A 144,179-nucleotide genomic window follows, 5' to 3' on the forward strand; every position below is an offset into this window, starting at 1 on the left:
CTCAACTGCAAGACTTTTCAATATTCGAGAACAAATCTTATTGTATGAGTGAAATATCTTCTTGGTTGTTGAGGCCCATTGCCAAGAAGCGATCCATCCAAGATGAATCTTTTTTCTTGCAGGAGGTTTGTTTCTGAAGCATCTATTTGAAGAATGACTAGTTTTATGACAATGCTTACATGGATGAAGATCAAAACAGTAATGTTTCACATGGACAACTCTGTCAAAATGTTGGTATTTAACAATCTGATGTTGTTGTTGTGGAAGAGGAATATAATATGAAAAAGTTGAAGGCGAACTGTCATGAAGGAATCCAACACTCTAAAACTGGATGGGCTTTGAGTAATCTGGAATATGAAAGGACACGTCCTTGTCATATCCAAGACCAGTTTTGTGATTGTTGTGGACAAGCTCTTCCCAAGGTCTGATGATTGGCTTGGGAACTGTAGGCTAGACTTCTAGATTTTCATTCACATCTGCTCTTGAATCAGCCTCAACTTTATTGTCTTGATTAGTTTTTGCATGTTGATAGGAGTCAATTTCTGACACAAGAAGAGAATTGTTTTGAATAGAAACAAGTTCAAAATGACTATTACACTATTGTAGTTGATCTTGTTGTAAGTGTGATTCAAGCTGCAAAAATTCAATGTTTTCTTGTGCATATTATAGATAGGTTCTAATGTCAGCAAGAGTGTCGTTGTTGATGTTTACCATCCCATCAACAGTGGAATGAATTAAGGTTTTTAACAGCTCCAATGCATCATCAATTCGATCCATTTCACAATAATTGAAGCAGAAAAAATGGTGTTGGCTTGCACACATAAAAATAGTTCCCACTGCTAAATAGATGTAACTATAGGATGAATAACAAGCTTCTGACTTCTATAGAGATTTGATCAAATGTTGTATCCAAAAACTACAGTTTACATGCAAGGCAGTTCTACTTGGTGACTGCTTCTTCCAATCTTATGATTGCAATTTTATTTTTTTTTTAGGAATGCAAATCTTCTGCCTTCAGTTTACTAGAGCCAAAATCCAGTGATAACTGCAATACCTCGTGATCATGAATCTCATCATTGTTAATCGAATTTGTGCCCTCCTCTCACTAAGCTTGAACACATATATACCAGTTTTGATTGCACCACTCAATTCATAGAAAATTTCAACACACTTATAAACTAGGAGTGTTAAAGCACACCACAAGTAATGACAACAAAAAAGGCAGTGTAGTTACTCCGCGGGCCTGGAGTGTGGCTATTGGAGTTTTATGCAACCACAGAAAATGGCATACCTTCTTGCCAATGCACAGTGATGAACCAACGACACCACTGATGTCAAAGATTCAACAAATCACCTTATATGGTCTTCAAAACTATGTTACCATACAATTCCAGGACTACTTTAATTGTGTTCCCAAGTAAGCTTTACAAGTCAACGACGAACCATAGTTCAGGACCAAAGTTGAACATTGCAACAATTTCACACAACAAAACCAACAATTTGCATTCAACCCTATGTTTTCCACACGAGAAACACAGAACACATGTTGATGGGTGAAAACGACCTTGGGGACCACGAAAATCACCATGACTGACCACGTGGGGTCTCATCATTCAAATATCTACAATTGGTCTCAAATCCATGGCTTGTGGGCAAGATATGCAGTGGCTTGAGGTGAATGGGCTGAAACGTAAGGTCACGAAGAAGTCAATTAGAAGACAGAGGTAGAGTGGCTTGAAGCGGGCTGCTTGGCCGTGAGTGGAGGCACAACAGAGAGGCGGTAAGTTGTGGTCCCACAGGCGAAATTAACTGATGGGGAGTATGATATGGAGGTAGTGTTATGTTGCCAACATTCAAGTTATATATAAAAACACATCCATTAACCAAGGTATGAGGACGTGCGGAGTAAGGCGGATAGTGAGGTATGAGAGAGCGGTATGGAGAGATGTATGAGGTCGTATGGTATCACAGTTTAAAATTCACTATGATATGGAGTGGTATATATGAACCCAAATTGGGAAGAGAAATTCAGAGGGTAGAATGGTTACAATAGGAGGGACCAATCTTGTGCATATTCGGCCAGCATTCTCCAAGAGAGACAAAAGATGATGACGAGAGATTTTACAGAGAGAATCCTTCCACTAATCGATTTCAATTTCCACAATTTAATGGTGGCTATTGGGTTGCGAATAGTCAAACCAACGTTATATACGAACCAACATGAAACAAATCCATCACATATATAAAGCATGAGTTGGAGATTAATCAATGCACACATAAATCGCCACTCTAACAATCGCATGCACCAGTTTGAATGCCCACTATTGCAAACACAAAATTTATGAACTTAATTGAAATGTTCTCCAAACACCTAAATGCAAAAGCTTACCACACTGACGATTATGTTATCATTGCCACTCTACTCCATTGAGGCGTTGTGTAATAAATTATATGAGCGATGTTCTATTGATGCCCGATAAGAAGGTTTTTTCATAAAATAATACACTTTCTCCAAGCCATCACCTAAACAAACCGAACTTTTGAAGGAAATTCTAACATAACTGCAAGAAATCACATACGATGTGGTGGTAAGCCGAGTCGAACCGGTGGTTGTAGTGGAATGATCACTGGGTCGGAGCCGCAAAGCATGACAGTCGACAGTGTTGTGAGAGGTATTATAGTAGGCAGTAGATTTAATTACAGTGGGTTGCGGATTTAAAACCGTGAGGATATTCTGACCAGCATATTCAATGTAGAGTCCTCCATGCATTTGATGTTGAATGCATAGTGGAATGATGCGGTTCATGTAGTTCTTTAATGTGATGTCCAGTGACCCCAAAGGCTCCTAAACATGATCAGCATCGGCCTCCGGCTAGGCATTCGTGCCACAATCACAATGCTCCTTGCAGATGCACCAGCACACCGCTCGGTCTTCACTGTACCAACCACACCATGCCAGAATCTTCTAAAGTGGCAGTGATTGTGGACTAGCCTAAACCCAGGTCTGCTACAGAAGTGAGAAGCTTCTTAGGAGCAGCACAGTATTGGAGGAAGTTCATTTCTAACTTCTCCTCGATTGCAGCTCCCTTACATGCTTTAACAAGATTGAATAAGGTGTTTCACTAGGGAGGCAAACATCAGAAAGCCTTCAACACCTTGAAAGAGAAAATTAGTACAACACCTGTACTAGCACTGCCAGATCTGCAAAGGCCATTTGAGATCCAGACTGATGCCAGTGACTATGCCATGGGAGCAGTGTTGACAGAGCACGACAAACCCATATGTTATCATTCTGAGACTTTTAATCCTGCAGTAGTTAACTATCCTTTTGGCATTATGACACAGGTTTGGCGCTATGACATAGGTGTTGTCCTTGATGGAAACTCACTCAAATGACAGATCACAGTTCAGGCTCTCAGAATGAAGGAAAAAGAGATATACACAGGTTCCTCTTAACCAAGGCGTGTATACACACGGGTTAAACAATCAAAAGGCGCGTATACGTATGCATGCACTTTCATGCAAAGAAAAGCGCGTACGTGTGGGAAAACTTATTTTTGGTCCTTGGTATTTGGACCTATGGTTTTGGACCATGGTATCTCGTCTGAAGTGTTGAACCCAAGTATTTGGTCCAAGGTATTGATTCTTTATGGTTTTGGACCTTGGTATTGTGTAAGGCCTAAGACTATAAAAGGGGAATGAGATCATTAGGCAAATGAATGACTCAAACATTGAATATCTTATGAAGAACTAGATCTGGAATACTGGTCATTGGGTTATGGTGCATAGATGGATCTGAATCAAGGAGAAACCTGAGCGTAAGAAGAAGGATAAGTACTATTGATGGATCAAGATCTTAAGGCTTGAATAGTAGTATCTTTGTGTGATTTTGATCTGTTATTTTGGCGCATGACTTGATCTATAAATCTGATAATCTAGGTATAACTGATGTCTGAATAAGTGAAAAAGATAAATTATATTTTATAGATCTGTACGCAGGTTCTGCGAAGCAAAGGCACATATACACGCTGGTTCTGTAGTTCAAAATAGTGTATACGCTGGTTGGCCTTAATTCGGAAGCGTATGCACGCAGGTTGTACAAATTGAAGTAGCGTACATCTCTTGAAATATGTTTTAGCTACTTTTTTTATTGTTGCAGTGTTCTGGGTTCAAAATTGGTGTCTGGTTACTATTACTGTTTTCTGGGTACAACATTCAGAGAAGTGACTATTTGATTCAGTTTTGTTTGGTGCAAAGGAGATTGGTTGATGTAGATATACTTGATGTTTGATTGATGCAATTCATGGATCCAGTCTGAAAATTTATGAAACGTGGTCCCTGAAAGAAAAGAGAAGGTTGTAGCCTTCTGTAGGTCAGCACCTACATACTAGTACCTCAGCTAGTACAAGAGCAAAGGGGGTTGTAGCTCCCTTCCAGGAGAAGATGGAGAATGAGAGAAGGTTGTAGTCTTCTGTAGGTAGCAGCCTGCGTACAGGTATAAGACTGCATCAGTACAGAATCATTTGAAAAATAATTTTCTAATTAAAAGAAGATAGAGACGAATTGCACTAGGTGGTTTTCACCCACATTGGGTTTCCACCTTATATCTTGTGTTCTTATGTGTGACTGCCTGTTCTGTTTTACTGTTCCTGGTTACTGTTTATATGGTTTGATGCACAAATTAATGATCAACATCTGAAGAATAATTTAAATTACAAGTTTGTTGGTTATACGTTGGTTTCCTTAACTGTAGTTGCGTACATACGCGGTTTTCACTAACTGAAGTAGCGTATACAAATCTGATTGTGAAATGAAAAATAATTGACCTGATAATACTGATTCACCCCCCCTCTCAGTATTATTGCCAAAAATTGGTAACAGAGCAAGTCCTTCATAGGAAGCTTGATCGCTTGAAGGAAGATCTATCATCATGAGCAACTACGAAAAAGAGGCATCTATCAGGCCACCAATTTTTGATGGGAGCAAATTCGTCTATTGTGTTATCACTGAAAATTCCAATGCCAAAATTTCAAAACCGCTCACATTAGTTTGATGCGCATAAAGCCTTTTTAGCAGTTTCGCGGCGCAAAATGTTTAGGTGGTTTCGTAGCGCATAATTCATAATTTGCACTGGCTGCGCTACGAAATTGGGAATTTGTTCGAAACCATTGCTCACCCATATCACTTTTGTCTCCTATGAGTTATGTGGGAATATGATATATGCATAGAAAAGCCTGTTTCGGCAAATTGATGGTGAAGTTTTGTAATTCATCTAAGTTATGGCTACAGGCTTGCTTGCCTTCTAGTGAGAGTTTAAAGCTTGTTAACCAGGATAAAAGTCCTCAATCAGTTCCACTGTTAATGACAACTGAGGTTAATAGAAAGGTGGCTTTTGAATAAGGTGTCAATCATAAGAAGGAAAGCATATCAAGATTTATAAGATGCTGGTCGTGGAATAGTGCCTTAGAAGATACATCATTGGAAAGAGAGGATTTTCAGACTTCTGCAAGTGATTACTTGAGAGCTCTTTCTATATTGGAACGCTTGGAAGAACCCAACAGTCGTCATATTTCACAACTATGTTTTAAGATATGTTTGGCTCTACAGATGCAGAACAAGATCCCAGATGCACTAAGCTATTTAAGATCCCAGCTTGTATATAAATGAAGCTGAGACATCCAAAGATGAAAGTTCTGGCAAATATGCACAGACAAATAATGTTCCCGAGGGAGATCTCCATACTGGTACACTGGCTACAACTGCTGTAGGTGATGTTTGTTACAGGCATATTTCTCTGTTTTAAGCAGTCAGCTTCCAGGAGGTATTTAGCGCGGCTGAAAGAATATTTTCGAAAACTGAAAGAGGTTTTTATTCCTAACATACTGAACTAGAAAAACCTCTTTCATTTTCTTGAAATTGATTATGAGCTGGGAGAAACGAGTGACTAAAGGTTGCGCTACGAAACTGCTGTAGATGCAGTTTTTAATTTCCTGTTTTACACATCTTCTTCAAGGATCGATTCTGGGCAGCTGGAGTAGTTTTTCAAAAAACCAAAAGAGGTTTTTGTTAAGCACGGATGGGTTCACAAAAACCTCCTTCAGTTTTTCCAAATACGTTTTCTGTGAGAAATTATGAACTCTGTCCCAAGACATATTTTTCAGCCAGAACAGCAGTTTTGTAGCAGCTGAATGCAAGTGGAAATGTTGAAAAGGGGTGTGATGTGGATATTGGTGTTGTAAGTAATCATCCATCTGACATTGGACGAAGTGGAAAAGATGAAATACACAAGGCGAGCATTCAATCAAGTTTTGAGAATGTGTAAACAGGCGGGGTTCTTATTGAGCAAAATATGAATAGTCCACTGTTCTGTACAAGTGGAAATAATTCATATCAAATTTGCAGCATGAGTTACTCTCCTTTAACTCCAAAAACACTTTTTGGTAGAAGATCAGAGACACCTGCAAAATGAACGAAAATCCACAGAGAATATTGAGACCTTCACTGAAGACTGTGTTTTTGAAAAAACAGCAGTTTCGTAGCGCGCTACGAAACTGCTGTAGGTGCTGTTTTATAAGGAAGATGAGCAGTTTAATGGTGAGGTCAGCAGATTTTTGAAGGAAACGCCAAAGTAATGAAAGAGATATCACTCAAGGCTATCCTAGCTATTCAGAGAATGACAGGTGGACCTTTTGGTAAAGGTAAAATTTTTGTCTCAAGTTAAACTTTTGTAAAGCTACTTTATGACAAGTTAGGGTTTAGCAGAATGGCATACGAGGAGTATCTTTTTGGTTCATACACCTGGCTATCCATGAAGCTTCCAACGCATTTGAAGTATGGTGAGGCTCGTAAGTTTTGGGATATTAAAGGAGCTGGGACATGTTGCTTGATTTTCGGAGGATGGTAGGAGACAGGGACCATAAAAATAGGGGTTTTGATCCTAATGATAAATGATCCATCAGCGCCTTCAGGTATCCAAAGTCAGCGTTCCTTGCACCTGTAGCTCAGTCATCTCAGCCTAACCAACAGAAGACAGCTGTCAAAGATCAAGAAAAGAATCATGCTACGAGGAGATGAAATTAGAGTTTTAGTTTGATTAGGACTCTTTGTAATTACAGCTCAACACTTTGTGTATTTAATGAGTCTGTTTAAAATAGATAAGGATAGTTAATGATAAGTGATCGAGCTCCCCTCATGCTAGAGGAGGAGACTCAAAGTAGTTAAGTTTGTTTTCCTATATATAGTGAAAACTCTGATGTAATGAGGGTTGGATGTTATTGAAAACAGAGTTTTACATTTGCTTATGAAAAAGACTTGTTGCAGTAATATAATAGATTACTTTTTCTTCTCAAGATTCATATTGTGTTCAAATGCTCAAGATGTATGTGGTTTTGTCTTATCTTTCATATTTTACAGCTCCATAGATGTGCAATCACTCTGAATTCACCTAGTTGCTCAGATTTCCTGTGCATATTTATGAGTTGAGGTTCATTTGAGAAATGTTTTGAGTGTTTAGACATTATATGCCTTGACTTCCATGAATGAGTAGTTGATAGTTTACTGGAATGGTGTTTGACTCCATGAGCCCAATGGAAGAAATCTTATGTTGTCTGTCCAACCAGCGTGTTATTAAGTTTTCATTTTAAGAGTTAGCCCTCTTAGTGTTAATCACAATCAGTAGTTTGTTTTGAGAGAGCCCTCTCAGGTTAGGGAGGCTAATCCTTAGCCAAGAGTCTGGTCTGAAATAGTTACATAAAGTCTAACTGATTAGCAGCCATCAGTACATGATTTTGTGATAACATATTGGAAGGTAAGAATCACAGCCTATCTTCAATCTCTTGGTAGAGAAGTTTGGGATATCGTGGAAATAGGATACACATTTCCATCAGCAACTCCTACAAATATGGCTGGTAAGAAGCAGTATGAAACAAATGCAAAGGCTGTCAATACTCTATTAGGGAGTTTATCTCAATCAGAATTCGTCAAGGTTATGCAGCTCAAAACCGCGAAAGAAATATGGGACAAGATCATTTTGAGCTATGAAGGAGATGATCAGGTAAAACGAGCAAAACTACGAACTCTCAGAATTCAATATGAAAATCTTAGAATGCACAATGATGAAAGTGTGGCTAACTATTTCTTACGTATAGATGAGATTGTTAATTGTATGAAAAACTTGGGTGAAGAAATAAAAGAAGTTACTTTGGTTGAAAAGGTTCTAAGATCTTTGTCTTCTAAGTTTGAATCAAAAGTTTCTGCCATAGAAGAAAAGCAAAATCTACAGAGAATTACCATGTCACAGCTGCACGGAATCCTAACTACTTTCGAAATGAGAAAAGGGGGACCATCAGACAAGAGAGAAGCCGCATTCAAAGCCTCAGGAAAAGGAGATTACAATAAGTCAGGACATATGTTAGAAGGAGAGGAAGAATCACACTTTGTCAATAACCTTCAACGGGGTTCTGGAAGATTCAGAGGTAAGCTACCTTTCAAATTTTTTTCTTGTGGAAGAGTTGGTCACTATGCTGCCAAGTGTCCTCATAAAGATAAGCTTGAAAAAGGTAAGGAACCAATTAGATGGAACAGAAAACAGAATGTGAGTAAGAAGATCTATTATACACATGAAGACAGTGATGGATTTTCAAATAGTGATGAAGATGAACAATGTAATGATTATAGAATTTTGATGGCTTTTGAATATGATGATTTCTTGGATGCTATAGATGAAGAAGGTCTTTATGAAGAAATTTCTAAACTCAAAATTTGTTTAGAAGAAAAGAATATGATTATAGATACTCTGACATTCCAACTTGCTGAAAGGGAAAAACACAATGAAAAGTTAGAATGTGAAATTGTGGGACTTAGAAAATATATTGAGAAATCAAAAGCTCTTAATCTTAGATTTTCTAAAGGATATGAAACTTTAGATGAGATTATCAAAGTGCAGCGTTCTCCTCTAATCAAGACAGGTCTTGGATATACTGAAGAAGCATCTCAAGCACAGAAGCCATCCACCTCCAAAAGTTATCTTGATGCAGCAAGGAGAAGTGAACAGGTTGACAATCGACAACAAAGGCATAATGCAGATCACCAGGTAAATCAGGGACAATTTACTTCAAGAATGAACAGAGATCACCAAGTAAATCAGGGGCAATCTACTTCAAGGATGAACATAAGCTACAACCAACTGCAGGTAAATCATTCTCAATTTGCCTCAAGAATGGATATCAATAGAAACTACAATCAATTGGTCAGTAGGTTTGATAAGCGTAGGAATTTCTTTAATGGCCAATGTTTTTCTTGTCATAACTTTGGACACAAAGTTGCTCAATGTGTTGCCTACAAGACCATCATTACCAGAGAAGCACGAAATCAAAGGAGTGTGACTGGAATCATGAAAAGAACCTACAATAACTTTTTTGCTCTTGAAAATGAAACAAAATGTTCTATTTGTAACAACTTCAGTCATGAAGATTCTGAATGCAGGAGTAGGTTTCGGCAAACAACTCAGAAGGAGCAAGCTTCATTGAGTCCCAAAACATGGAGGAAGAAAGAACCACAACCAGAAAGATGTGGTATAGCCTTATATGCGGAAGGACAGGAAAATCAGTGGTACATCGACAGTGGTTGCTCAAAACATATGACATGTGATAAAGAAAAACTTCAGTCATATAGTGCCTTTGAAAAGGAAAGGAAGGTCTCATTTGGAAATGACACCCCTACATTCATAAAAGGTAAAGGTTCTGTTATTTTGAAAGAAAAATTCAAAGCTGGAAATGTTATGTATGTTGATGGCTTAAAACATAATCTATTGAGTGTCAGTCAAATGTGTGATCAAGGAAATGAGGTAATATTTCGATCAAATGGATGTATTGTTCGTGAGCTTGATACAGGAGAAACAATGATCAAAGGCATAAGAACTCCAAATAATTTATACATACTCAAGGGAGGACAACAACAACGCTATCTAAGAAAGAATTATGAACACTGGCTATGGCACAGAAGATTGGGGCATCTAAGCTTCTCTCAGATAAGGAAAGCATGCAAATATCAGGCGGTTCATGATCTCCCTGACATCAGAATTCCAGATAATACAATATACAAATCATGTCAGTTTGGTAAGCAAACCAGAACGAATTTCCTTGAGAAGGAAGGATTAGCTAGTAGGCCACTTGAACTTGTCCATACTGATGTATGTGGTCCATCTAGGAAGAGGTCACCTCGAGGAGAAGAATACTTCATATTGTTCATTGACGACTTTTCAAGGATGTGTTGGATAGGACTTCTGAAGCATAAAGACGAAGCTTTCGAAAAGTTCAAAGCATTCAAAGCCTTGGTTGAAAACGAATCAGATCGCAGAATCAAATGCCTCAGGTCTGATCGAGGAGGGGAATTTACCTCGGATGAATTTTTCAATTTTTGTGAAGAACATGGAATAAGAAGGGAATTCTCTACTGCAAGGACTCCTCAGCAAAATGGAGTAGTAGAAAGGATGAACAGAACGGTTCAACAAATGGCTCGTGCTATGCTTGATGAGTCTAGAACTCCCGAAACCTTCTAGGGTGAAGCTGCATTTGCTGCGGTTACTATTCTCAACAAGACAAATTTCCGGGTAAATAGCACTCAGACTCCTCATGAACTTTGGTATGGTAAGACTCCTACAGTAAAATACTTCAAAATCTTTGGAAGCAAATGTTACATCAAAAGGACTGATGAAAACCTTGGCAAGTTTGAACCTAGAGCAGATGAAGGCATTCTCCTTGGTAACTCTCCCCACAACAAAGCATATAAGTGTTACAATAAAAGACTTGGAAAAATTGTTGAAAGTATTGATGTAGTGATTGATGAAGAAGGAAATATTCCTAGGCAGGTAAAATCCGAAGAATTCGAAGATGATGAGGACTATCCTTCAACATCAAATCAGACTAATGATGAAGAAGAAACCTATGAGGCATCAGAAGAACAGATAAGGGTAGAAGAAAAGACTCCATCCAGGTACGTCCAGAAGAATCATCCAAAAACTCAAATTTTGGGGCAGAAAGAGGTAGGTGTTCAAACAAGAAGAACTATTTCAGAAGCTTCAAGCTATCCAGCATTGCTCTCCTCCACTGAACCACGAAATGTAATTGAAGCATGCAAAGATGAATTCTAGGTCAAGGCTATGAATGAAGAACTTGATCAGATTGAAAAGAATAACACTTGGGAGTTAGTTCCTAGACCAAATGATAAGAATGTCATAGGGACAAAATGGATATTCAAAAACAAGCTGAATGAAAATGGAGATGTTATTAGAAACAAGGCCAGACTTGTTTGTAAAGGGTATGCTCAACAAGAAGGTATAGACTTTGAAGAAACCTTTGCACCAGTTTCCAGACTTGAAGCGATAAGAATGTTTCTTGCTCTTTCTAGCTTTCAAAAGTTCAAAGTATTTCAAATGGATGTGAAATCTGCTTTTTTAAATGGAGATTTGGAAGAAGAAGTGTATATTGAGCAACCAGATGGATTCATCCTTGGAAATGATCCAAAACTTGTATGCAGACTTAAGAAGGCACTCTATGGTCTTAAACAGGCTCCAAGGGCTTGGTATTATCGTTTGGACAAATACCTCCATCAACAAGGTTTTTCAAAAGGATCAGCCGATAGCAATCTATATGTAAAAATTGATAATGATAAATTGCTAATACTTGTCATGTATGTTGATGATATCATCTTTGGTAGCAATGAAGAAGCCATGAGTCAAAACTTTGCTTTGGTGATGCAGAAAGAATTTGAAATGTCCTTGCTTGGTGAGCTAACATATTTTCTTGGTTTACAAGTCCAACAAAATAAAGACGGTATCTTTTTGTCACAAACCAAGTACCTCAAGGAGATCTTGAAGAAATATGGCATGGAAGATTCGAAACCAGTATGTACCCCTATGGTAACAGGATGTAGCCTCAGCGCAAATGATGATTCAACAGCAGTACATCAACCAACCTATAGATCCATGATTGGTAGTCTGCTCTATCTGACAGGTACCCGACCAGACATCATGCATGCAGTGGGAATAGTTGGAAGATTCCAGGCAAATCCGAAAGAATCACACCTTCAGGCGATTAAAAGAATTTTCAAATATCTTCAAGGGACCAAAAAACTATGACTTATGGTATCCTAGAGACACAGATCTCACACTTCATGCATATACAGATGCAGATTGGGCAGGAAGTGTGGATGACAGAAAAAGCACTAGCGGTGGTGCATTCTTTATGGGTTACATATTAGTATCTTGGTTCAACAAGAAACAAAGTTCATTTGCTTTATCTACAGCCGAAGCGGAATATGTGGCTGCTGCATCTTACTGCACACAACTCCTTTGGATGATGCAAATTTTGCAAGATTTTCAAATCATTTGTACTCCACCTATCTCTATTTTATGTGATAATACAAGTGTAATCAACATTTCAAAAAATCTAGTCATGCATTCAAAGAGCAAGCACATACCTATCAAATATCATTTTCTTCAAGAACAAGTGCTTGAACAAAAGGTCAAATTGGAGTATGTTCCCTACAAGGAACAGGTTGCTGATATACTCACCAAACCACTGCCCAGGGAGACATTTGAATACCTCAGACAGAATCTGGGAGTAGTTGATGCATCATCTTGCTGTTGAAACTTGTCTGTTTCAGAGAAAAGTGGTTGTACGCGAGTTTAATGAGGAGAATCCGCATACATACGCCGGTTTATGTGGATACAGTCGCGTATATGTTGGTTTGAAGACAAACAGTGGGCCAGGCTTAGGATGAAAAGAGTCTGATATGGGTCTGACAGAGACCATCTGGCACAGGTTCAGGGGGAGCATATATATTCTTCTAATAATGCATTGTTGGCATTATCCTAGAAGATCTTGGTTCAAGTTCACAGTGTTTTTGGTTTCAGGTGGAACAGGTGTAGAAGGAGAACATGGTTGCTGGTCTGAATGATGATTGACAGATGTTGCTGATGATAGTTGTTGATAACTATCATAGTCTTGTTGTAGATATTTCGTCTCTATGTCATGTATTTCTTTTCTTATCAAGGTCATGTAACGGCCTACTTTGGGTTCCCAACTATGCTTGGGATGGATAATGTAATGTTCTTGTTTTATCTTGTGTAAACTTTTGGTGTATCCCCACTTGGTTGGGTGGATGAGTCAATCCCCACTTGGTTTGGATATGGATGTATTTATGATTCTTTGGTGGTAGGAAGGTCATTTATGATGTATAAAGTTATGTATCTTCTTGTAGAACATCTTCTTGCAGACCTTGCCTACAGTCAGGGGGAGCATGGACAACACAGCAGAGTAGAGATTTCAGCATGAACTCAGGGGGAGCATAACCCTTTGCACTTGATGACAAAGGGGGAGAATGACTTTGAGTGACTTGGGGTTGCCATCAAGTCCAAAGGGGGAGATTGTTGGCATTATGACACAAGTTTGGCACTATGACATAGGTGTTGTCCTTGATGGCAACTCACTCAAATGACAGATCACAGTTCAGGCTCTCAGAATGAAGGAAAAAGAGATATACGCAGGTTCCTCTTAACCAAGGCGTGTATACACGTGGGTTAAACGATCAAAAGGCGCGTATATGTATGCACGCACTTTCATGCAAAGAAAAGTGCGTACGTGTGGGAAAACTTATTTTTGGTCCATGGTATTTAGTCCTTGGTATTTGGACCTATGGTTTTGGACCATGGTATCTCGTCTGAAGTGTTGAACCCAGGTATTTGGTCCAAGGTATTGATTCTTTATGGTTTTGGACCTTGGTATTGTGTAAGGCCTAAGACTATAAAAGGGGAAGGAGATCATTAGGCAAAAGCATGGACTCAAGCATTGAATATCTTATGAAGAACTAGATCTGGAATACTGGTCATTGGGTTATGGTGCATAGTTGGATCTGAATCAAGGAGGAACCTGAGCGCAAGAAGAAGGATAAGTACTATTGATGGATCAAGATCTTAAGGCTTGAATAGTAGTATCTTTGTGTGATTTTGATCTGTTATTTTGGCGCATGACTTGATTTATAAATCTGACAATCTGAGTATAACTGATGTCTGAATAAGTGAAAAGGATAAATTATCTTTTATAGATCTACACGCAAGTTCTGCGAAGCAAAGGCGCATATACACGCTGGTTCTGTAATTCAAAATAGCGTATACATTGGTTGGCCTTAATTCAGAAGCATATGCACGCAAGTTGTACACATTGAAGTAGCGTACGTCTCTTGAAATATGTTTTAGCTACTTCTGTTTATTGCTGCAGTGTTCTGGGTTCAGAATTGGTGTCTGGTTACTATTACTATTTTCTGGGTACAGCATTCAGAGAAGTGACTATTTGATTCAGTTTTGTTTGGTGCAAAGGAGATTGGTTGATGCAGATATACTTGATGTTTGATTGATGTAATTCATGGATCCAGTCTGAAAATTCATGAAACGTGGTCCCTGAAAGAAAAGAGAAGGTTGTAGCCTTCTATAGGTCAGCACCTACGTACTAGTACCTCAGCTAGTACAAGAGCAAAGGGGGTTGTAGCTCCCTTCCAAGAGAAGCTGGAGAACGAGAGAAGGTTGTAGCCTTCTATAGGTAGTAGCCTGCGTACTGGTATAAGACTGCACCAATACAAAATCATTGTAAAAAGAAGTTTCTAATTAAAAGAAGATAGAGACGAATTGCAGCAGGTGGTTTTCACCCACATTGGATTTCCGCCTTATATCTTGTGTTCTTATGTGTGGCTGTCTGTTCTGTTTTACTGTTTCTGGTTACTGTTTATATGGTTTGATGCACATATTAATGATCAACATCTGAAGAATAATTTAAATTACAAGTATGTCGGTTATACGCTGGTTTTGTTAACTGTAGTTGCGTACATACGCGGTTTTCACTAACTGAAGTAGCGTATACAAATTTGATTGTGAAATGAAAAATAATTGACCTGATAATACTAATTCACCCCTCCTCTCAGTATTATTTCCAACATATCCTACATATGATAAAGAATTGTATGCATTAGTTCAGAGTGTGAAAAAGTGGAAACATTCTTTAATGGGCAAAGAGACAGTAATACATACTGATCACTAACCACTTCAATATCTACACTCCCAAAATAAGTTACAGCAATCAAGACATTACAGATGGATGGGTTTTCTACAACAGTTTCATTTAGTCATCAGATATAAAAAGAGCATACATAACAAGGTTGCAGACATGTTATCTAGACCCATTATAAATACATCTACCATATTTAAGCATAATTATGTACTACATGAAAGTTACATAGAACAATATGCTCAGGATATGGACTTTAAAAATGTATATGCAACTTTGAGTCAAGTAAAAAGAGTAGAAGAATTGGACTATCATATAAAAGACCGACTCTTATACCATTGTGGGAAACTCTGCATTCCACAAACTGAGAGGATAAAGATAATTAGGGAAGCACACACTTCTATGATATCAGGTCAGTTTGGGGTAAGTAAAATAGTTGCACAGCTGCAAAGATTCTGTTATTGGCCGAAAATGAATGAGACAGTTTCTAGATATGTAAGAGGGTGTGCCATGTGTGCTAAAAGCAAACCCAACAATAGAAAACTAGGCTTGTACACTTCATTACCAGTTCCTCCTCACCCTTGGGAAAGTGTTTCCATGGATTTTTTTGAAGGACTACCTAAATCTAGGAAAGGTCATCATTATCTATATGTTGTAACTTGTGGATAGGTTCAACAAAATGTGTATATTGATACCTTGTAGCAAACAGATCACAGTTGAACAGACTGAAAAATTGTTCTTTGAACATGTATGGGTTCATTTTGGATTACCACTTCCATTGTATCTGATCGAGACACCTGATTTGTGGGGAAGTTTTGGTCGAGTCTGTGGGAACTAATGGACACCAAGTTGAAGAAAATCACAGCTTTTCATCCACAAACAGATGGCTAGACGAAGTAGTAAACAAGACAGTGATCCAGTTACTAAGAGGATATTACAACAAACATCTTAAGCTTTGGGATGAACACTTGTGTTATGTGCAACATGCTTACAACAGAGCCAAACACTCTTCTACACAGAGATCTCCTTTTGAGACTTGTTTTGGTTTCACACCAAGGTCTCCTTTGGATTTTGTCTTTGGTAAAGATACCATGGTTGATGGACACAGTGATGTGGACAAGGCAACTAGGTTCATTGAACAAATCCAGAAGATCCACCAAGAAGTACAGGAATAGCTGGAAAGGAGCGAGACCAAGTACAAGGCTAGGCATGATAAGCATCGGATGGAGCATAGTTTTCAAGTTGGAGACCAAGTCTGGCTGTATATCAGCAAGGACATGATGCAAGGTGAAGGTAAAAAGCTAAAGCCCATCCGGTATGGACCTTTTAGGATACTTGAGAAGATTGGTGAAAACACTTTTCGCCTTGATTTACCAGTTTACATGCACATCTACTCAGTGGTAAATGCAGATTGCTTGAGATTCTTTGAACCTTGAATGATTGAGGACCCTAAAGAGAAAATTCAATTGCCTTCTATTGATGACTTGCTACCTGAATACCTCAATGAGTTGCAGGAAGACATAGTGCTGGACAGGAAGGTGAGGACAATATGCAAGGGAGATGTTGAGTACTTCAGGATTGGGCTCAAAGGTTCAAAGCCAAGCAGTGAAAAGTGGATTGAGATTGGACAAGTGAGAAAACATTACACTCACTTAGTCGATACTTGAAAACCAACTTTTGGTGGTCCAAAAGCTTTTTCAGTGGGAAGGCCGTGATCTAAATTGGATCCATAGAAGATTGTCAAAGAACCATGACTATATCAGGTCGGAGAAAATTTATAAGGAAATCCAAAACAACGATCAAAAACACCGCTGAACCAGTGGTAATGGCAACCAACGTGGAACGACGAGGATCTCGGTCAAAGCGCGCTGACCGAGGCCCATGGAGACCGCGCAAGAGGTTAAAATAGCCCCTAAGAGCCCTAGATCGAGAAAAGGAGGTGGAATTTGATACGCGATTAGCGCTCGCTGGGCGTATAGGGCCATGAAGGAAAAGCCCGAGCACTCTGTCGCGTGGGGGAACGAAGAACCGCGGGAAGAAAAGGAAAAAGCGTTGAAAATACAAGGCGGGACCCGCACTCTAGAAACTGGCAATTTTGATCGGGGCACCCTTAAACAGTAAGAGGTTTTGGATGAGAGCGGATCAATTCCATACACCAATCGACGCGTGGCAAGTGAAGGTGAGAGAAAACCGTTGTTGATTGCGTGCTATCGGTCAAGAAAGTCAACCACGTGAAACATGCGTATGGCGTCGGATCTGGAGGCCCCAGATCGAATGGCTGAGATCGCGCCCGATGGAGGAAGCGGAACCGACAGGGAATACGCCGCGTTTTAGAAGGGATTTGGAGTCCGTTTGACCACCACGATGGAGGAAGAATGCATCCACGACGTAACTGAAGAAACAAACCGACGAGCATGTTGGCGCCGTTTAGAGGAGGACAAGTGGCCACTCCCTGAGCGTTCATGATGACGCCGAACCGGGAACTCCAAGTGCAGCTGCAGAAGGTGAATCGACAGAGGCAGAAGAGGAACCAAACATGCATTGATTCGAATGGCTAAAGCCATGAACAGAGGAAGAAAACAGTTAGTGGAGAAGAGTCGAGAGACAAAGAAGTGGAACAATGAACCCAGAGAGGAGGATTGAACATAGAGAACAGTAAAGCAAAGCAAAAGAGACAGAGGGCCGAGCTGACCAGCAGTGGCATCGAGCACTAGGGAGCTTGAAGATTCAAGCCATCCCATAGAGGAATCTATCTGGACTAAGCATCACATTTGGTTCTTTCCACTATAGACCAGAGCGTCACAAAGCTGGTAGGAAGAAGAAGAGTCTGTGCACTCCAGTGGCTTAGGGAATCCAAGAAACCGCCTTGCCAAGCAAATCTGCTTAAGGAGAACTCATATTGAGTCCCTGTATTGTAATTACTCTGCTTAAAGGCACAATAAAACAAGGCCACCACTGAAAGTTGGATTGGAGATGTAGCCCTAGAGAATAGGGAGAACTCCTTATTAAAATTGCTTGTGTCTTTATGATTGCTTACTATATTTATTTGTTTTATTTCCATTTTATTGTCTGTGTATTGGCAATCTGATCGATCCATTGCTTCAATAACACAGAACACACACTAGCACGAGTCTGTAATACCTTTGTTTAATAAATTTTTAACTGATTTCACTCATACGGTGAATATCAGATCATTTCTAGATGCGAAAATCATAGTTCCTTTAAGATATTATATGTGGATGGCTAATTTGGTTCCTATCAAGAAAAAGAATGGAGAAATTAGATTTTGCGTTGAATTTGGGGATCTAAACAAATTGCCAATGAAGGATAATTATCCACTACCAAAGATGGACCAGGTAAAACAAGATTTCAATGTTAGATGATTTCTCTGGATACAATCAAATATTGGTCAGTAAAGAAGAGAGGGAAAAGACAAGTTTTATGACACCATGGGCTGCCTTCATGTATGCTAAGATGTATTTTGGCCTAATAAATGCAAGGGCAACCTTTCATAGGGCCATGGAGTTGGCATTTGTTGGAAAAGTAAATAAATTCATAGTAATTTACCTTGATGATTTAAATGTATTTTCAGAATTTGATGCAAAACATATAAAACATTTGAAGAAAGTTTTTGAGAGATGTGGAAAGTTTGGGATTTCTCTTAATCCCAAGAAATGAATGTTTGCCTTGAAGGAAAGGAAATTGTTAGGCCATAACACTTCACAGGAAGGAGTTGAAATAGATCCCAAAAGAGTATCAACTATTTAGTTAATTAGTTTGCCCAGAACAAAGAAAGAAATTCAAGTATTTTTAGGAAAAATCAATTTCTTGAGAAGGTTTATACCTAACTATGCAAAGATTGTAAAGGATATTACTAATATGCTTAAGAATAATCATGAAGTTAAGTGGAATGCACAGGCTATATTTTCTTTTTTCACAAATCAAAAAGGCACTTTCAGAAGCACCAGTGCTACCCAGTCTAGATTATTCAAAGTCTTTCAATGTTTTCTCTTTTGCATCAGACAATACAATAGCAACAGTTTTTATTACAGAAAAATGATGATCATTATGAGCAACCATTTTCTTTCTTTAGTGAAGTTATGAGGGATGCATAATTGAAGTATGATATAATTGAAAAACAAGCTTATGCTTTAGTTCAAGCTTTGAAGTGTTGCATTCTCCAATAATAACTTTGGTACCCAATAATGTAGTAAAAACAGTATTAACTCAACTTAATACAGATGGGAAAAGAGGGAGATGGATAGCCAAAATCTTGGAGTTTGATTTGGATATTAGGCCAAAAAGTCTAGTAAAAGGACAAGGATTGGCTAAGTTGTTAGCAAAATCAAATTGTAAAGTTCTGGGCATAAATTCAATTATGCAGATTTCAGGTACAATAGAGGAGAAGAACCCATAAGAACCTTCTTCTATTCCACATGAGAAGAATCCATAAGAACCTTCTTCTAGTTCAGTACCTCTCCAAATTCCTTTGCATATTGATGAAATTTTTTTATTATCAAACTGGTATAAAGATATTGTACATTTTTTGAGATATTTTGAATATCCTCTTGAGTTCAACAAAAATCAATGCATGTCTCTTAAGCTTAGAGCAATGAAATATTGTATACTTAATGCAAATTTGTATTGGAAGGATCCATTGAATATTCTTCTATTATGTTTGACTGAAAGTGAAATAGAGGGTGTAATTGAGCAGTTTCATGAAGGAGTATGTGGAGGCCACTATGCTTGGAAAACAACTACACACAAAATATTGAGAGCAAGATTCTATTGGCCTAAATTGTTTGCCCAAGTTGGTTTGAAAGTATGGAGTTGTATTCCTTGTCAAATATTTGCAAGTAAACAAAAATTATAACTCTCCCTCTCATTCCAGTATTGGTTTAAGCTCCTTTCGTACAATGAGGTCTAGATTTTAGTGGTTAAATAATTAATTTTCCCATCAATCAACATAGATGGATCCTGACAGCAACAAAGTATTTCACAAAATGGGTAGAAGCCATCCATGTGAGAAATGCAACTCATTATGTTCTCATGAAATTTATTGAAGAAAACATTTTATCTAGGTTTGGTTGTCCAAGGCAAATAGTTACAGATAATGCTCAAGCTTTCAGTTCCATTAAAATGATTGAGTTTTTTCAAAAATACCAAATTTCTTTACATCACTCTACACCATACTATCCACAAGGGAATGGACTAGTAGAGTCATCAAACAAAAGCTTGATTAAAGTTATTAAGAAGGTGTTAGCAGATCATAAAAGAAATTGGGACAACGATTTGAAGTATGCAGTTTGGGAAAACCAAGTTTCACCCAAAAGATCTACTGGTAAATCTCCATTTCAACTAGTCTATGGTATTGAAGCCATTTTTCCTACTCAATTGGCATTCCCGGTCAAGAAACTCTTATAAGAAAATTGATGATTTCTAAAAAAGAATTAATCATATTATTGAACTTAATCAAGATAGAGAAGAAGTTCAACACAGACTCCTACAATATCAGGATAAAATGAAAATTTTATTTGATAGGAGAGCTAGAGAAAAAGATTATAGACAAGGAGACCTAGTATTAAGATGGGATGCAAGAAGAGAAGAGAAAGATAAGCATGGGAAATTTGATAATCTTTGATTGGGACCTTTCAAAATAACATAAATCAAAGGAAATAATACTTTCATTCTTCAAAATTTACAATGAGAATATTACTCATTGCCAGTCAATGGACAATATTTGAAACACTATATTTAATACTGAGCAAATTTCTTTCATTATCATTGTAAATGATCAGTGTGATTTATATTTTCAGAGCAAGTGTGATTTCTACAACAATGACTCTATAGACCGAGGAGAAGGCACATGGATCTGCATGTTCTCTGCATCCCGTAGGGGGAAGCAGTCCCCAGATGGAGTCGATGTTGTAACTTGTTTTTACCTCATGTTTTTATAGACAAAGAAATTTTTTTAAAATGGTATGATAAGATACTTTGTAAATAAGTGGACATCATTTTATAAATGTCCACTTAGGAGTTTTAATTATCACAATTTAAATTTTTAGTTTCCACCCAATAAAAGTGTTGATTAAAAATTGAGTCAGTTTCAACAATGGCGATTAGCTCCGTCGCGATCAAAGGATGAGGATCAATTGCGGGACCCACCACATTCCCAAAGTTTAACGGGGGGTCTGCAATTGACGATTTTGGAAAACCACGTGTGGCTATGTGTCATGTGCGTATGCATTGCGGACCCCAACCCCACCCCCACTCCTCTCACCTATACCACTTACCATCATAACCCCCACCCAAGCAAACTGCCTACCGACTAGTTGTTTGTCCCTTATTTCCCTGCCATATTTCCACTATCTCTCTACTAAATTTATGCTGCTAATTCCCTGTTAATGCCACACTCCGCTAAATTGTCCAAAACCAACTCTGTTGCTAAAAAATGGAAAGTAATGGTTACGTGGCATATCATTCCCGCTAACGTTTGAATCACTGGTTAGACGCGCCAAACATTAAATTCACTAACGGTAATTCAAATGTTCTCTAAATCCATATCATTCCCCATTTCCCCTATCATTTCATTCATGCTAGTAGTGTTTACAGGAGCGCTTTGAAGCAAAAAAGTTCTAGAATTTCACAATCAATTTTGTCAGGCAGCAAGAATTCACCAACTATTCATAATCTCTTTTTCTCTTTTTAATTCAAAATGAGTAATCAAAAGGGAAAGAGTAAGGCATTAATTGAGAACCCAATGATTCACACAGTCCCAAAATTAGATGAATTTCCCCTTGTAGATGTAGATTTTAAAATCACTGAGCCCAAATGTGAATTTGATTTACTTGAATTACACAATTGGCAATTCTAGAAATAAAAAGATGCAAGTGATGAATTTGGTATTTGGGAGTCCATGTAACCTCAGTTTGTTTTTCCTTAGACATACCACTTTGACCTGAATTTGTTTCCTGGTGTGAAGATAAATACCCTCTAAGTCAAAAAGTTGTAGTAGCTAGAAATGGAGAAATATTGTTTTATGTCACACCAGAATCTATTCTCCAAGCCTCGCAAGTCAATGCTCCAGCTTCCCAACCTGTTTTTAGTCGAATCCCAAATGGAAATATATCATAAACTAACCTTCTAAGAAAGAACCAACATCTTTGAAGCATTTTTATCAGAGGGAGTCAAATTGCCTCATCACAATCCACCCTATTCTGCCACTATCTTTCCTAAAATGACCAAACAAATCAGTTCCATGCTTTGTTGTTTATTAGGTTATCCAAGTAACAAATGGGTTGATGAATTTGTTCTAGGTTTTCTATTTGCGTTTTCATCTGCCAAGAAGCCTTCAATTTTGTTCAACTTTAGTCAATATATTTCAGATCAAATTCATGAACAATTTATGAAGTTTAGTGCTGAGAGAGATTTTAAACACTAGACTTTATTAGTCTATTTGTTTTTATATCACCAAGCTGAAAGATTCAAACTGTCACTCCAAAATTTAGATTCACGAGGAAGGCAACAGTCTGTCATCCATTGGACTTCATTGGTTAGAAAGAACTCAGAGGATTATTCATTTAGTGACTTTGTAGACTAGTTTCTTTATTTATCAGTATGTCTTCTCAACAGTGATGCAGTGCCAAGGATATCTTCAAAGATTAAGATGATTCTACATTTGAGTGAGCAATCAAAAGTGGGAGATTGGTACTTATACCAAAAGTTTACAAAGATCAAAATCTATGGTTGTGAATTATCACCTTATAAATTACCTGCATTTCTTCCAATCAAAATATTTTCCTTGGAGTTTATAAGACAAATTCTAAATGTAGATGAAGTACATTTTGTATCCAAGAAACAAAAGGCTCAATTCAAACTGAAAGCTCAAATTGGTCCATTTATAGTCAATCAAAGATCAATTGATAAGGAAGAAGAGATTGTATTATCCCAAATGAAGTTCAAACTAAGTTTCAGTTGGACATATGATCCTTTGGGGGTGATCTCATCTATTAGACTCGACCAAAAGTCTACTCCTTACACTTATTTTTCCAAACAAGAGATTGAAAAATATGCTAATATGGATGTTTGGGAAGAAAATACTTTGCAGGAAATTGAAAAGCAGATCTCTGGTCAAAGAACTATTGAAACACCTAAACCTATGGAAAAGGTATTAAAAAGAATAAGTGAGAACATTTCCCCTGTTGGTTCGAGTTCAAAATCAGCAGAATTCATAGTTTTCAAAAGAAGAAAGACAAGTGAAGAAAAGGAGGAACCATCTGAGGCTAGAAACACAGAGGTATCCACTACAGTAATGGTATCAAGCGAGTTTGTTTTCACTCTTCAACAAATTGAAAAGACAGTCGTTGATAGTTTTTCTTCCCCTTCTTCTGATGGACATAGTATTTTTCCCAAATTTAGAGAAATGAAGAAGAAAAGTGAGATGCTCAAATCTACCAAATATTATCAATTCTAGAAACAAACCTCATCCACCCATAACGGGCTATTATCTACACTTAGATCCCGATAGAGGGCAATTTCGGTTGGCTTTCCTTGAGCCAAAGGCTCCAGCTCCAAAAACAACAAAAGATTATAAAACTTCACTATTTTCTTTTGATACCAAACAAATCCATCCAATAGATCAAATAGATATGCACAAACAAATAGGTGAAATGATCTATTCTACCCTTACAAGTTCTAATATGGTTGTTTCCAGGTTGCATACATCCTTGAACAATATACATTCCCAATTGAAATTAGAAAATATGTCTTCCCAATAATGTTAATGCAACTCAAAGAATCATAAAAACAGAAATGCAGATATTCTGTCACGAAGGAAAAGATTGAAGTTGCCAACTACAGAGCATCCTCAAGCTCAAGTGGTAGGAGAATTGGAAAAAGAAAAGGAGAACATGTTTAATATGATTGTGGAACAAAATCTTCAGATACAGAAAATGGAGAAACTTCGAAAAGAGAAAGAACTTTCCAGTGTAGGGATTTCAATAGTGGAAGTAGGGTCAACCAACGAGAATTCAACAGAACAATTATCAAAAGTAGTGGTTGATTTGTCATTAAGAAATGTGGAGATTGAAAAGTTAAAGGCAACACTACAGAGAGCAGAAGAAGACAAATAATGCATACATTACTGAAGTGCAGAAAAAAATTAAGTTTATGAAACAGATTGAAAAGTTTCAAGATGAATCAATTAGTGCCCAGAATTTGTCAGAAGCAAAGGAACAAATCTGGATAGATATTAATTCGGTCATTTCGTATTTTTGGACCTCTATTGAAATTATTTTTGAATAGGAACAATTGGTGAATAAAGAAAAAACAACCATTGAAGAAATCAAAGAGGAATTGGATCACAGGCTTGGTGAAGCAACCAAAATTATTAAAGTTTTAAACTAAAAAACCAAAGAAGAATTAGAAGGGATGGGAATTGAAGACAAAACAAATGTAGTTCTTGAGGTGAGAAATGTGTTAACCAAAATAAAATTGATGTTGCACTTAGAAAACAAATGTGAAAACTTGAATAGCCAAATCAAAAAGTTTCGCAAGAAGTTTTATATTCTTCAACAGAAAGGGCTCCCATCATTGAGGGATTCTCACGGTCAACTAATGGAGCAGGAGAATTATCAAAAAAATGTTACTTGATATAGTAGTAAATAATCAATGTTTGCTAAAGTAAAAGGAATTCTTGGAGGTCATAGTTTGTTACAATACTTAGCAAACGATTTATTTATTTTACATGAAGTTCATCATTTTTTTGTTACCAAGCCAACTTTTAAAAAGTATATGAGGTAGATGAGGCTTATAGGAAAGTAACAAAATTTTCATATCCAAATGATGATTGGTGGGATAAGTTCCTTGAATTTATCAAGTAAACATAACGCAAAATTGGAGGCAGGATTTGGGCAAACAACATGAGCAAAATCAACAAAGCCAAATTTAAAGCCAACAATTAGAAACAAGAGCCTCGAATAGTGTGAAAACTCCACTAAATCAGTGCTAGAATTTCAATTTTGAGTTATATTAATTAGAGTTATCCAAATCATTTTGGATAAAACTTTATTTTTCATGTAAATGATTGTAATACATTAGATATTTTGAGAATACTCTATATATACTTTGTAATTCAAAGTAAGAAGGGTCGAGACTTTGAGAGAACAAGAGACATTATTGTAATTTTGACATTTTGAAGATAATCAAAGGCTTATGGCTTCAGTTATTAGCAGCATTTGTGTTCATGTGAGTTTTCCTTGTGTAATCATTTATGTTATTCTTTATATGTTTGAGGTAGAATAGAAGTACTAGGTAAGGCTAGGTCAAGTTTTGATCTCCTTGGTAGGCCTTGCAAAGTTATTATCTTTACTGAGATCAACTAATTGGACAATTTGTTTAAATTAGTACCTTGCATCATAAAATTATTGTATTTTGTCATCTCTCAAATATATAAGTGTTAGCTATAGAAATATTTCTATATGCCTCTGCTTTATTTGATAATGCAAATATTCAGGAAGGATATTTAGTTATTAGATATCTTCTTTTTCATCTATCACAAACATTTAAAGATTGTATGTTGTTAGTACTAGAATCAACAATTTGAGAAATCTTTGGAATCTTTGGATAATATACATGTGAATGGACTAAGTCATTGATCACCCATTTAAATAAATCCTCATTTAGATGTTTTTGCACAGTTCCCGAGCCTAGAACCGTCTACAAAGAAACAACACTTGTCGAGTTTCTAGGAGGGAATTTGGAGGGAGGAATTCTTATCCTGGTTTTGTACAACATTGGTTTTTGATAGGTCAAATCAAGCAAGATGCTTGGAATTGAAAGTGTTCAACGGTAACAAATTTTGCTACTCAGTGACGGTTGACATGACTAGGTGTAACCCCTTCTCTATCATGCTTACTACCAAGACACATAACAAAAGGTGATTGATTTAGTCCATTGGACATACAATGTCTCATAGACAGAGAAATCAACAAAATTCGGCATTTACACCCTGCTATCCATTTTGATTCTCACCAAACAGATGTAGATTTTACCTCCCCCGACCCCCCCTACTATGCATGCTCCAATTTGAATCTTGCTTGCCCTCTAACCCAAAGGTGTCTCCTCTCAAGCTCCGATGATAACCTAATATGAAGAGTCGAGTCTAAGCATATAGTTTAGACAAAGTGTGGCTTAACATGATTGTGCTCCTACTACCCTAGTGGTAGGTATGATCTTTGTGAGATAAACCGCTACCAATAAGGTCATGGCATTAGAATGTGCTCTTTAAGGCAGGCTTTGAAGGGTCAGCCAGTTGGCCAATGTAAGACTTGTCACAGAACAAGGAATTTGGTAAACACCAGATCTTAGCAAGGGATCAAATTTGCCTTTCGTTGAACAAAAAACTTGTTTAAGAGTTTTATGGGGTTTAAAGATGGTTTTAATATTCCTTTTTGCTAAAATCTTAGCGATAAGATTAGTGATTCCTTTTATGTAAGGAAGAGAGACTTGGCCTAAGGGGGGAGAGGAACTAGAGTGTTTGGATTTAGGATTAGAAATGACTTGGAAAGCTTTAGTAATCTAAGAGGAGGTGTAGCCATTAGCTTTGAATGCTTAAATTAGGTGGGCTTTTTCAAAGAAAAGGAACTGGGGAGAAAAAAAATTGAGGGCTTGAGAGATAAGACTTTTAAGAACAATAGATTTCTGGGAAGGGTGGTGGTGAGACTGGGCATGAAGATAATGGTCAATGTGGGTATTTTTTATGTAGACTTGATGGATAAGAGATTTAGTAGGTAAGTGGTTGACAAGAACATCTAAGAAATGAAGGGAATTATGAAATGCAGTTTCCATATTGAATTGAATATGGGGGGAGATGTTGTTAAGATGGGAAAGGAAGGCATTGAAAACAGGTAAGTAGTGTTGCTAAATGATGAAAGTGTCATCCACAAATCGAAACCAACTAAATTCCTCTCTTCTCTTTCCTTGATAGTTTTCCTCCCCTTTTTTCCTTTACGGTTATCCTTTTCATTCTTGATTTCTCATTCATATCTTAATTTAATATATTGAATGCACCCCTTTCTTAATGTACTTTTGATCTCAGATACTATTGATAATTAAATAGTTTTCTTCTCTTTCAGACCTTCAATCTTGGAATCTAATAATTACTTCTTTTCATATTTAGAACATTTAATTCCAATTCATTTAATATTTTGACCCTTTATTCTAGTCATCATCTAATTATTTATTTATTTAATTAATTTCATCTCTCTAATGGTCATCTATCATTTAATTAATTTATAATATTTCTCTAATGGTTGCTTAGTAAAATTATCTATATAAAGGACTCTTTCGCACTCGCTCATACATCACATAGCTTACTAGTCCGTAATGATGGGTGGAGTTCGACCAGAAACATTGGACAAACTAACTATCATACACAATTCTCTTCTAAAATTATGTCCAAAAAAACAAATTGTCAATACAATAATATATATAAATAAATTTTTAGGAAATATTTTATTTATTTAATTAATTTTAAAAATATTTTTATTTAAAATATTATTAAAAAATACTACAATTTAATTTAAACATACATATAACATTGTTATATATATATATATATATGTGTGTGTGTGTGTGTGTGTGTGGGGGTTGTAAATACCATTTTGGGAAGTATGGATGCTCCATGTATGTTGCAAATATTATTTGAGACATATGGACGCTTGTGGATGGCGATAAATAGCTTATACATGATTGCTTTGGGAGTGCAACTCATGCACATTTAGAATGTAATTTTCACCCTTATGAATGAAAGTTACAATTTTTCTTCGTGTGTATATATGTGTGTGTGGGGGGAATGTTGTAATGACATTCCCCTAAATAAAATAAAAATATCCCTTTGTTAAAACAAAATTTCTACATTATTATTTTTTTTAATTAATTTTTGTTGGGTAATTAAGATAAATTTGAAACGAAAATAAAAATAACATTGTTAAAATAAAAATTCTACCTTTCTACATTATTATTTTTTTTAATTAATTTTTGTTGGGTAATTAAGATAAATTTGAAACGAAAATAAAAATAACATTGTTAAAATAAAAATTCTACCTTTTTTTTTGAGTAGTTAAGATAAACTTTACTTGGTCAAGTTATTGGTGGTTTTTGAGCTCTAGGTTTATGAGAACCCATGGTATTCATGTGGAATATACCCTATTTAAAGGGGAGAATTAAACCAACGCCTGGAGCGATCAGGGCTCTTGAGATGCAAATATCTTAAAATGCAAAAGGATTTGATCCCTCTCGATGCTTGGTAGATATGGGTTTAAGATGGATCTAGGCTAGTATATTTCATATGAGGAATATACATATATTGTTAATATTCATGTACATCATGTTACTTGCGAGAATTGAACCTGGGTGGAGAGGATTCCATTCCTTCCTCCCAACCACCAGAAATAACACCAATTGACTACCTTATTTACAAGTATATATATAAATTTTTAAGAAATTTCAATTTAATAAAATTTGGAAAATATTTTATTTATGTAATTAAGTTAGAAACCATATATATATATATATATATATATATATATATATAGCCTTCTAAACAAGAGGTTATATGATGAATTAAAGGTTTTAGATTAACTAGTCACTGGAGAAACCCGACCATATCCAAAAATGTACCCATATAAGAGAGGCAAAAGACAAAAAGCTAACCATAGATACAAAATTCAAAATACATATATTGATAGTCGAGCCTTCAAGACCATTAGAGAAAGACAAATAAACTAAAAACTAATAAACTAAAAACATGATTATATTTAATAGACTACGAGGAAGGCTCTGACTCTGATGTTGCAACCAAAATTGACTCCTTGTTGCTACCCAGTGAGCAACCAATAGTAGGGGGGTGCCAAAATACTTCTCGATACACTCCAATCGATGCTCTAGGTCTGTCTTATGTCAATGTAAGTGTTCCATGGAGAGGAGAAGGTCCTCTTTGTTCTCGTGTGGGTCCAGTAAGACTTTTCCGAGTAGAAACTTCATGTGCCAATACAAGTCCACTATGTACATATATTGATTATATTGTCCACGTGTGTGACCTATATCAGGCAGCCCAATAAGCCAATTATGCCAATACCTTTGTGTTCAAAAGGAAACACCACTAGTTGACTCCTTCCCTCTTGGCACGTAAGAGTTCTTCCTTAATAGGAGGCGGGGTGAGTTTCTAAAGACGTGACGTCGAGTCCTCGGGTCTAAGTTATGTCTATGTATTGCCTTGATTGTTGCACTCTTGATAGTTCACTGCCCCCTGACAAACACAAGCTCTCTAATGAGGCATGGTGGCAACAAGAGGAGGAGAGTTGGGCCAAAGAGCGAGAGGGGGGTATCAAAGAAGAGATGGTGGTGGGCAAGGGTTGAGATATATGTACGAAAGCATAGCCAAAAAAGTGTTTAGGGCAAAGGGAAGCAAATAAACAAGGGCTCGACTAACCAATGATTTTTCAAGAAATGATGGGTCCAAAGAGAAGGAGCACCGCAAAGATCAATGAGCCAAGAGAGAGTGAGTTACCAAAAAAAATGCAAGGGCACAATGATCGGCAAGTAGAAAATAGAAACAAAGACCTTAACAAAAGCGAGATTCAAGGCAAAATCACCAACAGATTACGGACCAAGAAATAACCAAAGGGTAAAAGAATCAGCTTGCCATAGAGTGAGGTCATCTTGCTATTGATATAGTGTCCCACTGCATCATAATGCCCAAGTTGAGTCTGAGAAACTAGATAAGTATTTGTCCACAACCCTGCCGAGAGTCAATTTTAATTGCCAATGGGAATTCAGAGGGGAAAGTGCCAGTACCATGGACCAAAGCTCCTTAATGAGTTGGCATTCCTTTTCTTAAATCTCGCCAGGGAACCCTAGAGTGCCTAAGGGTTGCGTACAAGGAGCAAAGGAGTGGGCAACGTCGAGCTGACAAACGATGATCTGGCTCCTTCTATAAGATAAATATGAGTTTCCTTCGGAAAAAAAAAGATAAATATGAGTTTCGAATATCTTAGATTAGCTATTTGAAATGCCCAAGCCTTGTCAGAGAGCCTTTTGGCCAAGGTTGCCTTCGGGATTGGTGCAATGAATTGCCAGGACCTCAACATTAAATCCCATTATTAATGGAAGCAATTTTCAACCAGTCGCACAAGGTGAGTAGGTCAGGTGATCAAGGGTAGAGATTATTTGCAAGAGCATATGGATTTGACAAAGGTACGAAGATCCGAGATGGTGGTCGATTTGAAGAGTGCCAAAACAACAAATGAAAGGTGTCATCAATGTCGTAATATCACTGCATGTTTAAACAATCAAGGGGGCATGCTACCATGTCCCCTGATCACATGGCCAAGGGGGACAATGACCAACCACATCCTACTTGCAGCCTCTGGTGTGCAAAACACCCCACCCACAGTAATTTAATATATATATATATATATATATATATATATATATAATTTAAACGTATGAAAATAATCATATAATATCGTCTAAATAACAAATAGAATACACACTCATCTAAATTACTAATTACTTTTATCTACCTCGTTTACAATTTAATTTTTATATAGAAAAAAAAACAAATAATACATTTTATAACACACCTTTAAATGATTTGATTTTATAATTAGGTATTGTAACTATTTTAAAAATTAAAATAAATAAATAAATGTAAAATACAAAATAAAAGAAACCGAGTTTCAAAATTTTAAAGGGAATAGTTTACTATGCAATCCATTTGGTAGATAAACTAGTTATTTTCCAATAAATTTGTTTTAACTTATTATAGATATATTGATTTTTATAAATTTTTCTATTCATATTAAAATATATAAATTTGATATCCCTAATAAGTGTGATTTTCGAGACTAATGAGATTGGGGGACAAGTCGGCCACCACACAGCAAAAAACTCATTAAATACCAAGGGTGGTGTGGTTGGCCCCATGCATGCTTAAGTATGCTATCAATAATGGTATTGGGTTAATATGGTTTCTGAGGAAGAGGTGCCTTTAGGCTGATGCACTTGCTTGCATAAATGGAGAGAATGGAAAAGGCCAAGTCCCCGGCTGTAGAAGCCCTAGTTGGGGAAAAATTGGAGTACCAAGACATTTATCAACACCCAATTACTACTATTTCTAGACATCCTTGCCGAGTTTCTAGGAAGGAATTTGGAGGGAGGAATTATTATCTTTGTTCCATATCACATTGGTTGGGCGGTAGAGACAGAGTTGGAAAGAGAGCTCTTGGATATTGGACAAAGATAGTAAGAGCTGGTCGTATCTATGGCGTAGGCCACAACTCCTTGGGCATCCCCTCATAGCCTCGGTGCTTCTAATTGTATAGTATCCCTTTAGGTTGTGCGCTTGATGTCTAGAATTGTCTTCTAGCTCTAGGTAACTTGCAACCTTTTACAACTCTATGTCATTTATCTTTGGGTTTTCTATCTAAGCCTTGGTTCAGGTTTGGGGTGATTATTGCTTGGTCTCTGGTTATATTACTTTAATTTCAATTGTAATTTGAGTCTAGCACTCCCCTCTTGTTGCGAGCCTTTTGTTTTGCATCCTTCTAGTCACTTCATTTGGTGTTGTTTTATTTTTTTTGGTCTCTCTCTTGGCCTCGTGGCTCACCTTGACTCACTCGTCTATTCGACCCCTTACCCTGCATCTGGCTAGGACTAGCCAGCTCAATCATTCTCATGTCTTTGTCAAGTTTTATCCGTGTGCAATTCATTGGTATTGCCTACTCTTGTTGGATATGAAACAACAAAGAATGCATTGTAGACAAGGTAAGGTTGATCGTGGTCCCCAAGGTTGTAACCGAGCCCAATATCAGGCTCAAGAGGGTACTACAAACTATCACTCAAAGAATGCATTGTAGACAAGGTAAGGTTGATCGTGGTCCCCAAGGTTGTAACCGAGCCCAATATCAGGCTCAAGAGGGTACTACAAACTATCACTCAATCACCCCGCTAGAAACTAGGAATGAAATTAGCCAATTGGAATCCATTGCAGCCATAGAGAGACAAGCTTTTTTGGACTCCGAAATCCTAGAGGGTATTTCCACTTGGATTCCTAACCCTGGTCAATTAGGGGAAGAAGGGAGCAATACTTTCTTGTGTTATCTCCATATTGGTAGATGATGACCTTGTTGGGCAGGGTTCTGAAGGATAAACAAGAAGAAAGATATAATATCTTTGCCAGTCTGAAAGATGTCAAACGAGTCCAAAGGAAACATAGGGTATGTTTAGAAAGAATGGATGCGCAGTTGGCCCATATCGAGTGCCATCTTCATTGTGATCCTGCTCCTCCAATGCCAAAGACCCAACACTAGTTACCTCCTCTGAATCCTTATTTTCAGCTTGTTAGCTCTCAATTTTTCCTTTTACAACACTATAGTGGATACTTTAATCATGTTAGAACTGTTAAAACTATTAAGAGTTTGGGACAAGCTACTCAATTGGTAGGTGATAAAAAATATCATATATATATATATATAATATGATAATTTTGATTTAAAAATAAAACAAATTTAATTATTAATTTTTTTTCATGTATTTCTAATTTAGATAAAATTTTATCATTATTCAAGTTTGACGAACACTTACAATTACATCAAATTATAACAAAGCAGGTATAAGCAGCTGCTAATTTCACTTGTTTATTTATTTACTTATGCAAACATGAGAAAAATGTCTATGAATGTCATCGGGTTCAATATGCACTCCCATATAACTGTGTATAACATAGACATCTACCATTGTTTCTCCACTTACTTTGAATTCCCTTTGTCCATCGTTGTTAGCTTTAAACATTTCTGAACAAGAGATGTGAGTGGAGCCATGAACTGTATGCAATCATTGTTGATCTCCAATCTAATCCCGAAGGATCTCAATTGCCAGAAAACTAGAAAATCAACGTTGAAATTATTTTACCTTATATTCATGTTGTCACTGTATAGAACAGTCCAGGTCTGTGCTAACAAATATGGTTGATTCAGAGGAATCAAAATTTGCGGATGATGCATACTGGATCACATGTTATATGCCGCAATTTCAAACACTGGAAACCTCATTCAATCGGGGACATGCCCTGCTGAATGACAAGTTCATGATGGAACAAGACCACATCGGCACAGTTGAGGGGTAATCATTTTTGCAATTTGCCAAGCATTTGTACTTATCCTGCATAAATAGAATGTTTAGATTTGATGACTTGATTATTATGTGCAATGAAGACCTGCTTGAAAGCATCTGATAAATCTATATCTCTTGGCTAATCTTGGCAATTCTGATGACCCTGTTGAAGTAAGATGAGAGCTCTTTACTGCAGATCAATTCCTCTGTTTGAAACTGGCTAGCCTTGGCCGAGATATATCTGAAATTGGCAGCTCAAGATAGTTTGTTGCTGAATTCCATATTAAGATCATTTGGACGTGATCTGGAACCATTTTCAAACCTAGAGGTTAATGTGAGGGTCAAAAAGTATATTCTAAATGGAGATGGAAATTCCTCCCAAGATAAATCATTTTCTGTTTCAAGATGCATGTTTTAGAGGGCTATAGTGGCACACAATTTCTCACAATCATCCATCATCCCCATTGCTTCTGTATACAACCGATCTTACATGTTAAAAACCGTCCATACTCTCATGCTATAATTGTAGGATCAATTAGTTTATCTATTTCCCTTTTCTCTGGAGGATGCAATACCTGCCCACATGGAGACTGCCTTGTTGAGTTCAATGATCCTCCCAAGAAGAAAAGAGATGGAACGTAATAGAAGATTCAGGAGTTTAAGTTGTTCCAGTATCCTGTGTACCATCTGTTAAAAACCCCATATAACCATCCAAAAATTGTTTATATTCTTTACTTACAGCAACTGAAAGATCAAGCTCCCCAAGACTTTGAAGACCATTAATTAAAACTTTAAATGTGTATTCATCTATCTTACATCCTAATTGCTTCATTAGATCATAGGTCTCCATGGCATTTTGAGGCAGGCCCACTCGTAGAAAGGTAGTAAGAAGGTGGGTGAAAGCCTTTGTATCAGGTTGAAAGCCTTCTTTCTCCAATTCAGCAAAAAGTGGCTTGATTTCTTCAATTAGGTTATTTCTTTTCAGCGTTGTTATCATAGAAGCGTAAAGGGATAAATCTGGTTTGTACCACACTTCCTTGCGCACAACATCAAATACCTGAAGCAAGGAGAAGAAAAGAAAAGATTAGCAGTTACCTTGAAATTTGAATTACACACACACAGGGATGTATATGGGTATGAATGTAATATTTATTTTGTGTTTTAACCTTGTACAGTTAATTGCTGCAAACAGATTCTTAATAAAAAAGAAAAGATGCAATGCACAAACGCACACATTAACATGGAGATTTTTTTGAAAACCAAAAGGATTTTTTAGTATATTGCTTCTTTACAGTATTACAATATAATGTAGTCTAACTAATAAACGTTTTGTCCCTTTTCTGGGCATTGTATCTGCTCAACTTTGCCTAAAATCCCATGGAGAATTTTTAGAATCGTAAGTTTGGGTTGTGCAATCTACAGAATCTGAGTGCCCTAAGGGTTATTCAGGCACTGAATCCATTTATGCATTCAAAACCACATTTAAAACAAGAAATCACCATCTCGCTCAAAATTGTATCAAAAGGCCAAAATGCCTATTAGTTATTGTGCCTTACAATACAATATGTATATCCCACTGCATCTATAAATTGCTAATCCATTTACCCTAGTTTATAATACAACCATAGTTAGTCGAAATTACAAAACCATGGGTTAAACCACCATGTACTACAAAACCACTTAAATCGAAAATCGTGTGCTAAAAAGTTAAAAACCACCAAAATGGACACAATAAACCACCCATTAATTTTTTTGGGGGCGCTACTTTCGACCGCCCACCCCCCGAACAAGGGGGGTTGCTGTCCCCCTTGTGATTCCCCCATTGTGCCCGATGCAACATACGCTCTGTGGAGGTAATTGTGCAAAGAATATAGCATATAACCAACATTCTCCCACGTGTTTTCTTTACATACAGGGGGTCACAAGAGTACATGATCAACAATCCAAGAGAATAATACCTAATATTTATCTACACCAATAGAAATTCTTAATGATCAGAAATTTTGTTAATGCATCTACAACATTCCTCAAAGTGTCCACTTTTACCAGTAGCACCTTCTTGTCTTCAATCATATCTCTCACAAAATGATATTGAACATAAATATGCTTTGTCTTAGAATGATAAGCTAGGTTCTTTGCTAGGAAAATTGTGTTTTGACTATCACAATCTACCTTTAAAACTTGTACTTGTTACGACAAAATTTAGCACCCTGGTGCTAGGTTGCATTAGAACCCTAGCAAGGACGGGATCCACCACCACCATCAGCTCAGTAATGAATTCCCCTGATGTTTTGTGGGCAGATGTTAGCCCCACAAGGGAGGCTTCCCCAACAAGCCTTAGAGGTTAGATGACTAAGGGGGTAGTAAGCCAAATGGCTCTCTAAAGAGCTTGTTAATTAACACCCAAGAATAATACTCAGTAATGTATGGCTCTAGGTCAAAGGACAATAGCTTGAGTGGCAACTAGCAGGTTTAATTCCCCCTCCACCTGGGTTCTATTCTTCGGAGACATGTTAGCCTGTGCAGCAAAAATTTGTACAAGTTGAACATTTGTGTTGAGAAAAATCCCTATAGACCCAAAAGGGCAAGAATCTTTGAATATCTTGAAATTGAGGTGAATAGTGGCAATCAATGTGATTTGATCCTAAGTCTTGCCCAAATTAATCCTTTGAAGTTACCAATTCACCAATCATTGTTAAAAAAATAATGTATGGCTCCAAGTGAAATGAAGTAGAGAGGTCAAAGAACTAATGACTCAAGATGGGCCTTGGAGATGCTCAAATAGATTTCCAAACATATGCTACTTTGAAATTTGAATTTAATTATTTACAAAAAGTATAAAATGATGGAGAATGGAGGATCAATGCCTTAACTCATTTATGAATTCTTGGGCATATACAATCAAGGAAAGAGTAAGTCAATTGTTGAAGACCCTTGGATGGAGTGGGAAAGAGAGAAAGGTAACTTCTCGTTCCAACCCTAGCAAACTTCCAAACCATGAGATTTAAGGTCAATGAATGTTGAAGATAGTTTCCTTTATGGATACTTGAAAACAAATTTTGCATATGGAGGAATCATAATTCATAAAAAAAATATAGCATTTATCAAGAAGGCCCAATCTAAAAATTTTACTCACAATAAAATAACATTACTCATCCAACCATCACTTCTCCAATCCAAAGCAAGTTCATCCATATAAAATATATCTTCACCAAGACAATTCACTTCACTTGAAATATCTACAAGCCAAAATTTAGGAGGAATAATTGTAGAAATTTCAGATTGTTATGGGATTTCTCCCCCAAAACTCCATGAAAAAATGAGAGGAAGTGCCCCTCAAGTGTTCAATTTTCGTCTGAATAAAATAATAAATTTCTAAGCTAAAATCCCCCAAATTCACCAAAGGAGGGGCAAACAGCCTTCTCTACAAATTAATTAATCTAAATTAATATTTAATGGGGCTTCTAATGCCACATGTACAAAAATTAGGGGCTCAAGCCCTTAAAAGCTTACCCTTCACAAATGAAGGGCAAAAAGAGGGTGTTGGTACAGTTTCCAGCCTCCAAAGCAATGTTGCATGAAGCGGGGACAAAACGGGCACGTTTTTTGGAAGTGGGGATGCGGAAGCATCATTTTCCAAAAATCTAGGAAGCGAAGCGTCTCAGAAGCATCTACATATATATATATATATATATATATATATATATATATATATATATATATATATATATATTTGCATTTATATTAAAAAAAACATCCAAAATACCAAATTAGTTGTAGAAGACATGAAAACATGCATAGTTTTACATAAATCAAGATAGATATGGCATCCATTGTACATCAATGATTAATTATTCCAGCATCAACCATCTACAATCTAGATTCCTCTTCTCTTGTCTAGTGTTTGCCTCTACTTCAATTCTATCGAGATTTTAGTCAACATTACCTAATTTTGATCAAACAGCTTAATCCAAGCCTTATAATATGGTAGAGAAAGCTTAACATGCCTGATCAATGATTTTGGCTTGAGTGAAGGGTACATTATTGCTAAGGCCATGACAAAGGAGTTCAACAATCAATAACACCAACATTGGGGTACATATAGGGTTTGTTGCTCTTGATTAAATGCCAATCACATGCCATCATACATGATATAATCCAATGAAATGCCACAATCCCATTGATCCTGAAAATTGTTAAGTCTGCTAAATTTTGAATGGGATATGAAATTCTATTTTCTCCATATGAAGTCTGATGAGGTTGGAACCACTCTCAAACATCCCGAGTCATTTCATGGTAATGTTAAAAATTTAAGTAAAAGGATGGAAATGAAAGATAAAGGAGAATGTCACTTTTACTTTAAGAATTTAACATTACCATTAGGGAGCATCTAGGAAGTGTCTAGGGAGCATCAAGGGGCACCTTGGGAGTATTTGGAAAGTGTAGTTCCTCACAGAACAATTCGGAATTTCCAAAAACAAAAAAACAAAAAAGGCCCCGCGGAACCGTCCACCTTCTCTCGGATCTGCTCGCGATCCGCGGTGGATACACACCCGAACCTCCACAGATCCGCACCCAATCCTTTCCGGATCCGCGGATCGGGAAATAGGAACCGCGGATCGGGCAATAGGAGCCGCAGATTGGGCCCCCACGAATCCAATTTTGCAAGAACTACCAAAAAAAGGAGGAACCGCGGATCTGATTTTCTGATCCGCGATTCCGCCAAAGGATCAATGGTGGATCCGTACGGGGCACGGAACTGCCTTTGGATCCTTGGGGAGGGGGACGGTTCCTTTAACACTGCTCCAAAGGCCCTTCAACAACAAAACTTCTTTCATATGTCATCCACCAACCCTAAGCAACCTCTAATGTGGGCATGCAAGCCCCCAGGTGGGCACAAGGGCCTTCCAATTCATACTTTAGCTCCAATAATCTTCAATTAGCTTTCTAGTCCTTGCTAACAAACCCTCAAAGCAAGAATGCAAACCCCAAACTTCCACCATTAGCCCTTTAAAAATCTCCAAAATCCTTCTCTAGGGGGACGAGTGGGCTCCAAAAATAATATTTCGCCTTCAAAGCTTCCAAATGAGGGATGGAAACTCTTATTAAATTCCTCCCATGATGGGCATAGGGTTGCTCCCATAACCATATCAAAAACAAAGGCCGACCCTAATTCCAACCTCATTTAAATTATAAAACATTTAAATTCAAAACAACAGACAAAGCAACCTTAATTGTGTAGTCCAACGCATATGCATATGTATACATTTACAAAGTTTGATTTACTCGTCTAAGGCCATTGTGTCTCTCTGTAACCCATTGGTCACTCTACTCAAGAACTAGGCCACACCCCTGATACTGGAGATGAGTAGTTCAAAAGTATGCCCTTGCTTTTTATGAAAGAAAACAAGCCTGCCTTGGAAATTTGTTGCCATGCTACAAGAGGAGGCCGACCTTAGTTTCATAAGTTATCAGTATCTATTCTAGAACCCTGTAATTTCAGTCTGCTGCTTAGGCTGAGTGTCCTCGGTCTAATAGTACCTCTGATTTGCTGATAGCACTGCAACTGCTAGTCGAAGCCTATATGTATATTTTGTATTTTTCATTGGAGATATCCAAGTTGTGGGACAACTACTTACAGGGAACCAACGTTTGTATAAAGCGTGCAATGGGCCAATTCTCAATTAACCTTCCTATACATGGCTCCACAAACCATTTTACTACACAACCTTCTACCTAAATCATTTTGTTTCTTTGGTATGTTCAATCTGCTTCAAATTTGCCCAAAGTACATTATAATACTGCATACTATGCATGTACAGACATCACCAAAGTCTTGTAATATTAGAGTACTACCTTTATAATTAAATTATGTGTCATCTACTCATCTTTCTTGTTCAATTGAGTTTGCGGGACTCTTATTTTGGTTGTGCGAGGTTGTATTTGCAAATATCTATGATTGGAATAATGATCACATGGTCGGTTGCCACTATAGGCATCTCAGTGAAGCTGTTGCAGATCAATCACTTCAGAGCTCTAAAATATCATTATTGGCATGCAAGTTTAAGCCTTTTCTCCTGGAAGACCATTGTTGGCATTCCATCCTGGGTGATGGTTAACGATGGGGGTAGATCTTAGGTGATGTTTTTGTCCTGTTGTCGTTCTGTATTTTTGAGGTTGAGGGAGTAAACACATAAGACAACATCAAAACCACTTTGGAAGCTAGGATCTAGCCTTGACAACTTCAGAGAGGGATCTCTCTATAAAATTTAGCTATGTTTTATGTGAATTTTAGGCTAGTTATGACTGTACTGATTGTTTTCTATTAGATTGTTTGGTTGATTAAATTGTTATAATTCCATTGGGCTATGGAGTCTAAAGATTAACTGGATATGCATCAAACTTTGAAGGAGTTTCACAGGGCAAGTTAGGTTGCACTAGTTGGATCTTTCAGAATTTTAAATGGATTATGAAACATAAGAAATGTAAGATTCAATAGAAACTAAGGAGCAATGAAGGATTCCTTAATTTGACTTCAGCAAAAAACATATAAATTACTAACAGCCAGAATAGGGTGTTCTGTTATGTGATTAAGCTTTTCAAAAATGACAGAGAAAAGAAACAATGATTAAACACATGAACGGGAGAAAAACATCACCAATTCGTACACCACATGAATCCTATGAAGAATGTCCTTGTATTATTGATGCTTCCAGCAACTTGAAAAATTACAGTTTGCATAGGAAATTATATTCAACAATCAACACGTAATACTTCAAACAGTGAAGTATTTATAAAAATAATTACAAAATGATTTACAAAATCGTTGTCACAACTAACAGTGTATTAATGGCATTATCCTAAACAATAAAATTGATCTTTTGGAGAATCATAGGCACGATGGATAGCTGCATGAAGAGGTGGCTCTGTTTTGAAGGATTCGGTTGCTGAATCAGCCTATAACTATGTTGTGTTGGCTGATATTCTTATTGCATTCGAGTTGCTTTTTAATCCAATAAATCACATAGTTTCTCCCACCTTTTTTCATCTGGAATGGTTAACTTGATTACCCTTTGGTAAATCTCATCAACCTCAGTATACTTTGCAAATGTTGGCTTTACTGTGAAGATATTTTTTACCTCATGCTGGATAAAAAAGTCATTTCCCATTGTCTCTAAGAATGCTCTAGCTGTCATGCTGCCTTTTATACCACTGAATTTAATACTGCTTTTGGTCACTTCCTTCATCTTCATAACATAATCTTCTTGAGTAATTAGTTTGTCATTAATCACATATATGTTGGGAAATCCCTTCTAAATTAATGTTTCAATCTTGTTGACAAATTTGTTCACTCCCAACTCCAATGTTTCACATTTCTCTTCTAATTGAGCAATGAGATTTCTCTTAGTTAAAACCTTCTTGACTTCCAAGATGGTAGCAATCTTGTCACTAATTCCTAACTCTTCAAGTTCATACTTATTCTTTGAATTCAGGAATTTGATGATGTTGGAAGCTTTTGTAGGCATGTCTCCCAACTTTTCCCTTACTTCAAAAATGGTTTCAGTGGCCTTTTGTATCAGTTCTTTCTGTTCAAAAATGATTTGGATGCATGGCCAAATCTCATTCATGGAGTCCAAAATACCCATCCAAATGGTTTCCTTGGCTTGGGCCAAGGTTTGACCAATTGATGTATCCTTCTCCACCCTCTATAACCTCTCTAGCAACCTTTGTGACTTTTGTACTTCAACCAAATGAGAAGCTTCAATTCTAGCTTTCTGTTCTTGCAGAGCTTTGAGCTGCCCATGCAACTTATTAATTTCTTCTAACTGGATTGACATATTTTCCAGTGTCTTTGTCACCTGTTCAACACTTGTAGTTTGAGTTGAAGAAGTTGTTGCAGTTGTTGTTCCTGTAGTTGGGATTTGAGTGATGGGTATAGCATCCAGGGGGACTATGGCTACCCTTTGACTCTGTTCTTTCTCTTTGATCATTTTCTCCATTTCTACCTCCATCTGTTTGATCTGAACATTCTGCTCTATGATTAACTTCATCATGTTAGCCTTCCGTGTCTCATTTTCTTCAATATCTTTAGTCAAGGGATCCTCTATGGCTGGCAATTTCAGCTGCTTTCTCAATGCTGCAATGTCAGGATTTTTCTTCTTGATGATCTCCTCTGCAGCATTTATATCTTTAGGATCATATCCTATCTTGACTACTAAATCTTCCAAGGATTTGATCCTATTGTCCTTTGCTAAAGAAGATACCTTTTCCATTTTTAACTGGGACTGAATGTTTGCATATGAAACCTGCAGCTTTGACAATGACATGGCATTATTAGTTAAGGTAGATGAAATCATCTCACCAGTCTGTTTATGCATCTCCATTTGATCAATGGGATAAATATCTTTGGTGCTAAATTCAAACGTTGTTCTCTTGTAATCTGCTGGTGTCTTAGGATGTGGAATTTGGGCCTCAAGGAAGACCATCTGCATCTTTCTTTGCTCTGCATCAAAAACTGATAATAATATGCTTTGTGAACTAGAAGTTTGCTTCCAAAACTGAGTGTAGGTGTTGTTCTTGAGAGTTTCATTCTTAAGTTTGATCTCCCGGTACCTGTCAATTTTTTTTCTCCTTCTCTCCTTGGACATCCTGCAAAGCTAGCTCTATTTCTTTTTGACCATGTGATATTGAAGGTCCAGTAGGAGATGTAACAAACTTGCTACTTGCAGATGGTGTTTCTCCAATTATGATGGCAACTTGACCTTCTACTTCCTTTTCTATATCTGTCTTAGGAGTCCTCTTCGCTCTTTTCCTGTAACTGATTTTGAAATCCTTGGCCTCACTACTTCTTGTTGACGGCGATCCCTCCTCTCTCTGTCTTTTACTTATTTTCTCTTGAGGAGTGGGAGTCTGTAAATTTGAAGTAGAAAACAATTGCTCTTCAGCTTCTTGTAATGTATTCTCTGCCCATTCTGACTAGTTCACATATTTCTCTATCTCAGGCCTTGGGGTATGGATATATGGAGTAGTTTTGTTTTCTACTCTCAGCTTAGAAATGATACCCCAAGGGTCATAAGACCATGTGAAACTCAGGTTAAATTTCATTTCTTTAAGGATTTTATCTGCTTCTTCTCCTGCTGACCTGGTGTTGCATATGAAAGGGCCCACTTGTGTCTTTATCCGAAACTGGGACTTCTTCTTTGCCACCACAAAGTGAATATCATCTGAATTTAGCATTTGTCTGATATATTCAAGGGCAAAAATCCTCATGGGGAGGTATTTTGGGAGTTTGTATAGTGCTAACTCGCATCCATAAACTCTGATTTCAATGTAATTCTAGTATAAATATCAGTCTCCAGTCCTGGCCTGATCTGTCAAATGTAGGATCCTCTTGATGTCTTCACTGATTCTAGGTTCTACCGAGCCGCTTAAGATACTCATAGCTGGGTGAACAAACTCTTTAATGCACTGTTTATAAGAGAATTCTTGTTGCTCTTTCATCACTAAAGAAGTCCAAAATATTACAGGTTGTCGTTTTCCCTCTTCATCTAGCCTTTGCATGGCAAAACTAAACTTGTTGTTAGAATATTCCGACACATAGGAAATAGTTAAGTATAACTTGGTCTAGTGTAGAGTTAGGTAAAGTGTGTTTCTTTACTATGTACTTTTGTAACTTACAATCTAACGGTCACGATATGTTTAGACATGAAGTGATCTGACGGTTCATTCTTTCCTCGGTATTACCAACGTTTGATCCATGACTTAACACCCGATTGGTCCATGATCTCGATTTAAAGAGCATGAAGGGTCATTTGTAGGGTGACCGTTCATGAGAGAAGCTTATGTAAATTTTCTTTCTTTTATTAATAAATTGCCTGAAGTGGTCGTGTTGGCTCAGGCCGTGCACTGTTTCCCTCTTTGAGGGTTTTAACCACGTCAAAAATACTGGTGTATTGATCTGTGATCTGTTTGTGAGCAGTGTCCTTTGGTGTTCTATCTGAAGAACTTACCCTGTAAATTCCTACATGGTATCAGAGCTATTTGAGAGCCGCATTCGTTGGTGATCCAAATCGGAAGTCGATACAACTGCATCCGACTGTCGTTTCCTAGATCTATTGTTTCTTACCGCTTTCGGGCCGAGAGGACTGCTCTATTATGTTAGGAGCATCTGTTCCAGTGAGGAACCCCTTTTGTTTCACGCGAAAAGGTTTCCAGTAGCCCTAACTACGCCATTTTTAAGATCTGGAGGTATACAGTATTTATTTGTAGTTTTAGTTATTTATCTCTCTGTTTATTTCGGTTTATTTATCTCTTTGTTTTATATTACCAGACCTATACCTTTCATTTCTGCGTATGCTCTTTGCCCTACGACTCTGCGATCTGGGCAAATCAGAAACAGGAAGGAAGGATTTTTCTCATGCGTATGCTCTTTTCTGTCTCGCCTTAGTGTGATCTCAGAAAATCAGAAGCATTGAGGAAAATATTTAATTTCTGGCGAAAGCTAACTTCAAGCCATAAGGTTTGGGTTTTTTTGTATGTCCATGTTAAGGTTGTGTGGTTTTTTGTTTTGTAGGCAAAAAGGGTTTTTTCAAGTAAGCATGCACCTCAAAGCTTCAATGACTAATAAAAAAAAAAAAAAAACCACTTCTTCTTTTCCAAAAATTACTAACCCTTTAAACTAGTTCACTTGGTCCAAAGTTACTTTATGAGAATAGAGGTCTTGAGTTCAAGTTTTTTTTTTTTTGTTGAGTTACTTTTTCAAAAAACACATATAACTTATGTTTTAAAATTACTTTATGTAAAAGTGTTCTCACCCATTATAAAAAGTGAGTCACTTATAATTCTAAAGTCCCTTTATCTTTTATTTAAGTTACAATTTAGTGGGTAGCTCATAAAGTACCATTGTAAAACTGACTTTCACTTATTTATAAAAGTGGATCACATAAAATATTTTTTAAAGTGAGCTAATTAGATTAAGTTTGGAAAGGGGGGAGGCGATTTTTTTTTAAAATCCAACATTATCATTCACTTCCGCACATTCATGCACTTCATCAATATCTTCAATAACTTTTCTTCAAAAAGCCATAACAACTTCATCTGGAAGCCGTTTTTAGAGCCATTTTTTTTTAATTGGCCTAATTTTTTGAGATCTTTCCATTGGAACACTTAGTTTCGGCATCTACAGCTTTAGTTTTTGTTAAAATGTAAAGTCCATGCCAAGTTATTCTTGACAACACCAACTACTTCCAATGGTGGTCCTACATTGTGTATTTACTTAGAAGTAAAGGTCTTTACAGAATAGCCTCAGGCCAAGAAACTAAACCTAAAGATGAAGATAAGGCAGCCAAATGGGAAAATAGACAAGATCAAGCACGTGGGTTGATAGGGATGTCTATTTCTCCAGACCTTAGATTCCATATCGCAGAACTTGATACCCCTAATGAAGCAATGAAACGGCTCACTAAAGTTTTTAGAATTAAAAATGAAATTAGAGCCCATCAACTCGAAAATGAGTTGTTTACGTTGGACCCCAATAATTTTTCTTCCATTGAAGATTTTTTGTCCAAGTTCAAGACCCTTAGACTTCTCTTGGAAGGTGTTAAGGTTAAGAAAGAAGATGGTAGCCTTATCTATTCCATTCTTACTAAGTTGGAACCAGCCTACTTTGTGTTTGTTTCTACCTTCCATTCTATTAGAGAAGCATTTATTTCTCAAGGACAAGACTACAAGTCCCCCTCTTTTGATGTATTTTGTGATTCTTTAATAAGAGAACAAGAAAACTCTTACATCTTGGTCTTCTTAATCTTGGAAACTCTTCTAAGAAATCCTTAGCCGCCCAACATCAACCAAATTCAAAGAATCCTAAGAAGCGGTATCCTAAAAAGAATGGTCCTAAACCAAACAAGGGTCCTAAGAAATTTCAGTCTCAAAATGAAAAATCAATTCAACAAAATGATAAAGCAAATAAAAGCAAAGGGAAGAAGACTGATAGACATTGCAACTTTTGTAATCGAGATGGCCACTTAGAATCCAAATGCTTTAAAAAGATGGAAGCCTTAGAAGCAACAATGAAGAAGCATAACATCCATTTGGAGCACTCTTCAACTTCAACTTCATCTTCAGGAATTGCACTTTATGCATGTGGTTGTCAAACATCTTGGTCTAGTTATGCACTAAATGTATCTTCTTCTTCTCATTCTCATGAGTGGCTCATTGATTCTGGAGCTTCTTATCACATGGCCAAAAACAAAGCCATGTTTTCTTCTTTAAATGATTGTAACACCAAAAATATATATGTTGGTGATGATAGATCTCTTAGTGTTGTAGGGACTGGAACTATTCATCTAGACAATGGTCAATTTAATGATGTATTATGTGTTCCAACCTTATCCTGCAACCTTCTATCTGTATATCAAATAACTCATTCAGGGGAAGGTAAAATCGTTGAATTCTCACCTCATGATGTTGTAATTAAGGACCTAAGAGATCCTAGACAGATTTTAGCTATTGGCATCGCTGATGATTCTACAAGGTTGTATAAGTTTAATAACTTTGGACCATCAACTCTTCCCTCGGTATTTATTGCTCATAATGATGAAGTGAGCAAACTTTGGCATGAGCGATTTGGTCACTTAAACTATCGCTCCCTTCAAAATCTATGTAAAGAAAATATGGTGACAGGTCTTCCTATGGTATCTTGCAGAGATGGTGTTTGTTCCAGATGTGTACTCGGAAAACATCATTGGGATAATTTTGAAAAATGTGCCTCTTGGCACACCTCAGCGCCTTTACAGCTTGTGCATAGTGATTTATGTGGTCCACTTCCAGTTGTTTCATTCTCTAGCTACAAGTATTTCTTAAATTTCATTGATGATTTCTCTAGATGCATTTGGGTATACTTCTTAAAACTCAAGAGTGAAGTATTTAACATGTTCTTGGCCTTTAAGGTCTTTGTTGAGAAACAATCTGAACATCAACTGTTATGTAAAAAAATTAGTTAGTATTTAATTTTAGGTTAATTAGACAAAAGGGCACGATCATAAGATCATGCCCTTTCCCCAAAGGGTGCCCATGGCGGTATATAAGCCAGGAAACCCCATTGTAAACATCATCATCTGTCAATTCATTATTAATAAATATTTATATATATTTCTGTTTATCAAGAAGTTTTCACTTCATTCTTCCTTTACACCTTGGAATCTTTTAAAGAATGCATCCTTAAATTTTCTCCAGAATTAGATGACAGAAGTATTCCACAAGTGTCATTAACAGCTATGACAGGTATATCACCACTTCAGACCTTAAAGTTAAAAAGACACATAAATAAGAACAATGTATTGGTTCTCATAGACTCTGGTAGCACACACAATTTTTTAGATGCAACTGTGGCGAAGAGACTCGATATTTTTTCATTTCCCTTACCAAACATGAAAGTGATGGTAACTAACGGTAAGAAGATTGACAAGGTGGGGAAATGCCATAAGGTCAGATTGCAGATTCAAGACTTTAATTTAGAGTCTCCATTCTTCACAGTACCGTTAGGAGTAGATGTAGTCTTAGGTATCCAATGGCTACGAACTTTAGGTACTTATGCCGCCAACCATCAAGTACAGTTTATAAAATTCAAATGGGGAGGTCAAAAGTACAAACTACACGGATTCCAAGCACCAGAAAATCAAGTTGTATCATCATACAGATGATGAAGCTGAGTCGAAAAGGAGCACCCGCTTATGTAGTACAATGTCACCAATTAGAAATGTTATCTACAAATATGACCAGAGAAGAGTCACCAGAGATACAAGATCTGATTCGGAAGCATGAAAAACTATTTCAAGACCTACCTCTGAAGATGCCGCCTAATAGGGAAATTAAGCATACAATAGAAGTCAAGGCAGAGTCAGACCCCGTCAACATCAAGCCATACCGATATCCGCATCACCAAAAAAAGGAAATTGAGAGATTAATGCAAGACCTTTTAAAGTGTGGGACCTTGATCATCTTGGAATATGTGATCAAGTGGAAGGACTTACCCGAAAAAGATGCTTCTTGGGAGAATGAAGCATTTTGTCAACAACATCCGTCGTCATGTATGCTTTGAGGACAAAGCATTCTTTCGAGAGGAAGGCAATGTTATGTAAAAAATTAGTTAGTATTTAATTTTAAGTTTATTATTTAATTTTAGGTTAATTAGGCGAAAGGGCACAATCATAAGATCATGCCCTTTCCCCAAAGGGTGCCCATGGCGATATATAAGCCAGGAAACCCCATTGTAAACATCATCATCTGTCAATTCATTATTAATAAACATTTATATATATTTATGTTTATCAAGAAGTTTTCACTTCATCAACTTCTTAAGCTAAGATCTGATAATGGCGGAGAATATGTTAACAACAAATTCATCAACTTTTGCACTGAGCATGGAATTCAAATGCAACATACTGTTCCATATACTCCACAACAAAATGGTGTAGCTGAAAAGAAGAATCGCACCTTAAAGGAAATGGCTAATTGTATGCTTCTTAGTCTTAGTTTTTGGGCAGAAGTAATTAACTGTGCAAATTACATAGTAAATCTCACTCCTACTAAGGTTTTAAAGAATATCACTCCAGAAGAAGCATGGAGCTCAATTAAACTAGATGTAAGTCACTTTCGTGTTTTTGAAAGTGAAACATGGGCCCATATTCCAAATGAGAAACATAGAGCTTTAGAACCTAAGAGTGAAAATGTACTTTTGTTGGATATTCTGAAGATGTCAAAGGATATAGACTTATTCCACTCAAGTCCAAAAATGTTATCATTAGAAGAGATGTAAAGTTTGTTGAAAATATATCGGCCTACGAGCCTAGTTCGGCGGATGTACCACCTCTCTCTATCCCTTCTACTTCTGAAAATATTTCTTCTTCAGATGATGACAGCGAGGATGACAATCCTCCCCCACCTTCTCAAGATCCTCCTTCAGCTCCTCAACTTCCAAAATGGGTTCGTGCTACTCGGGATGCAACAGGTGCTCTTGCAGGTGATCCTACAAATCAACGATGTACACGTTCTCAGTTCAATAGAGCCTCTTCTTTACTGGCTCAAGCTTCAGCGAATTATGATCTTGACACCTTTGTAGAAGCTTCAGGCCATCCAGATTGGGATGTAGCTATGAATGAAGAATATCGTTCATTATTGGCAAATGATACATGGGATCTTGTTCCTCTTCCAAAGGGATGAAAACTTGTTAGATGCAAATGGGTTTATAGAACCAAGTTTGGACCAGATGGAAAAGTTGATAAACATAAAGCTCGTCTTGTTGCTAAGGGATTTTCACAAGTTGAAGGCATTGACTATACTGAAACCTTCTCCCCTGTTGCCAAAATGAACTCTATCCGCCTTGTTCGTTCCCTTGTTGCCTCTTTGAAATGGGAAGTCCATTAGATGGATGTTAAATCTGCCTTCTTGCATGGAGACTTGCATGAAGAAATCTATATGGAACAACCTCCTGGCTTTATAAAAACAGAATCCAGCCTTGTATCTCTGCTTAATAAAACCCTTTATGGTCTCAAGCAAGCCCCTCGGGCTTGGTATGCCGAAATGTATAGCTTTCTTTTAGATACTGGCTTTTCTAGGTGTCATTCTGACAATACTATCTACACCAAGAAAGTGGGTAAGTCTCTTATCATTCTTGTTCTTTATGTTGATGATCCTATCCTTACTGGTAGTGATCCCAACCTTATAAACCAAGTGAAGTCTAGCCTTAAAAGCAGTTTGAAATGACAGACTTAGGACACTTGCATTATTTTCTTGGTCTTCAAGTATTGCAATCCAAGGAAGGTATTTCCATTTCCCAGTCCAAGAATGCTTGTGATCTTCTACGCCACTTTCACATGGAAGATTGTAAGCCAACCCCTTCTCCATTTCAGTCTGGAGCCAAACTTTCAGTCACTTGTACTTCCCTTGAAGTTGATGCTACCTTATATGGTCATCTTGTAGGAAAACTTTTGTATCTGACCCATACCCGTCCTGACCTTTCCTTTGATGTTGGCCTTATTGCCCGATTTATGCAAAACCCACATAAAAGTCATTGGAAAGCAGCTAAAAGAATACTTCGTTATGTTCCAGTTATAGTTCAGTTTGGGATTCATTATAGTGCAGAAGCATCTCCTCTATTGGTTGGTTTCACTGATTCCAATTGGGTTGGTGACTCTGATGATCGGAATTCTACTGCAGGTTATGTGTTCACTCTTGGTTCTGGACCTATTACATGGGCTTGCAAGAAACAAAGTGCCGTTTCTCTTTCTTCAGTAGAAGCAGAGTATTGTGGTGCCGTAGAAGCTAGTAAGGAAGCCAGATGGCTTCGTCAGAACCTATCAGAGTTTGGCTTTCAGCAGCAACATGTGACTACACTTTGGTGTGATAATCAAAGTGCCATTCAACTATGCAAAGACCTAGTCCAACATCAATGCAGCAAACACATTGAACTACACATGCACTTCATCAAAAAGCTCATTCATGACCATGTTCTTGAAGTGCAATATTGTTCAACCGATGATCAAGTTCCAGACATCTTTATAAAGGCTCTCGCAGAGGCGAAGTTTACTAAACTTCGATTTATGGTTGGAGTTCAGGTAGTTGTCACTAAGGGGCATCCGACTACACTTTGGTGTGATAATTAAAGTGCCATTCAACTATGCAAATATCTAGTCCAACATCAGCGCACCAAACACATTGAACTACACATGCACTTCATCAGAAAGCTTATTCATGACCATGTTCTCGAAGTGCAATATTGTTCAACCAATGATCAAGTTGCAAACATCTTTACAAAGGCTCTCACAGAGGCGAAGTTTACTAAACTTCGATTTATGGTTGGAGTTCAAGAAGTTGTCACTAAGTGGGGATAGGCTCTAATGCCTCCTTCCTTCTCCTATTGTGTCATATTTGTACATCTTTCAATCCTATCCCAAGTTGTTCTTAAGGGGGGATGTTAGGATATTCCGACACATAGGAAATAGTTAAGTATAACTTGGTCTAGTGTAGAGTTAGGTAAAGTGTCTTTCTTTACTATGTACTTTTGTAACTTACAATCCGACGATCACGATATGTTCTAGACATGAAGTGATCGGACGGTACATTCTCTCCTCGGTATTACTGACACTTGATCCATGGCTTAACACCAGATTGGACTATGATTCTATTTAAAGAGCATGGAGGGTCATTTGTAGGGTGATCGTTCATGAGACAAGCTTATGTAAATTTTCTTTCTTTTATTAATAAATTGCATGAAGTGGCTACGTTGGCTTAAGTCGTGGATTGTTTCCCTCTTTGAGGGTTTTAACCACGTCAAGAATACTGGTGTATTGATCTGTGATCTATTTGTGAGCGGTGTCCTTTGGTGTTCTATTTGAAGAACTTACCCTGTAAATTCCTACATCTGTCTGTTTGATCATATAGAAACATATAAACTAAAATTGAAGTGTATTTAAACACTTGTTCTATTGGAAATTTAAGAAACTGTTCATGGATGTTATCAACCAAGAATTGACTGAAATTAAACAAAATAGATGGTTTTTTCTCTGTGGAAAAGATGGAAAGGAAGCCTAGAATGGGTTCATCTACCCACTAATCAGAATAATAACCCAAAATGTATGAAATTATGGTTATGATCTGTTTAGCTTGATCAGGGAAGATTGAGGAAGGGTATGGAGGATTCTTCTTTGGCAATTGGGCATTTTTTGGTAAGAAGATATCAAAAATCTTGGCTCTTCTGGCAAAATCAAGCTTCTGATAGAGTTCGGTGAGAGCTTCTAAGGAAAATTGGGCATCGTTTTCCACATGGGGAGCTCGCATCATCTGGTTAATAGATTGGGCAATGATTGAAAAAAGGATCTCACCAGATGGGGTCATAATGATTCTTTGGCTGGGAACATAGCAGGCTTGGCATTTCCTATTGAATTCAGGGGCATGGAAGGTTAGAGGGAAAATATAGTGAGGAATATTGGACTCCCAGAGTCTTATTTCATCTGTTTTATCAGCATGTTTATCCTTGTAGAATTTTCTGTTTTCCCACCCCGGTTTTCAGTTTCTCCTTATTTCTCCCATGTAGTTAAATGCCCATTCCCATAACCATACATTTAACAGACTGAAAAAAATAAATATTCCTGAAAACACAAATTCTGGAAATTTTTCAGAATGCTGGAAATTGCAGAATTAAAAATCAGCAATAAAAAACAGCCATTAAAACACATTAAAACACTGATATTTTTGGTCAACTTGACCTTGGAAAAACCCCCTACAACTCTTGGGGAAAATCAGTTTGAGAGCTCTTCTTTATTTCTGAAAATTGCCTTTTTACAGTGAGAATTATTCAGCAAAAAATCAGAAAGCAAATTTACAACTTATCTCCTTTCCCGTGCCTCACAGCAATCTGGAAATTACAGCAAACAGGACAGCAATAAATGTTGTACGGCCTCCGTTTTGTGCGCAGAAAAATCAGCAAGCTGCTCCTCGATTTTTGTGCAAAAATCTGTCTTTCACTGTGCTGAATCAGCCGTACAAATCTGCTCAACTGCTGCCTTGGAATGTGTGCCAAGCTGCTGTCTCCTTCTCCTCCCTGCTCAGAAATCTCTCTTGCTCTCTTGCTCTCCTTCTCCCAATCTGCTCATGAAAGAATGAATGACCTTTTCCTCCTTTAATATAACTCCAAGTGACTTTTGGGTGATCCAAGCGACTTTTGGGTGATCTCTAAATCCAATGGCTGAAATAGATTTAGATCAATGGCTGAGATTAAATGCTCATTTAAATCTCACTTTCTATTTTTTAATTCACCCCACTTTAATAAAGACCCACTTAGTCATTTATTTCCAAAGTCACTTTTCCTTTCTAATTTTTCATTGACTTTATAAAAGTCACTTTAAAATTAGACTTAATAACTTTATCACTTAAAGTCACTTTTAAATTAGATTTAACTTTATAAAATTATAAAGTCACTTTAGGAGAAAAATTAAATTCTTTTGGACACTTTTCCCTAGGCCAAAGATCAAAGCCTAAGGGAACCACCTGTCCTCCGGTACCAAATTTCAACACTCCCTCTTACCGAGGAAGGTGTTCCTCACCACACCCATCTTGTCTCTGAAGTAGACATGCTTGCCCCGTGGTAAGGCTTTGGTAAGAATATCTGCAACCTGCTCATCAGTGGAAATATACTCAAGTTTCACAACTCCCTTCTGAACATAGTCTCTGATGAAATGATATCTGATCCCGATATGCTTTGACCTGTCATGAAATACTGGATTCTCCGTGAGTTTAATGCAACTCTGATTATCACAGTAAATCACTGAAGGTCTCAACGGCTGACCAAATAAGCCAAACAACATCTTGTGAAGCCAGATGGCCTCACAACTAGCTAGACTGGCTGCCATATACTCTGCTTCCGCTAAACTCAGTGCTACTGACTGCTGCTTCTGGCTGAACCATGACACTACTGCTGAACCCAACCCAAAACAACACCCTGAAGTGCTCTTCCTATCAGAAGCACAACCTGCCCAATCAGAATCAGTGTACCCTGCCAATCTCACTCCATCTCCCTGCCTGTAGTCCAGACCATAATCCACTGTCCCCTGCAAGTACCGCAAAATGTGTTTTGCATCCACCCACTGAACCTTCCTAGGCTCACACATAAACTGACTCATCGTGTTCACTGCAAAACAGATATCTAGTCTAGTGTTGACCAAATACATCAAGGAACCAATCAGCTGCCTGTACAATGTGGGATCCACCAACTCGGAATCTGAAGCATGAAGCTTCTTCCAGTTGGTGATCATCGGTGTCGACATGGGTCTACAATCCTCCATGTGGAATCTGCTAAGGATGTCCACAATATACTTCCCCTGCCCCAGGAAGAAATGCCCCTCCTCCTGCCACACCTCCAAACCCAAAAATTAATGCATCAAGCCGATGTCCTTCATCTCAAACTCCACCGCAAGATCTCTCTTGCAGTGCTCTATGAGTCTCTCTGTACCTGTAATGATCAAGTCATCCACATACAACACCAGAATGAGAGGCTCCTTACCAATCACAATAAAGTAAAGGTTCGGATCTGCCTCACTCTTTGTGAAACCCATCCCCTGCAAATATGTATCTATCCTGGAGTACCAAGCTCTGGGAGCTTGCTTCAGGCCATAAAGGGCCTTCTTCAGTCTGCATACATGGGACTCCTTCCCATGCACCTCAAAGCCCTGTGGCTGCTCAATGTACACCTCCTCCTGTATGAAGCCATTGAGAAATGCGGTCTTCACATCCATCTGGTGGATCTTCCAACCCATCTCTGCTGCTATCGATATAATGGAGCGGATCGAAGTATATCGAGCCACGGGAGCGAAGGTCTCCTCATAATCAACTCCCTCTACCTGGGAGAACCCTCTAGCCACAAACCTCGCTTTGAATTTCTCAATGCTGCCATCTGCAGCATGCTTTACCTTGTAAAGCCATCTGGAAGTAACCACGGATTTTCCCTCAGGCCTCGACACCACCTCCCAAACATCATTCTTCATGATAGAAGAATACTCCTCCTGCATGGCCTCTCTCCAGACCTGCTGGCTAGCTGCCTCCTCATAGCTAGAAGGCTCAGAGTCAAGGATGCTGGTAACCATCGCCATATAGCTACAAAACCTCTCAGGTGGTCTACTCTCTCTGACCGGCCTCTTCGGCTCAGCAACAGATGTGGCATCTCTCAAGGTGTCCTGAAGCCACTTGGGCTTCCTCTTCCCTGAGCGCACTTCTCCCACCGGAGAATGAAACTCCTCCTCCTCATCATCATCAGTAGCCTGAACTCCTGACTGTCTGTCTACTGTTCTCCTGCCTGCACCTGAACCTGTAGAAGCTGAGGTACCGTGTGAACTGTCCATCAGTGGACTCCCTAGTGAACTTCTCTGTGAACTGCTCTGCATGCTGCCCGGAGCACCACCCCTCTGGCTCGATGAGCCACTGCTCACTGACGGACCTGACATCCTCATAGATGTACCTCCTGATCCTCCTGATCCCTGCGACTGACTCAACTGCTGCTGAGGGTCTGGCTGATCCAGATACTCTAACTCCCGTGACCTCCTAAAGGCCCTGTCCTCCTCGAACTTCACATCCCGTCTGACAACAACTCTCCTCTGTGGAGGAATGTAAATCCGAAAGGCCTTTGAGGTCTCACTGTAGCCCACAAAGATACCCTTCTCTGCGGTGGGCTCTAGTTTGGTCCTCTTCTCCTTGGGTATATAGGAGTATGCAATGCATCCAAAGATATGAAGATGACCAAGATCAGGCTTCTTCCCAGAGAAAGCCTCCTCAGGAGTCATGTGCCCCAAGGCACGATGCGGACTCCTGTTCTGCAAGTAAACAGCTGTGTTGCAAGCCTTTGCCCACAAGAACAATGGCAACCCCTGATCATGTAACATGGCTTTGGCAGCCCCTATGATGGATCTGTTCTTCCTCTCCGCAACCCCGTTCTGCTGGGGGTTGTAAGGAACAGTGAACTCCCTCCTAATGCCTGCCTCCGCACAATAGTCAACAAACTCTCCAAGGGTGTACTCTCCTCCATTGTCCGACCTCAAGGACTTGATCTTTTGACCTGTTTGAGTCTCCACAAGAGCTCTGAACTCCTGAAACCGCTTAAAGACCTCACTCTTGGTCTTCAAAAAATAAATCCAGGTCCTCCTGGAGTGATCATCAATGAATAAGACATAGTACTCATATCCACTCAAGGAAACATGAGACATCCGACTGCTCACATCAGAATGAATCAAATCAAGTATCCCAGACGCTCTGCTGTCATTGCTGGGAAAAGGGGATTTGGCAAACTTGCCCATCGCACAACCTCTGCAAGTATCAAAGTGATCAGTACTGAAATCTGGCACACCTGTAGTGATCTCCCACAATGTCCTCAAGGCTCCATGATACATGTGTCCCATCCTGCGGTGCCAAATCTCACACAGCTCAGAACTGCTAGCTCTGCTGTCGGTACTACTGCTCAATGCCAAAAGGGGCTGAAATGCAAACTTGTACACCTTTGCATGGCGTACACCTATCACTCTAGCTGAATCAGCTGGAGTGCCCCTCGGATACATCAACACCTGTCCTCCCCTGAACAGTACCTCATATCCTTTGTCCTCCAAAGCTGAGACGGATATGAGGTTCTTCCTCATCCCTGGCACATAAAGAACCTCTGACACCTTCAAGGGAGGTTTGGACTCCCTCTGAAATGTCACTGTCCCCACCCCGACTGCTCTAACAACTCTGTCATCACCGAGTACTGCCTCAATATCAGTGCCACTCTCTGAAAGCTCTGAGAAGTACTCCCGGACTCTTGTCATGTGACGTGAAGCCCCACTGTCCACATACCAGATACCTGTAGATGCTCTGCTAATCGAGAGAAAAGCATGCTCCCTCTGAACCTGTGTGGCAGGTGATCCTGCACTAGAGGGCTCACATGTAGTGAACGCAAACTCTCGGTCAAAACGACCTGCAAAGTCCTCAATCTCAGCTGAAGCTGCCACGTCCTGGTTCTTCCCCTTCTTCTTCTCCGGACACACAACTGCATAGTGTCCCATCTTTTGACAATTCCAACACTTCACCTTGGAATAGTCCTTCTGTGTGTTCCCCTGTTTACCTTTACCTTTGCCTTTGCCCCCACCACTGCTTGTGGAAGCCTGCTTCTTCCCTTTGTCTTTCTTGCCTCCTGCCACCAGTGCTACGTCCTCATCCTGCTCAACTGGCTTGGCTGCCCCAAGCTGACCTTTCCTGATCTCTGTCTGAATGCAATCATCCCAAAACCTCTCCCATGTGGGAAGGGTCTCACGTGCACAAACCCCATCAGCAAAGTTCAACCATGAACGGGGGAGGCCATTCACTGCAATACGCACCAACTCAATGGATGGAATGGCCTCTCCAATCGCTGCCAACTCATCTCTCACATTAGTAATCTTTGTGAGATATCCAGCTGCACTATCATTACCCATCTTAATGTTCTTCAGCTTCTCCTTCAGGACCATCTTCCAGTTCTCATTGGTACTCTGGTAGAGATTAGACAATGATGTCCACATCTCATGGGCATTGCTCTTTCCTCTCACATGAGGAATGCAATGGTCTTTGATTCCGTCTAGAATCAGCCTCTTACCCTTATTGTTCTTCTTTTTATACCCAGCCAACTGAGTAACATCAGTGGGCACAACAACAAGGTTCTGTGCGGTATGCACCATGATATCCCAGACTTCTGCCTCCTCAAAGATACTCTGCATTCTCTCCTTCCAAACACTGTAATTTATAAGCCCATCCAGCCTATCCTCTACCCTCAATTCCAATGACATCCTGCTGTCCTAAAACTGAAAAATAGCGCTGTTGTAGTAAAGATAAAACTGCTGTTTATGAAAAAATCAGCTTGCTGGAATTTTCTGAGTGAAAAATCAGCAACTGTAATTTTTCCTTTTGCTGTCCCAAACTGCCCTTCAGCACTCAAGCTCTGATACCATGTAGAATTTCTGTTTTCCCACCCCGGTTTTCAGTTTCTCCTTATTTCTCCCATGTAGTTAAATGCCCATTCCCATAACCATACATTTAACAGACTGAAAAAAAAAAATATTGCTGAAAACACAAATTCTGGAAATTTTTCAGAATGCTGGAAATTGCAGAATTAAAAATCAGCAATCAAAAACAGCCATTAAAACACATTAAAACACTGATATTTTTGGTCAACTTGACCCTGGAAAAACCCCCTACAACTCTTGGGGAAAACCAGTTTGAGAGCTCTTCTTTATTTCTGAAAATTGCCTTTTTACAGTGAGAATTATTCAACAAAAAATCAGCAAGCAAATTTACAACTTATCTCCTTTCCCGTGCCTCACAGCAATCTGGAAATTACAGCAAACAGGACAGCAATAAATGTTGTACGGCCTCCGTTTTGTGTGCAGAAAAATCAGCAAACTGCTCCTCGATTTTTGTGCAAAAATCTGCCTTTCACTATGTGTTGAATCAGCTGTACAAATCTGCTCAACTGCTGCCTTGGAATGTGTGCCAAGCTGCTGTCTCCTTCTCCTCCCTGCTCAGAAATCTCTCTTGCTCTCTTGCTCTCCTCCCAATCTGCTCATGAAAGAATGAATGACCTTTTCCTCCTTTTCCTCCTTTAATATAACTTCAAGTGACTTTTGGGTGATCTCTAAATCCAATGGCTGAAATAGATTTAAATCAATGGCTGAGATTAAATGCTCATTTAAATCTCACTTTCTATTTTTTAATTCACCCCACTTTAATAAAGACCCACTTAGTCATTTATTTCCAAAGTCACTTTTCCTTTCTAATTTTTCATTGACTTTATAAAAGTCACTTTAAAATTAGACTTAATAACTTTATCACTTAAAGTCACTTTTAAATTAGATTTAACTTTATAAAATTATAAAGTCACTTTAGGAGAAAAATTAAATTCTTTTGGACACTTTTCCCTAGGCCAAAGATCAAAGCCTAAGGGAACCACCTGTCCTCCAGTACCAAATTTCAACAATCCTCCAGCCAACAGTAAAGATCCAAGAACTCACAGTCACATTGTGTCTCACTGATCCTGTAATCCCTATCAACTAATGGAATATGGTCTAAGTCTATAGATGGAGGGATTAATGGATTAACATGGTTCTCATGGTTCTTGCTCTTTGGAGGCATAATTAGATCTGTGAATATCAATGGTGATGGAAGGAAAAGCTTACCGGGAACAAATTTCAAGTTGTGAGCCATCAGGGGAGGGGAGACAGAACGCTGATAATTTGAACTGCTTCAGCAAATCTTTCAAAACTAGGTTGTTTAGCAGAAAACATGTGAATTATAGAGAATATGTGAATGAAAGGGACAATGAAGACAGTTCAAGGTTTTTAAAAGTGGGAGTGACAGGTTTCGTTGGAGGGTGGAGCAGGACCGTTGAAGGTTGAATGGTTACCCAAGAGGGAAAATTAAATACTCAAAGTTATTTTACCGGGAAAACATTTAATTGGGCAACGACTAGAAGACGTGGCGCGCCAGGATTGGCGGAGGTGTCGGGTAGGGACACGGTAAAGGGATGAGGGAGAAAACGATTTTCGGAGGGGGTAGGAGGCGGTATGTGGTATCGGCTGGGGGGTGCGAAACGCAGAGAGGAAGCCACGTAGTGATGGGGCCCGACGAAGAATACCGTCTTTTCGGACCCCCCCCAGCGGTAAAGCTAGGATGGAGAGGGGGGGCCGAAAATAAATGAGTGTCATTGATCCGAAAGGTAGGAGGATCCCAATGCGTTTGATTGTGGCACCTTTAACCATAAACGACAAAATGATTTTTGTCCATATGCACCTCTTTGAAATGTTTTTGAAACTTAAGATAATATTTGGGATATAAAACATGTCATGAATATACATTATCCCATCGTGCCTCTTTCTTTTTACAATGTCATTGAGACTTAGGATAAGGGGCAAATAAATAAATTTGTCAGAACCAAGCTATTTCTACCCACCCTTTAACTAAGCTAACATTTTTTATTTTTCTTAAGGGGTGGCATTAGACTAGCAAACCCATAATTATTTTCTTTTGTGGAAAATAAAAAACTACTTAAATCGTATCACTTACTCTTCCTATTGATTCAGACTAAACAGTTGAACCAATGTCATTTTCTACCTAACTACTGATTTACCAAGATTAAATTGTTTGGCAAATCTTTATTCTCTAATCTAATTTACAAAAATTCAAACATGTTTAACCATGATTACACTGTATGATTAAACAAATAACTAGTCATTGTGGCATTTTAAACAAGCTGCACACAACCTTTATTTATCAATCATGAAGAAAACTATCTATCAGTAGTGGCATTTTAATTTACAACACTTTTAGTATTATTTTCTTTTTGTTTTTCTTTCTTTGATGGGGTTCTATCTTTTATTCTTTTCCTTCAATGTTTTTTTGTTTTCCATTCTTTCTTTTTTTCTGTTTATACCCTCTTTTCATTTTTATTCTATTTTCTTTTGGAAATCATTTGCAGATTGACAATTATTTACAATATGAGTTTTTTGAGATAAAATATTCAATCACCTTGAGATCCTATAAATTATAGGACCCTAACATGTCCAAGCACTGTAATTGTCCTACCCATCTTTTGCTTTGCATATTCTTTCATTTGTGGCTATATATGCTTTTATATTTCTTTCAATTGAATCAACCTCTTAAGGAAAAAAAAGTTGGGCCCTTGCTCAGAAAAGAGGATAGAGGATGCTAGTATTCATGACAAATGATCATCAACACAAAAAATTGAGGTGGATACAAGTGTCTAATGAAAAGTGATAAGTATGAATTACTCTAAACACATTATATCACTCAGTGCATCCTATTTGTGCCCCTCTTGAACAGTGGAATGACCTCAAGGAAGGTCACACAGGACTAGGGGCAAGAGATAACCTCTCAAGTGAAGTGTGGGAACAAGGATACAATCAAGAGATATTAATCATCCAACTCAACTTGTGATTCATATTAGAATGCCCTTAATATTAAATGAAAACACGTGATTACAAAAATTATTAGTGCACATTATAATAGATAACTTGTCTCCCGTTAAGAAGTATGCTAGATGGAAGAGTAACACTAACCAGACATTATGTGGAGAGCTCTGAGTTGGAAAAGTAACTCAATTCGGTCTTCATATTTATATTTGTACATGTTGTTAGCGCTTGGAATTCACCTAGGCTGAGATAGACAAACTCTCAAGGCTACATCAAACCATTTCACCTCGTAGCTAGCCCTACGAGGTATGAGAGGGCTCTCTCGGGTCAGATTCGGTAGATCTTTCAATAGGATGAGCTGACCCAATTAGGAATAAAGATTTTAGGCTAGTAAATTGATAGGGGGGTTGATTTAATGATTTTTGGGGTTTTTGGTGGCAATTGGAGGGAGTGCAATTCAGGGTGCGGGGATTGGGCTCAGTTTTTGCAGGGGGTTCTTTGGGGCAAGGTAGGAACTTGTGCTGATGCCGTTGGCTTGGATGAGTGATCAGGGAAGAAAGAGAGGAGGTTAAAGAGGGCAAACAAGGACTTTGAATCCTCTTTAAACAGTGGAAAACATAGATATTGAACAGAATTAAAAGCTGAGCATGGCATGCATGAATTCAAACTTTATCACTTCATCTTGTTCAAATAGCAGCAAAGAAAGAGATATGTAACACATAAACAAACTTACAGTAACAATTAGAAGACACACCATCAACACAATGATCCACAAGAATCCACAATGAAATCTGCAAAACCCTGGCTTTCCTTTCCTTAAATTGCAGAAATAGATGTACAATACACAATAATGTTTCTCCCACAAGAGTCCAACCATGAAAATGAGAAGGAGAGAGCATAATATAGACCATCTAGACCATCTAACTCCTTTCCCCACCTCTAGGGGTCGAGCTCAGCTTCCTAGGGGCAGTTTGAACTAATTCTAAATTAAGCACTAGATAATAGGCAGTCCAACAACTTGCCTCTATTACTTAGCTAACTGATTCATGCATTAATTATTCACTTTTTACATCAAGGAAGCTTCTAGAAGGGTAAAGAGAGATAAAATCTATCAAAGTGCCATGAAAATATTACATTTATCCATCATCTACAAGTAAAAATAGTCAACCATAGTCAAAACAGTGTTTTTTGAAAAAAAAGGTCAATTCTGGCAAAGCTGGCTCGAATGGTCGCGCCCCCTGTTCAAATGGTTGCGCCCCTTTGCAGCTACTTTTGAGTGGGTTCCACTGATCCAAATCAGGTGCAAGATGGCTCATTGGAAAGCTTGGTCTGTCTACTTTCCATCCCAAGTGGAATTTCTGAATTTGGAGTTGTTTTGCCCCCTCAAAAACCATTTCTCCCAAGGTCACTTTCTGCAACTCAAAAAGTGGGCAGAAAGTCATTTTTTTGATGTATTTTGAGCTTTTGGAGGCTCAAATCTCAAAATCAGGCTTCTCCCAAGTATTGGTAATTTTTTTCTTTGCATGCCCTTTCCAAAAATGCCAAGTTTTCAAAATTCCGAGCAGTCCTCCAAAATGGTCTCACCCGGGGTGAGACCATTCCAATGGCCAAAACCTGTAAATTGCACAAAAAATTCACAAATGACAAAATTTTCTCCAAATTTCTTGAAATTTGGGCTGGAAGTCCCCAATCAAGTACCATGCTCAGTCAAAGAGGCTTTGGCCAAAGTTTGGAGTGGATCGGGCGTTTTCCTTCGTTTTTGTGCTTTGGCCAACCGTCCTTGGAGCACCTTCGTTCTCGCCGGTATTTTTGACATTTCTCTCAAACCATGACACCTGTGTAAAAAGTGAAAGAGGTTTTTCTTCCTTGGCATGTTGTGGACAAAAACCTCTCTCAGTTTTGCAAAATTCATCTTTGATTGCTCAGAAACAGCTTTTGAGTGAAACTTGTCCCGATGTGTGAAACAAGGGATTTTGTCGAAATGGAGCGAAATGAAGGGGATAGGGGGCTTCTAAATTCTTGGGGAAATTTTTGGGAGTGGGGAGGGATGTTAGGAAGCAGGAGAAAGTGGAATCTCAGTGATTGAGTGAGGGGAAGGGGTCGAAAAGAGCAAAACACAGGCCCAACCTAGAAAATTGCCAGGTTGTAGCTAGAAACTAGGGTTTGTGCAAAAATGAGGAATTTGGCGGATCTAAGGGATGGGAAGTGTTTGATAAGGTACTTTAAGGATAGGGGAAGGTGTATGAACATCAAGAAACAAGTTTTGCCGGTGATTTGACCATCCAAGAGAAATTGCCTTCAAAACCCTAGGAGAGGGAAATGACCTTGCCTGGGTGGCAACTGAAGCATGGACAAGGGGTGAAATGACTCATTAGACACTGAGATGATAATGAAAACCCTATGAATGATGATAGACTCAGCTGAATAATGACATGGACTGACATTTGGGCAAACCCTAGACCTAATGCCTAGTGACCAAATTTTGCTTGAAGGCTCACTGAAATGACAAAATTTGACTTGGAAACTCTAAGACCACTTTGTAAGAGCATATTTGATCACTGTAGGAAGGCTGGAAAGACTGACACTAACATTGGCTCCAATGGGGATGGTAGCTCCTTGGAGGTACCAAGAACCTTAGACCTCTGGGAGAGCAGACCAGTGCTTGCAACCATTGGGCGATGGAGTCATTATTTACACCTTTGACACAAGACTTTGACACATTTATTGAATGAAAACTTGACTAAAAACTGACTGAAACTTAACCGAAACTTGACTCAAACCGACTCGATGGCAAACTGAAATAACTTGAAAAAACTCACTCAATAGACCAAACACAAATGACTCATGACTGACTTAACTAAAACAAGAGAAGGGCAGCAGTCCATCAAGATGTGAAATCATGATGACAACCACCGGTGTTTCTTACAAGACTATATACATCAAACTATATCAAAATGCCAATGCAACCAATCAAGAAGATGCCTTCTTGATTGATTTTCCTTATTAGATCTCCTGGTCAACAATACAAACCTATCACTGAGCATCCAAAAACATAGCTGACCATGACCTCCTTCATCACTGAACACTGCAATAAACACTATCACTGCTGGCTGCAACAAACTTGCTAGAGGATCGTGAAAAACATGAAGATTTGCCACTGCTACCACCTGCTGAAAGAACAAGGTATCCTTTGCTTCAAATTCTGATATGCCTTCATCATGTGCTTCGGAAAGAGTATGTTCCTGGTCCTCAAAAAATTCTGAACACATGGATGAGCAGATCTCTTCTTGGAAAAGTATTTCAGCACATGAAACATATGAAGAATCTGAAAGGGAATCCTGTATGCTCTGATCTTCGGTAGTCAGACAATATGGTAAGTGATCTTCATATGATATGACAGCCGGATTATCATCTTTGTGAAGGAAAACATTATCAGTTTGCTGCTCTACAAGACAATCATCTTCTTCAACAGAGGAAGAAATTTCCCCAACACTTTCCTGACTCTGTGAGCATTGAAAATCTGCTATAGCTTGGGCTGTAACAAGACCTTTCAAGAGCTGATCTATCTCCTCTTCAGACAAAGGAGACAATGCCTTTTGGTTTCTTTTGCTTAAACAATAATTATCTTCATATGACAAGGCACTCAAACTATCATTTAGTACTGAGCTATTGAAAGGAGATTCATCACTTACTTGCACAAAGATCTCACCTTGCTGTTCATGAACATCTGAATCCAAAACTCCGTCTATGATCTCAACAGTAGAGCTCTCTTTGATGGGTTGCATGCTGCTGTCTTCTTCTGTGGGTAAATCTGAAACAACATTTGCTCTTTCCTCATTTTCAACCATATGGAAATCTTCAGCTTGCTGATCTTGACAAGTATCCTCTAAGATTTCTGTGTGCTGCTGAAATGAATTTTCATACAATGCTTCCATGATCTCTTCATCCATGAAATTATCATCTTCATAAAACTTCTCAAGGCTTTCAATAAAACTATAGGCATGCTTGCAACAGTCTTGAACTAAATTCAATGATGGATAAGAGTCCTTATATCTTTCAATGAACATAGCATGAAAATCCTTTAAACAGTAAATACAAGCAGGCGGCAAACTTTCATACCATGATTGGGCTTTACCTTCCAGAGTGGCCAAGAATATCTTCATCAAGCAATCCTCAGGAAAATCGATCTTGAATTTGCGAATATGCATATGAAATCTAACTAGATGTAGAGCAGCATCCTTCTTACCATCATCATTAAATATAGGCAAATTCCTTGACCAATCTACCTTCGGAATTTTATTCGGAAAACCTGGGATGTGATCTCGGCTCAAGGGAGCATATCTTCTTGCGATTAGGTCCATCATGAAAATCTCACAGCTACTGATCTTCCTGCAGTGAAGTCACCATGAAGCATAGGTTGCTGGATTCTTCAATGAAAGGAGTCGCCAAGTGAATGATCCAGCCTTTCAAGTGTTTGATCGTTGTCCACTATCAACAATCAGATCTGAACTTGATACATGTACTGGGGTAAAATGCAAATGAAGTGTTGTATTCACAAGCTCACGGAGATGGACTGAAGCAGCGTTTATCTACTTGCGCTGATGTAAAACAAGAGCGTTTTCGAAGGCTTCTGGCGTAACTTCAGGCTCCGTCTAAGACTTATGAAACAAACACATCAATCAACAAAGGATTAGATGTTCTCCCCAGTATGGTCGCCACTATGTTAGCGCTTGGAATTCACCTAGGCTGAGATAGACAAACTCTCAAGGCTACATCAAACCATTTCACCTCGTAGCTAGCCCTACGAGGTATGAGAAGGCTCTCTCGGGTCAGATTCGGTAGATCTTTCAATAGGATGAGCTGACCCAATTAGGAATAAAGATTTTAGGCTAGTAAATTGATAGGGGGGTTGATTTAATGATTTTTGGGGTTTTTGGTGGCAATTGGAGGGAGTGCAATTCAGGGTGCGGGGATTGGGCTCAGTTTTTGCAGGGGGTTCTTTGGGGCAAGGTAGGAACTTGTGCTGATGCCTTTGGCTTGGATGAGTGATCAGGGAAGAAAGAGAGGAGGTTAAAGAGGGCAAACAAGGACTTTGAATCCTCTTTAAACAGTGGAAAACATAGATATTGAACAGAATTAAAAGCTGAGCATGGCATGCATGAATTCAAACTTTATCACTTCATCTTGTTCAAATAGCAACAAAGAAAGAGATAGGTAACACATAAACAAACTTACAGTAACAATTACAAGACACACCATCAACACAATGATCCACAAGAATCCACAATGAAATTTGCAAAACCCTGGCTTTCCTTTCCTTAAATTGCAGAAATAGATGTACAATACACAATAATGTTTCTCCCACAAGAGTCCAACCATGAAAATGAGAAGGAGAGAGCATAATATAGACCATCTAGACCATCTAACTCCTTTCCCCACCTCTAGGGGTCGAGCTCAGCTTCCTAGGGGCAAGTTTGAACTAATTCTAAATTAAGCACTAGATAATAGGCAGTCCAACAACTTGCCTCTATTACTTAGCTAACTGATTCATGCATTAATTATTCACTTTTTACATCAAGGAAGCTTCTAGAAGGGTAAAGAGAGATAAAATCTATCAAAGTGCCATGAAAATATTACATTTATCCATCATCTACAAGTAAAAATAGTCAACCATAGTCAAAACAGTGTTTTTTGACAAAAAAGGTCAATTTTGGCAAAGCTGGCTCGAATGGTCGCGCCCCCTGTTCAAATGGTCGCGCCCCTTTGCAGCTACTTTTGAGTGGGTTCCACTGATCCAAATTAGGTGCAAGATGGCTCATTGGAAAGCTTGGTCTGTCTACTTTCCATCCCAAGTGGAATTTCTGAATTTGGAGTTGTTTTGCCCCCTCAAAAACCATTTCTCCCAAGGTCACTTTCTGCAACTCAAAAAGTGGGCAGAAAGTCATTTTTTTGATGTATTTTGAGCTTTTGGAGGCTCAAATCTCAAAATCAGGCTTCTCCCAAGTATTGGTAATTTTTTTCTTTGCATGCCCTTTCCAAAAATGCCAAGTTTTCAAAATTCCGAGCAGTCCTCCAAAATGGTCTCACCCGGGGTGAGACCATTCCAATGGCCAAAACCTGTAAATTGCACAAAAAATTCACAAATGACAAAATTTTCTCCAAATTTCTTGAAATTTGGGCTGGGAGTCCCCAATCAAGTACCATGCTCAGTCAAAGAGGCTTTGGCCAAAGTTTGGAGTGGATCGGGCGTTTTCCTTCGTTTTTTTGCTTTGGCCAACCGTCCTTGGAGCACCTTCGTTCTCGCCGGTATTTTTGACATTTCTCTCAAACCATGACACCTGTGTAAAAAGTGAAAGAGGTTTTTCTTCCTTGGCATGTTGTGGACAAAAACCTCTCTCAGTTTTGCAAAATTCATCTTTGATTGCTCAGAAACAGCTTTTGAGTGAAACTTGTCCCGATGTGTGAAACAAGGGATTTTGTCGAAATGGAGCGAAATGAAGGGGATAGGGGGCTTCTAAATTCTTGGGGAAATTTTTGGGAGTGGGGAGGGATGTTAGGAAGCAGGAAAAAGTGGAATCTCAGTGATTGAGTGAGGGGAAGGGGTCGAAAAGAGCAAAACACAGGCCCAACCTAGAAAATTGCCAGGTTGTAGCTAGAAACTAGGGTTTGTGCAAAAATGAGGAATTTGGCGGATCTAAGGGATGGGAAGTGTTTGATAAGGTACTTTAAGGATAGGGGAAGGTGTATGAACATCAGGAAACAAGTTTTGCCGGTGATTTGACCATCCAAGAGAAATTGCCTTCAAAACCCTAGGAGAGGGAAATGACCTTGCCTGGGTGGCAACTGAAGCATGGACAAGGTGTGAAATGACTCATTAGACACTGAGATGATAATGAAAACCCTATGAATGATGATAGACTCAGCTGAATAATGACATGGACTGACATTTGGGCAAACCCTAGACCTAATGCCTAGTGACCAAATTTTGCTTGAAGGCTCACTGAAATGACAAAATTTGACTTGGAAACTCTGAGACCACTTTGTAAGAGCATATTTGATCACTGTAGGAAGGCTGGAAAGACTGACACTAACACATGTAACAAAAGAAAAAGAAGAAAAAGATTTATATTATTATTATTTCTTTAGTAAAGCACATTCTTCATGCTTCTAGGTTTTTGTTGAGTCAAAGAATTAAATTTGAGTCAAAGTCCATTTGGAATCTTTGTAAGAAAAAGGAAAAGAATTTTTGTTAAGTCAAAAAGAGTCAAATTGACCTCCATAAGACCAAGTCGGCCCTCCATATGGTCAGGTTGGCCTGCTTAACAAATGTGACCCTTCATAGTGATGAAAATTATATATTGATGTGAATCCTCCACCAAAAAGAGAGAAAATTCGTGGATATTTTGAGCAAGACAAGCAAGTCTTCTGAGGCAAAAAGGTGTGTTTTTTCTCTGTGAAGTAGGATCAAAAGATGTGAAAATTCCCTGTGGCATAGATCTGCAAGAGGTATGAAGTTTCTCTGTGGAGCAGGATCACAAAAGGGAAGGAAGTTCATGTAGTTTTTCTGTAGCAAATTTCTATAAAGCTATGCGATTTATAGCAGACTACCTCTATGATGCGCGAACTACAAGAGGATTATGAAGACTGTAAAATGCGAGCTAGGGAATGAAGAGGCATCTCTGAGGGACAAGGCATCATGTGACAGATTAGCTAATCTTATTGACAGAGAATGGAGGGCTAACTAGGGGATGTTATGGAGGTACTTGTCTTGGTCTTGGTATTGGTCTTGGATATCTCATTTGATCTGATTCTATAAGAAGAGGATTGTTTGGGTTTCCCCAATTGCGGGGTTTTTCCCTAGCGTGGAGCCTATATCTCCACAATAAGCCAACAAAGTTCACAAGTAATTATCAATGTAAGGGGAATCAATTGTAATCTCCAATTACCTTGATTTTCCAACATGGTATCAGAGCTAAGGTTACTGGAAGATAGTTTGGAGATCACTTTTTGTTGGCATTTTTCTTGAAGATATTCTTATCAACAAGTTCATCATTGTTGAAGCAGTCATCACTCCCTTTGAAGAAGATCATTATCATAAGTCTGTAACACCCAACTAAAGAAGGTATGAAAAGAAGGTCAAAAGCAATGTGAAGACATTATGACAGAAGATATGACGCTGTGGAAGCCATCTGAACTTATACTTCTCAGTAAAGACAGTTTCAGTAACATCTTCTATTCTGAATAAAAGCTATAGTATCTCTCTAAAATCTGAACTTGTGACAGCGAAGATCCTAACATACTGTGACAAGCATCCAACTATTACTATGGTATATAAATAATGAAGAATCTGAACTTTGAGGCATTGTAATTATGAGACCTGAAGTGTGTGGATAGAATTGAATGAAGTATGAACAACCTAGTACCATATGTGAAGATTCCACAACGGGAATCCCTACTGCAACAACTGATGATATTACTCCTATTTGTTAAATTCCTTTAAACAAATTACTTGTAGTTTCCTACGACAAATATCATAATACATATACTGTAGCCTTCACTTAATTAAATATTGTGTAGAAACAATAGATTGAGCAAGAAAGAAAATACAACACAATAGACACCATTAATTTCGAACAAAAGTCCCCGGAAAAACCCAATGTGGGAAAACCGGTGCAGCAGCTGTGAGGGTTTATTACTATTAAGTAGTAGCAAATTTTGAATACATCTCTGAATACCTCTCGGGTTATTCAGTTATAGAGAGAAACATTGGTAGAAAGATTTGTGAGATTACCTCACACAATCACTTAGAAAAGATCCGGACACTGGATGAAGTGCCTCTGGCAGACCATATGCTGCCTCTGCGTAGTCCTCACACAGACCTTGCGTCAACCTCTCTAGGCACTGCGTCACCCAATTTGTTGATCGATTTACAGCCTGGAGTCTCTGCTTTCAGCCTCTTGATCTCACACCCCAGCTCCCGACTTCTAAAACTGACTCTGCCCAGCAAAATCTCAAACTCTCTCTCACCCTCTGTGCTACCTCTACGTGGCCCTTCATGGCCCTGTGTCAGCCTCTGCATCTGGGCTGCTGGATCACTCTCTACTTCTCTCTGTTGATGATTCTCCGATTGAGAAAATCTCTCTCTCCGGATGCTATCCCTGCCCCTCAACTGCAAGAAATATACTCAATCAAAATTTCCTCCTGAAAACTTCTCACTTCAGAAATTCGATCTCTTGATCTCTCGATGTGTTTTCCAAATGACCCTCAAGCTCCCTTAAATAATTTTTTCGTTGACATTCAATGGCCCAGATTAAAAGCTAATAAATGGCTAAGATCATTTTAGCTTGATCCTCATCTTCTTCTAGAAGTTACACCCACAATTAGATTAACACCCATTAATATTTTAATTTTCCTAAATTTAGACTTAAGAAGTCCATTAAAAATATTAATTATTTTAATAAAATTGTTTCTAGGTGGAATTTCCCAAAACGCTTTCTCGATTCTTTGGAATAAATATGCCCAAGCCTCCCTGCAAAATTTGAGGATTAGGGCAAATCTGATGCTACCCCAAATCATCACCATACTCAAAGGCTATAATGGAAAATAGGTAAAGATTAAGAAAAGGAGGGCGAGTTATACATTCAACTGTTGAGAAATCTAGGGCAACAAGTATTGGTTGATTTCTCTACTTATGATAACTGTTTGTGAATGCCTTTTACTTCTTAGATTAGAATCTTCTTTTGCTTATATTATTATAGTGTTCTTCTTCATCAAACAACTACCAATGCATAAACCATAAGAGACAAGAGACACAAAATATAGGCTATCAGCCAAGGCCAAAACCTCTCCCACTTGAGAGGAAAACCCGAACAAATTCTTCTTCTTATAGAGACTTCAATTGATGAATACCAAGACCAAGACCCTTGACCTATTTTGCCTCTCCAAGACCAAGACACAAAGCTTTGATGAGATTCCTTCTTGAATCAACCTTGATGCAATTTCCTCCTACTTTGGTCAACGCAAGTCAAACTGTCAGCACTTCTGAAATTTTCGGTCTCTTCCACAGATCTGCAACTCTCGACCTATCTATACCCTTGTAATTTACACGTGTGGGCTGTTTGGAGATATCTTCCTTCTTCGCTTGACTAGGATACTCAATCTTGTGACCTCGGCTAGTATTTATGCTGATATAGAGATCTTCTTCTTGTCTTCTTTGTTGACTGTGGAAACCCTACTGCAGAGCCCTTAATACAAGTCACACGTGTGAATAAAAGTAACCAAAAATAGTGCCAAAATAAGCTCAGATTATCCTCCTTCCCATGCTGGATAAGAGACTTCTATCTCTCTTTCTCGCACTTCCTGATGTACTTCAGATGCAAAACCAAATTTTGTGTCTAGGATGAAAGTCGAGCTGCCTATAAATAGTAGTTTGTCCATGTAAATTAGCCGACATGACTTAGGCCAACATGCCTTTTGGAGATCATCTTAATTTCAACTTGAGCCGACTTGAGGCAAATGCTTGTGCTTGGTCTTGGAGGGCTACTTGACATTTCTATTGACTCATATACAAATATAATATGCCCAAGAAGGGTCCTTCATACATGACATTGACTTTTATGACTAGATGACAAAACCTAAAGGTTCACAATGGGAACCTTAACTAAAATAAAATCCCTTGATCATGAAACCCATGAATCAAGTGCTACAAAAATAAATTTATTTTCTTATTTTCATCAATTACATAAAAATCACAATTATATATGTCATTATGAAGACCGAACCTAGTCACACTTTTCAACACCAAGTGTGTATCTCTCTCAGTATTTTAAAAACCGGTCGGTTAGCAAGCTCACCGGGTCAAACTAGCTTAAAAACCCGGTTTACCTCCTCATTTTGCCTTTTTTTTGCACTAACCAACCAGTTTAGGACGGAACTAGCCGGTTTTGTCCTAAAACGGCCGGTTTATTGCCAGGGCAACTATGACCCCCATAAAGTGCATTTTTGTGAGTTTTGAAGCCGTTTTAAGGGAACTTTGGGGTTGTTTTGCTCCAAAAATAGTCCCTTCAAGAAAAACATGCCTACCCTCTCATTTTCCTGACACATCTTAACCTTAACAATGTTGGCAATTAATGGTAATGTTAATTTCTTAAAGTAAAAGTGACATTTCCTTTAATTTTCATTTTCATCCTTTTACTTAAATTTTTAACATTACCATGAAATGACTCAAGATGTTTGAGAGTGGTTTCGACCTCATTGGATTTCATATGGAGAAACTAGAATTTTAGATTTCACTCAAAATTCAACAGACTTGATGGTTTTCAGGATTTCATGGTTTGGGGGTTTGCAATGTTTCCATTTGATTCTATCATGCGTGAGGGTATGAGATTGGCATTTGATCAAGAGCATGAAGCCCTTTAAGAACCTTGATCGTGGTGGCATTGATTGTTGAACTTTGTTGATGTTGGTGGTACTGATTGTTGAACTCCTCTACCATGGCCTTAACAAGAATGCACCCTTCACTCAAAGGAAAACAACTAGTTAGGCATGCTAATCTTTTTCTACCACATTATAAGGTTGAGGAGATGAACCTTTCACTCAAACCAAAATCATTGGTTAGGCACGTTAAACCTTTTCAATTTCTATCATGTTATAAGGTTGAGCAATCCAAGTCTGAAGACTTTGAATTAGATGATGTTCATGTATCTCTTGTTGATGATGTTTATGTATTTCTAGTAGCGTTGGATCAATGATGAGTTTCATGAGTGACCATGTTGATCAGTGATTTGTAGTTTTGATGTCTATTTTTGCTACTACTACTAAAGTTGTTGAGGACTTTTAGGAGTCCTCAAACTCGGAGGCATATTATTTATGTAGCCCATGTTGATGATCTCTTGTCTAGTAGCGGTGATGAGTTTGATCATGATGAGGAGTGATCATGTTGTTGATCGCTGATATGTAGACATTAGTAGTTCAGTGACCCCATATCTTAGAGCATTGTTTTCGGACTCTAGAGGCCATTTAGAGCCTCATTGATTATGTATTTTGTTGCAGATATGTATTGCACTCGATGCCATTTTGATATATTCACCTTTACATGGTATATAGATGAGAAAACCTTGCATATTTTGTTTCTATTGGCTTGGAATCATGGTTTTAAATCTTAAAACTAGTTTTTTTTCATTAAAAATTAATTATTTAATGTATTTTTTTAAACCGGTTCATTTAGACTTGACCAGTCCCGGTTCGAAACCCGGTTCATTAGGTGGACCGGTCCAGTCACCGGTTCCGGTTTTTAAAACATTGATCTCTCTTGAGAAGATCATGTTACCTCAGGCAGCCACAGTCTCAAGGAGGAAAGTCATGGAAGTTTGAAGGTCTCTCTCAAATTTGTGAGAGGGCCAAGTTAGCCCAGATTGAAGGCAGAAGATCTCTATGGCTTGCGTCCCTTGGAAGACCAATTGAGCTCAAGGAGGTCATGGATCTATGGATTGGCATGCCCTAGTTAGGGCACAGTTCAGTTGTGCATAACCTCTATATATGGTCCCAGAAGTTCTGCATTTAAACTTGCTAGATCTCAGTGCATGGAGGAAGGTATGGCATGTCTCTAAAGGAGGATTTTGCTGAGCCAGATCTCCACAGTTGTGAAAGGAGGGTTGGGGCCCTAATCTGCTCGTTAAGAAGTCACACAAGGGCTTGTGTGAGTGTGGATTAGAGGCCAGTTTTGCCTCAAGCTACAATGCAGAAGTAGAGAGGTCTCTTAGACTGAAATCTGGTATATGCAGACCTCTAGTGAGACTGCAGAGCTAACCTCAAGTTGCTGATCAGAGTAGCAAAGTAATTGGGCAGAGAAGAGGGTTATGACATGAAAACAAGAAGAAGGTTTCCACGTAAAAGAGGGTGTTGAAACAGATGAGGAAGGAAGAGCTGTCCTAAAGGATTAGGACTATGGATCTGAAGCCCTAGTTAGGGCAGTTATCTGTGCACAGAATCAACCTTAGAGTCTGTCCTGAGAGCAAGTATTGCAGCCTATTCCTGTGCAAGGAAGAGAATGCCGAGTCCCTAAAAAGCAGAAGACATGTAACTCTAAGATAGGCTCACATTTCTCAGGAATCTTGCATAGGTGTACAGGTGGACAAGAACAGAATGGGAGGCTGGTTGTGCATGAGAAAAAGTATTGAAATTTTGGTGGACTGTTCATAGATTATGAGCAGCGGTGATTTGGTATCTAGATCTGAGTAATTTGAGGAGTCAAATTGCAGAATTTATTGAGCCCTATATCAGTCAAGCATTGACTGTAGTTGGTCAAATCTGGAAGCCAAGTTGAAAGGTTGTTTAGAGGGCAGACTTGAAGAAGCTCTTTGTACAGTGAGCACAAGAGTTGGTTCACTATTGTGTGGGCAGATTTGTGAAAACCCTAAGGATAGTGAAGCAGTGGACATTCACTATCAAGTGGGTTGTGCTTGGAAGACCTTATGATAGAAGCAGCTAAGGCAGTTTGATTGGTTCCCTAAGGACTGTTAAATTGAAGCAACAATAAGACAGTTAGAGCGCTGTGTATAGAAAGTTGAAACCCTAAGGACAGTCATCTAAGAGGCAGCTAGAGGATTGACAAGAAGGTTTATTTGAAGACCCTGAGAGTTGGCTATTTTGGAAAGATGAAAATAGCAGCTAGAGGGCAGAATTATTTGAGTTTATGGAGCTGCGTTGACTGATAGAGATTGATTGGAAAGGTCAGCCAAGTTGTGTTCAAGGTTGACTGAACAATAGATTGGCTAACCTTGTACTGTGATAATCAGTCAGTTGAAGGAATTGTGTGATGGACTATCTTCAAGGCAGGAAGCAGTGCAGTGCAGGAAGTAGTGTTGGACACAGTACAGGATGCAGTAGATGAAGATCTCAAGTGCAAGATCATGAAAGAAGGAATCATGATCTGTTAGGAGGTAGATTTGGAGCCCTAGTTCAAGAAGTTGCAAGATGAGCAAACTCAGTGATAAGAGGGCTGGTTGAGGAAGCTACAACAATAACAGGTAGCTGATGTAAGGGAAGTATGAGTACTTCCGACACAAGCTGAGGCTTGTTGATGCACTCTCCCTGTTTGAGAGGGAGTGAGCATGGATTTCTCCTCTCAGGTTGAGAGGGAGTAAGGTTGGACACTAGTTCTCCTTGTGTCAAGTACTGTGATGGATTAGGATTGATATCCTAAGTCAAGTACATGGACATGGATAAGGAGAATGGTGGATTGGATAAGCATCTTGGAAAAACATTCTTGAGTCATGTACTGTGATGGAATAGGATGTATATTCTAAGTAAAGTACATGGACGTGGATAAAGAATGGTCCAGGGGACAAACATTTCTTTGAGGGAAATGGAATGCCTCCCGAGTCCCAGCATTGTGCTCTGATCTTGTGGAGAGATAGTGTACCTATCAAGGCCTTAGTCATGTGACAATGTTGGCTATGATGATACTATCATCATTGATGCTTATCAATCTAGATCCCTTCTTAAGTGAATATTTCAACTTGAGATAGACCTGTTGAGTCATTATGAATACTTCCCTAGTTAAGAGGGAATGTTGGAAAAGTAACTAGGTTCGGTCTTCATATTTATCTTTGTACTTGTAACAAAAGCAAAAAGAAGAAAAATATTTATATTATTATTTCTTTAGTAAAGCATGTTCTTCATGCTTCTAGGTTTTTGATGAGTCAAAGAATTAAATTTGAGTCAAAGTCCATTTGGACTCTTTCAAAGAAAAAGGAAAAGAATTTTTGTTAAGTCAAAAGGAGTCAAATTGACCTCCATAAGACCAAGTCGGCCCTCCATATGGTCAGGTCGGCCTGCTCAACAGATGTGACCCTTCATAGTGACAAACAACCATATATTGATGTGAATTCTCCACCGAAAAGTGATAAAATTTGTGGATGTTCTGAGGCAAGACAAGCGAATCTTCTGAGGCAAAAAGGTGGATTTTTCTCTGTGAAGCACGATCAAAAGAGGATGCGAAAATTCCCTTTGGCATAGAGATCTGAAAGAGGTACAAAGTTTCTCTGTGGAGCAGGATCACAAAAGGGCAGGAAGTTTGTGGAGTTTTTCTGTAGCAAATTTCTATGAAGCTATGTGAGTTATAGCAGACTACCTCTATGACATGCAAACTACAAGAGAATTATGAAAACTGTAAAATGCGAGCTACAAGAAGGAGGAAGCATCTCTGAGGGACAAGGCATCATGTGACAGAATAGCTAATCTTATTGATAGAGAATGGAGCTTTGACTTGGGGATCTTATGGACGTATTTGTCTTGGTCTTGGTCTTGGATATCTCATTTGATTTGATTCTATAAGAAGAGATTGTTCGGGTTTTCCCCAATTGTGGGGTTTTGCCTTGGCGTGGAGCCTATATCTTGTGTTTATTGTCTCTTGTGATCTTCATGTTTATATATCGGTAATTGCTTGATGAAGAAAAGGATCACAAATAATTTAATAAGAAGCCAACAAAGTTCACAAGTAATTATCAATGTAAGGGGAATCAGTCGTAATTCTGATTTTCCAACACTCTGAGACATAGCTATTTGTGAATCATCCATTGGGGTGCTCGCTGGCAAGTTGATCAAATAGGAGAAAAAATTTATCATAAGGATTACCCACTTGGGTGGATAATAACCACCTAGTGAGGTTTTGCACAAGGTGCAAGATTTCATTGTAATAGGCCTCATTGCCATTCTTGTAACGAAGGTTGGCAGTGGACACTTGAAAGAGGAATTTTGGAAACTTCACCGAGAATTAATTTCAAGAAACAATGAGAAGGAAGTGCAAAGATTCTTGCTAAGCCAAATGGAAGAACAAGATATTGAAGGAGATGATGGGGCACATGAGAGGTTAACTTTCAGCCTCCAACAACGCCACAACAACAAAGCAAGGAGAAGACAAGCATGAAGGAACAGGAGAAGCTTTTCCATGTGAAGATTCAAATCAAGAAATTTGTGGTGATTGCCATTGTTGATTTGGGAAGCCAAAAGAACATCATTTTGGAGGCATTGGTCCAAAAGTTGGGGACGAAAATTGAGAAATACCCAAAACCTTATCCATTGGGATGGCTTCAAAAGGATGTTGGATTGCAAATAACGCACCAATGCAAATTCAAGTTTTCCATTTCAGCCTATTATTTTGATGAATTGGAATGTGATGTGTTGTCCCTGACAACATATCTGTGAAGTAATTATCATCAATCCGTCCTCGTGGGATGAAAATGTCATTTTTCTCTTAAGAGAGCACAATTGCAGAATGCTCAGGGATGGAAAAGTCAAAACCATACCTGATCAATGCCTATAAAACGAAGAAGAAAATTTCCCCAATGATAACAGATGAGGCCAAGAGGTTAATGAACAAAGAAACTTACAATGAAAGTAGTGAAGCCACAAGGTAATCATGTTCTAGACGCAAAGTGTTTGAACAACATGTTGCCTCTAAAGGAAGAGGTAGAACGAGGAATAAAAGTGTTGTCAGTCCAAATAGAGTTTTTTGTGGGAACAAAACCCCCTAAATTCTAATCCATAATGAATAGGAAAAAGGGGGGTAAGTGTCGTGTTAGCAACACAAATTGGGGATAACCACCTTGCCAACAAACCTGCAGTTCGAGACTAGTTTTGGGGACCAAGAAGGAAACCCTCATGGAGAAAAGGAAGAATCTTTCATCCAGGAAGGAGACAAAGGGTTCACAGCAAGATGTTGTGGGAAGCCAAAACAAAATGGCAGATCAGGCCAGATTAGGCTACTCAGTAACCATTAATCTTTTTTAATAATATTGATTTCCTTTGGTGGTGGAATTTTTATTCTTCATGTGGGTTTTCTCCACTTAAACATTTGTTCTTTGTTTGTGGATCTCTTGTATTTCTTTCCACTATATATGTGTGTGTATTCTCTCAGAATTTGGGCATTAAAGTATTGTTTCTAGAAACTCAATATTATTGCTCTGTTTATACTATGTTGTAAGGAACACTGGTCCCAAGGGCATTTTAGGCCAGAAGCGAAACTGAAACGCGGAAATGTGTTTGGTACGGCCTGGAAACGCGTTTTTGGTCATACTAGCATGTTTCACGTTGGGGAAACATGGCTAGTACAACCGGAAACGAGTTTCCAAGTCGTACGACGAAGTTTCCACTTCAAGTATTTTTTTTCCAACAAAAAAAAATAGTTTTTTTGTTTTTAATATTTATTGAGTGAATAAAATATCTTTTTGATGCTTCTATATGGCTCTCTCAAGTTATAAAAAGACTCTCGCCTCATTCCCTCATCACACAAATTGAATAAGTCGTTTCACTTAGAGATGGGCGATTTTAGCAAGGAGAAAAGAGGAAGAGAGCAATGGTTTCAGCTAGGGCGTTTTCAACAGTGAGCAAAGGAGATTTCAGTAGCAAGAGAGAGATTTCAGCAGCAGATTTGGAGTGCAGAGTTTCTAGCTACGACATTCTTGGTTTTTGGCTCAGGTACAGCCATATTTGTCATATTTTCTGGCATTTTGGGGTAAGCTATAGCAACGAAAAATTAATTTCGGTAAGAAGCATTCATTTTCTTAGTTTTTTCCTACTATTTCTTCTATTTTTCGAGGTTTTATGCTTTCAAATATATGGAAAACGCTTTTTCTTTACAGATTTGTTTTTTTAATTGTTTTTTGCAGTAATCGCTTCCAACCAAGGTGCAAGTTCAAGCCCCATGTCCAACCAAGGGTTGAATATTATCCTCTTTGGAGGCATGTTCAGAAGCTTCAAAAATGTGGAGGTTGTGTCTCATGGGAATGGCGACATAACCTTTGCATAATTCATATAAGGGCTCCTATGCAAGAGTGAAGGCACATCTTTTGCATGGAGGAGGACAGGGGATTGCAAGTTGCAAAAAAAACAACAGACCCATTCGCAAGGTGGGCATATCAAGAGAGCAAGGTGATGCAGATGAAATTAAAAGAAGGCATGATGAGCTTAGTCAAGCTGCTCCTCAAGCTCCACTTAACATTGAGCAAAGGATTGCAGTTGAAGCAAAGAAGAGGAGAGTCAGTGCCACTCAACAATATGAACAACCACCATTTAAAAATACGAGGGGCATCCTCTTTAGTTCAAGATAGCATAATTGCTAAATTGGCGAATGTGCAAGCGAGAGGAAGAAACTGATTCCAGAGTGGCTAGGTGCATCTATGCATGTGGTATCCCATTCAATGTTGTTCGCTCTCCTTACTGGCTCTCCTTACTGGCAAGATATAATAAGGGCAATTAACAAAGCTCCTCAAGGGTACAAGGGGCCCAACTATGAGAAAGTCAGAACTCAGCTTCTCAAAAATGAGAAGGAGCTTGTGGAGGATATCTTATCACCAATTCGTTCTTCCTAGAGTAGCTTTGGGGTTACCATAGTCTCAGATGGATGGATAGATACAAGGCACAGACCATTGATAAATATCATTGCCACTTCCCCCAAAGGAGCAATTTTTTTAAAGGCGGAACACTGCTCAAGAGAGGTAAAAGATGCACAATTCATTGCTGATGTTATTATAAAATCTATTGAACAAATAGGGCCTACCAATGTGGTGCATGTTATCACGGATAATGCACCAATTTGCAAAGCTGCAGGTTTAATTATTGAGGGGAGGTATGACCACATCTTTTGGACACCCTGCATTGTCCATAATCTGAATTTGATCTTAGAGGAGATCGACAACAAAGTTCCATGGATAAAGGAAATCACAGGGGAAGCAAGGGAGATTGTTAAATTCATCACCAAACACCACCAATCTCAGGAAATATTTCAAGAGTACTCCAAATTGTAGTTGTTAAAAGTTGCCAAGACAAGATATGTCTCAAACTTCTTGATGTTGCGCCGCCTTGTTGAGGTTAAGCAAGCATTAGTTTCTATGGTGGTCAGTCAACTTTGGGTTGAGTAGAGACAAGCAAATTAAGAGCGGGGATATATTGTGCGCAGATTGTGCCTTGATGAGGATTGGCGGAGTAAGATAGATTTTTTGCTAAAGTTCACAACCCCTGCATTTGAGCTTCTTCGGAATGTTGACACTGACCAACCTTTCTTAGGAGAGGTATATGATGGCATGGATTCCATGGTTGAGAAAACTATGGACATCATTTCACAAAAGTCTCCACAGCTTTTGTTCGCTGATGATCATTTCGCTGATTTAGTCAAGAAAATCATTGTTGATAGGTGGAACAATTTCAACACTCCATTGCACACTTTAGCACATGCCTTGAACCCCAAATTTTATGATGAGGAGCTTATTGCTCAAAGCAATGGGAAGAAGAAGGCATCCCATAAGGATAGAGAGGTGACTAATGGGGTGAAAAAAGCCCTTATGAGAATATTCCCATCTCATCTACACAGGGAAGTAAAGGAAAAATTTGTCAGTTTTGCTGCAGGATTAGATGATTATTCAAATATATAAGCTTTGGAGGAGCGAAGCACCATGAACCCAGTTAGGTAGTGGATTTGTGTTAAGTTATGGTATGTTCTATGTTTATAACAGTTTACTTCTTTTTCTTATTATATTCCACCGATTAGTAATCACATGTACATAAAGTAAAGTGCAGATAGAACATTAAACGATCGACAGAAAACAAGCCAAGACAAGAGACACAAGATGTGGCGGCTAGCCAGGGACAAACCCCACAATGTGTGGGGAAACCCTTTGATCAAATCTTCTTTTATCTTCAATAATTTAGCAGAGAGAAATAGTACAATAAATCGGATTCATATCAGCAGTAGCAAACCCTAGATCAGTAGCATCAGCATTAGCGGCTTCATTATCAAACTAGGGCAGACCATATCTCACAAACCGACAGTCGGATTGACTTCATTCCACCACCAAAAGTTTCGGCTTCCAGAGGAGGTTCAGATGAACCTACAGCGCAGTTCAGATGAGGAGATCTTCTAGGCCACGCAAGTCAATCTTTACTTCTGCAGTTGCAGCTTCAGTTTCAGCAGTTTCCGACTTCAAACTAGGGCAGTCGATATCTTGCAAACCGTTCGTCGGATTGACTTCATTCCACCACCAAAAGTTGCGGCTTTCAAAGGAGGTTCAGATGAACCTACAGTGCAGTTCCAAAGAGGAGATCTTCTAGGCCACGCAAGTCAATCTTTACTTCTGCAGTTGCAGCTTCAAATTCAACAGTTTCCGGCTTCAAACTAGGGCAGTCGATATCTTGCAAACTGTTCGTCGGATTGACTTCATTCCACCACCAAAAGTTGCGGCTTTCAAAGGAGGTTCAGATGAACCTACAGCGCAGTTCCAAAGAGGAGATCTTCTAGGCCACGCAAGTCAATCTTTACTTCTGCAGTTGCAGCTTCAAATTCAACAGCTTCCGGCTTCACATGTGTGAGAGAGAGAGACCCATTTCAGCGCAGTAGAGAAGAGACTCATATCTGCGCAGTAGAGAGAGAGAGAGATGTGATGAGATGAGTGAGTCTAAATGAGGAAAAGTCCTCTTATATTTATACACAACGTTGGTGGGTGAATAGATGCGACTGTTGGGCTTCTGAGCCTACATGAGTTGTAGGTCGGCTTGATAATAATTCCATAATCAAAATAAATTCATATCTCCATGAATACTTATCGGAATTGGATGATCTTTATATCAATCCTACACTTCTCGACGAGAGGAATCTAATAAAAATATTATTAGCCATGAATAAGATGACCCACATGAAGTTTTGCCCTGGTTGCCAATTTTAACAATTTGTCATGGAGCAAATGGTGTACATTTGCAAAACTTTGCCATTCGTGTTCTTTCAAAAGTGGGAAGCTCTTCATCAAAGGAAAGGAATTGGAGCACCTATGGTTTTATTCATTCTGTGAAGCGCAACATGTTGGGCTCACAGAAGGTAGAGGATCTTGTTTATGTACACCAACCTTTGCCTTGCATCTCGTAGAAGTCCACCATATAGCAGTGGTCCTTCTAAAGAATGGGATGTGGATCTAGAAAGTCATGATTTGGATCTCTCTCATGCTGCCCTGAATATTGAGGTCCAGCCTGAAAGTGGAATTGACCCATCATCTTCTTTAGCACCACCATCCATTGTTGAGCATGCTTTTGCTTCTACTTTTTATGAGGATTAGTTTTTTGTCTTTATAGTAGTTGCAACCTCATAGACTTTATTGTACTTGCAGCCTCATATATATATAATAGAAGCTGATTTTGATATTTGGATATAATAAAGGTTGATTTTGAATATTCTGATATTGCTATTTTCATTATGTGATCATTCATGAGTAAATGTGATGTGGCTTTAATCATAATGTTTAAACTTTAAATGTAATAAATTATAATGTATCATGCATGCTTTATGATTGCACATAACATTTCTTAAATGTCCTAATATATATATATATATATATATATATATATATATATATATATATATTGTGTTTCCCTGTTTCCATAATTTGGGGTGTCACATTTCGTAGCCGTGCCCGTTTCGAAAACTCGTACTCGTTTCCCCGTATTGTGCAGCTTAGGTTTATATTTTGTACAGTGTTTATTTTTTGCTCCAACACACCTGCTCAATATGATAGCAGGCATAAGAAAAATCAGGAAAGCATTGGAGACTCAATATCTGATATCTCAGAAAATTCAGAAACTATTTTGTTTCAAATTTTCAAAATCTCGTACTTTCAGATCATCTGTCAATGAATTAATGTACAGCAATAGGTTGTTGAGGCAGCCCCTAAAATATTATTCATGAAGTGCATAAATTTAATCAAGTCTGTTCAGAAATGTATAGTTTATCAGAATTTGCAGCAGGATAAGTAAAGCTCACAAATAAACAAGATATTGCTATTGTGAATAATGTTGTGGATTTCATTATTAGGTGATCACAATATCATGCTCTGTTTGTGATATAATAAAAAAGTTAACAGATCATTCAGGAAGAAAGCAAACAAAGGGTTCAGAGCAGGATGCTGTGGGAAGCCAAAACAGAGTGGCAGAGACAGGAAGATCAGAGGGTTTACAGCAGGTTGCTGTAGCCAATCCACAATTCAAAGAGATAAGATAAACAGAGGTGGAGTTCCCATGACTTCTGAAGGGGGCTTATGTCTGTCTAGAGGCAATGACAACAGACAAATTTTCTAGAACCCTGAAATAGGCTACTCAGTAACCATTAGTCGTTACTCTTTTTTTATGAAACTGATTTCCTTTGGTGGTGAAGTTTTTATACTTCAAGAGGGTTTTCTCCACTTAAAAACTTGTTCTTTGTCTGCGAACCTCCTGTATTTCTTTGCATTATATATATATATTCTCAGAATTTGGGTATTGAGGTATCACTTCTAGAAACTACGTAACAGAGATGGAGTTCCCATGACTTCTGAAGGGGACTTATGTCTGTCTAGAGGCAATGACAACAGACATTTTCTAGAACCCTGAAATAGGCTACTCAGTAACCATTAGTTGTTACTCTTTTTTTATGATACTGATTTCCTTTGGTGGTGGAGTTTTTATACTTCAAGAGGGTTTTCTCCACTTAAAAACTTGCTCTTTCTCTGCAAACCTCCTGTATTTCTTTGCATTATATATATATATATATATATATATATATATTATATTTCAGAATTTGGGTATTGAGGTATCACTTCTAGAAACTACGTATTATTTCTCTGTTTATACTCTGTTTGATGTTTATTTTTCACTCTGACATGCCTGCTAAAAATAGTAGTAGGCATCAGAAAAAACAGGGAAACACTAAAAGGCTCAATCTCTGATCTCTCAGAAAATTCAGTCTATTTTGTTTCCAATTTTTGAAATCTGGATATTTCAGATCATCTGTCAAGGAATTAATGTACAGCAATGGGTTGTTGAAGTAGCCCCTAAAATATTCTTGAAGCGCATGATTTTGATCAAATTTGTTCAGAAATATATAAGTTATCACAATTTGTAGCAGGATAAGTAAAGCTCACAATATATCTATAGTAAGGTCGTGGATTTCATTATTAGGTGGTCACAATATCATGCTATTTTTGTGATATAATAGCAAAGTTAACAGATCTCAACCAAAACAATCATAACTAGCTTCTATGGCTATACAGATCTGAGACAAAAACGACTAGTCTGGGCAAGTCCTTAACAAGTTAAAACCACTTAATAAGCTAATTGAAATATTATAAAGTTGCAATGGAAAAACTTCCAGATCCACATATTTGCATGAGATATGTGAGGTGCATTCGACAGCAAGGGTGGGGGTAGGGGACTGAGGTGATCCATCAACTCTTCACGTGTGTGTGTCCATGCAACAATACATTTAATATAGCAATGGTCCACCAAGTTTTTGGGACAAAGGGGCACAGGAATGGGGAGATGCACAGGGGCGGCGGGGGTAGGGGCGGCGGGGGTAGGGGCGGCGGGGGATTGTGGGAGCACCCTGGTATTTTAGGGAGATTTAAGGGGAACGGGGGGGCATTGGGATACACACACACACACAGATATACACATGATTCAAATTCAACAATGAAACACATTAATTCATACATCATAAATAATTTCAATGAAATAGAAATAGTAAAATATTGTATACATTGATTTAAATTCATCATCCATTATTCTAGAATCTGATTAGTACTAAGCAAAATAATAGATAGTAAAGTTGTAGTAGATATTAAAGTCTGAAGGCTGGAATAGTAGATTGAAATTACTCAAACTCAAAAATAGTAAAAGGTGACGAGTGAAAGACTTGGTCTAAGGTCTTCAATATCTAGAGTCAAGATTGAAAAGCTAAAACTAAATATGTGTTGAAGTTTTTGTAGCTTTGGAAGGTCTTCTACATACGCTTGGTGTCTTATCATGTAGATTTTTGATCGCCTCGTTAGGTGCTTGCTTGGTGAAGTAAGTGATATTATGATTTCTTTCCTAATGTTAATTTGAGAAAGGTATAATAATTAATCTAATTAACTCTCGTGGACTATTAGACCAAAATTCTAAGAATAAATGATAAAATTATTTAAGTGACTCAAATATAATCTCAACCATTGATCTCAAGTGAGACTATGGATTCAATCCTAACCATTGATCACTTAGGAGATTAGGTTTAGGAATTTTGGCTTAATGAAATTATTAAAATAACCCTGCAATGTGAAGATATACACAAGTGGAGGAAGTGATTTTCTCTAGAGCGAGAGGCTCAACTAGATTGAAGAGAAGTGAGGAGAAGTGTAGCAGGAAATTTCAGGAGAAATTCAAAGAGACCAAGTTTAGGAAAGGAGGTTGAATTGCTAAAGCGGAGGCCAACATATCTAGAGAAGTCGATTTCTTAAGTGCACAGGGGCCATACGATGTTAGAAGGAAGGGGGCCGATTTGCTAGTGAGACAAGTCTACTTTCTCCAAGGCTGAGTTTCTTCACGAGGGTCGATTTCCAGGGGCTGAATTCCTTGAGGCTGATTTTCCTAGTGGGGCTGAGTTTCCAAGTGCCCAACAACCGTATTTTTCTATGTATTCTATGTAGGTCTAACCCAAAAAAATTCCCGAGAAATTAATGAAGGAAGATTGTGTTGGGTGCAAATTTGTTATTGTGGTGTGATTGCTATATTCATTTTATTTATGCTGCATTTTTAAGTTAATATTCCAATGTATTTATTTTCCGGCAAATTTAGAAATATTTCAGATAAATATTTATGGGGGTTTTATTAAATTGTTGAAGTAAAATAAATCAGATATGGTATGAGAAAAATTAGCATGGTATCAGAGCAATAAAAACTCTGTGGGAGAGATTAAATATCACAATGGTTTTACAACAGCGAATTATTCTAGGGTAGCAGAATTTTTTATTTTGCAGCAGGAGTTTTGTATCTAAAGTTGATCTAATAATATGACATCATCAAGTCTAAGATATGAAGACAAGTTGGAGGGGGTTGCAAACTTCAGTCCACGGAAGTAGTGAATCACTCTTGTCTTAATGGAAAATGGTTTGTGAGAAATTGCAAACCAAGTGATTCAGGTTCCACAGGATGCTACCAAAGAGGTTGAACATAAGTTGAAAGATATAAAAGCCATCAGCATCATTTTGGATGGTGTGAAAGATCACATAATCCCTCACACAACAAAGAAAGATTCAGCCTATCAAATGTGGTTGGCCTTGGCTAAGTTGTACCAGACTGTTAATTTGGCAGCTCAGTGACAAATTCCAACCATGGGACAAGATTCCTCTTTTCAAGAGGACCAATTTTGACTATTGAAGCACTCAATTTGGACAAAGGAAAGTGTATTTTTGAATTAAAGCCCACATGTGCATATTTGATCATGTCAACCCTAAAGCAAATTGGACATCCTTGGAAGGCTATAAATACAAGTGACCTCAACCTCATTTGGACATGATCATGAGACATTCTTCTATTCTCTTCTTTGGTTGGCTCGCATAAGTCTGAGGCAAGTTCGTGGCTAAGTTACACAATACGGGGAAATGGATACGAGTTTTGGAAACGGGCAAGGGTACGAAACGTGAGCCCCCCAAATTTGGAAACATGGAAACGCGATATATATATATATATATATATAAAGACATTTAAGAAAGGTTATGTGCATCATAAAGCATACATGATACATTATAATTTATTACATTTAAAGTTTAAACATTATAATTAAATTTACATCACATTTATTCATGAATAATCACATAATGAAAATAGCAATATCGGAATATCCAAAATCAGCCTTTATTATATATCCAAATATCAAAATCAAGCTTTATTATATATATGAGGTTGCAAGTACAATAAAGACTATGAGGCTACAAGTACTATAAAGACAAAAGACTAATCCTCATCAAAAATAGAAGTAGAAGCATGCTCAATAGTGGATGGTAGTGCTGAAGAAGATGATGGGCCAATTCCACTTCCGGGCTGGACCTCAATATTGAGGGAAGCAAGAGAGAGATCCAAATCAGGACTTTATGGATCCACATCCCATTCTTTAGAAGAACCATTGCTATATTTTGGACCCCTACGAGATGCAAGGCGAAGGTTGGAGTGCGCATAAACAAGATCTTCTGCCTTCTGCGAGCCCAACCTATTGAGCTTCACAGAATGAATAAAACCATAGGTACTCCAATTCCTTTTCGCTGATGAAGAGCTTGCCACTTGTGAAAGAACATGAATGGCAAGATTTTGCAACTGTACACCATCTGCTCCATGACAAATCCACCACCTAACTGGATTCATAGTGCTTCGCTCCTCCAAAGATGATATATCTGAATAATCATCTAATCCTGCAACAAAACTAGCAAATTCTTCTTTTACCTCCCTGTGTAAATGAGATGGAAATATTCTCATAAGGGCTTTTTTCATCTCATTATTAGCCACTTCTCTATCCTTATGGGGTGCCTTCCTCTTCCCATTGCTTTGAGAAATAAGCTCCTCATCATAAAATTTGGGGTTCAAGGCATGTGCTAAAGTGTGCAATGGAGTGTTGAAATTGTTCCACCTATCAACAATGCTTTTCTTGACTAAATCAGCAAAATGATTATCAACAAACAAAAGTTGTGGAGACTCTTGTGAAATGATTTCCATAGTTTTCTCAACCATGGAATCCATGCCATCATATACCTCTCTCAAGAAAGGTTGGTTAGTGTCAACATTCCGAAGAAGCTCAAATGCAGGGGTTATGAACTTTAGCAAGAAATCTATCTTGCTCCACCAATCCTCATCAAGGCACAATCTACGCACAATATATCCCCACTTTGAATCTGCTTCTCTCCACTCAACCCAAAGTTGACTCACCACAATAAAAACTAATGCTTGCTTAACCTCAACAAGGTGACGCAACATCAGGAAGTTTGAGGCATATCTTATCTCAACACCTTTTAACAGCTCCAATTTGGAGTACTCTCGAAATATTGCCTGAGATTGGTGGTGGTTAGTGATGAATTTAACAATCTCCCTTGCTTCCCCTGTGATTTCCTTTATCCATGGAACTTTGTTGTCAATCTCCTCTAAGATTAGATTCAGATTATGGACAATGCAGGGTGTCCAAAAGATGTGGTCATACCTCCCCTCAATAATTAAACCTGCAACTTTGCAAACTAGTGCATTATCCGTGATAACTTGCACCACCCTGTTAGGCTCTAATTGATCAATAGATTTTATAATAACATCAGCAATGAACTGTGCATCTTTTACCTCTCTTGAATAGTCTTCCGCCTTTAAAAACATTGCTCCTTTGGGGGAAGTGGCAATGATATTTATCAATGGTCTGCGCCTTGTATTTATACATCCATCTGAGACTATGGTAACCCCATAACTACTCCAAGAAGAACGAATTGGTGATAAGATATCCTCCACAAGCTCCTTCTCATTTTTGAGAAGCTGAGTGTTAACTTTCTCATAGTTGGGCCCCTTGTACCCTTGAGGAGCTTTGTTAATTTCCCTTATCATATCTTGCCAGTAAGGAGAGCCAACAACATCGAATGGGATACCACATGCATAGATGCACCTAATCACTCTTGAATCAGTTTCTTCTCTCACTTGCAGACTCACCAATTTAGCAATTCTACTATCTTGAACTGAAGTGGATGCCCCTCTGGTATTTTTGGATGGTGGTTGTTCATGTTGTTGAGTGGCACTGGCTCTCCTCTTCCTTGCTTCAACTACAATCCTTGGCTCAATGTTAGGTGGAGCTTGAGGAGTAGCTTGACTAAGCTCATCATGCCTTCTTTTAATTCCATCCACCTCATCTTGCTCTCTTTGATATGCCCTCCTTGCCAATGGGTCTGTTGTTTTTGTGCAACTTACAATCCCCTATCCTCCTCCATGCAAAAGATGTGCCTTCACTCTTGGGTAGGAGCCCTTATACGAATTATGCAAAGATTACATCGTCATTCCCATGAGACACCACCTCCACATTTTTGAAGCTTCTGAACATGTCTCCAAAGAGAATAATATTCAGCCCTTAGGTTGGACTTGGGGCTTGAAGTTGCACCTTGGTTGGATGCCAATGCTACCAAAAAAAAAAAATTGTAAAGAAAAAAGTCTCATATATTTGGAAGCATAAACCCTCGAAAAATAGAAGAAATAGTAGGAAAAACTAAGAAAATGAATGCTTCTTACCCAAAATGCCAGAAAAGACAAGAGAAATATGGTTGTAACTGAGCCAAAAACCAATAATGTTGTAACTGGAAACCTTGCACTCCAAATCTGTTGCTGAAATCTCGTTCTCTTGCTGCTGAAATCTCCTCTGCTCACTGTTGAAAATGCCCTAGCTGAAACCACTGCTCTCTTCCTCTTTTCTCCTTGCCAAAATCGTCTGTCTCCAAGTGAAACGACTCGCTCAATTCGTGTGATGAGGGAATAAGGGGAGAGTTTTTTTATAAGTTGAGAGAGCCATCTAGAAGCATCCAAAAGATATTTATTTGCCCAATAAAATATTAAAAGCAAAAAAAAAAAAATCGGAATAAACAATACTTAAAGTGGAAACGTTGTCATACGACCTGGGAACTCGTTTCCGGCCATACTGGCCACGTTTCCCCAACGTGAAACGTGCCAGTATGGCCGAAAACGTGTTTCCAGGCCATACCAAATGCGTTTCTGCGTTTCAGTATCGATTCTAGCCTGAAATGCCCTTGGGACCAATGTCTCCTGCAACATAGGTTCGCGGAGATTGTTTGGCACAGGTCCGAAATTGTAGGGTCTAAAGCTCGCATTTATGTTTTTAGGGTTTTGGGTCTTAGCCGCAGGCATGTCATGGAGAAATTTCAACTGATGTCTTTCAGCCACATGCATGACACATCTTCCCAACAATTGGAACCTAAAAGTTGAATTTTTCAGTTGTCCGAATTTTACGCCCGTTGATCGTAGAGTTCGATAGTTGACTACAAACAGCGACAGTTGACTACAGGTTCTGAAATCAGGGTTTTTGGATTATTGGCATTGTTGGATTCATCTCATTGATATTGTCTAATTGATTTTGCTGGACAGGTTTATGGTTGTTGATATGGATCATTGTACTTTCTCTTGCTGAATCATTCAATGACAATCTAATAAGAAGAAGAATTTGAAAGGGTTTTCCCCATAGTGGGTTTTGCCCTGGTCTCTCTATGTGTAAATGATTTTCTTCTACATTCTTTTACATTCCATTGCATTGATGATGATATTATTCTTTCTACATAGTTGCATATGTTGTTGAATATTGATGTAAATATGAATAATGATATGACGCTATAGGGTGAATTTAAATATGGAAATAATGAAATGCAATTGTCAAAGCAAAGAACAATATAGCCCTAAGAAAAATTAATATGGAATCAGAGTTGGGCAGAAGAAAAATCATGGAGATCACCCCTATGATGACATCGTCGATGGAAGCAAGAGAATATGGAGGAGACCTAAAAGAATACTAGGGTTTGAAGGAAACTCTAGGCAATTTTGGTTATTAGGGTTTGATGGATATTAGGGGATAAGGTTTGGGAGAAACGTTGGTTTATGGCAAAGATTTAAATATGCAATTTAAAAACCCTAGCATGACCGATGTGAAGATGTTCAAGCACTTGTGACAGATTTGTTGAAGCCTTAGATGGGATAGTCTCAATTAGGTTTTGGTTATTAATGAAGTTGGTTGAAATATTGAAGGCAACATTGTCATACGGATAATGGATGGTCATGACTCTTGAAGGCTGGTTCAAGAGGGAGTTGATCTCCTCTTGTTAAAAGATAAGTACCTTTTAGATTTATGTTACCTCTTTGTGATTCTATTCTTGTTTGAGTTTATTGCTTTGATTATTACTTATACTTCCTGCATGTATATGTGAGTATTTGGATACTTCTAACCTCTTGATGAGATGTGATAAGTGGATCATTCTTGAGGATCATATGAGATGCAGGAAAAGATGGCTAGTGCGGGAAGAGAAGAGCTACAATTGCCAATGACAAGGAAGTTGACAAAGTGCTCCCACTGCCAATGTCAAATAAGAAGGTACATGGGTATTTGAATACTACAAGGGATGTATGATGTATTGTTTCAATGTTATGTTTCAGTTGCAATATTGGATGGCAAAGTAAGCCCTAAGGTATGATGAGTATATCACATTCACAAATGGCTCATGCATTCATATGAAAGGGAGTTTTATGATGAGATGGTGCACTTGGTATTAGACAAGTATCTTACATTCTATTAAGTCATTGTAAAACTACTTAGAAACATTGATTTTTGATATACTAGAATTTGGTATACTTGATATTTGGCATTTTAGACATAATGGATTTCTTGATCTTATAAAGAAGGCTGGCACAGTGATTCTTATATACGGTAGCTAGATATTATCGATGATAGAAGTATAACAATGAGATTGATATTCAAGATCCTTTTGTTGACCGTTGTTAGGTTTTGATGAGATCATAACATATGGTAAAATTGAATGTCTTGGCTTGATGGATTGAATTAAATGACAAAAAAGTGATGTAGTGATTATGATCTTTAAAGTATGATGATACACCTGACAATTGCACTAATCATATGACTCTAACCCTTGATGGAAATTTGATGTCATGTTCATATGAGAAGATGGAGTAGTTGATACTAACATGTTATGACCATGATGAATATATGTGTTAGAACCTAATATCTATGTTGCCAAGAAACGTGGGTTCGGGGACAGGGACGGGGACGGGGACGACATTTTTGGAAACAGGGTGCGTGGGTTCGTCGGGTAATATAATAATATTAAATTTTAATAATTATATTTTATAAATTATAATTAATAACATATATGAAATTTCAAAATGCCTATCCACATATTTCCAAAGTGGATATTGTGGACTTGCTGAAGACATTTTTTATTTTGCAAATTTTGGAAGACAATTTGAATCTGTTTAACAAAATTCAAAGTAAAAGTTATGTTAATAGATGTTAATAATAAATATTAATGAGAGACTAAGCTATATTTTATGACAGCATAACATTCTTTTGAATCTTTTCTGTGTAACCATGACAGCTATGTGAGAGAGCTCAAGGCTACTACTAAAACTGAAAATTCAAAATGCACCTGGAAGTTACCTTGCCCACTGCCTACATATCTCTCAAAGTAAGCTTCATAGGTTCATGATTTTAAAAAGTGTTTTAGCTCTACTGCAGGTTCAAAAGGCATTCAAAATGCCTCAATCTATTTCTCTCATTGGCCATGGTAGTGGCTATCAAACTAATTGGATGAAGTAATGTTTATTTTTCTGCTATCCCTTCCTATGGCTAGCTGTGAAGATTTTCATGAAGGAACTGTTTTAGTTGTGAATAACTGAATAACTTTGAACTTTGAATTATCCTGCCATTAATCTATGCTCTGTCATTTACCTGCACACTGCAGCATGGCGCTGCTGGTCAGGAGCACATTACTTCATTATGCATAAGTTGTAGAGCTTGCAAAGGACTTTGATCGTCTGCAAGATACAGCTTAAGTTGAAGAAACCTGTTCACATCGCCAGGGATGGAGCCACTTTCTCCAACTTTGAAACTCTTCCATGCAGTGAAGGCAGAGTTATAACTACCATTCCCATTCCTTTTTAACAATGTAAAATCTAACACGTGAGGTATCAAGCCAGCACCTATCTGGTTAAGTAAAATCCGCACAATGAATAATACCGCTCAGTAATTTCATTAAGGCCAACTTACTCGGTGCCATAGTTACACTTAACACGGGAGTTAACCAAACTCAAGGTCCATGCACCCAGTAAATTTATATGCTGATCCTTATGCAGGAATATTTACGTATCTTTATATTTCTCAGTTTCTGTCAGTCACTTGGTTTTTATCTCCTCCATCTAGACAGGTATTTATATCATATCTATATTTATGTAACCCTTAGTCACTCATTCTGAGCCCTGTTCCTACCAACCTTTTAGATTAGGACGTTATATATCATGGTATTGATAACCAGGCACACTACATATGTCATATACATAGTTAGGGGCAGTAATACGCTCTTGAGGCTTCCATTCCACCACAGCAAGCTTGTAAAACGGTCTACTATCCTAAGTTCAGTAATTTCAGCAATTTAAGAATGCTTATTCAATGAATGTCTGAGTTATAGATGTAGTATTAAGGTCACTGATCTTATTTTAACAGTGCTATGGTTCGATTTAACAATGAGGCACTAAAGGTACTCAAGAAGAGTATAGTTGGATTCATTTGAATGTGGTTTCCTGTAGCTGAAATGTGCATATATTTGTTTCTAGGGCAATCAAATAACTGAGCTATGCCCTGTCCGATGTTGCAAGTTATAAATCATTAAATTAAGAATATAGTTTTTTTTTATGAAGAACCCAAAGAACCCGAAGAACCCAAAGAACCCAACCTGAAGAACCCGAAGAACCCAAAGAACCCGAGAACCCAAGAACCCATTAAAGGAAAAGAACCCAATTTTTTTTTTGAAGAACCCGGTTCTTCATGTAAGAACCCGGTTCTTTTGGGTTCTTCTGAGAAGAACCCGTACCCGAATCCGGTACTTGGGTGCGGGAACCCGTGCAACATAGCCTAATATAGTTTGATTTTATGATCTAACAGTTCTATTGATGCATGACAGTATTATAGACAGGTTGATGACTTGAATAATAATGGTTGAAGGGGCTATTCACTAAGAGGAAGAAACTCTTTATAAGATCCCTACAACTATTGTCATTTGCATTAAATGTGTAGAAAATTCTTTACTGCTGAAGTATGATTTCTGGACATGAATAGACAAATATTTGATATTGTTGGTCTACAACAAGTTTTGGTTTGAGAAGAGAAGGGTTTTCCTTAGTCTAAACCCTAACCGCACATAAGCAAGCATAAGAGTGTAGTTGTAGCCTCTCAACCGCACAAAAGAAAGCCTATGGGTGTGGTTATGCCTATAGGTCACAAATTTGAAGCTTTATGCATAAAATCAGGAATGCACCAGCGATATGGCAGTCCTTCAGATATAGAGCAGACATCAAAAAGCTCTATGAGCAAGGAATGTGTTGACTAAACTTGTGTTTTTAGGTGACCGAAATATGCATATCAATATGTCATTTTGATTTAATCATCGACGCTAGTGTTTGATAACAATTTCAAAGATTTGGCATGTTGGCTTGGATGATTGATGATGCTTTAGAATTTTGACATGATGCTTGGTAGTTCATAAATATGCTTTAGAACATTGACATGATGCTTCATATGTTCTTGACTTGTGGATTGATTGAATTCACAAAGATGACAAATTAGGGTTTTTACTCAAACTAATGATTTGACTTGATATTTGATGATTTGCCTTGATGACAGTACTATGTGGGCATTGTGACTTTCAGTGATTAATGTTGGCATTGATTCTCTATATTAACTTCATTGGATTGAGCACATTGGTTGTAGTACAAATTGTTGAAGTATGCAGTAATCTCACAATGAATGGATGGAACTTATATGACTCATTCTTGGTATATGCATGAAACTTATATGACTTGTCCCTAATATATCCATTCATATTTAGTGGTAGAAATGATTCATGCTATGATCATAAGGATGGCTTGATAAAGTTATATTGGATAATGCTTGATAAAAAGTTGTTGTAACTTGGTATTTGGATGAGACTTCCACCTAACATTTGGTCTGAAAAGTTTGTCATAGAGATATTTGAAACTTTTATGGTTTTGATATTAGTTTTGATCTAGCATTGCATATTATTGATTGCTGTAAGGCCGAGCATATTGGTTTGGTCAAGTGTTATGTTTGCAGAAAGCATTGTATGAAGCAAGCTCCCCGAGCCTGGTATGTACACATTGATAGTTATCTAGTAAAACCAGGAAGATGTGTTGATCCAAACCTCTACTTCAAAAGTGGTCCAAGGTATGACATTGATTTTGGTTTTATATGTTGATGGTTTATTCTTGACAGGTAATGAGCCTCTAATGATCAAAGTAAGAGAGAGTTGGCCTTTGAAGTTCAAAATGAAGAATCATGGCATGATGAATTACATTCTAAAGTTAGGAAAAGAAAAATCTATGTTGTGAAGCTATTAAAGAAAGCATAAACACGAATCCTTCGACACTCTGATTGAATTTTAAGAAGTTATGAAGAGATATTGTTGAACCTGACTTCGCAACCAATTGTTGATTGAAGCATTGATGTTCCACTAATGATCAAGGGTAAGAGGGAGTTGGCCTCTGAAGTTCAAAATGAAGAACCATGGCATGATGAATTACATTATGAAGTTAGGAAAAGAAAAATCTATATTGTGAAGCTATTAAAGAAAGTAGAAACACGAATTCTTGGACACACTAATTGAATTTTAAGAAGTTATGAAGAGATATTGTTGAACCTGACTTGGCAACCAACAGTTGATTGAAGCATCGATGTTCCATGTGAACACCCGTCCCTGTATATATATATATATATATGTTTTGCATGAAACCTAATTGAGCCGCTTCATACACATTGAGTTACCGTCGAACACCCTTCAAGATATTTGCATGGGACAATCAATTTTTGGTCTGAGATATTCTTCCTGCAATATGTGACTACATGGATGTACTGATATTGATTAGGATCGTGATTGACGATATAAGCACATCTATGTGTTGCCTTAGTATGAGATCTGCCATGATAATTTGGATGAGAAGTCTGTAGCTTTAAGCACGACCGAGGTTGAGTACGATGTTGTTAGCATGGCTAGTTGTGAGGCAGAACGTAGAAGCTCTTTGGAGAGCTATTTGAGTAGGCTTTGAATATGACAAGGATACATTGAGATAATAGAGTGGGATCCGATTAGCAAAGAATCAAGTATATAGCTGGGACTGAGATCTCTTCATATATTGGGTCAGTGTTTCTATAAGGGACAAGCTTAGGCTTGTGATTGCTGCCTCCATGAGAGGGAGGATGAATAAATTATCATTTTTATGATATATATAATTATGATATGACATTTGATTTGATTGTGACATGATGATTAAGCAGGTACCATATATAAGCACGATGTACAAAAAGCACGACTGGTCGAGAACATTGAGCCAACTCCCTCCCCCCCTTGTCTGAGTTCCCAAGGTGAGGAATTAAGATGGAGGGCTCTTGGGGTTGAGGGATCTCTGGACAATAGGGTCGTAGATGTTGCTCCCCTATCTGTTACCCATAGGGTGTGTGTGATCCTTGTCTATTTTGACAAGTCGGGTATCTCCCCTTATCTTGGTTTATGCAGAGTATACTCCAGGTGGCATCATACCCACAAGCTGGGCTTGTTGGGATTGCCGCTCCTCGTTTGACCAACGGATTGAGAGTGTACTTAGGGGTGTACAACCCAAGCTAATTATGATGCAAGTGTTCTACCACATGACTATTGAGTGTCATTGTTGGGAAGATCAGTGGGCAATAGGATGTGCTCCCCTATATCACCTATTGCTCAAAATGGGGTTGAAGATGTTTTGCTCCCCCTTGATATTTCGGGTTGAGATGTGCTCCCCAATGTGGTTTCAGATTGAGATGTGCTCCCTGATATGGTTCTGAGTTGACTAAGCTTGCCGATGTGGTTCCAGGTTGAGCAGGGCTCCCTGAGGATAAGCTCTCTGATGTTTACCGGGTGGTAGCATTGGGCTCCCCGCTGACAGTGATTCCACGTGGTAGCAGTGGCTCCCTGATGACTAGAGGGTGGTAGCATAGGTTCCCCTCCAATATCAAATTCTTCTTCTTTATAATTCGAGAATGTTCAACATATGTGCAGGGACAATCAAGAGATAAGCATGAATAAGCAAGAGATGAGTAGAGATGAGTAGTGATGACAAGATACTTGAGATTGGAGATGATTTGATGACAGGATTCTTGCAATGATTACATGATGTAGTTGGAATTTCTCCCTCCCTGGGAGGGAGTGTTAATTTGGCAACTCAGTGACAAATTCCAACCATGGGATGAAATTCTTCTTTTCGAGAGGACCAATTTTGACTACTAAAGCACTCAATTTGGATAAGGGAAGGTGTATTTTTTAATTAAATCCCACATGTGCATATTTGATCAGGTCAGCCCTAAAGCAAATTGGACATCCCTGGAAGGCATAAATACAAGTGACCTCAACATGATCATGAGACATTCTTCTATTCTCTTTTTTGGTTTGGCTCGCACAGGTCTGAGGCAAGTTCGCGAAGATTGGTTGGCACATGTCTGAAATTGTAGGGTCTAAAGCTCACGTCTCTATTTTTAGGGTTTTGGGTCTCAGCTGCAAGCATGTCATGGAAAAATTTCGTCTACCGCCCCAAGTATGTCAAGGAGAAATTTCGACCAAAGCCTTTCAGCTGCAAGCATGACACATCTTCCCTGCGACTGGAACCTAAAGGTTGAATTTTTCAGTTGACCCAAGTTTTCGCCCGTTAACCGTAGAGTTCGCAATTGACCACAGGTACCTGAATCAGGGTTTTTGGATTATTGGCATTGTTGGATCCATCTCATGGATATTGTCTAGTTGATTTTGCTAGATAGGTTTATGGTTGCTAAGATGGATCATTTTATTTTCTCTTGCTGAATCATTCAATGGCAATCTAATAAGAAGAAGAAGTTGAAATGGTTTTCCCCATAGTGGTTTTTTCCCTGGTCTCTGACAGTCCTGGTGTCTCTATGTGTGAATGTTTTTTTCTATCATTCCTTTATGTTCCACTGCATTGATGATGACATTGTTCTTTCTACATGGTTGCATATGTTGTTGAATAATGATGTAAATCTGAATAATGATATGATGCTATAGGGTGAATTTAAATATGGAAATAATGAAATGCAATTATCAAAGCAAAGAACAAAATAACCCTAAGAAAAATTAACATAGAGTGACAACTAGAATAGAAAGATGGTGCTAAGGAAGAAGATTAATAGCATCAAGATGAATAGATCTAAGATTGTGGCCTCATACTTCACAAGGACTCAACAAGTTCATGATGAACTTTTAGTTGCTGGCAAAGAGGTGGCTAAGGTGGATTTTGTCAAAGTAACATTGAAAGGGTGTACCAAGTAGTGGGCTACATTTGTGATAGGTATCATAGTAAGAAATAAACTTCCTGATTGGGCTAGATTGTGGGATGATTTCACCCAAAAGAAGTTTAGGGAGGAATCCATAACTGGTGGACAACACAAAGGTGGAGATGTGGAGAACCTTGCCCTTGTTGGTTAAGCAAAGAGGGGCAAGGGTAAAGCCAAGCAAAATCATAGTGGAGGAGCATCTTCACAAGGAAAGAAAGGCATGAGCAAACTCAAGTGCTTTGCATGTCACAAATTCAATGATTATGCCAAACAGTGTCCAAACAAGACGAAAGGCAGGGGGAAAGCAACAACAATTGCATCTGCATAGATGGATGAGTTTCCTGACAAATTCAAGAAGAAATTTGTTCGAGCGTCTTATCTTTCTAGCACCATTACAAGAGGGGTGTGGTTTGTGGACAGTGGAGCATCTCGTCACATGACAGGATCTTGTGATGTCTTCACCAGTATGGCCAAGGAGAACAAAGATCTACATGTGGAGCTTGGTGACAACACCAGGTATGCAGTAGAGGGCATTGGCAACATATAGTTCCAACTAGACTTAGGGTGCCTTATGGAGGTGAAGCAGGTAATGTATGTACCTGGGATGGAGAAAAATTTACTCAAAATTTTGACCATGGAGGACAAAGGACTTGAAGTCAGTTTCATGGGAGGTGAGGTAGTTGTCAAGCCGAAAGGGGCTAATCTTAGGTGACATGAGTTATAGGTAGCAGGTATATTAATCTATATCTGCTAAGAGGACATCCAATGAAAGCCCTAGTACATAACAATGACAAACAGAGTGAGATCTGACACAGGAAGATGAGACATCTACACTACAGGGCTCTACCATTGTTATGGGAGATAGTCACTAGTTTTTCGGAATTCAGTATAGAGCATAATGATTTGTGTAAGGGGTGTGCACTTGTCATGTAGGCCAAGGCAACATTTCTTAGCAGTGAGACCAAGTCCAAAGGTGTGTTGGATTTGGTGAATTCCGACGTCTATGGTCCTATGTCAGTGGAGTTTATCTCGAGGGAGCAGTTATTTTGCGACATTCATAGATGACTATTCTAGGACATCGATTTACTTCCTAGAGACCAAGGATGAGGTCTTCGGTTGGTTTCAAGAGTTCAAAGCTCTTGTGGGGAACTAGATCAAGAAGAAGATCAAGACCATGAGACCAAACAATGGGGGCGAGTATACCTCCAACAAGTTTAAGGATTTTTACAAGTAGGAATTAAAAGAACTGACAGTGCGATACAATCCACAGCGAAATGGAGTGGCAAAGAGGAAGAATAGGAGTATAGTCAGAGCAACCAAGGCCATGATCCATGATCAAGATCTGCCTATGTTCTTATGGGCAGAGGCATGTAATACAACTGTATTTTTGCGTAATAGGAGTCGCCACAAGGAAATGGAGGACATGACTCCCGAGGAGGCTTTTACATGAGTAAAACTAGAGATGTGTCATTTTCGCATCTTCAGTAGTCCAGTGTATGTCCACATTCCTTCAGAGAAGAGGACTAAACTGGAGCCCTCATTAGAGAAGGGCATTTTTGTTGGATATAGTGAGACTTCAAAGGCCTATAGGGTCTACATTCCAGGATAGAGGAAGATAGTGGTCAAGAGGGATGTTAGATTTGAGGAGGGTGTTACCTTTAGAAGTTTGCATGGGACATATCCAACAACGGTAGAGGACCGGGAGTGAGAGGCTTCGAAGGTTGAGCAGGGACCAACAACACCACCAACAAGAGCACAACCTTCAGATCAGGAGGAGGAGCGAGATGTTCCTTCGAGCTCTACAAGGAGAACGTCGAGATAGGCCGAACAGACCTTCAGGGATCCAAATCAGCATATGGAGGCTCCCAGCAGGATCTTTAGGAAGAGTAGACCACTAACCAAATTTTGCAGTTATTTGGCCTTGATGAGTAGCATCAGTGAGTCTGAGCCTTCTACTTTTGAGTAGGCAACAAATTAGTAAGTTTGGATGCCATGGTGGAAGAGTATAGTTACATCATGAGGAACGATGTTTGGGACATAGTACTGAGGCCTAAGGGGGAGCTGGTGGTCGCTTCTCAATGGATCTATAAGATCAAGCATGTAGTTGATGGCAGTGTCAAGAAGTCTAAAGCGATGTTTGTGGTGGGAGGGTTCTCCCAAAAGGAGGGGGTGGACTACAAGGAGACATTTGCACCTATTGCCACACATGCATCTATTACAGTAGTCATGTCTATTGACTTAGAGATGAGGTGGAGGATACATCAGATGGATGTGAAGACTGCTTTCCTCAATGGGTTGATTGAGGAAGAGCTGTATATTGAGCAACCTTGTGGATTTGAGGTGCGTGGGAGGGAGTCTCATGTATGCAGATTGAAGAAGGCCTTATATAGAGTCTATACTTAAGCAGGCACCTCATGCATGGTACTCCGGGATTGATGGGTACCTACTTGGATTGAACTTCACCAAGAGTGAGGTGGACTCAAACTTGTACTATGTACTTGTTGAGGGTGAGCCACTCAACTTCGTCCTCTATATTGATGATCTCTTCTTGATGGGATCGAAAAGGCTCATTGCGATGTGCAAGGAGGAACTTGCTTTTTAGTTCGAGATGAAGGATATTGGGCTCATGAACCACTTCTTGGGATTGGAGTTGTGGAAGCATGTTAAATTGGCAACTAGGGCCAAACTCCATGTGGGTCAGCTTATTTATGTCAGTTGATATTTTTATTGGATCCCTTTCGTCGAGAGGTGCAAGAATGATCCAAAGATCATCCGATTCCGATAAGTATTTATGGAGATATGAATTTATCTCGATTAAGTAATTATTATCAAGCCGACCATCACTTGAGTAGGCTCAGAAGCCCAATAGACGTGTCTATTCATCTCCTACACGTTTTAGTATAAATATAAGAAGATTGGATGTCATTTGGACACAATTCTTGAGTGATCTCCTCCTCTCCACGTCTTGGGCTTTTGGAGGAGGAGTAAGACACCAAGAGAAACTCACGTTGGCCCAAAAGATGATGCCTTATCTACGCAGTCATGAAAACCTACCAACGCAAATCATGGGGCACTTACACGCTGTAACATAAATGGTGGCCGCACATAATGGTGTAGCCACAGTCAATGCATGGTAGCCGCAGGTGTAGCTGCAGTCACAGTCCTGAGGTGATTGAAGGTGAATGAAGCCGCAGCAAGGTCAATGAAACGTTGTCATACGCAGCATCGCAGGTCATACATATACATGGAATACGTTACAATAAAACGTTGTCATACACAGCAATTCTATATATATACGCATCAACAAATATACCACGCGGTCCTATTATACGCATATGGAATATGGAACGTGGAACGCAATCACATAAATATGGACAGTTAGGACACAGTGATATTATGGACGCATATATATCTATATATATATATATATATACGCTTCACACTAGACAGTCATATATATGGAACGGCAGACAGTCAGGACGCAGTCATATTAGGGACGCATATATATATATATATATATATATATGCTTCACGCTAGACCGTCATATATATGGAACGGCAGACAGTCAGGACGCAGTCATATTATGGGACGCAGAGATATTATATGGAACGCAGATAAAATATATAACACGCACAGCAATGCCCTACTCTACACGCAGTCATGACAATATAATATACCATGCAGGGTAGCCGCAGTAATGTCAAGGGTATACGCTGTGTATGGAAGTCAAGGCAACACATAAGTATTGAACGCACTCAAGGCAGCTAGGTAAGGAACACATTGGAATGCAGTCATATACTTCATGATGGAATGCAGTCATATATATATATATATATATATATATATATTATATATATATATATATATATATATATATATATATCTGTGTGTGTGTATGGAATACAGGACAGTCATATCCCTGATTCACACAGCTAATACGGAAAACAACGAGACTGCGTGGAGTATTGCGTGGAACTATAGCCTAGCTACTTTGCTAGGCTGCAAGCCATAGCAAGCAGCTAAGGCTGATATGTATATGAACTCCATAATGAAGCAACAGAAAGATAACATGATGGGTAGCATTATGAGCAGCATGATGGGCAGCATTATGAGCAGCATGGTGTATGATATAATGTGCATGGGCAGCACAATGATGCATGGAGCATGGGCAGCAACGTGATGTATGAGATCATGAGCAGCATGATGATGCATGATGCAGCATGATGGTGCTACATAGTAAGGTGCAGCAAATGGATGAGATGCAGCATGATGATAGGTGAAGGAGTCACCTTGGAGAATCAGTTGAAGCAGAATGTCTTCAACTGATCTCATCATTATACGAAATGATCTATGCTAGATCTAAATAAGTCAAAGTGTTGACTTCTGTTGTAAATTTACTCTCTCTCTCTCTCTCTTTCTCTGCTGAACTTTGAAGAACATAAAAGAAGAATTGATCAAGGGTTTCTCCACACATTGTGGGGTTTGTCCTAGCTGGCGCCACATCTTGTATCCTCTTGTCTTGGCTTGTCTTCTGCGATTTATATTTATGTTCTATTTGCAGTTTATCTTAATGCTGATGTGATTGGTAACTGTGAAAATTTAAATAAATTGCTCTAGCATAGAACATACCTAAAATTAACATGGGATCAGAGCTAAGGCGAAGACAATGCCAAAGCAAGAGTGAAAGAGCAATCACCAAAGACAGTTGGGACAAGACAGAAGGATCAATGGGTTCCTCATAATTCACCCAAGGTGAATTCGAAGTAGAGAATATTTTCAGAATGGCGCAGCAGAAGTTTATGATGGCCCATCTAAAGATCACTTCATTGGGAAGTTCGAATCCAAGGATCGAAGGAAAGGCAGATGTCTTGGTTATAAGTTCGGCCCTTATGCGAAGGAGTGTTCGAATGACAGAGATGGAGGTCATCAAGGACACGGCCAACTCTTCAAGGAAGCAAGGAACCCCAGGACTGGAAGTCGAAAATTTTAAGGTGGCATTCGTTGATGGAAAGGTATGCGTTTGAAAATAGAATTTTCAAAAGATGCTTTTGAGTTCAAGGTTGTATTAAGTTACATGAAGTCCACTAGGGACCATGTCCATTGACACATAGCACCGGAGGTCTGTAAGTCAGATGGTGACATGGAAGCCTGAATTCAAAAAGAGCATGAAAGTACATGTCTGAGATGTACCAAAGGAAAATCTTACAAGGGGACCATTGCCCTCATGTAGCAAGTCCACAGGTTTGAAACAAACTGTGGAGTTTGAGATCAATGAACGAGAATCTCATGTATACAGGTGGAAGAAAAGCCCTCTATGGCTTGAAGCAAAACGCCCCGGGCGTAGTTTGAGAGGACTGATAGTTGTTTGATGAAGCTGAGATTCACTAAGGAGTGAAACCGATCCAAACCATTATCCGAAGGTTGTAGATGATAGACCTCTCATACCGGCACGTTATGCGGACAAACTATCTCTGACAGTTGCAGACCCCCTCATTTGCAGAAGTAAGAGGGAGTTGAATTCCGGACATATGTTTTGCAGTTAGCACGGGGAGCTCATATTTGGGTTGAGCCTCACTGGATTGGTGCCAAGAATCTTCTGAGATGTCTTCAGGGCACAATCTCTCATGGATTAAGATACACTGCCTGAAATATGAAAACTGCATGATTATTCAAATGCTGACTGGGAAGGGAGTGTGGAGGATCACTAGAACACTTCTCAGTGCTGGTTCTCTTTGGATTCTGCTTCGATATCATGGATGAGCAGGAAACAAAAATTGGTTGTTATAAGTACTGCCGAGACCAGATACATAACTACGAGTATGACCGAGTATGAAGTTTCCTGGTCGTGGAAACTCTTTAGTGAGTACACATGATGAATACCACAGGTCGCTAAAGCCCCGGGGGAAATGAGCAGGGAAATGAAGATAGGGACCATAGTAGTACCGATGGACGCGTTGTTGTATCTACCATACTCCCTACGCTAAGATGACCTTAATTGATCTGGGATCAATGATATTGGTCTGGGACCAGTGGTAGGAGTTGTACCTACTATGACATTGACTTCAGGTCGGTTGAGACTGGTCTGGGACTAGTGGTACATACTCTGAGACTAACTTCGTGTCAGTGCAGGACTGGTCTGGGACCAATGAGAGTGGTACATACTATGACGCTGACTTCGGGTTGGTTGAGACTGGTTTGGGACCAGTAGTACACTCTCTGAGCCTGTGATAGTGGTTTGGGACTAGTGGTAGGAGTTGTACCTACTATGACGCTGACTTCGGGTTGGCTGAGACTGGTCTGGGACCGGTGGTACATACTCTGAGACTGACTTCGTGTCAATGCAGGATTGGTCTGGGACCAGTGAGAGTGGTACATACTATTACGCTGACTTTGAGTCAGTTGAGACTGGTCTGGGACCAGTGGTACGCACTCTAAGACTAACTTCGGGTCAGTGGAGAATGGTATGAGACATTCTCGATCAATTCTTCTTCTTCATAGTTCAACAGAGCAGAGCAGAGCCAGCAGAGCTGAGCAGAGCAGAGCAAAGCCAGCAGAGTTGAGCAGAATAGAGCTGAGCAAAACAGAGCAGAGCCAGCAGAGCTAAGTAGAGCTGGGCAGAGCAGTGCAGGGCACTGATGGCAGAGATAGTACAGTCGGACTAATGGATCACCGGATGGACTTCTCCTTAGTTGAGAGGGAGTGTTAAATTGGAAACTAGGGCCAAACTCCATGTGGGTCAGCGTATTTGTGGCAGCTGATATTTTTATTGGTTCCCTCTCGTCGAGAGGTGTAGGATTGATCCAAAGATCATCCGATTCCGATAAGTATTTATGGAGATATGAATTTATCTCGATTAAGTAATTATGATCAAGCTGACCATCACTTGAGTAGGCTCATAAGCCCAATAGATGTGTCTATTCATCTCCTACACGTTTTAGTACAAATATAAGAAGATTGGATGTCATTTGGAGACAATTCTTGAGTGATCTCCTCCTCTCCACGTCTTGGGTTTTTGGAGGAGTGAGACACCAAGAGAAACTCACGTTGGCCCAAAAGATGATGCCTTATCTACGCAGTCATGAAAACCTACCAACGCAGATCATGGGGCGCTTACACGCTGTAACATAAATGGTGACCGCAATAGCCATAGTCAACGCATGGTAGCCACAGTCACAGTCCTGAGGTGATTGAAGGTGAATGAAGCTGCAGCAAGGTCAATAAAATGTTGTCATACACAACATCGCAGGTCATACATATACATGGAATACGTTACAATAAAACGTTGTCATACACAGCAATTATATATACATACGCATCAACAAATATACCACGCGGTCCTATTATACGCATATGGAACGTGGAACGTAGTCACATAAATATGGACAATCAGGATGCAGTTATATTATGGACGCATATATATATATATATATAGGCTTCACGCAAGAGGCAGACAGTCAGGACATAGTCATATTAGGGATGCATATATATCTATATATATATATATATCTATATATATACTTCACACTAGACCGTCATATATATGGAAGGACAAACAGTTAGGACACAGTCATATTATGGGACACAGAGATATTATATGGAACGCAGATAAATATATATAACACGCAGTCATGACAATATAATATATCACGCAGGGTAGCCGAGTAACGTCAAGGGTATACGATGTGTATGGAAGTCAAGGCAGCACATAAGTATTGAACGCAGTCAAGGCAGCAAGGTAAGGAACACATTGGAACGCAATGATATACTTCATGATGGAACGTAGTCATATATATATGCTATGTATGGAATACAGGACAGTCATATCCCTGATTCACACAGCGAATATGGAAAACAATGAGAATGCGTGGAGTATTGCGTGGAACTATAGCCTAGCTGCTTTGCTAGGCTGCAAGCCATAGCAAGCAACTAAGGCTGATATGTATATAAACTCCATAATGAAGCAACAGAAAGATAACATGATGGGCAGCATTAGGAGCAGCATGATGGGCAGCATTATGAACAGCATGGTGTATGATATAATGTGCATGGGTAGCACAATGATGCATGGGGCATGGGCAGCAACGTGATGTATGAGATCATTAGCAACATGATGATGCATGATGCAACATGATGGTGCTACACGGTAAGGTGCAGCAAATGGATGAGATGCAACATGATGAAGAATTGTTGCTTGAGCTGGGATTGAAGGGAGGGAATAACATATAAAATGAAGTTTTTGCGAAAGGAGTAAGGGTTAGGAAAATTTTGTTGGCCAAGAGAGTAGAGGTGATAGCGGGAAAGCCAGGGGGAAACCATGGGATGAATGGATTGGAACACGAAACTAGGGAATCCATCACTTTCCCGCTAAAATCTAGCATAGATCATTTCGTATAATGATGAGATCAGTTGTAAATGTACTATCTCTCTCTCTCTTTCTTTCCCTGCAGAACTTTGAAGAACATAAAAGAAGAATTGATCAAGGGTTTCCCCACACATTGTGGGGTTCGTCCTGGCTAGCGCCACATCTTGTGTCCTCTTGTCTTGGCTTGTCTTCTGCGATTTATATCTATGTTCTATCTGCGGTTTATTTTAATGTTGATGTAATTGCTAACTATGAAAATTTAAATAAATTGCTCTAGCATAGAACATACCTAAAATTAACATAGGATCAAAGCTGAGGCGAAGACAATCCCCAAGCAAGAGTGAAAGAGCAATCACCAAAGACAATTGGGCAACATAGAAGGATCAATGGGTTCCTCATAATTCACCCAAGGTGAAGTCGAAGCATAGAATATTATTAGAATGGCGCAGCGAAAGTTTCTGATGGCCCATCTAAAGATCACTTCATTAAGAAGTTCGGATCTAAGGATCGAAGGAAAGGCAGATGTCTTGGTTATAAGTTCGGCCCTTATGCGAAGGAGTGTTTGAATGACAGAGATGGAGGTCATCAAGGACACAGTGACTCTTCAAGGAAGCAAGGAACCCTAGGAATGGAAGTCGAAAATTTAAAGGTGGTATTCGTCGATGGAAAGGTACGTGTTTGAAAATAGAATTTTCAAAAGATGCTTTTGAGTTCAAGGTTGTGTTAAGTTATATGAAGTCCACTAGGGACCATGTCCATTGACACATACAACGGGAGGTCTATAAGTCAGATGGTGACAAGGAAGCCTGAATTCAAAAAGAGCATGAAAGTACATGTCTAAGATGTACCAAAGGAAAATCTTACAAGGGGACCATTGCCCTCATGTAGCAGGTCCACAGGTTTGAAACAACCCGTGGAGTTTGAGATCAATAAACGAGAATCTCATGTATACAGGTGGAAGAAAAGCCCTCTATGGCTTGAAGCAAAACACCCCGGGCGTAGTATGAGAGGACTGATAGCTGTTTGATGAAGCTGAGATTCACTAAGGAGTGAAACCGATCCAAACCATTATCCGAAGGTTGTGGATGATAGACCTCTCATACTAGCACCTTATGCGGACGAACTATTTCTGACAGTTGCAGACCCTCTCATTTGCAAAAGTAAGAGGGAGTTGAATTTCGGACATATGTTTTGCAGTTAGCACGGGGAGCTCATATTTGGGTTGAACCTCGCTGGATTGGTGCCAAGAATCTTCTGAGATGTCTTCAGGGCATAATATCTCATGGATTGAGATACACAGTCAGAAATATGAAAACTACATGATTATTCGAATGCTAACTAGGCAGGGAGTGTGGAGGATCACTAGAACACTTCTCAGTGCTGGTTCTCTTTGGATTTTGATTATATATCATGGATGAGCAGGAAAAAGAAATCGGTTGTTATAAGTACTGCCGAGACTGAATACATAACTACGAGTATGACCTCGTATGAAGTTGCCTGGTTGTGGAAACTCTTCAGTGAGTACACATGATGAATACCACTGTGATTCTCTGTAACAATCAGAGGTGGGATTCGATTATTGAGGAATCCCATATTCGACAATTCCCCCAACAGATAGACATCAGATACTACCTTATCTAGTATATGGTAAGTTGATGAGGAAGGAGGCTCCATCACACTGAGATGATGTACAAATCGCTAAAGCCCCAGGGGAAAGATAAAATCTGTGATTTTCCCGAACGACTTGGAGCATCAAGAGACCCTTGTACAAGGGTCCTGCATGTTGTTGCATACATTGAGCTCTGGGAGCTCTGGGGCTTGCAGTTCTTACTGGAGCAATGTACGACCACAAGGTGACTCACCCTCCCCTGGTGGTGCACACTGGGACACGATGATTCGCTCTCTTATGGGACAAGATGATTCGCTCTCTTGTGGAACAGGATGATTTGCTCTCCTGTGTAGCAGGATGATTAGTTCTCCTGTGAGGTCTGGATGATGTGTTCTCCATGACAAATGTAGCAGGATGATTAGTTCTCCTGTGAGGCCTGGATGATGTGTTCTCCATGGCGATTGTAGCAGGATGATTAGTTCTCCTGTGAGGACGGGATTGATTAAGTTCTCCTGTCGAGGCATCCTACCCATGCAGTCTGGGACTCATGGGAAGTACCTCTCATCTGATCAATGAGCAAGGAAATGAAGATAGGGACCATAGTAGTACCGATGGACGCATCGCTATATCTACCGTACTCCCTACGCTAGGATGACCTTCATTGATCTGGGATCAATGATACTGGTCTGGGACCAGTGGTAAGAGTTGTACCTACTATGACGCTGACTTTGGGTCGGTTGAGACTAGTCTGGGACCAGTGGTACATACTCTAAGATTGACTTCATGTCAGTGCAGGACTGGTCTGGGAACAGCGAGAGTGGTACATACTATGACGCTGGCTTCAGGTTGGTTGAGACTGGTTTGGGACCAGTAGTACACTCTCTGAGCCTGTGATAGTGGTCTGGGACTAGTGGTAGGAGTTGTACCTACTATGACGTTGACTTCGGGTTGGTTGAGACTGGTCTGGGACCAGTGGTACATACTCTGAGACTGACTTCGTGTCAGTGCAAGACTGGTCTGGGACCAGTGAGAGTGGTACATACTATGACGATGACTTTGGGTCGGTTGAGACTGGTCTGGGACCAATGGTACGCACTCTGAGACTGACTTTGGGTCAGTGGAGAATGGTATGAGACATTCTCGATCAATTCTTCTTCTTCATAGTTCAGCAGAGCCAGCAAAGTTGAGCAGAGCAGAGTAGAGCCAACAGAGCCAGTAGAGCAGGGCAGAGCCAGCAGAGCTGAGCAGAGCCAGAAGAGCTGAGCAGAGTAGAGCAGAGCCAACAGAGCCAGCAGAGCAGAGCCAACAGAGTTGAGCAGAGCTGGGCAGAGCAGTGCAGGGCACTGATGGCAGAGATAGTACAATCAGACTTATGGATCACCGGATGGAGTTCTCCCCAGTTGAGAGGGAGTGTTAAATTGACAACTAGGGCCAAACTCCATGTGGGTCAACTTATTTATGGCAACTGATATTTTTATTGGATCCCTCTCGTCGAGAGGTGTAGGATTGATCTAAAGATCATCCGATTTCGATAAGTATTTATGGAGATATGAATTTATCTCGATTAAGTAATTATTATCAAGCCGACCATCACTTGAGTAGGCTCAGAAGCCCAATAGACGTGTCTATTCATCTCCTACACGTTTTAGTATAAATATAAGAGGATTGGATGTCATTTGGACACAATTCTTGAGTGATCTCCTCCTCTCCACGTCTTGGGTTTTTGGAGAAGGAGTGAGACACCAAGAGAAACTCACGTTGGCCCAAAAGATGATGCCTTATCTACGCAGTCATGAAAACCTACCAACGCAGATCATGGGGCACTTACACGCTGTAACATAAATGGTGGCCGCACATAATGGTGTAGCCACAGTCAACGCATGGTAGCCGCAGTCACAGTCCTGAGGTGATTGAAGGTGAATGAAGCAGCAGCAAGGTCAATGACACGCTGTCATATGCAGCATCGCAGGTCATACATATACACGGAATACGTTACAATAAAACGTTGTCATACACAACAATTCTATAGATATACGCATTAGCAAATATACCATGCGGTCCTATTATACGCATATGGAATATGGAACGTGGAACACAGTCACATAAATATGGACAGACAAGACGCAGTTATATTATGGAAGCATATATATATATATATATACGCTTCACGCTAGACCGTCATATAGATGTAACGGCAGACAGTCAGGACGCAGTCATATTATGGGACACACAGATATTATATGAAACGCAGATAAATATATATAACACGCAGTCATGACAATATATAACACGCACAGCAATGCCCTACTCTACACACAGTCATGACAATATAATATATCACGCAGAGTAGCCGCAGTAACATCAAGGGTATACGCTGTGTATGGAAGTCAAGGCAGCACATAAGTATTGAACGCAGTCAAGGCAACAAGGTAAGGAATACATTGGAACGCAGTCATATATATATGCTGTGTATGGAATACAAGACAGTCATATCCCTGATTCACATAGCTAATACGGAAAACAACGAGACCGCGTGGAGTATTGCGTGAAACAATAGCCTAGCTGCTTTGCTAGGCTGCAAGCCATAGCAAGCAGCGAAGGCTGATATGTATATGAACTCCATAATGAAGCAACAAAAAGATAACATGATGGTCAACATTATGAGCAGCATGATGGGCAGCATTATGAGCAACATGATGGGCAGCATTATGAGCAACATGGTGTATGATATAATGTGCACGGGCAGCACAATGATGCATGGAGCATGGGCAGTGACGTGATGTATGAGATCATGAGCAGCATGATGATGCATGATGCAGCATGATGGTGCTACACGGTAAGGTGCAGCAAATGGATGAGATGCAACATGATGATAGGTGAAGGAGTCACCTTGGAGAATCAGTTGAAGCAGAATGTCTTCAACTGATCTCATCGTTATATGAAATGATCTATGCTAGATCTAAATAAGTCAAAGTGTTGACTTCTGTTGTAAATGTACTATCTCTCTCTCTCTCTCTCTCTCTTTCTCTGTTGAACTTTGAAGAACATAAAAGAAGAATTGATCAAGGGTTTCCCCACACATTGTGGGGTTTGTCCTGGTTGGCGCCACATCTTATGTCCTCTTGTCTTAGCTTGTCTTATGCGATTTATATTTATGTTCTATCTGCAGTTTATCTTAATGCTAATGTGATTGCTAACTATGAAAATTTAAATAAATTGCTCTAGCATAGAACATACCTAAAATTAACAAAGCAGCTAGGAGAGATTTTCCTAGGGAGGGAAAGTATGCAGTTGAGATTCTGAGAAGATTCAGGATGGAGGATTGCAAGTTGATATCTACACCTATGATCACCACCTTGAGGAAGCTAAGTTCTTCCAAGGGTGAGTTGGTGGATCCCACTTTGTATAGATGGTTGATCGGGTCCTTGATGTATTTGGTCGACATTAGGCCAGAAATTTGCTTTGCAGTGAACACACTAAGCCAGTTTATGGTGGAGTCAAGGAGGGTTCATTGGGTTGGCAGCAAAGCATGTGCTTAGGCATCTTTGTGGTACAATAGAGTCTGGACAAAGATATGTCAGAGTTGGTGGAGTGCAGTTGTAGGGCTACACAGATTTTGATTGTGAAGGGAGTGTAATGCATGGGAAATCTACTTCTGAATGTTGTTTGAGCTTGGTATTAGGTATGATCTCATGATATAGCAGGAAGCAACACTCAATGGCACTTAGTTTTGCAGAGGTAGAGTACATGGCAGTGAGTCTTGTGAGTTGTGAGGCCATATGGCTTCGCAAGATGCTCACAAAATTATTTGGTCTTGAGATGTGTCCCACTGTGATTCATTATCACAATCAAAGTTGCATTAAGCTCTCTGAGAATCCAGTGTTTCATGATAGGTCCAAGCATATAGAAATCTGATACCACTTCATCAGAAGACAAGGTCTAGAGAAGTGTTGTGAGATTGCAATACATCTCCATAGAGTAGCAAATAGCAGATATTCTCACCAAGCCTCTAGTAAAGGGAAGTTTGTGTTTTACAGAGACATGATGAGGGTGGTGGAGAATCCCTTCTTTGCTAGGAGGGAGAGTGTTGAAATTTTTGTAGTTTCGGAAGGTCTTCTACATAGGGTTGGTGTCTTAGCATGTAAAAGATATTTGATTGCCTCTTTGGGTGCTTGCTTGTTGGAGTAAGTGATATTATGATTTCTTCCCTAATGTTAACTTAAGAAAAGTACAATAATTAGTATAATTAATTATTGTGGGCTATTAGGCCAAAGTTCTAAGGGTAAATGATAAAATTATTTAAGTGATTTAGATATAATCGCAACCGTTGATCTCAAGTGAGGCTTAGGATTTAATCCTAACCGTTAATCATTTAGGAGATTAGAATTAAGGACTTTGGCTTAATTAAATTATAAAATAAACCTGAGGGAGAGGTGACAATACACACAAGAGGAAAAAGTGATTTTTTCTAGAGCAAGAGGCTCATCTAGACTGAAGAGAAGTGAGGAGAAGTGCAACAGGTCAGGAGAAATTGGAGGCTGAGTTCAAGAATGATGGAGGTTGGGTTGCTAAAGAGGAGGGTCGAATTGTGTAAGAGGCCAAAATATCCAGAGAGGTTGATTTCTCAAGTGCACAAGGGTCGTACGAGGAGAGAAGGAAGGGAGCCAATTTGCTAGTGAGACAGGTCTAATTTCTCCAAGGCCGAGTTTTTTCAAGAGGAATGGTATCCAGGGGTCGAATTCCTTGAGGCTGACTTCCCTAGTGAGGTCGAGTTTCCAGGTGCCCAACAACTATATTCTTCTATGTATTCTACGTGGGTCTAACCCAAAAAAATTCCAAAGAAGTTTAATTAAGGAAGATTGTGTTGTGAAAATTTGCTATTGTGGTGTGATTGATATATTCAAATAGTTTTTAATTTTCGGCAAATTAAAAATTATTTGAGATAAATATTTTTTGGGGTTTTAATAAATTATTGAAGTGAAATAAATCAGATTTGGTATGAGAAAAATTAACAAAATGAACAATAGACAATGAACCAATGTTATTATAATCGGACCAATGATCAAAATGTTCAACCCCAAAACTGGGAACTAGGAAAAAAAAACCAAAAAATCGGTCAATAAAAAGTACATAAATATTCAGATTTTGAAAAAAAAATGTGAATATTTATGTGCGTCCATATGGATCCAAACATTATACACAAACATGCAAAGTTTCTCATATGGCAAAGATGCATATAAAAAAATAGCACCAAGTGCAATCCATATTTGAATAAAAAATACATCAACAAAGAGGCTCTAGATGGCCTCTATTGTCCAAAAAAATTCATGCTACAACAAATACCTACATATCATCAAAATCATTGTGTATATTAGGATCCTCATCATCAATATTACACTCTAAACATTAAAATAAAATAGAAAAAACATGTAAAGTCAAGATTTTGTTTGAGTAATAAGTACAATTTTACTAGGGTCATGACAAAGGAGTTCAATAATCAATATCACCAACATTGAGGTACAAAAAGGGCTTGGTCCTCTTGATTAAATGCTAGTCCCATACTTGCTGATTTTTCAAGACCTTCTAATCTGATAATTACTTTTAATGATTTCTTAATTTAATTCTTCTTGGGTCATGTTCTTCATTAAGCAATCATGCAAAAGATCTCAACAATACAAACACTAATGACAGTAAGATCATAAAGAGACAACCAAACACAAAAGACAAAAAAATTTACCCTGGGAAAACCCTAACTAGGGAAAATCCCAGCAACCTTTTCTCAGAGAAATTATTCAATTCAACAAGAGATACAATCTTATCTTTCCAGTCAAAACAAGGTCAAACTAACCACATACAACCCCAGGTCAAACAGAGATAAATTTGGCCCGCTAAGATAGCCTCATAAATTTGGTCAGTTGTGCCTTAGAGATATCAGTCTGCCTCAGAGAACTCGGCCTGTTATCTCTCTCTTTCCTTTGCATGAACAGAAGAATATGTATATGGAAAATGAGTGATTTGAATTGGTTTCCAAATGAGGAAAATGGGTTGCCTTTATATAGTAAATTAATGAGCCCAAATAGGTGTGTCAAAGGGTCAGGCCAACTTGAACCTTTGGGGCTGGCCAACTTGATCTTGGAGGCAAGAATAATTTGAATTTCAAAAATTCAATTTTCCTCTTTTGAAGTCGACTTGAATTGTACATTTATGTTTATCTTTTCTTTCATATTTTCAGGGCTAAATCAGTTTATGAAAAATGATCAAAGCTCCAAAAAATCAACAATACCCTCATAGATGATAGAATCCAAACGAAACTTTTGCAATCCGCGAATCCTAAAATCCTGAAAATTGTTAAGTCTGCTGAATTTTGAGTTGGATCTAAAATTCTACTTTCTCCATATGAAATCCAATTAGGCCATGACCACTCTCAAACATCCTGAGTCATTTAATGGTAATGTTAAAAATGTAAGTAAAAGTGAAAGTAGCATTCTCCTTTATCTTTCAATTTCATCCTTTTACTTTAAATTCTTAAACATTACGATTAATTACATAGCATTAATAAGGGCTTCCCCACTCATAAATTATTGTTTTCAAGAAAATTCAGGAAGACATACCCAACCCTTTTTGAGGGGAGATGCCCACAAGCACCCCTTTTGGGGAAATGCACCCTCCATATTAGGGAAACATTTCCCACTGCGTCTCGCCGAATTTCCCCATAAGCATAATGTGGGGAAACATTTCCCCTAGCATCCCCTTGTCCTAGACGCCTGGGAAACGTGGGGAGCACACCCCCACCTTGGGAGATGCATCCCCGTGAAACACTAGAATATAGATGGTGTATTGGAGATGGATAGAAGCACATGCCATTGTAAACCCTGGTCTGATAGTGTATTGGGTCTATCGAATATGAACATTACTACATAGTACATACCCATCTAAAAGTGGGTCTGATATGCACCTAAGGTTGCAGTGCTAGAGTGAATCTAGATGGTATACTGGGTGCATAGAATATGGATACTAGAACATACCTACATACATAAACCTGGTCTGATACATACCCCGTGATTGCAGACCAAGATTGAATCTAGACCATGCATTGGGTGTATTGAGTATAGACACTGGCACATACCCATCAAAGCGCAGGACTCATATAAACCTCGACATTGCAGACTTGGATTAGTCTACATGGTGTGTTGAACATATTGATTGAAGACACTAGTAAAGGCCCATTAAGCAGGGGTCCGATATACACCTTGAGGTTGACAACTTGCTAAATTGAATATTAATTTTGGCCATATTGAATATGATGGACATTAGCATATACTCATCTAAACCTAGGTCCAATATACACGTCAAGGTTACAAATATGAATTGAAAAGTATATTGAATATGGACACTACCACATACCCAACCCCAGGTCTGATTACGATCTACACCTGTAGGATATGATGCTTGAAGATGTATACCTCGAGGTTCTTATTAGACTCGGGTCATCTCGAAACCTATATTAGACCCAGCTCAAGACTGGTATATGCTAGTACTTAATAATGAAAACTAAATTAAAGGGAGAAGAGAAATACCCTCAGAGCCAAATGGCATTCATTTTGTCTTTGAAGTTCTTTAAGCACGGCCAAGATATCCACCTTCACTAGTCGAGAAACTCTCGTTTCAATAATCTTCTCAATCTTATCCGGGTCATCTTTGGCCCTTTTCATGGCCTGCACTGCTTGAATTGTGTCATTGTTGAGAACTCTTCCTCTCCATAAGGGTCCCCGGCTTTGGCTTGCTCTTAAACTACATACATTCTGCCTTCGTTTCCACCACTGCAAACCCCCAATCCTTCCAGAAACTTCCACCAACCTTTCTCCCGTCTCGAAACCCTGATCTTTCTCCTTGCCTTTATAGAGCCAAACCGAGGGCCCTGCACGAGTTTGACATGAGAACCTTGTAAGATACCCGAGCGTGCCCATTGCTGGGCAACAAAATTCGATACGAACTCGACCTCACTTCAGCTGATGATCAAAGGACATACGAATGACACAAAATATGGTGTCGGTTAGGAGATAAGAAGCGTAAATTATGCACACGTCACAGGTCAGAACGCCAACCATTGCCTAGCAATCAAATGAAACATTATTCATTCATTTGAGCTACACAGCCTTTGCCTGAAACGTATAATTGGTAGAACTACGTTGACCTTGATGTTTAATCTTGAAGATTATCATAAGAAATTCAATAACACAGTAAAGTTTATTGCAAATGAGTGGCTCAGCTCGCTCGCTCTCTCTTTCTTTCTTTTTCCCATGTTAAGTTTAGTTTATTAAGTTTTAATGTTTTCATCGAAATTATATAAATTTTAGTTTGTTCAATAAAATATAAATATTTATGGAAAAACTTGTATTCCAACTCTTTATAAATACATTTTATTATTTATTATTTTTTTAATAAATTAAAATTTAATTTTTTAATTTTTTTTCAAAAAAATCCATTAAAGAATATTAAATAAATTTTTTATTATATTTTTTTATTATTTATTAAATATTAAATAAATTAGCACGGATTTATATTTAGTTATGGATCTTAGTGCTTGAGATTAAATATTTCAAGATATAAATTTATGAGTGTAAAATTTAAACAAATATTTATATTTTAAAAATTTTGATTCTTCTTGATTTTCAGTAGATTTCTGTTAGCTTTTAGTTAACATTAACCAGAAAAAATATTCTAAAAAAGTTATTTAGTCTTTAAGTTAGACTATGTTTTTAATGTCAATTTTTATTCAATTTCTAATACATTAATTTTAGTGTGCAATGATCAATAAATAATTAAAAATACAGGATAAAATCAATGCATGTAAATTGAGATCAATATGTTGATTTCACTCTACATGATAATTGTAGAGATGTTGTAATGTCCTTTAAACACTTTGATTCTGTCAAAATAAAATAAAAATAAAACAAAAAACATTACTTTAAAATAAAAATAAATAAAAAACTTCAAATCAGAAGAATAATAAAATAAAAAAATCAATGTTATTAATATTTTTTAGGAGTAATTTTTCAGTGTCACTTTTTGGTGTTCCCTGGGTATTATCTGGCCAAAAAATTGATGGCACAATCTTGATTTGTATTGTTTAAACTAGTTTTTTGACTGCATATGTGGATTAAACGCCCTCAAAACCTTTTAGAGCACTTAGATTGTGAAGATCACCTATCAAACTTGTGATTTCAGTGAATCTCTATCATATTCTAGACAAAGTAGATGGAAAAATAAATCCAAAAAAATTCCAAAACCCCACACTTAAAACTACAGTTTTGTTATAGAAATATGGAAATGTTCTTCTGTGGGCTTTGTCTGGACAGATTTGGCCAATCACATTTTTAGATTTTCGTTCTCCTCAATCCAATCAATTTTTATCACGTGACTCGTGTTATCCAGGTCCGACTCAGGTTCCACTTCAGGTTCGACTCCATGCTGGAGCTGATACTTTGTCCACCCACATTTAGTCTATAGATGGCTGATCCTTTGCCCGCCCACATTTAGCCTATAAATGGTCTGCAGAACATCGGTTCGCCGCTTCTGACCCATGATAATAGCTTTATCGGTTTTGGAATTTTCTCAAAATTATTTCAATGTAAAAGGTATGTTCATCTTGACAATTTTTGGTAGGAGTTAACTGTTTTAGGAGCCCAGAATTATCAGTATTGTTGTGCTGCAGCTACCCTTAAAATTCTTCATTCTGGGATCTAGACTTGCGCGGAGTTACATTCTAACCCTTCTTCTAAAAAGAAGCAGCTTTGCTTATGATCTGTAATATAAAATCTATGTGGGGGATTTGAATTGAATTGAAGAAGATTCAATCCAAAATGTACAGTGACAAATGCCCTTTCTGCAGTCTGGAAGTGGGCATCTATGCCTGCTTGCTGGGGATGCGGATTTGCTATGCAGTGAACAGTGTTCGTGTAGGGAAGGAGTTATCAAATGGGTTGAACCCTCAGTCCTTCATTGTTTATTCCAACGCATTGGGGTACTGGTGCTTACACCATTTGCCCTCTTTCTTGAAAAGTATGTATGTGGGCATTTTCTTTGTAAGTTTGCAATGCTGAGTATTGTTTTAATTTCTTAACATTTCAAATCCATGGTTTCATCTGAGGAATGCAGGAGGAAGCGACCAAAAAAATTGAGTTTACCTCTGTTTGGACAGTTCTTTCTGCTGTCTCTTGGGAGGTCAGTCGAGTATTTGAAGTGCACATTTTGCTATATAAACCGAATAGGTATAAGATTCTCCTAAAGATTTTGTTACAATGTCTCTGCATTTCAAGCGTTCTTGCTCATGGGATTGAAGGATATGTCCCTGCATTCGCTTCGACAATGCCCAATTTGGTTCCCACCAATATTTTCGTCATGGCATGGAATTTGTGGTTGGTATTCGTGTTTCTAACTCATTTGTTCTCCTATTACTCGCTATAAATTTTCCCATAAATATACAGATTTCAGAAATTAAACGTCCTCTACCTTCCCATGGGCTTACAAGTTTCGGAAATTAAATAGCCTGCCTTCCCATGGGCTTACAGATTTTAGAAATTAAACACTCTACTATGTGCATGATTGTTTCCAAAGATTAGACAGATCTTGCTAATGAGGAAACAAAACTAAACTGGAAACAATACTCTGGCATTCACTAAAGAAGCAAAAATTATAACAATAGAAAACCCCTTTAATGTGCAGGCTGAGACAGTGAAGAAGTATCCGGCCCCATTATCCCAATCATCGATTACTGCCATTCTAGGCTCCATTCAAACTGTTGTCCTAATAACGATTCTGGACAGATGAATCAAACCAGCATTATGGTTACTAGATAGGAGCGGGATCTTCTTTTTTTTTTTTCCAGAAGAAAAAATCTGAATATGTTATATTGAGATCATATAATCAGTTAGATTACAAAAAAGGAGGAACATTGATGTATCTGTTGATGATTCTGCACGAAACACAATCCTTCTGCATAGAACACAATTCTGTATGAGGATGAGAAAGGAGTTAGGGCATCAATACATCAAGAAAGAGCTTGAAGCGTCATAGAAAAATGAAGAAGGCAGAACAGCGGATGAGTCCCCTGAAAGAAATGCTGAGAATCATCGCGCATCAGAAGATCAAGATCAATCCGGAGGCAGGCTGCCAATGATCTTTGAGATGATAATGGCAGGAGGGACAGTTAAGTCCTGAAAAATATGGCTGCAGCGCCAATTCCAAAAATGCCAGATCGAGGAGAGGAAGATAGCGAGCCAGAAGGGCCGCTGAGACGACCACCAAGTGAAGGCCTCCATGACTGTGGAAAAAGGAGTGATAGGAAAGCCAAAGGTAGTTGAAAGATCGGTCCATAAGGCAGAGATAGCCGAACAGTGGAAAAACAAGTGAAAGTTAGATTCCGAATGGGAAAGGCAAAAGCAGCATCGGCTTGGACCATGCCATCCTTTTGTTTGAAGAACGTCCCATACAAGATTTCTGTTGTGAAAGAGGAGCCAGGCAAACAAAATGGATTTAAGAGGAACAGAAGCTTTCCAGAGCTTAAGAGGGAAGGGGGAGGGAGGAGGCGGGGAGGAGGAAGAGAGGGCTGAGTAAAGGCGCTTGACAGAGATGGGGCGAGCGGAGGAGTCTGTCGAGCAAATAAGGGAATCATGAGTCCCCAACTGAAGGATGTTCAGCTGAGAGAAGTGGAGGGTGGCGGAGGTCCAGAGGCAGCGAAGAGGTGGAGGAATGTGAAGTTGAAGATTGGTTTTCCAAATGGGCGTATGGGAAGACCATGAATCAATGAGCATGGACCAAGTGAAGATACCCCTGCTGTGAAGAAAAATGAGGAGAGACGGGGAGATGTGGGATTCCAAATTGTAGAGAGTGGGGTCGAAAGAAATGAGGATGGATGATCCAGAGTAGAAGCACCATTTGAGAATGCTGAAGAAGAAGCGCTGTTGCTTAAGTCTTTGCATTAAGTCTAGATTTTGATCCTCTTTCCCACCTTTTAACATCCCCCAGTAACGTAATCTGAGAATGAGAATGCAAGACCTTGTTGTTGATTTATTAAGGATTTAATTTCACAGGGAATCACCTGCAATGGACTCGGACTTGCATTGCAATTGTGGTGTATGCAGAAACGAGGGCCTGTATTCGTTTCAATATTCAGCCCAGTGTCTACTGTGTTCTCGGCAATCTTATCATCTTTGTTTCTGGGAGACACACTGCATCTGGGAAGGTAGGTGGTTAGATTTTTAGATTTTCAATGGATATGCAATCTTATTGATTATATGCATATCTGGGTTCTAGAGGCTTCTGCAATGCTGAAATTTTTATTTCAATATTTTTTTCCGAGTCTTACATATATCTTAGCGACCAGGAAAGTACTGTGTTTACAAATTAAGAAAATAATTTCACTAAGTGTTCGGTTGGCAAATTACATATATCTTAGCGACCAGGAAAGTACTGTGTTTACAAATTAAGAAAATAATTTCACTAAGTGTTCGGTTGGCAAATTAAGAAAATAATTTCACTAAGTGTTTGGTTGGCATATTGTAACAGTATGATGGGTGTACTACTTATATTCGGTGGTCTCTACCTTGTTCTATGGGGCAAATCCCAGGACAGTGTTACCCACATCAAAATATCTTCGTAGAAAAAGAGGATTTATATATCACAAACGAATAATAACATCACTATTTTTTTCCTCTATATACCAGTTTAGATTTATTTCAACTCTGGATTTATCAAGCACTTAGAGGGATCAAATCTCTCTAGGAGTAAACTTTTCTTCAAGTTTTCCTCAAGATATTTGATCCCTCTTGGCACTTGATAGATTCAGAGTTGAAATGGATCTAGGCTGGTTTTTAAATAGAGCTGACACTAAATTAAAAATATTAAATGTTAAACATTACATTTACATTTACATTTACATGTTTAGGTTTTTATGTGAGATATACCTCATAATAGTTTATTTACATTTACATTTATGTTTAAATTTTTATGTGAAATCTACCTCATAATGAATTGTTTACATTTACATTTATGTTTATGTTTTTATGTGAAATTTACCCTATACTAGACTGTAGAGCGCCTCTCAACACAATCACAAAAAACAACAACATCACCATTTTCTTCTTCCCAGTATTAAATGTAAAAATACCTCGCAACGTTGACCACTACCGATCTCCCAATGAATGCTTTTATATATAATTGTAATGTCACTAACCAACAATATATTTCCGTGGATATGTAAGACCTGGTTTGATCTTTTGCCTCGGTACACAAGACACTTGTTTGATCTCTCGGTTAAGGATTTATACATATCCGTGGAAGATGGTTTTTTTTTTTAACAATTCTATTAAGATATATTTTAATGGACAAATACTAACATAACTACATAGAATTGGGTTGATATGATGCGTATATGTCATAATCTTAACTAGACTTTTACGAAACATTTTAAACACCGGTTACCTTTGTAAAGTTTATAGTGATAGAACTCAAACAGAATTGGGTTGATATCATGCTTATACGTCATAATCTTAACTGGACTTTTCTTAATTCCACTGTTTATTTGGGGCCTGGAAATTACAAGGATCATTATCAAAATTAGTAACAACAACAAATTCAATCCCAATTTTAAAACCAATCCCTATCTGTTTTATGGATTTTGCAGATACTAATTGTAACCATGGACAACAGGCACAATTTTTTTTTATTCTTTCAGGGAAAAAATTGAATTTTTCATTAATTAACGTTTGTAATTACATTGTAATTACATAGGATTTGTTTAATGTGTTTCTTCCCACCAAGTGCCCATTTTCAGAACATAAAAATAAGGGAAACAATATAATATGAAACCTCCATCTATGGAATTTCACGTTGACTGCTAAACGATCTAGAATCGGATCATGATAGATCCAAATACTAGAACCCAAAAATAGAATATTGACTTTTGTCCAATCAAAATAACAAAATAGACCTCAGTCCCAACTATATAGACAAAAAAGTAACTACTTTTGTATATCCAATTGGTTATCTCTCAAGATGGGTTTAAGAATGATCTTCCCAAATTTTCTATTCCTTCGGTGTACCTTTGTATCTTTAGGGGCAATTGCTAGTTTAATTTTTGTTGAGTATTTGAGGTAAACTTGACTTGGTCAAGTTATTGGTGGCTTTTGAGCTCCAAGTTTATGAGAACCCATGGTATTCATATGGAATATAGTTTATTTAAAAGGGGGAATTAAACGGGCCTAAATCTACCTTAACTGGGATCAAATCTTTTGAGATGCAAACTTCTTTTAGAGTGAAAAGAGATTCGATCCCTCTCGGGCCCTTGGAGTTAAGATGGATCTAAATTGATTTCTTTTTCAAATTAAAAAAGTAAAACTCATAACCTCTCTATCTTAAAAGAGAAAAATTATGAGAACTAATTTTTAAAAAAATTATATGTCATATGTTTACACAATAACATTTTATTTATATGCCACCCTAAATTCTAACACCACTTAAAAATTAATGTAATTTTAAAAATCAATTATTATTCCTACATAAATTATCTAGTGTTAATGAGATCAAAAGAAATTATTTTCTTTTTCTTTTTCTTTTTTCTACTAGCATATTCATGATTTGTGGGACTAGTATGTGGTCTAAGAAACCATGAAGTAGGGGCGTCTAAGTTGTCAAAATTACCGAGGTACTACACTAACTCTTAAAATGGAAGGATTTTCTTTTCTAGCCCTCAAAATCTAATTGTGCAAACTAGATTTGACAATGACATTTAAATTTTTGGAAAGCAAGATTTAAACCAATATTGTGAAAGAATATTGTATATTTTAACATTGAAATACTAGTTATAATGTTACAAATGGAAGTCGGCAATAGAGGTAATCATACAAAGACACATCCATTTTTTTGTGGCTTTTAGTGATTTAATTATTCATGATTTTTGTATGTCATTAATGGTTGGTGTTTTCATTTTAACTGATAAAAGTTTTCGTTGCCCATTTAGATTTTCTTTTAAGGCTGGAAATATTTTTCTTTTATTTTTAGTTATATAATTAAAATGAGTCTACATTAGGGTGCTCATACAAAGTTATCATCCTCAAAAGTGCTAATGGAATCAATATGAACAAACTCCTGCAAGAATGTGCACACATTCCTAAGTGGATGTCTTTGGAATCATCAGAACCACTAGCTCAAACACAACACTAGTGCCATGAAGGCAAGGGGCAAGAACATGTATGCAATCATAAGAACACATGAGTGCTCCTAGGAATGTGTATGTGTACCTATTGGGTAGTTTTTAAGGGCCAAAACCCCATTTCCTCTCTAAATTGCAAACACAGTGACCACATGGTGCATTTTTCAGGATGATTGAGGAAACAAAGGGCAGATTAAGAGGGAAAATTGAGGAAATCACTCACAAAGTCTATGAATTTGATCTTTAAAGCATTCCAGGTAAGGATTTTAATGAAAATTCAATATTAGTTTTTGTTTTATTTCAAAAATTGGAATGAAATATAGAAAATGGTCTATAAGATGCATGCAACTATTGGAAATACTGAGAAGGGAGGGGGGGTGAATCGATATTTCTTTCAATTGTTATATAATGGCAAATAAAGTTTATCACAAATTACACTAGAACACAAGATGTAGAATCAAAAAATAATTTTATTAATAGAAAATAGTGAGGATTCCAATCCTCTACAACAATTCAGGCTCCGACCAATACAACAAAATTCTAAATTCTTCGAGGCTCCAACCCTAAATGAGGACTCCAATCCTCAAATATAAATCCAAGCTCCATCCTGGTCTCTCACAAGGCTCCAACCTTGTATAAGGACTCCCCTCCTTTATTTCATAAATCCAAGCTCCAACCTTGTCTCTCACAAGGCTCCAACCTTGTATGAGGACTCCAATCCTCTATTTTGCAAATCCAAGCTCCAACCTAGTCTATATGAGGACTCTAATCCTCCTAGGCTCCAACCCTTCCAAAATTTTGCAACTCAATTACTGATGGATCAAGGTATTGCTTCACAATGTCTTCTTAGAATTGCTTCAAGATGGCTTCAATGAATGGTCCAATTTTTCTTTAATGGCTACTCTAAAATCCCTTCACAGATAAGCTAAAAAAGAACATGCTTCAAATGCTTGCTTCATAAAGTCTTCAGGATTTGTTCCAAAATGTTTTTCATGTTCTTCTACAAGTTTGTCCAAAAGATGCTCCAAGTCCGCTTCAAGGTCAGCGAAATCTACTTTACACAAGCTCCAAGGTCTGTTAGAAAAACTTCAAAGTTTGCTCTAGATTGTCTTTTGTGCCAAATCCTTCAAATCACCTTCAACAAATGGTTAATAAGGATGCTCAAAAGTTGTTATAGAAGGACTTCAAACTCTGCTCAAGACTGCTTTAAGGTCTTCACCAAAACCTTCAATTACGCTCTAAAAAGGTGTCTTCGAGATTACTTAAAGATCTGCCTTAAAATAAGCTTTAAGCCTGCAACAATCACAGGACCAAGTCTGTGTAATACCCCTATTGTGTTGCTTTAAAGGCATGACTACTTTTAGACTTTTGAATTATTATGGACTTAATGGCTATGGAAGCCAAGATTGAATTATTTGATTATGTAATTAAATTTTATTTTATTAAATTAATAAATGAGATTACTTCGAAATATTCTGGAAAGAGCTCTAGATTATTAAATACTTATTGCCAATGTATAAAAAGTTGTTAGTGGTTAAGTCCACATGGTAGACCTTCCCAAAAGTTTTCCAAAAAATCCCAAGGAGAAGTTATTAAATAAATTAGCATAATTTGGGAACCTAAGTGATTGGAAAATACATTTAGGGTGGCAAGAAAATTTGAAATAAAAATTATGGCAACAAGGAGCTCTACCACTCACAACTATAAAGAATGAAGTGTTGTTGCTCCTAACCTCCCACAACCTACAAGGTTGACACCACAACAACTAGAGGAAAAAAGAGCAAAAGGGATCAAAAGGGATTTGTTATAGTTGTGATAGAAAATACACTAAAGGTCCTAACTGCGCTGAGAAGAAATTATCTTACATAGATTATGAAGAGGAGGAAGAAGATGAACAAGAAACATTAAAAGAAGATATACACCAAGAACCAACCCTAGGGTTAAAAAAGAAGAAATGAATATGACCATATATTGTAATGCATTGGTGGGAATTACCACTCCTCAAACTCTCAAAGTAGAAGGATATATCAAGAAGAAAAATGAATAATGCTAATTGATTTAGGTAGTACCCATTATTTTATTCATTGTAAGATAACCAAGGATTTAAATTACTTTCTATATCCAACACTAGTGTGTCAAGTGATGGTTGCAGATGGAGGAACTATTAATTTCTTAGGGAAGTGCCCTAGTATCAATATAACCATGGGAGAATATGTATTGAATACTTGAATGCTTTCCATTCCAATGTGTGGTGTTGATCTTGTATTAGGAGTCAAATGGTTACATATATGGGGATGGTAGCTTTTAATTTTTAATAACTTTCCTTGAAATTTTTTTGGGAGTCTTTGACAATCATTCAAAGGTATTTGAGATTCCCAAAGGTCTCCCACCTAATCATGATCATGCTATTCACTTGATTCTAGGAAGTGTTCCTCCAAATATAAGACCTTATAAATATCCAAACGCTCATAAGAGTGAAATTGAATGTATGGTTACAAAAATTCTAGAGGTAGGTATAATTCAACCTAAAAAAGTTATTTCTCTTCTCTAGTAGTATTACTGCACAAGAAGGACGGATCATGGTGCATGTTTCTGGATTATAGAGAGCTCCACAAGCTCACTGTTAAAGATAAATTTCACATTTATGTCATTGATGAATTGCTGGATGAACTACATGGAGCAATTTATTTCACCAAGATGGATCTTCATTCAAGATATCATCAAATTATAATGAAGAAAAAAGACATTCTGAAAACAAAATTTACTAATGCACCTTCCACATTTCAAGGTTTAATGAATTCCAATTTCAAACCCTTCCTTAGAAAAATTGTGTTAGTATTTTTGGATGATATACTAATATACAACAGGTCTTGCAAAGATCATGTTCAACATGTTGACATGGTGCTCAAACTATTGGAGGAGAAATAATCATATGCAAAACCATCCAAATGTTTCTTTGGGGTACAAGAAGTGGAATATTTGGGTCATATTGTGTCTTATGAGGGTGTTAAGGTAGACCCTTACAAAATTAAAGCCATCAAGGAATGGAAAATCCCAACAACCTTAAGGCATCTTCAAGGATTTCTAAGGTTGGCAGGGTATTATCACAAGTTTGTTAAGAATTATGAGAAAATAACAACACCTCTAACAACATTACTGAATAATGATGCATTTTTTTGGACTCTAGAAGCAACTAAGGCCTTTGAACATCTTAAAGAGGCAATGTGTTGAGCTCTAGTCTTAGCTACACAATACTTCACAAAAACCTTTTATTGTGGAATGTAACACCTTAGTATATGACATTGGGTTTGTTTTAATGCAAGAGGGAATACCTATTTCTTTTGAAAGTCATTCAATCAAGCGAAAGTATTTACACAAACCTATTTATGAGAAAAAAATGTTGGGAATACTACATGCCCTGATGCAATGGTGCCCTTACCTAACAGGAAGGCACTTAAAGGTAAAAATAGATCATGAGAGTCTTAAATACTTCTTGGAACAAATTTTTTTTTTTTTTTTTTCTCGATTAAGACTAATTCTATTAAGCAAAAATATTGTACAAGAAGAAACCTTCCAGAGAGGCAGAAAACCGGCAACCGAAAATGGTAAAACTATCAACCTCGGTTCCAGAGAAGGAATTAAGCAAGCAAGGAGCTACAACAAGTTACTGGTAACCTAAAGAAGCAGTGATTCCTACCCTGAAAGGGTAGAGGAATCAACACGAAGCTTTTTCCCTTTCTTTTTTTTGACTTCAACCCAACCATTTTGGGGTGGATGAGCAATAACAACTTGAAGATTGGGGTCCTCCACCGGAGAGCCCTCCTTTTCTGAATCAGAGGAGGAGGACAAGTGGACACGTTTCTGAGCAATGGCTGAGTCAGTGGAAGGCGCCAGACCATTTGTGGGAGGGGCCACGAAATGAGGCGGCTGATTCAATTCTTCATCACTATCTTCATCTTCAGAGCTGGAGGAATCTGAATTCACGACAGGAGGAGGAGAACAAGGAGCCCATCGTTTAGCCTTAGGCTTAGAGACGTTGGCCTTGTTCTTTTTTGCTGGGCGAGATGGGCATGTATTCTGCAAATGCCCATATTAGTGGCAATGGCGGCACCGAAAAGCAGTATTCTCGTAATCCAGTGTCTGGTCCAGACGAAGTCGTTGATCTTGAGATTGATTTGTTCTGGAAGTCCTTTGCTCAGATCTAATTCCACACATATTCTTGCATATGAGTAGAGACCTTTGGCTTCCCGCCATAAATCACCATGGATGAAGCTGCCCAAGGTATCTCCTATGGCTCTGAAGACACGAGTGCTCCATAGGTGGGCAAGTAAGTTTGGAAGCCGGATCCATACAGGTGTCTTAGTAATGACTGCAGTAGCTGGATCAAAATCTGGGAACCAAGGAGTCAGGAATAGTCCTGCAGTTCCCATGAACCAAGGGCCTTCTGCTAAGGCCTTTTCATAGTGCTTACTGTTGTCAAATAAAACAATGAAATAACCTTTCGAACAAAAAAAGATCTTACAATGATGTGTCCAGTTTGCATGGATCCATGCATAGAGATCCTGAGATCGCGGCCATAATCCGTTGAATCTGCAAATGATGGCTCTTTCTGCAAATTCTTGAAGATGGGAAGCCAGATCTTCATGAATGAGTTCAATAGAGGGTACTTCTTCAATCTTGTCAACCAGGAAGGCCTTAGATTTAAGGACTTCCGGGGGTTTGGGGATCTCAGAGTGAACAACATCTTTGTATGAGAAAGGCCGAGAAGAGGAAGACTGTCCCACTGCACCTCCTCTCAAACGGAGGGTTACCACCACAGAGTTGTTCCTGGAAATGCTATAAGCAGAGAGGGGAAAAGGGTCTTCAAGTTGTTTACCTTGAAAGAGGAGACGCTGAAAGCTTGAAGGGATCCCTAATCTGCGCTCTAGAATCAGTTTGAGTTCCTGCACCAGATCTGAAGGGCTAACCCATTGCATGATGGTTCTGCCTGTAGGCTGAGAGATTTGGATCTGAAAGGAGTCAAGTGAGGGCCTTGAGCTTCCTAGCGCAGATCTGCCATGGCCATTTCCCATCCGGGGGAGCAGACCTGCAAGATCTTGGCCAGGATGTGTACAGATCTCTGGATCTGGCCAGAGCGAGGGTTGTTCTGCCTTCTGGGTAACCGGATCTGGCTGGTTTTTGTCAGATCTGAAGCAAAGACTATGCTTGACGCCGAGCGTGGCATCCTCGAGCTTTCCGGCCCTACATAGGGTTTGGATGCGGCTGTGGAGGCTCAGACGCTCACCCACAAGGACATTGATAGGCTCAGGGAGCTTCGAGTTCCTGTTGCTCATGGCCTCCCTCCGGGCATAGTCGCGGTTGCGTTGCAGAGCGTTCAGGGGTGGCTCGATGCCCGGCGTCGCCTTTCGGCTGCTGCGTCCAAGGCAGCCTGCGATGTCACCACCATTCGCCTGTCCCGCGTCCATGTTCTCGACGCTCCATGTTCTTGGCGCTCCGGTTCCATGTTCTCGGCGCTCCAGTTCCATGTTCTCGGCTCTCCATGTTCCTGTATGCCTTCATGTTAATCTTGCTAAGAAAATTTTTAGATCTTAGCTATCATCACCTGACCAACCTTGGAGCATATGTATTCAAGGCAGCTAAGCAGGTTCTCAGAGCGTCCCTTGACAAGTCCTTAAAATCATCTAGTGTGTATTTTGGCTAAAGATGGGACAACGCTACTTCTTGATCCACCCTTGGAACAAATATTATCTTTAGAAGAGAAACAAAAATAGGTCACAAAAATGTTGGGTTATGACATTGAAATTATCTACAAAAAAGGGAAGCAAAAAAATGTTGTTGCATATGCACTCTCAACACTCTCAAGAAGGGATGAGGATGTGGAGACATTTCTCCATGATATTTCTATTATCCAACCTAATTGGATAATTGAAGCAAGGGATGAATGAAAGAATGATTAAGAGGTGTGGAAACTCATTCAAAAGTTGCAATAAGATCTGAGTGCATCTGATACATTTTTGTGGAAAAAAGATTCACTATTGTACAAAGATTGCTTATATCTATGTAAGAACTCCCAAATCAAATAAATGGTTCTTTTGGAATTGCACACCTCTCCTATAGGAGGGAACTCAGGATTTTTAAAAATTACTATATGGTCAAGAAGGAATTTTTTTGGGATGGCCTATATGGTATTTAGAATTTTGTGGCAGAATGATTGGTTTTCCAACAAAATAAAGTAGAGACAATTAAGACCTCATGTCTTTTACAACCATTAGCCATTCCAAGTCAGCGTTGGGAGGAGGTCTTAATGGATTTTAACACTGGTTTACCAAAGTATGAAGAAAAGGGTGTCATCATGGTGGTAGTTGATAGACTTACTAAGTATGCACACTTTTGTGCACTATCTCATCTTTTCAAAGCCGATACGTTTGTTATTGCATTTGTGGAAATAATTCAAAATCTACATGGAAACCCAAAGATTATTGTAAGCGATAGAGATCCCATTTTCACTGGAAATTTTTGGACAAAAATATTTTCTTGTCTTGGTACTCAATTAGCTCATAACTCATCTTATCATCCTCAATTCGATGGAAAAACTGAGATAGTGAACAAATGTTTGGAATGATATCTTTGTTTCTTTGTATATGATAAACAAACACAGTGGGTCAAGTGGTTACCTCTAGAAGAATGGTGGTATAACACTTTCTTCCATACCACAACAAAAATGACCCCATTCATGGCGCTTTATGGATATCATCCACCATCTATCACATCGTCTTTAAGAGACAATTTTAAGTTCAAGCAATGAAATATCACAATGAGCATCAACAAAAATTTCTCCAACTCTTAAAGGATAACATAACTCTCTTGCAAAATCGAATGAAACAATAGGCATATCAACATCGCAGTGAAAGAAGTTTTGATGTGGGTGATTGGGTATTTTTGGCTACAACCATACAAACAAATGCCTTTCAAGCAAGCAAAGAAGGATAATAAATTATCACCCAAGTATTATGGCCCTTATAAGGTGTTGCAAAAGGTTGGTACTATGGAATATAAATTGGAGCTACCTGCATCTTCACGAGTACACTTAGTTTTCCATGTTTCATGCTTAAAGAAGGTTATAGGTGATCCAAGTGGATCCAAGAATAGAAGTGCCTTGAAAATAACTCAAAAATAAAAATCATCATATGGAAGTGAAACTAGGCCATATCGTAGTGCTGGTCACCCCTATTCCAACGGTGCAAACGACACTCAAATCCGAGTTCGTATGCTCAAGTTATAGTTGGTCAAAGTTTCGGTCAAACTTGGCCAAGTGGTAGTCACTAATGAGGCAACAATTTGGCAAATTCTCAACGCATGAAATCTAGTGGTCCGAATAGGCGAATTTTTTGCCTACTCAGTTTGTCTAATATCCCTTAAAAACTGGCCGGAAAATTTGAAATATGATGTTATGAACAAAAAAAACAAAAAAAAATTGGGGTGGCAGGCCACCAACCCCACCACCCCACCCAACAATATTACATATATGTCACATATTAATGGGGTGGGCGGGCCACCCCCGATGGACCCGCCCAACCCCTGCCGTAGCCATGACCAAATCATATTAAAAACAAAACCACGCCTCGATTAACTAACGGTCAAACCATGTATGGAATATGCCAAGACTTGAAACCAGAACCACTGTTAGTCTAAACAACTCCGCCACCAACGAGCCACTGCTCGTTCTTTGGTGGCTTCACCCATTTTATTATATAAAACCTCAACGAATTTTCTCACAAGACCAGCGGAGGGTGGACGAAGGAACCAGCAGTGGCCAAAGGAGTGGAACCACGAGCAAGGGAATCTCCAAGATGTTGAAAAGATTCATTTAAAGGGCCAGAGGTAGTGTCAGAATTTGAGAAGTTTATAGTCGATTTTTCACATTTTCGTGCCAGGAATCCAACCATGTAGTTTGTTTCTCCAACTGAGGTCTCTATTTTCAGGTCGTCATCTGAATTGGAGGTAGAAAGGTCATTTTTGTAAAGTTGTTTGTAATTGATTTCTTTGATGCTATTTAATGAAAGAAGGCCTCCCCACTTTGAGCGGGGCTCAGATACGTAGCCCACATTGGGTGAACTCTGTAATCAAATCATTTGTGTGCCTTTGATCTCATTGTTGCTTTATGATTTCCGCCTCTTTTTCACGTGTTAAGTTACTTGATTAATATGCTCTTTTATATGCAATTTTGAATGCATCCTTGAAGTTAAAAGATCTGGATCAAGTTTGGTATCAGAGCAGGTCTTCTTGATGCTAGTTGTGTTTTGAAACCAGCTCAAGAAAAGATAGAAAAGATAGATCAACGCCTTAGAATTCAGCCTCTTCGAGGGGGCAACCTCCTTTACATTACATAAATGAACAATTCTTGGATGATACAAATGACAAAACCTCCTTTCTATATATAGGAGTCTAAGGAGTCACAATATAATCTAGCCGACCTAACAATAATAATATAAAGCCACAAAAATAACAATAGAGGGATTCTATGGGGCACAGAAATAACAATATGGGGGTAATAGGGGCACAACAATATAAATAAGGGGTATAACTACAATAGTAATGGGGTAATCACTAGTATTATAGGGACCCAACATGCCCCTCTCCTTCAAAAAAGTGTTGTCCTCAACGCTTGAGTAGTTCTGGATACTTCTGCATAAAATTCTCATCCTCCCATGTGGAATCTTCAGCGGATAAGTTCTTCCACTTGATAAGATACTCTGAAATTGATCGATTTCGTAGCTGTCGAGTTCTTGTTTCTGTGACTGCTTCCGGTTCCAATATAATTTTTCCTTCCTCGTCAAGTTCTGGCAATATTGTTTGAATTGGGAGCTTGTCACCTATAACCTTCTTTAAACATGAAACATGGAAAACTGGGTGCAATCGAGAAGCTGCAGGAAGCTCCAATTTGTATGCCATAGTACCAATCTTTTGCAACACCTTGTACGGACCATAATACTTTGGTGATAATTTATTATCCTTCTTAGCTTGCTTTAGGGACATTTGCTTATATGGTTGTAGCCGTAGGAATACCCAATCACCTACATCAAAACTTCTTTCACTGCGATGTTGATCTGCCTGTTGTTTCATTCTATTTTGTGCCAACACGAGGTTATCCTTTAAGAGTTGGAGGACTTGTTGATGTTCGATGTGATGTTCCACTGCCTGAACCTTAGAATTTTCTCTTAAATATGATGTGATGGATGGTGGTTGATACCCATAAAGTGCCATAAATGGGGTCATTTTTGTTGCTGTATGGAAGGAAGTGTTATACCACCATTCAGCCAGAGGCAACCATTTGACCCATTGTGTCTGTTTATCAGATACAAAGCAACGAAGATATCCTTCCAAACATTTGTTTACTATCTCAGTTTGCCCATCAGATTGAGGATGATAAGATGAGCTATGAGCTAACTGAGTACCAAGACAAGAAAATAATTTTGTCCAAAAATTTCCAGTGAAAATGGGATCTCTGTCACTTACAATAATCTTTGGGTTTCCATGTAGCTTTTGAACTGTTTCCATAAATGCAGTAGAAACTGTACTGGCTTTAAATGGATGTGATAATGCACAAAAGTGTGCATACTTGGTAAGTCTGTCAACTACCACCATGATGACACTCTTTCCCTCAGACTTGGGTAAACCTGTGATAAAATCCATTGAAACCTCCTCCCAACGTTGGCTTGGAATGGATAAAGGTTGTAATAGACCTGGTGTCTTAATTGTTTCAACTTTATTTTGTTGGCAAACCAAACATTCCGCCACAAACTTTTGAATATCTGATTTAAGGCCATCCCAAAAAAATTCCTTCTTAACCCTGTGGTAAGTTTTTAAAAATCCTGAGTGCCCTCCTAAGGGAGAAGTGTGCAATTCCATAAGAATCTTTTGTTTTAGCTGGGAATTCTTACAGAGGTATAAGCGATCTTTGTACCATAACGAATCATTTTGCCAGCTAAATGTATCAGAAGTACTGGAATCTTGTTGTAGCTTTCGAATAAGTGCCCACACTTCTTCGTCATTCTTCCATTCCTCCCTTGCTTCGTTTATCCAATCTGGTTGGATAATAGAAATGGCACACAACAATGCTTCCACATCCTCATCCTTTCTTGAGAGTGCATCTGCCACCACATTTTGCTTCCCTTTTTTGTAGATGATTTCAAAGTCATAACCCAACATCTTTGTGACCACTTTTGTTGCTCTTCAGAGGATAATCTTTGTTCTAAAAAGTATTTAAGGCTATCATGATCCGTTTTTTTGAAGTGTCTTCCCATTAGGTAGGGTCGCCATTTCTTAAGTGCATGGAGTATTGCCAACATTTCCTTCTCATAAATAGCTTTGCTTAAAAACTTTCCCTTGATTGGACGACTTTCAAAAGCAATGGGTCTTTCATCTTGCATTAGAACAGCACCAATTCCATTTCCTGAAGCATCACATTCCACAATAAAGGTTTTTGTGAAGTCCGGTGTAGCTAAGACCGGTGCTTGGCACATTGCCTCTTTAAGATGTTCAAAGGCCTTTGTTGCTTCCGGAGTCCATGAAAATGAATCTTTCTTCAATAATGTTGTTAGAGGTGCTGCTATTCTCCCATAATTCTTAACAAACTTGCGATAATACCCTGTCAACCCAAGAAATCCTCGCAGATGCTTTATGGATGTGGGGATTTTCCATTCCTTAATGGCTTTAATTTTGCTAGGGTCTACCTTAACTCCTTCATGAGATACAATATGACCCAAATATTCCACCTCCTGGACTCCAAAGAAACATTTGGATCTTTTTGCATATAATTGTTTCTCCTCCAATAGTTGTAGCACCCTGTCAACATGTTCAACATGATCCTTCCAAGACTTGCTGTAGATTAGTATATCATCAAAAAATACTAACACAAATTTTCTAAGGAATGGTTTGAAAATTGAATTCATCAAACCTTGAAATGTTGAAGGTGCATTGGTAAGGCCAAAAGGCATGACCAAAAATTCATAATGACCCTCATGAGTTCTAAATGTCGTTTTCGGAATGTCTTCAATCTTCATTCTGATTTGATGATATCCCGAACGAAGATCCAACTTGGTGAAGTAAATTGATCCATGCAATTCATCCAGTAATTCATCAATAACAGGAATGGGGAACTTATCTTTAATAGTGAGCTTGTTGAGCTCCCTATAATCTGGACACATGCGCCATGATCCATCCTTCTTGTGCACCAATACTACTGGAGCTGAGAAAGAACTTTGACTCGGTTGAATTATACCAGCCTCTAGCATTTCTGCAACCATACGTTCAATTTCACTTTTTTGGACATAGGGATATCTGTACGGCCTGATGTTTGGAGGAACACTTCCTGGAATCAGATGAATAGCATGATCATGATCACGCATAGGTGGGAGACCTTTTGGAGTCTCAAATACCTTGGAATGATTGTCCAGGACTTTTTGGAGATCTGGAGAAATAGATGATTCCAATGTGGAAACATCTAGCGAACATAATTGTGCAATTACACCTCTTTGCTCCTTTTTTAGAAGCTTTGTCATGCCATTAGAGCTGATTATCTTTCCTGGTTTCCCTGCAATACCCCTTAATTCAACTTCCTTTCCTTCCGTAGAAAATTTGATGAAAAGTTCTTGAAAATTAAAAGCTATTGTACCCAAGGATTGTAGCCATTGGACTCCTAGTACAACATCAACACCTCCCATTGGAATGGAAAGCATTGGGCTAGTCAATACATATTCTCCCATGGATAGCTTGATATTATGGCACTTTCCAGAGCAATTTATTGTTCCTCCATTTGCAATCATCACTTGACACTCTGGTGCTGGATATAGGAAGCAATTCAATTCTTTTGCTACCCTACAATGAATAAAATTGTGGGTGCTTCCTGAATCAATCAACACTATTACCTTTTTCTTCTTGATTTGTCCTTCTATCTTGATGGTTTGAGGAGTGGTAATTCCCGCCAATGCATTACAAGATATGGTCGGATTTATTTGTTCTTCATCTAGGCTTTGTTCCTGGAGTATATCTTCTTCTTTTGACCTTTCTTGCTCCTTTTCTTCTTCCTCTTCACAATCTATGTAGAATAATTTCTTCTCAGCACACTTATGACCTTTAGTGTATTTGCTATCACAACTGTAACAAAGCCCTTTTGCTCTTTTTTCTTCCAATTGTTGTGGTGTCAACCTTATAGGTTGTGGAAGACTAGGGGCAACAACACTTCCGTCTTTATAGTTGTGAGTGGTATGCTTCCTGGTTGCCATAATTTTGCTTTCCATTTTTCTTGCTAACCTGAATGCCTTCTCTAATGAATCAGGTTCCCAAAGGCGAACATCATGTTGGATATTATCCTTTAAAGACCCTATGAACACATCAATCCTATGCTCCTCTGGAATATCTTTTACCCTTATGTTCAATTTTTGGAACTCCTCAATGTGCTCCATTACTGAACCCTTTTGTTTGAGACTTATCAATTGGCTAAAAAAAGTGTTGCTTTTTGTATCTTCATAATGTGCTATCAATTCTTCCGTAAAAATTGCCCAAGTGATAAATTGTTTACGAGAGCAAAGCCATTGATACCATACAAACTGATTTGGTTCCAAATATACAGTTGCCATACGTACCTTTTGTGTGTTTTGCACATTATTGAGATCGAAAAATTGCTCCATCTGTAATATCCATGTGGCGGGATCCTTGCCATCAAACTTCCTCATATCGATTTTTGGAATATGGTGATTCTTCGATCCAACATTAGCGTCTATGGAATCATGATTAACATTTCTTTTGTTTTCATCATGAGTTTCCTTTACTACCTTTTCACCATTAGTGACCCTTTCTTGTAGCAACTTCTTTAATTCTTCCATGTCTGTCTTCAAATCTATCTTCAAATCATCCATCTTAGCTTCCATGCCCTTTATCTTAGATTCCACGCCATTTACCTTAGATTCCACGCAACTTATCTTAGCTTCTGTTAGCTTTTGTGAGCGTGACATTTGTTGCACTTGTTCTTGTAATTTTGATATATCATGTAGCATTTCTTCCTCTTCTTCATGAGTCATGCTAGAGCTTTCAGGTTCCTTACTAGGTGTTTGCATTTTCTTTCCTCGGGGCATCAGTTACCGATAATAATGTTTTACTATGCCCTTTGAATTCTGTTAAACCAAGCTTACACAAAAAATTAAAAAAAAACTACACACTTTTTTTCACTTTATAGAAGCCTGATATTGAATCTGATGTATCTCTGTAATTTCGGATCATCTAGTTCTGAAATTTCTACCTGTAGTAGCTTTCTGTGTCCTCTTTCCAATGCCACAAGTCTGAGCCAAATTGGATTCTCCAAGGAAGAGTTATGTGAAATCTCCCACAGTGACTTGCTTTTAGACTGGTTCAGTAGAGCGAACTTGTACGATGTGCCACGAGTCACTGTTTCAACCTTTGAATCTGAAACACACACACAAGAAACTACAGTCCGTCCTCTTTCTGTACCTTCTTACGAAATTTCAATCCGATCCACATAGAGAAAGTTATGACGATTTTCCCCAGGTCACCTATTTTGAATGTAATTCAGGAGTCTGCAAAAAGACCAACTTCCTCAGATCATATCTCCGCAAATATCGCGCGAAAAGCTCTGAAATTCGGACCCAAGGTTCAACGCGATTTCTTCTCAAATGGGTTTTTTTTGCGACTTCTGAAACGTCACAGAAAAAACGTTATAGCGAAAATGCCACGATGACCTGTTTGGAGTAGCGAAACCCTAGAATCCAAAGCTCTGATACCAAATGTTATGAAACCAACTCAAGAAAAGATAGATCAACGCCTTAGAATTCAGCCTCTTCGAGGGGGCAACCTCCTTTACATTACATAAATGAACAATTCTTGGATGATACAAATGACAAAACCTCCTTTCTATATATAGGAGTCTAAGGAGTCACAATATAATCCAGCCAACCTAACAATAATAATATAAAGCCACAAAAATAACAATAGAGGGATTCTATGGGGCACAGAAATAACAATATGGGGGTAATAGGGGCACAACAATATAAATAAGGGGTATAACTACAATAGTAATGGGGTAATCACTAGTATTATAGGGACCCAACAAGTTGCATGAGTGAAAGCTAACCGAACAAGCTCCAAAGAGGTGAAGGAAAACTTAAATCATTTGATCTCGTAGCAAGGCGTGTACCACGTAGACGAAACATGGCAGACGAGAAAGCTCAATTGGACGAAGAGCTAAATTATCGCAAGATATTCTTCACCATGGCATATAAATTTGATAAGTTGTTTGTAGAATATGGGAAGAAAATCAAGCCTGAGAAGAAAGAACCATATGATCATGCCTCAGTAAATCATGAAGGTGGAGGAGAAGAGCCTCCTCCCTCTTTGTCCTCCAGTGAAAGTTCTTCTCCTTCCTCTTCTCATCCTTCTAATAGGAATCAGAGGAATGCATCTAAAAATCCCTTTCTCAAGCTAGATGTCAAATTTGAGTTAATTGTATTTAGTGGAGAATCTAATGTAGAAAAGTTAGATAACTGGATAAGACAGGTTGAAGTGAGTCGCATACAACAAATGAAGAAGGATGAAGCCAAGATCCGGCTAGCATCCCCTCGACTGAGTGGCACTGCTCTCTTTTGGTCAGAAGGCAAGATGCAACAAGGTGGTAAGAGTAGTCGTAAACTTCTTTCATCTTTGTTTGAGTTCATTTGTGCTTTAAGAGGACAATTTTACCCTTTGGGTTACAAACAGAAGGCCATGATGGAATGGAAACATTTGAAACAAAGCAAAGGTCAAAATCGTTCATAATTTTACAGAGGAGTTTAGAAAACAACCATTAGCATTGAATGTTCCACTAGACACTTATGAGACGATGATGAAATATATTGGCTCTTTGCAACATTATTTGCATCATTCATTGTTATTATTTGATCCTAAGTCTTTTGAGGAAGCTAGTGTTAAGGATGTATATCTTGAAAGTAGGGAGAAGCGTGAGCAAGATGACCGACCATAGATGGAAACAAAAACCAAGAGAAGAGAAGCAAGGCCCTCTTGTACTCATTGTGAGAAAGAAGGGCATGATGAGGAGAATTGCTCGAAACTATATTTAGAATTAAGACCTAAGAGGAATGGAAAAAAGAGAAGCAGAAGATAGTTGCAACTGTGCAACAAGACCAAGAATATGAATCAAAGGATTATGAGAAGATCACAGCTGTGGGATTTGCAAGCGATGGACCAATTGAACTAGGATCAAACTCCGATGATGAAATGAAGATTGCAAATCCTGAGATTGTAGCAGATGGACCCATCGACTTGGGTTTTGATTCGGGCGATGAGAAAAATATTTCAACAGATGTTGTAACAAAAATGAAAAGGGAACCAAATGCGGCATGGTTCCAAGGAATCGTAGAAATCAACCAAAGCATCCAGGCAGAGAGTGCCAAACTAAGGAGATTCCTACAAGAAGCAGAGAAGGATAAACAAAGGTTGCAACATCAGTTACAAGCCAAGGAGGAGGCCTTGGAAAAGTTGCAACATAACAAACCTGAGGTAAAAAGTGATTCTTCAATTTCATGTACTTTTTATGATGATGATTTCGCTTCTTTTGAGAAACATACTACATGAATTGGATCAAAATTGTTGAAGAAAATGGGGTATCAAGGAAAAGGCCTCAACATTAATGGCCAAGGCATTGTGAATCCCATCAAAGTGGAGGAATTGCCTCGTTATGCAGGACTTGGATATGTCAGAAAAGAGGTTAGAGAATGCTCCAAGATAGCCAACGACCAACCAACGACAGATGATGAGAGCACTTCATCACATTCCAGTGATAGTGAGGGTTCCATGGGCACTCATCATAGACGCACCAGGAATAAGCGTTCCAAGGCAATTTGAAAATTTTGGAGGAGAAAGAATTATTGTAATCACTGCAACAAGGTTGGACATCAAAGATTCACATGTTAGATACTCCATGCCCAAAAAGCACAGTTAAAGAAGCCAGTTGGCGAAGATGTTCAACAAATGAATCCACCACATTCATGGTGGTCCACTTTCTTGAGTAAGAGATGGTTTTACTAAAATTAGTAGCTTGTCATGGTTAGATTTTGTAAATCATGTATTGCGAATAATTGTAAAAGTGATGATGTATTTTCGATCGCTTATTAAAGCAACGATGATGTTTTTTGGCCTTTTGTTGATAATTGGGTATTGGTTTCTATTATGATGTAAACTTGACCAAAGAGTGTGTGTTATAAACTCTTGGCAAGTATGGGGTTGTTTGAGTCATGTGTGGTTTTATACGTGATTGAAAAGAATGTACTAGATTTGCATGCAATGCAAATATTCAAAGTGTGATTTGACGAGGACACAAGCAGTGCGTAGGATGTGTTCATACTTTTGGAGGACCAAAATCTCTTAAGTGGGGAGGAATGATCCAGGAATAGAAGCGACCTTGAAAATAACTCAAAAATCAAATTCATCAGATGGAAGTGAAACTAGGATCAGATGTAGTGCTTGTCACCCTGATTCCAATGGTGTGAACGACACTCAAATCCGAGTTCGTATGCTCAAGTTATAGTTGGTAAAATTTTTGGTCAAACTTAACCATGTGGAAGTCATTAATGAGACAACAATTTGGTAGAGTCCCAACACACGGAATACGACGGTCAGAATAGGTGAATTTATCACCTACTTAGTTTGTCTAATATCCCTTGACAATCGGTGGGAAATGTTATATACCTAGGGGGGATAATATGGGGTACCAAGGGAGGTACCCAAGGTAATAATGTAATAATGGGATGGGCCATAGTAATAAATAAGGTGGTTAACCCATATCATGTAAGAGACCACAAGTAGTTAATAATAATGTAATGGGCCCATGGTATTCGTTGATGGTATGAGGGAACCATGGTAATGACCCATGGTATTGTATGTATGAGGCCTATATAGAGGCTAGAGACTCCAAGTCAAGGAAGATAGTGAAGGATTATTGTATGAACATGCATATGGCTTGTGGAGTGTTCTCCTTCCTTAAGGAGTGAATGTATGGTGTTGCCCTACCTTAAGGGTTTGATATCAATAAAAAAACATTTCTATCTATTTCTCTCTTATTTGTTTCTAGGTTTATTTCCATTATCATATATTTCCAGGTTAGATCTATAACAGGAAAATTTGGACTATTGTGTTATAAAAAAAAAAAAATTGGGACGTTGGGCCACCAATCCCACCATCCCACCCAACGGTATTACATATATGTCACATATATTAATGGGGTGAGTGGGTACCCTCAGCGAACCTTCCCAATCCCCGCTGGAGCCACGACCAAGTCATATTAAAAACAAAACCACACCGCAATTAACCAACGGTCAAACTATGTATGGAATGCGTCTAGAATCGAAATTGGAACCACCATCGGCCTAAACGACTCTATGACCAAAGAGTCACTAGTTCTTTGGTGGCTATGTTCGTTTTATTATATAAAACCTCAATGCATTTTCCCAGCATATCGGTGGAGGGCGGACAATGGAACCAGGAGTGACTAGAGGAGTGGAACCACGAGCGAGGGAATCTCGAAGACACTAAAAATATTCCTTTAGAGGGCCAGAGGTGCCAATGTCATAAGTTGACAAGTTTATAGTTCATGTTGCACGTTTTTGCACCAGGAATCCAACCTTGCAGTCTTGTGAAGTTTTCTTCATTCAAAGAACCTGAGTAAAACATGCTATTACTGTGATATATTCTACTTCTGTTGTGGACAAGGAGATTGAACATTGCTTCTTGCTCAACCATGAAACGAGACAATCACCCAAACAAAAGGTTGCTCCACTAGTGCTTTTGTGATCATCAATACTACTTGGCCAATTTGCATTCGTATAATATGTTAAGGGTCCTATATTTCATAGGATGACTTGCTTGTAATTGTAATTTTGTATATGAGATGTTGTAAATAATCTTCCATTCTACAAATTTATTTCCCAAGAAAAAGAGAAAATGAAGAAAAAATAAAAAAGGGGATATGTGTGTGTGTGTGTGTGTGAAAAGAACAAAAAATAAAAATATGAAAAAATAATGAAAATAACCCTTAAAACATATGGATGCAAGTGAGCAAGTCAAAGTGCCACTCAAAAATAAAAAATTGCATTAGAAGTACCTTAGAAAATTTTCAATAAAGTGTGCATCTTGTTTAAATGCCACATTGAATTAGGAGAAGTATATTAGTTAGTTTAATCACATTGTTTAAACGTGATTAGACTGGATTAAATGAAATTAGTTTAGGTTAGTGAATAAACCAACCGCACAATCTAATCGTGGTTGAATTAGATTAAGGAGAATAAAAGTAATTAAACCACAGTGTTTAAACATGGTTAATTAAGCTTTAATGTTAAATCGATTGATAATTTAAACGCAATTTCCAATTTGTAATAAAGTTTTTTGGACACAACATGTTTTGTCGCCACATGATAAAGCGAGGCACATATTTGAACGATGACAATCTACCCTACCTTGATCAATGACAGGGGATCGTCTTCGCCCCCCCAGAGCCCCTCTAAGTTTTAATCTGCGAGGGGGGTGTCTGAAAAGGCAGAATTTACTTGTGACATGGTGCCTCTAGAGTACTTCACACCCCCCTACCTATTCCCACTTACCGCTCTGTCCCCCCCCTCGAAAAACCATCGTCCTATTTCCCCCCTTGCACGACCGTTGACCTTTGCTGCTCCCGCGCCACTAACCTCTTGCCATGTGGACTCCCCCATCCCCACCATTCGCTCATATGCCATCCTTTCCCCTCCACTGCCTGTCCGCCACCTCATGCCTACAGACCCCACCCCCCTTCCGCCAAAGTAACCTCCTGCCATTACTTTTCCCCCAATCTGATGATTTCATCTGGCACTCCCACCACCATGTCAGCTGACCGTTGAGTTAATTAATACTATATGTTGCCGCCACAATGGACCCGCTCCATTGTAATGGTAAATTAGCAACGGTAAATTCGTTTTTCTATATAAACCACCAAAACTTGTTACATCGCCTCCTTTCTTCATTTTATGATAACAGGTAATCAAGAGTTCCAGTGCACAGTCAACCAAACCAAGTTTTCCCAGCACCTAACCAATGATCAACGACATCTTTGTAACTAGTCAACATAACCAATCACCTGCAACCGAGTACCTAACCTTCAATTTGCATCCTGACATCAGATTCACCTTTTTTTCTCGGGTAATTCTAAATGCTCTTCTCTTTCCTCCTCTATCATGGCACCTAAAATCAAATCTAAATCCTTTGATGACAACCCTATGTTTCCCCCTACCATAGATCTATATCACCAACCATTAGTGGACCAACAATACAAGATTGTTGAAATCAATTGCAATTTTGACCTATATGAGCTTCACAGTTCGTTGAAGCAAAAGTTTCTTGATCTCAATAATGAATTTGACCTATGGGAATCTTCCCTGCCCCAATTCATCTTCCCACAGACCTATCACTTCCCAAAATTTGTGTCCATGGTGCTAATTTCACTACATCCCTAGCCAAAGGGAAATTGTGGCCCATAACGGTGACATCCTTTTCCCCCTCACTGTAGAAGCCATCTCTCGGATGCTACAATTGCCAAATTCTGACTCTCTGAAAACATTTTTAGTAGATTCCCTCATGGAATTATACAAAAACCTGACCTTCCCACAGAGAGCAAAGATTTTTGAAAATTTTCTCCTAGAGGATGCCCAATTACCTAAGAAAAACCCCCCTACTCATCCTATATGTTCCCCGAGATGACTAAACAGGTAATTGAAATTATTTCATGTATAGTTGGCTATCAATCCAATTAGGGGATTGATGAGGCCATTGTTGGTTTCCTATGAGTCTTTACAACTGGTGAGAAACCCCCTTCTTTCAATTATAGTAAGTTCATTACAAAGTCAAATCATGACTAGCTCCTCAAGTTCTCTACTGAGGGGACTTTTAAGTATTCTTCAGTGTTGGTGTATTTATTTCTTTACCATCAAGCATATAGGTTTTCATTCCCTTTGCAGAAATTAAATGATCAGAATAATCCATAGTCTGTAACCCTTTGGACATCCTTGGTGAGGATAAATTCCACCGAGTACACCTTCTTTGATTATGTTGATCAATTCCTACATACAGTTGCTAACTTACTAAACAGTGATGTAGAGCCTAGGATAGCACCAAAAATACAAAGAATTATGCATCTCAGTGAGTAGACTAAAACAGGGGATTGGTATATATACCAAAACTATACAAAAATCATAGTTTATGGGTGCGAGTTTCCACGCTACATGCTTCATAAGTTTGTTCCCATGAGAATTTTCTCATTGGAATATATCAGGCATATGGTGCATATGGATGATTGACATTTTGTTGCAGCAAAGAAGAAGTCCCAGTTCAAGATCAAGGCACAGGTGGGACCGTTCATTTGTAACACCAGGGCAGCAGGTAAAGTGGCAGATTCGCTCCTTAAACAAATGAATTTCAAACTGATCTTTACTTGGTTATATGACCCTTTTGGAATCATCTCCAAGCTAAGAGTGGAACAAAAAACCACTGCCTACACTCACACTCCAAGACGAGAGAAAGAGAAGTTCATGAATCAAAGTCAATGGGAGGAGAACACACTACATGAGGCAGAAGAACAAATCATATCATCAACAACCTCACAGACTCTAGTACCTCAAGAGAAAAAAGATAAGAGACCAAGGGAGGAGGATTCCCCTTCAGTGACAAAGATTAGAGTCAAAGAATTTCCTATATAAAAAAAGAAGCACAAGACCAGTTCTCAACCAGTTTTTCACTAGGAGGATGAGGGGCATACCGCCATAGTCCCGAAAGACCATCATGCTTTTATAAGAGGAGAAGATATCTTCACAGGATCTCCAGCTTCCTCAACTTCCCAAGATCCCCTAGATACAGCTCAGACATTAGAATTGGTTTAGGACCAGGATGAACCAAATATTTTTGCAAAATACAGAGAAATTAAGAAGAAGAATGAGCAACTCAAGGCCTCCACATACACCCAATTCTGGAAGAAAACAACTTCTTCAAAGCACAGGCTTCTTTCAGCCTTTGATACAGAAAAGGGGAAAATGCAAATTGCATTCCTTCAAGCACAGATTCCATTTCCAAAGACTCCAGTTGATTACAAGATTTTTTTTTCTCCTTTGATGCTGAGCAGATTCACCCCATTGACCAAATAGACCTGCATAAAAAACTGGAGAAATGTTATACTCTACCTTGACCAACACTGCCATGACAACTTCCAAGTTGCAGGCCTCACTCAACAACATACAATCACAATTAAAACTTGAAAAGATTTCATCTTTGGCTAAGGACACCAAGATCAAATCATTGGAGGACCTGGTAATTAAACTGGGGTATGACCCCAAAGATGTAAAAGCAACAGAAGAAATTGTGAGGAGAAAAAATGCAGACATAGCAGCATTGAGGAAACAACTCAAACTTCCCTCCACTGAGGATCCCCAAGCTAAGGAAGTTGGGGAGCTTGAGAAAGAAAAAGAGAACATGTTCAAGATAATAATTGAACAAAGCAACCATATTAAGGATATGGAAGTGGAGATGGAAAAACTGCTCAAGGAAAAGGAGCAATCATCACAACTAGCTATAGTGCCTCTAACAACAATCCCTATTTCAGTATCAACAATAGCAGGAGCATCTACATCGACCGCAACACCAACATAGAGTACAGATTCTCCAAATGAGTTAGTTAAAGCCATGGAAGACCTATCCATTCAAGGGCAGGAAATTGAAAAGTTAAAGGCTCAACTCAAAACTCTGCAAGATCAGAAACTACAGATAGACAATTCTTATGTAGCAGAGTTGCAGAAAACTCATAGGCTCACTCTAAAGATTGAACAGTTAGAAAGTGAGTCAACCATGGCCCAAACTTTGGCACAGGCAAAGGAGACCATATGGATAGATATTAATGAGGCCGTTAATGAAATATGACCCTCAATTCAAATTATATTTGAACAACAAGAGTTGATCAGGAAATCAAAAGAAGAAGTTACAGAGATAAAAGCAGATTTGGGACAGAAGCCTGGAGAAGCTACAACATTGATAAGTATCTTAAATTCAAAAACCAGGGAGGAGTTAGAGGAATTAGAAGTTGCAGACAAAACATAAAGAATTTTAGAGGTGAGAAGGGTCCTAACTAGGAGGAACCTGATGTTGCAATTAGAAAACAAATGTCACAACATGGAGTCTAGTATTCTGAAATTTCATAAAAAGTTTAATGCACTTAATATAAAAGGACTGCCAGGATTGATAGGAAATGGAGACTAGTT

General features: G+C 38.6%; 1 protein-coding gene across 1 annotated transcript; it reads right to left on the minus strand.

The window, feature by feature from the left end:
* Window positions 1-32,731: 32,731 nt before the first annotated feature.
* On the minus strand, window positions 32,732-114,773 carry LOC149256640 (pentatricopeptide repeat-containing protein At1g62350-like). The gene is made up of 2 exons (XM_089460809.1): window positions 114,212-114,773; window positions 32,732-34,287 (listed from the first exon to the last, which is right to left on the minus strand). Exons 1-2 carry the CDS (start codon window positions 114,599-114,601, stop codon window positions 33,889-33,891), a joined length of 789 nt encoding a protein of 262 aa, XP_089316935.1. The 5' UTR covers window positions 114,602-114,773; the 3' UTR covers window positions 32,732-33,888.
* Between the last annotated feature and the right edge of the window lie 29,406 nt (window positions 114,774-144,179).

This window comes from Pinus tabuliformis, chromosome 7 (assembly GCF_031772625.1).
Source record: "Pinus tabuliformis cultivar Carrire ecotype Pingquan chromosome 7, CPIR1, whole genome shotgun sequence".
Taxonomy (NCBI): Eukaryota; Viridiplantae; Streptophyta; class Pinopsida; order Pinales; family Pinaceae; genus Pinus; species Pinus tabuliformis.

What these genes read in the sequence shown, in the direction of transcription:
- LOC149256640 (XM_089460809.1), bottom strand. Translation starts at nt 114,601, where the DNA reads ATGGGCACGCTCGGGTATCTTACAAGGTTCTCATGTCAAACTCGTGCA. An exon ending in AATGCCATTTGGCTCTGAGG is followed by an intron (nt 34,288 to 114,211) that starts GTATTTCTCTTC and finishes TCCTTGCTTCAG; the next exon opens with GTATTTGATGTTGTGCGCAA.